Source organism: Macaca fascicularis, chromosome 10 (assembly GCF_037993035.2).
Source record: "Macaca fascicularis isolate 582-1 chromosome 10, T2T-MFA8v1.1".
NCBI lineage: Eukaryota > Metazoa > Chordata > Mammalia > Primates > Cercopithecidae > Macaca > Macaca fascicularis.
Genome location: NC_088384.1, coordinates 99,563,282 through 99,670,589, shown reverse-complemented (window position 1 = coordinate 99,670,589; position 107,308 = coordinate 99,563,282). Strand labels below are relative to the sequence as shown.

General features: G+C 48.0%; 2 protein-coding genes, 1 long non-coding RNA gene and 1 pseudogene across 40 annotated transcripts; 2 read left to right on the top strand and 2 right to left on the bottom strand.

Moving 5' to 3' along the window:
• Nucleotides 1-1,494: 1,494 nt before the first annotated feature.
• Nucleotides 1,495-32,094, bottom strand: SGK2 (serum/glucocorticoid regulated kinase 2). 5 transcript variants are annotated; one of them, XM_065523183.1, is made up of 13 exons: nt 32,007-32,094; nt 24,659-24,717; nt 24,055-24,104; nt 23,450-23,507; nt 23,173-23,256; nt 21,656-21,787; nt 20,085-20,197; nt 19,754-19,790; nt 18,632-18,718; nt 16,575-16,670; nt 15,187-15,342; nt 11,203-11,292; nt 1,495-1,677 (listed from the first exon to the last, which is right to left on the bottom strand). In XM_065523183.1, exons 2-13 carry the CDS (start codon nt 24,692-24,694, stop codon nt 1,531-1,533), a joined length of 1,086 nt encoding a protein of 361 aa, XP_065379255.1. In that variant the 5' UTR covers nt 24,695-24,717; nt 32,007-32,094; the 3' UTR covers nt 1,495-1,530. The 5 variants fall into 5 exon arrangements, with proteins under 5 accessions (XP_065379255.1, XP_015285344.1, XP_015285345.1 ...); XM_015429858.4 differs by lacking the exon at nt 1,495-1,677 and adding an exon at nt 4,589-6,442; XM_015429859.4 differs by lacking the exon at nt 1,495-1,677 and adding an exon at nt 4,589-6,442 and having other exon boundaries at nt 21,656-21,784.
• Nucleotides 32,095-32,242: 148 nt separating this feature from the next.
• Nucleotides 32,243-49,196, top strand: LOC141407924 (uncharacterized). The gene is made up of 2 exons (XR_012419406.1): nt 32,243-32,560; nt 48,276-49,196. It is a non-coding gene; the product is annotated as an uncharacterized lncRNA (long non-coding RNA).
• L3MBTL1 (L3MBTL histone methyl-lysine binding protein 1) lies at nt 38,964-84,393 on the bottom strand. 34 transcript variants are annotated; one of them, XR_012419402.1, is made up of 23 exons: nt 79,244-79,471; nt 78,139-78,284; nt 77,717-77,940; nt 77,052-77,193; nt 76,669-76,819; nt 76,413-76,536; nt 75,664-75,748; nt 62,276-62,364; nt 61,654-61,758; nt 60,603-60,738; nt 60,129-60,220; nt 58,076-58,227; nt 57,582-57,658; nt 56,913-56,998; nt 56,611-56,721; nt 56,063-56,177; nt 55,462-55,552; nt 55,068-55,167; nt 54,712-54,909; nt 54,548-54,597; nt 50,425-50,582; nt 49,948-50,010; nt 38,964-39,172 (listed from the first exon to the last, which is right to left on the bottom strand). XR_012419402.1 is itself a non-coding variant. In XM_065523175.2 (22 exons), the coding sequence occupies exons 1-21, from the start codon at nt 79,399-79,401 to the stop codon at nt 49,976-49,978; spliced, it is 2,778 nt and encodes a 925-aa protein (XP_065379247.1). In that variant the 5' UTR covers nt 79,402-79,471; the 3' UTR covers nt 38,964-39,172; nt 49,948-49,975. The 34 variants fall into 34 exon arrangements, 28 of the variants coding, with proteins under 28 accessions (XP_065379247.1, XP_065379243.1, XP_073861471.1 ...); XR_012419400.1 differs by lacking the exon at nt 38,964-39,172 and adding an exon at nt 40,014-42,827; XR_012419401.1 differs by lacking the exon at nt 38,964-39,172 and adding an exon at nt 40,014-42,791.
• On the top strand, nt 68,151-68,479 carry LOC102118695 (transmembrane protein 14C pseudogene; annotated as a pseudogene).
• Nucleotides 84,394-107,308: the final 22,915 nt, after the last annotated feature.

Sequence of the window (107,308 nt, the reverse complement as noted above, 5' to 3'; positions counted from 1 at the left end):
TATTAGGGAGTCTGACGACTAAGCTCGTCAAAAAGGTGCCCCTATTGAGCAGAGTTTTGAAGAAAGAGTGGTATTTATTAAGGCAAAGGCTGGGGAAGGGCGTTCCGGGCAGAAAGAACTGCTTGTGCAAAGAGCATCACCAATACAGGTTGCCCTGCCATCGCCATTAAGGTGGGAAACCAGAAGCCTGCAACTACCAGCAGGCCACCCGACTACCCAGGAAAGCGCTCTGTGCCTGCCTTTAGAGGTGTGTGGATTTGTGAACAACGCTGCAGCAGCCTGGAAGACCCAAACTGAAGATTGCAGAGAGTTCTGACAGTTTTTATTTACATTTATGTTTGTCTTCGAGTTTAGGATATTAAAACACACAACTCTTGTTGCTTTTCACAATTTCTGTCACTGGAAATTTTAAAAGTGGAGACGGGCCGGACGCAGCGGCTCTCTCCTGTAATCCCAGCACTTTGGGAGGCCGAGGCAGGTGGATCTCTTGATCCCAGGAGTTCGAGACCAGCCTGGGAAACATGGCGAAACCCGGTATCTACTAAAAATACGAAAAATTAGCTGGGCGTGGTGGCGCGCGCCTGTAGTCCCAGCTGATTGGGAGACTGAGGTGGGAGGATTGATTGATCCTAGGAGGCTGAGGCTGCAGTGAGCCGGCATGGTGCCACCGCACTCTAGCCTAGGCAACACAGTGAATCCCTGTCTCAAAAAAAGAAAAAAAAAGTGGAGAAGGGGTGATATGTGAATTCTCTGTGTCAGATGAAGTGGCTCATGCCTGTAATCCTAGCACTTTGGGAGGCTAAATTGGGAGGACTGCTTGAGGCCAGGAGTTTGAGACCTGGGTAACAGTAACACCTTTTCTCTCCAATAATAATAGTAATAAGGAAGGAGACCACTACTCCTGCTGCCCTCCTCCCCTCACCTTGCCTAGTTCACAAGACAGGAGGAAAGAGAGGAAGAAACAAAAGTAAGATAAATAGCCAGACAACCTTGGCACTACCATCTGGCCCTAGGAGTTAAACAAAGTAATAATAACATCAACCCCTGACCTAAACTACTTATCTGTAAATTTCAGACACTGTAGGAAAAAAGCATTGTAAAACTTTCTGTTCTGTTAGCTGATGCAGGTAGCCCCCCAGTCACATTTCCCACGCTTGCTTGATTTATCACGACCCTTTTCACGTGGACCCCTTAAAGTTGTAAGCCTTTAAAAAGGCCAGGTATTTCTTTCTCGGAGAGCTCGGCTCTTAAGACGCGAGTCTGCGGACGCTCCCGGCGGAATAAAAAACCTCTTCCTTATTTATTTATTTATTTATTTTTTAAATTTTTATTTATTTATTTTTTTAAGATGGAGTCTCGCTCTGTCGCCCAGGCTGGAGTGCAGTGGCGCGATCTCCACTCACTGCAAGCTCCGCCTCCCGGGTTCACGCCATTCTCCTACCTCAGCCTCCCGAGTAGCTGGGACTATAGGCGCCCGCCACCGCGCCCGGCTGATTTTTGTATTTTTAGTAGAGACGGGGTTTCACCGTGTTAGTCAGGATGGTCTCGATCTCCTGACCTCGTGATCCGCCCGTCTCGGCCTCCCAAAGTGCTGGGATTACAGGCGTGAGCCACCGCGCCCCGCCGTCTTCCTTCTTTAATCCGGTGACTGAGGAGTTTTGTCTGTGGCTCATCCTGCTACAGTAATAATAAATAAAAAAAGAAAATTAGCCAGGCATGGTGGCAACCACATGTAGTCTTAGCTACTTGGGAGGCTGAGGTGGGAAGATTGCTGGAGCCCAGGAGTTCATGCTGCGGTGAGCCATGATCGCTGCACTGCACCCCAGCCTGGGCAACAGAGTGAGACACTGTCTCTTTAGAAAAAAAAAAAAAAAGAGAGAGAGAGAGTTCTGTTCTTGGGGATGCTGTATTTTGGTGCAAAATTGGGTGAATACAGTTTGCAGTTAGGGTAATAATAGAAATGAAGTATTCTCACTGAAAAGAGAGTAGGCCATCCCATTTGAAGGCTGGGACAAATCTTGGGATCTTTCTGCCTGATATGCAGTCTGTGTTTGCTACAGCACCTGCCCAGAGCATTTCTCCCACTGTTAGAGATTGTAGAAAGACTAAGAGTTTTGGCCAGGCGCAGTGGCTCACACCTGTAATCCCAGCATTTTGGGAGGCCAAGGCGGGTGGATCACTTGAGGTCAAGAGTTCGAGACCAGCCTGGCCAACATGGTGAAACCCCATCTCTACAAAAAAAAAAAAAAAAATTAGCTGGGTGTGGTGGTGGGCGCCTGTAATCCCAGCTTCCCAGCTGCTTGGGAGACTGAGGCAGGAGAATCACTTGAACCCAGGAGGCAGAGGTTGCAGTGAGCTGAGATCGCGCCATTGCACTCTAGCCTGGGCAACAAGAGTGTAACTCCGTCCCTGCTCCCCCGCCAAAAAAAAGGCAAGAGTAAGACTTTTAGAATCAGTAGTGACTGTCACCAAGTTCAGTTCCTTGCTGTGACTTGTACCAGCTGGGTGACCTTGGGCAGTTTTCATAATTTCTGAGCAAATGTATCCTATCTGTGAAGTCAATTTTTTTATTTTATTTTATTTATTTTTTTTTTTGCCGAGACAGAGTCTTGCTCTGCTGCCCAGGCCGGAGTGCAATGGCATGATCTCAGCTCACTGCAACCTCCGCTTCCTGGGTTCAAGCATTTCTCCTGCCTTAGCGTCCCAGGTAGCTGGGATTACAGGTGCCCGCCACCATGCCTGGCTAATTTTTGTATTCTTAGTAGAGACAGGGTTTCACCATTTTGGCTAGGCTGGTCTTGAACTCTTGACCTCGTGAATCGCCCACCTTGGCCTCCCAGAGTGCTGGGATTACAGGCGTGAGCCACCGCGCCCGGCCTGAAGTTACTAATTTCTAAATGCTGGCTTATAGTGAGGATCGTAGATAATGCATATACAACTTGGAATGTGCTCCATAAACATAGGTTGTAGCATGTTCCATTCAACAGTATAGTTTTTCTTCGTGTTTATTTTTTATCCTGATGAAAATAATTGTGCTTTTGCAATCTCAGAACAGATAGAACCATTATGTGTTTCACCGTCCATGGCTGATTGTGTGCTTCTGACACTACTATTACGTTTCTGATCATTATACTCTTGTCTTGCTTTGGGAAGTTAGGGGGATTTTGACCTCTCCCTCATCTTGTCCCACATCTGTCAATTAGCCGGCACTATCAAGATAGAAATCAGTATGTTTCTTTCAGCGTTCTTAGCACATGTGAAAGCTTAACATGAGCTCTTCCTGACCCAGTTTTGATCTCTAATAGCTCAGTGTCATTGGTGTTTTTTCTGTGGTCTCCCAGACTTGTCCCCCATGATTCCTGGGGTAGGGGGCTGGGTGGTCAAGACTTGAGGAAGAGAAAGAGTGGGATTGAATTAAGAGGAAAAGGCAATAAAATCACCAGCACACACTGATCTAAGAAAGTTCCTTCCCTTGTCTCCTAACCAAAAAGCTAATAAGGCCACTCAGGAGTATGAACCACACATTTGTAAAAAACAAACATCTTTTCTTATTTATTTATTTATTTACTTATTAATAAGACAGAGTCACACTCTGTCGCCCAGGTTGGAGTGCAGTGGCACGATCTCGGCTCACTGCAACCTCCGCCTCCCAGGTTCAAGTGATTCTCGTGTCTCCACCTCCCGAGTAGCTGGGACTACCGGCATGTGCCACCACGCTCAGCTAATTTTTTGTATTTTTAGTAGAGACGGGGTTTCACCATATGGGCCAGGCTGGTCTACAAACTCCTGACCTCGGCCTCCCAAAGTGCTGGTATTATAGGCGTGAGCCACCGCGCCCAGCCAAAACGAACCACTTTTCCACTGAAGGAAGCACAATCCATCCCACAAGTGTTCTGAATTTATGAGGTGTTATAGCTCACGTTCTGTCTGATCAGAATTACCTTTAGAAATGACTAATCTTGGCCGGACGCGGTGGCTCATGCCTATAATCCCAGCACTTTGAGAGGCCAAGGTGGGCGGATCATCTGAGGTCGGGAGTTCGAGACCAGCCTGACCAACATGGAGAAACCCTGTCTCTACTAAAAATACAAAATTAGCCAGGTGTGGTGGCGCATGCCTGTAAACCCAGCTACTCAGGAGGCTGAGGCAGGAGAATTGCTTGAACTTAGGAGGCGGAGGCTGCAGTGAGTCGAGATTGTGCCACTGCACTCCAGCCTGGGCAACAAGAGCGAAACTCAGTCTCAAAAAAAAAAAAAAGAAAAAGAAAAGAAAAGGAAATGACTAATATTGAACATATGGAGCTCCATGGTGGCGAGGAAGTTCTAGGCATCAATTCTGCAGCAGCCTCCAGCTCTGACAAGCTCTGAGCAGCTCTGAGCTCCCCTATGTGCAGTGGAGCATGGCACGAACCTGGCAGCCAGCCTCAGACCAGGAGCGGCATCCCGTTCAATGTCTCCTCTTCGAGACCCCATTTCTCACACGTGGCTTGTTCCAGCCAACTTTTGACTTAGCTCCTCACTAGAGATTTTGGCAGTCATTCTGCCTGGACCTAGTAGCCAGAGCGAGAAGCAGACCAGCACAAAAGTTCAATGTGAGAGCCCTGGAGCCAGCTTGTAGGGCTCCAAGTCCCAGCTCCGGCCTTTATTAGTTATGTGGCCTTCAGGCAAGGAACAACTTATCTGACTCTGCATCTTCACTGGTAAAAAGGGGATAGTAATAATTCCTACCTCAGGGTTGTTTGGATGGAAAATTTGTAATAGACATGGAAGAGTCTAGCACAGCAACTAGCCCAGCATAGGCAGGCGATCTAAAGCTAACTTTGGCCAATTAAGCAAAAAAGGACTGTGTTAAAAAGGATCAGAAGTTCTCAGATCATTTGGAAAGCTAGATAAGACTTGAGGCTTGGGCAGGTGCAGTAGCTCATGCCTGTAATCCCAGCACTTTGGGAGGCTGAGGTGGGAGGATCACTTGGGGTCAGGAGTTCGAGAACAGCCTGGCCAAAATAGCGAAACCCTGTCTCTGCTAAGAATACAAACAATAATTAGCCGGGTGTGATGGCGCGTGCCTATAGTTCCACCTACTAGGGAGGCTGAGGCAGGAGAATCACTTGAACCCGGGAGGCGGAGGTTGCAGTGAGCTGAGATAGCACCACTACACTCCAGCCTGGGCAACAGAGCAAGACTGTCTGAAAAAAAGAAAGACTTGAGGCTTCCAGGAATGACATTGCAGGGCTGGTCTGATGGCGTTGTTGCCATTGAGCACCAACTGCTACAGTTTGCATCCTTGCCACTTCTACACCAGGAACTCAATTTTGTGGATACTGCTGCCACAGTTACCACACAAAAGAGCACTCCTGATTCCTTTCCTGAGTCAAAGTGTGGCATGGGTGCATACCTGGTCCCCATGCCTGGCCCTGGCTAAGGGGAGGCTGGGAAAGTCGGTGTCTAGCATTTTCAGCTAAAAATACAAAATTAGCCAGGCGTGGTGGTGCATGCCTGTAATCCCAGCTACTCAGGAGGCTGAGGCAGGAGAATTGCTGGAACCTAAGTGGAGGTAGTTATTGCCCCCCATTAAGTCTCATAAAACAGGGGATTCCCTGGAGACAAGAAGGGGTTCAGATACCAGGCACCCAGACCCAATAACAAATGTCCAATATTACCCGCAACAAAGACGGATATCATCAACATAGAACAATTAGAGATATTGATACCCGATAAGCTTGTTACATCTCTGTCATTTTACACATTGAGATCAAAATCCAAACACCAGGAGGCCCTCTGGTAAAGCGTGCTGGGTGCCTACCCAACATTCTCCCCTTCTCCCTTAGTGTCAGAACCCCTTTGTTACAAGGGATAGTCATGTACCCAGCAAATAAGCCACATCTCCCAGCCTCCATTCCAGGTAGGGGTGGGTGGTTAGTGAGATGGAAGCAGAGGGAGAGCTCTTTAAAAGCACCCTTTGCTCTTCTCCCCCTTTCCTCTGTTTTCCTTTCCCCAAACACAAAATTGGCAGCTAGAGCTCCAGTAACCATCTGGTAGCAAACCTAACATTGGAAGCCATTTGTCAAGGTTGGCAGGGCAGAAATACAGCCTCTGAGTAGCCAATGACCTGTCCTGCCAGCCCTGGACTCCGTAACATTATTTTTCTTTTATGTGGTGGAAAAAATAAACCTGCTTCTCATGTAAGCCATTGTTACTTTGAGTCGCTCTTCCTAGCAGCTGAAGGTAATTCCTTACTAATACCAGCCAGCCTCAGTAGTTTCACAGGTGCTTCTCTTCTAGCAATCCAGGATGTCATCATCCTCTGGCGCGTAAGAAAATCCCAGAAATGCACTTGAGGCCCCAGAGCTGCTGGCCACAGTGTCAGGGGTACAGCCAATGGACTTGGACACAGCTTCCTGGGTGAACTCTGGGTCAAAATGCTTCAAGTCAGCAGGTCCTGCCTGTCAATGAAAGCCAACGATGAGAAGAAAACACCGGGGTCAGAGCTGCCAAAGGAGCCCAAATCCTCAGGGATGTCAGGCCTCTGTGAGTGCCCCATGCTTCCTAGTCATCCATACTTGACTGTCACTTTCCTGTGCATTTACAGTGATCATTGTATCCTCTCACCTCCTGGTATTCTGCCTCTACACCAATCCTTAGACGAGTTAGTTAATCAATATATACTTACTGAATGCCTACCAGGTACTGTTCATGGCGCTGGGAACACAGGAGAACAAGGCAAAGTGAGCCCCTGTATTCATGGAGCTTACGCTGTAGGGGGTAGGAGGATTGATAATAAGCATGTGTACAAATAGATAACTTAGGATGGTGACAGGTCCTGTGAAGAAGATAAAATAGGATAATATGGTGGAGATTGGGGCTGCTTTAGCTATTTTGGAGGAAGACCTGTGAGGGAGATTACAAAAATGATCACAAATTCTCCATTTCCCATCTAGAGGTGGAGTCTATTTCTCCATTCCTTTAATGTAAGTTAGCCATATGACTTGGTTAGGCCAATGGGACATTACCAAATATGACACAAGCAGAGGCTTGAAAAATGTACATCAGAAGTTGCTCTCTTGCTGTACTTCTAACCCTGAGGCCACCATGTGAACAGCCCCAGACTAGCCTGCTGGAGCATGAGAGGCTTTGTGAAGAACTCAGTTGCCCTGGCTGCCTGCCAACTCCCAGGCATGGGAGTGAGGCAATTCTAGATCAACAACTGCCAACTGTCCCGCTAGCTGACCACAGACGTCAGAGAGCTCCACAGAGACCAGCTGGCCTGGCTCAGACTGAAAAAAAAAAAAACACATAGAATCCGAACAAAATAATTTTTTTTTTAAGAGACAAGGTCTTTTTTGCCGTGTCACCCAGGCTGGAGTGCACTGGCATGATCACAGCTCACTACAGCTTCGACATCCCACCTCAGCCTCCTGCTGGGACTACAGGCATGCAGCACCACACCTGGCTAATTTTCTATTTTTCTATAAAGATGGGGTCTCGCCATGTTGCCCAGGCTGGTCTTGAACTCCTGGCCTCAAGCAATGGTAATGGCTCGGCCTCACAAAGTGCTGGGGTTACAGATATGAGCTACCATGCCTGGCCAAAAGATTGTTGTTTTAAACCACCTAGCTCTGGAGTTGCTTGTTATGCACCAAGAGCTAACCAATACAGTCTCTCCGAGGAGGAGGCCTCAGTTTTATAAAGTAAGCAGCCGAGGAAGGGGAAGGGCTTGCAAATCTTCTTTAGTGTGCAAGTTGGGCTACGGAGCCAAACAGATCAGTTTCCAGCTTCTTAATAAGGCTACAAGACAAGGTAGTCCCAGCCCAGCACTCAGAGTTCCAAGATCAGAATATGTATCCTGGCCCTTATTAGTTGTGTGACCCTAGAAGAAAATGATACTAAAGAAACTTACTGAAGACCTCACAAATGGTAGGTGGCAAAACCAGGAATCCAGCTTTGGAGTGTCTCATTCTAAAGTCCATGCATCTGTGCCTGGCATTCCATGTATGATTCTCTCTCCAGGGTATCAATTTACATTGTCTTTACTGTCTTTTTAAAATTCCAAGGAAAAGAAGCTTTTCTGGTGCCTGGCCTGAGTGTATCCTATCTGATCCAGTGCCCAAAGACAAGTTCATGAATAGGTAATTCACGAAAGGAGAAATGTAAATGGTGAATTAACATTGGCAGTGTTTCGTATGCAGGCTGTTTCGATGGAAGGGGCTTGGCACCACGCTTTACAGGTAGACCACACAGCCTCAAATGCCCACCTCCAATAGGGCTCCTTTCATTCACACTGCTACTACCAATTAACATTGCAAAACCAGCACTTTGGGAGGCCAAGGCGGGAGGATCACTTGAGGTCAGGAGTTTGAGACCAGCCTGGCCAACATGGTGAAACTCTGTTTCTACTGAAAATACAACAACAAAAAAGTTAGCCAAGCGTGGTGCTAAACGCCTGTAGTCCCAGGTACTCGGAAGGCTGGGGCACGAGAATTGCTTGAACTTGCAGAGCTGGAGGTTGCAGTGAGCTGAGATCGTGCCACTGCACTTCAGCCTGGGCAACAGAGCAAGACTCCATCTCAAAAATATAAAAAATAAAAGCCAGGCACGGTGGCTCATGCCTGTAATCCCAGCACTTTGGGAGGCTATGGTGGTCAGATCACTTGAGGTCAGGAGTTCAAGACCAGCCTGGCCAACGTGGCAAAACACCATCTCTACTAAAAATACAAAAATTAGCCAGGTGTGGTGGCACATGCCTGTAGTCCCAGTCACTCAGGAAGCTGAGGCAGGAGAACTGCTTGAACCAAGGAGACAGAGGTTGCCATAAACCAAGATTGCGCCACTGCACTCCAGCCTGGGCAACAAAGTGAGACTCCATCTCAATAAAATAAAATAAAAATGAAAATGAAAATAAAAACTGGCCAGGTGTAGTGGCTCACACCTGTTATTCCATCACTTTGGGAAGTTGAGGGGGTGGATCAGTTGAGCCCAGGAGTTCAAGATCAGCCTGGGCTACATAGAAAACCCTCATATGTACAAAAAATACAAATTAGCTAGGGGTAGTGGCACCCACCTCCCAGCTACTCGGGAGGTTGAGATAGGAGGATGGCTTGAGCCCAGGAGGTGGAGGTTGCAATAGGCAGAGATCATGCCACTGCACACCAGCCTGGGTGATAGAGTGAGACCCTATCTCAAAAAATAAATAAATTTAAAAAACTAACCATCTTTACTATAAGACAGAGAAATATAAATTAAAACAATTAAGAGATGCTGTTTTTTACTTACCAAATTTGCAAAGTAAAAAACAATAACAACACATGCTTCAGAGTGCAAGTAAGATGAGAACTCTCCAGCAGGTGCTGCTGGTAGGCAGTAGATGGTTCTCCCTTCCACACAGTGAAAAGGCCTAAAAATGGCCGGGTGTGGTGGCTCACGCCTGTAATCCCGGCACTTTGGGAGGCCAATGCAGGTGAATCACTTGGGGCCAGAAGTTCGAGACCAGCCTGGCCGATATGGTGAAACCCCGTTTCTACTAAAAATACAAAAATTAGCCAGGCGTGGTGGCACATGCCTATAATCACAGCTACTCGGGAGGCTGAGACATGAGAATTGCTTGAACCTGAGATCATGCCACTGCACTCCAACCTGGGCAACAGAGCAAGACTCTGTCTCAAGGAGAAAAAAAAAAAGAGAGAGAGAATCTGAAAATGTGAGCATTGGGAACCCCCATCTGGAATCCATCTTAAGGAAATAACCAGAATTCTGGACAAAGACATATACTTAAAGCTGTTCATCAGGACATCATTATAAAGAAAAAAACATAGTAATAACAAGAAGATTGCCATTAGGAACATGGGTGAGTAAATTATGTTACCAACATAGGATTGAAATATTATGCAGCCACTAAAAATTGTACTTATAAATTTTTTATGACATGAGGAAATTATAACAACATAGTTTTTAGCCAAAAAAGGAGGAAGATATATAGATGAACAGATACACACACATACACATATAGATATTATAAAGTAGGACCTAATTAGGTTAGAAAAAAAAAAACCCAGGCTGGGCACGGTGGTTCATGCCTGTAGTCCCAGCACTTTGGGAGGCTGAGGTGGGCGGATCACGAGGTCAGGAGATTGAGACCATCCTGGCTAACACGGTGAAAACCCATCTCTACTAAAAATACAAAAACAAAATTAGCCGGACATGGTGGTGGGTACCTGTAGTCCCAGCTACTCGGGAGGCTGTGGCAGGAGAATGGCATGAACCCAGGAGGCGGAGCTTGCAGTGAGCTGAGGTGGCGCCACTGCACTCCAGCCTGGGCAACAGAGTGAGACTCCATCTCAAGAAAAAACAAAACAAAACAAAAAAACACATAGAAAAGTGACTGGAAGGAAATATGCCAGTGGTTTCCCTTAAGTAGTGAGATAATAAGCATTTCCCCACCGCTACTTTAAACTTTTCTGTTTTACATACATTCCTCTTTTTTTTTTTGAGACAAAGTCTCCCTCTGTTGCCTAGGCTGGAGTGCAATGGCATGATCTTGGCTCACTGTGACCCCTGCCTCCCGGGTTCAAGCTATTCTCCCACCTCAGCCTCCCGAGTAGCTGGGATTACAGGTGTGCACCACCACTTCTGGCTAATTTTTGTATTTCTAGTAGAGATGGGGTTTCACCATGTTGGCTACACTGGTTAGTTCTTCCTTCCACACAGTGAAAAGGTGGTACGAATCAAGAACCTAAAAATGGCCGGGCTGACCTCAGTGATCTGCCCTTAAGTGATCTGCCCACCTCAACCTCCCGAAGTGCTGAGATTACAGTCGTGAGCCACCGCGCCCGGCCAGTGTTTTACATACTTTTTGTAAGAATATATGTCATTTTTATTATCAGGAAAAAGTCTATAAATAGAAAAAGATAAAATATTTCTAAAGGGCTTGGCCCTATGTGGGTGTGCTACGTGACACACAAACTGTAAAAGGCTCTGAAGTCAGAGGTATTTATTGGTGCTAAAGGTAAAGGAGCAGCAACATGGCTCTTTATCCAAGAGCTGCACCTGTGGTCAGGACCAGTTCTACCTCTAACTGACTGTGTAGCCTAGGACAAATGCCTGAGCTTCTTGGACCCCCAGTTTTTCCATCTGGATAAGGAGAGTTGGTACACATAGCAAGCTCCCCCAGCCCCAGAAATCCAGAATCTAGAATGCTGTGACCTCTTACCACATTTGGGTTGAAGGGTGGAGTTAGCCTCTTGTGGTACAGGTCATCCCAGTTTATAGGGCTGAAGAATACATGGTTCTTAATCTCCAGCTGCAGGAAGTGCAGAAAAAAGGTGCTAGTTAGAAGTAGCCCTCCCCATGGGTGTTCTCACCTCACTCCCACATCCTCCAGAGCTCCACCAGCAACTGGCTGTCAACTGGAAATTAACTTGCAGTTCTGGCCGGTTTCCTGGGACAAGAGAGTTTTGTAGCCAACCCTCTCCCACCATCCAGAATCCAAACCCTTCTCCCCACTACAGCATCTGTTTATTCCAAAACTATTTACTGAGCATCTTCTCTGGGCACCGACCCCTTGCTAGGCTTTGGGGGTGTCAGTGAATAAGACAGCAGAATCTGCTCTAGGGGTAGGGAAGTGCCAGTGGGAGCTTGGGGACCCCTCCCCTCACTCTGCTTCAGTACATCTTGAGTTTTCCAGTATGCAAACAAGAGAAATAGACTAAATCAACTCACTATGGAAGGCTTGAAAAATAAAGCCCCCAAGAAGACCTTCGGATTCCCAGACAACCAGATTTTAGGACTCAGCCCTGGTCATGATTCACCACCTTTCCTAATCAAAATCAACATTGGCACCAACTTCTTTCCATCACATCCTCTGTCTGTGTTCTCAAATAATCATTCTCCACCTCCCTATATCAGGAACCCCAGTGGGCTGGTTAACAACTCAGATCCAAAATATCTCCATAAGAGGCTGGGTGCGGTGGCTCATGCCTGTAGTCCCAGCACTTTGGGAGGCCAAGGCGGGTGGATCACCTGAGGTCAGGAGTTCATGATCAACCTGGCCAACATGGTGAAACCCCGTCTCTACAAAAATAGAAAAATTAGCCAGGCGTAGTGGTGTGTGCCTATAATCCTAGCTACCTGGGAGGCTGAGGCAGGAGAATCGCTTGAACCCAGGAGGCAGAGGTTGCAGTGAGCCGAGATCATGCCACTGCACTCCAGTCTGGGCGACAGAGCAAGACTCTGTCTCAAAATAAAAATAAATAAAGCCTCCAAAAGAATACCCGAGAAATTGGTAACACTGGTTGCCTCTGAATTGAGGAACTAGGTGGCTGGAAGGACTTTTTCTGGATACTCTTTTGTACCCTTTGAATTTTGATCTATGTGAATGTATAACTTATTTTATTTTATTTATTTTATTTTTTTTGAGATGGACTCTCGCTCTATCGCCCAGGCTGGAGTGCCGTGGCCGGATCTCAGCTCACTGCAAGCTCCGCCTCCCGGGTTCATGCCATTCTCCTGCCTCAGCCTCCCGAGTAGCTGGGACTACAGGCGCCCGCCCCCTCGCCCGGCTAGTTTTTTTGTATTTTTTTAGGAGAGACGGGGTTTCACCGTGTTAGCCAGGATGGTCTCGATCTCCTGACCTCGTGATCCGCCCGTCTCGGCCTCCCAAAGTGCTGGAATTACAGGCTTGAGCCACCACGCCCGGCCTGTATAACTTATTTTAAGAGTCATACTTTTTTTTTTAAGATGCAAATTTTTGCTTGGAACAGGAGACTTATCTTCATGGAAACTCCTGTTCTTTAAGCTGGCCAGGAGTAGGCAGCAGATGCCCTAAATGTTGTTATAATTTACAGTAACTGAAATGTAAAGCTTTTGGTACACTTAAAAAGCACTTACTGTGCGCCAGACACTGCTGAGAGCACTTTGCATACATTAATACTAATCCATTTCATCTTCAAAACAGCTATGTTAGGTGTTACAATGGGGAAACTGCGGCTCACAGAGAGAAATTAAGCAACACGTCCGAGGTCCTGTAACCAGTAAGTGGTGAAGGAGGGATCTGAACCCAAGTAGTCTGCCTCATAGTCCATTCTTTTTTTTTTTTTTTTTTTGAGATAGAGTCTCACTCTGTTGCCGAGGCTGGAGTGCAGTGGCACCCATCTCAGCTCACTGCAACCTCCACCCACCCCCAGGTTCAAGCAATTCTCATGTCTCAGCCTCCTGAGTAGCTGGGATTACAGGCGCCCACCACCACGCCCGGCTAATTTTTGTACTTTTAGTAGAGACCGGGTTTCACCATGTTGGCCAGGCTGGTCTCGAACTCCTGACTTCAGGTGATCCGCCCGTCTTGGCCTCCCAAAGTGGTGGGATTACAGGTGTGAGCCACTGTACCTGGCCTAGTCCATTCATCTTAACCACTGTGTTAGAAAAGAAAGCAAACTCCTGGTGAGAAAAGTATTGTGGCCTTCTTTTTGTAAATCCAAATTATCTTGTGTTGAATTTAAAAAGTAGGATTATTTTTAAAGTGCCACTTTAATGAATGAATATAATGAATTTGCTAAGAATGGACTATGAATCATTTATCCCTATATCCCATTTGCCCAGCCTGGGGTCTGGCAAGGAAGAAGTGCTCAGATATTTGTAAAAAGCAAGTGCTGGCTCGGCGCAGTGGCTCATGCCTGTAATCCCAACACTTTGGGAGGCTGAGGCGGGCAGATCACTTGAGGTCAGGTGTTCGAGACCAGCCTAGCCAACATGGTGAAACCTCGTCTCTACTAAAAAAAATACAAAAATTAGCCAGGCATGGTGGCGGGTGCCTGTAGTCCCAGCTACTCAGTAGGCTGAGGCATTAGAATTGCTTGAACCTGGGAGGTGGAAGTTGCAGTGAGTCGAGATCACGCCACTGCACTCCAGCCTGGGCGACAGAGCCAGACTCAGTCTCAAAAAAAAAAAAAAAAGGCCAGGCATGGTGGCTCACGCCTGTAATCCCAGCACTTTGGGAGGCCGAGGCGGGCAGATCATGAGGTCAAAAGATCGAGACCATCTGGCCAACATGGTAAAACCCCATCTCTACTAAAAATACAAAAATGAGCTGGGCGTGGTGGTATGTGCCTGTAGTCCCAGCTACTCTGGAGGCTGAGGCAGGAGAATCTCTTGAACTCGGGAGGTGGAGGTTGCAGTGAACTGAGATTGCACCACTGCACTCCAGCGTAGCAACAGAGCGAGACTCCGTCTCAAAAAAAAAAAAGCAAATGCAGTCCACTCTCCACAAAGAAGCCAGAGGAATCTTCTATAAACTTAAATCAGGTCATGCCACACCTCTGCTCAAAACACCCTAAAACTTGCCACTCTCCTCGTTGTTCCCATAGCAGGACGTCTGCACATGCTGTGCCCTGTGTCTGGGGAGCCTTTGCCCAGCTGTCTTCATGGCTGCCTCTTTCTCATCCTTAAGCCTCAGCTTAATTGTCACCCCCTCAGAGAGAACTCCCTGACAATGCCAGTATTAATTTGCTCCCCTCCCATTATTGTTTATCTCAGCTCATTGTTCATTTTCTTCCTGACATTTGTCATATCTTGTGATAATTGTATATAATGTTTGCGTTTTTTGCCTACCCCCAACCCCAGACTTTTTGTTTTTGTTTTTGAGATGGATTTCTGCTTGTTGCCCTGGCTGGAGTGCAATGGCATGATCTCAGTTCACTGCAACCTCCGCCTCCTACGTTCAAGTGATTCTCCTGCCTTAGCCTCCCGAGTAGCCAAGATTACAGGTGCCCACCACCACGCCCAGATAATTTTTGGTATGTTTAGTAGAGGTGGGGTTTATAACATGTTGGCCAGGCTGGTCTCAAACTTCTGACTTCAGGTGATTCACCTGCTCTGGTCTCCCAAAGTGCTGGGATTACAGGCATGAACGCTGCACCCAGCCCCCACCCCAAACTTAATAAGGGCAGAGACCCAGTCTATTGAATCCCTAACACGTAGCTCAATACCTGGCACATAGTTGGTGCTTAGTAAATATTGATTGACTAAGAGAACTAGACTAGAGAAAGCAGTCAGCTAGTAGCAGTAGTGAATTTCCAAATGAACAAGTGAGCAGTGTCTGGTTTTAGAGGGCAGCAGGGTGCATGTTAATGTGCTTCTGAGCTGCCTCTGCAGGAAGCTGCGGGTCCCTTGGGGGCCAGTGCTCCACTGGCAGGTCACCTACAAAGTCTGCTTTGGAGCCCAGCCGCTGCCTCTGGTCCTTGTGGAGAAGGCTTTGCAGGAGGTCACAGGCGGCCACCGTCCGGCCCCCAGGGATCTGTAGCGGCTGGTGCAGAATGTTCTCATACATCTGGGACACGTCTTGGCTGTAGAAGGGCGGCTGGGGAGAGAGGGAGAGCAACTGGAGGATCACCCATGCAAAAGTGAACACAGGCTCCGGGAGACTTGGAGCAAGGTGGGCGCTGGGAGGACTCAGCATGACCCCCGTCTTGTGCAATGGCTCGCATGGCAGACTGGAAAGAGACAGGCCTCCAGGTTTCCGGCACGATGGAGAGAGTTGCTAGGAAGGCCAGAAGCCTCTTCCCACCAGTGTGAGGCCCATCTCTTTTCATCTAGCTTGCTCACCAACTTTGCATTTGGCAACATTTGCACTTTCACCTTCATCATTTCACCCCAGTCTCATAACTATCCTCCAAGAGAGCTGTAATTTTTCAGATAAGAAAACAAGACTCAGAGCAATTATGCTGCAGTTAGAAAGAGAGCCAGGCCCCAAACCATATCCAGGGTCCCCTTCTCTTTCTTACTATTCTTCCTCCCAAGCCTCTTCCAGCTGTTCCTTCCCCTTAATCCACAGAGTCTGTTCCTTCCTAGGAACCAAGCTATGTTGGTGAAACCACCCCCAAAGCAAAGCATGACCTAGGGCAAATCTACACATGCCTCTACCTAAGCAGGCAGCCTAGGACTGGGGCCAGGGGTGGTTCCACAACCTATCAGGACTGTGATCTCTCTTGGTCTCCATTTCCCTATCAGCAAAATATGAATAATTCCATTTCCTTCTGTCAGTCTCCAAAGGCTATTTTGAGGCACCCAAGGTGAGACAGTGTGTTGTAAACAATAAAGTGCTACACTAACTTTTTTTTTTTTTTTTTTTTGAGACAGAGTCTCCCTCTGTCACCCAGACTGGATGTGCGGTGGTGCGATCTCGGTTCACTGCAGCCTCTGCCTCCCAAGTTCAAGTGATTCTTCTGCCTCAGCCTCCCGAGTAACTGGGATTATAGGTGCTCGCCACCATGCCCAGCGAATTTTTGTATTTTTAGTAGAGATGGGGTTTCAGCATGTTAACCAGGCTGGTCTTAAACTCCTGACCTCAGGTGATCCACCTGCCTCAGCCTCCCAAAGTGCTGGGATTATGGGTGTGAGCCACCGCTCCCGGCCTAAACTAACATTATTGGGAAAAAAAAATAATTCGCATATCTGCTTTGGCGTTATCTTTTTTAGTCTGGAATGAAGAGATGGCTTGCTCATTTTCCTGGGCAGAGCTTGTGTAGACCACATGAGAGATAGACCCATCGCTAGCCAGATGGCCCTTGTAGATGGCTACCCCCGACTCACCAGGCCGTGCAGCATCTCGTAGAGGACTGCCCCCAAGCACCACCAGTCTACCGCCCGATCATAAGGCTCTTTCCGAAGCACTTCAGGTGCCAAGTACTGTCAGAAGGAAACACACTTATCTGAATGAAATAAGTTGTTAAGCCTCAGTTGCCGCATCTGTAAATAAGGCACTTGGAGGGAGATGACCAAGAGCTGACCTTGCTGTGCGTGTGCTCTGTGGCTGTGCATGTGTTCATCCATCAGTCATTCACCAAAGGCCTGCTTTCTGCAGGGCCCTTTGCCACAGGTTGGGGACGTAGAAGAGGTCAGCCAGGGCTGCTTTGTGCAATTTACATGGTGTGTACCACACAAAAGCATCAGCCAAAAGGGTAAAGGGGGCTGCAGTCATGGCTGTGATCCACTCACCAAGCCACAACACTATTTCAGAGGTATTATCTGTCAACTTTATTTTTGTTTCAAGGGGTGCTTTTTCTAATTAGTCTGCCCGGAGGGGATGCCTTTTTCTATTTATGCAAAGGCATTCAGCGGGCTATCGTGTCCTGGGAATGGAAGGCCCTGGGAGTACGCTCACAGGGCAGTGTGGAGACGAATGTGAGTGTAAGTAAAAGTAAATGTGGTATATCCTTGTGCTGGAAACCCTAGGGTCAGACGAGAGGGTCAGGAAGGAGGGGGTGACCCCTGAGCTATTGATAAATAAATGCACACCATGCCTGTATGTCTTGCCTGAGGAAGAGAACCTGGGAACAAAAAAAAGAGGCTTACTGATTTCTTAGCCTAGTGTCTCTACCACTGAGTCAGGGGCAAGTTCTCAGCAACAGGAAAAGCTGCTCTGAGAGACTGTGTGGGTCTAGGAAGGGCAGAGTCACACAGACCTGAGCCCCGGTTGGTGTATGGTCTCAGCCAGGGCATTTAACCTCTCAGAACCTGGTTTTCTCATTGAAAAAATGAAGATGCCAAATCCCTCCTAGACGCTGTTCTAAGATGCTAACATATGTGCTGGCCCTCGAACAATGGGAGCAACCATGGCTACTCTTGCCTGTGCCCCCCAACACTGTGGAAGTGGCTGAGTCATGGTTAGGTGATGTGTTGGGGCCACATGTCTCCTACATGAGCTGGGGTTCCACATCCTTTGCTCCTGTCCCTAGCAACGTTCAAGGAAGGATGGCTGGACTGCCAGGCTTTGGGGGGCTGGCTTTATCCAGCAAACACCACCCGCCATACACAAACACAGACAATGGCTCCTGCTCAGAGAGGTCATCTGACCATCAGCTACCCTAGAACCAAAGTGAGTAGGCCATTAGATCCAAGACCCAACTTTTCAAGCATAGGGAGAAAAAGAGAGCAGCTGAGGTCTTGTCTCATGCCAGGTGGGGAGGAGCCTCCCAATCTGTAACCTCGGCCCTCCAACCCTCACCTTGACATCTGTCTAGCCACTGGGGACCCCTTCAGGCCCAAGGTCCAAGGTCTAATATTGGCGGGAGTTCAAAGAAAGGCTTTTTTGTTTGTTTGTTCGTTTTTGAGACAAAGTCTTGCTCTTGTCCCCCAGGCTGGAGTGCAACGGCGCGATCTCGGCTCACTGCAACCTCTGCCTCCCAGGTTCAAGCAACTCTCCTGCCTCAGCCTCCCAAATAGCTGGAATTACAGGCACCTGTCACCACGCCTGGCTAATTTTTGTGTTTTTAGTAGAGACAGTGTTTCGCCATGTTGGCCAGGCTGGTGTCGAACTCCTGACCTCAGGTGATCCGCCCTCCTCGGCCTCCTAAAGTGCTGGGATTACGGGCGTGAGCCACCGCGCCTGGCCTGCGTTTCTGTTTCTATTTCTACTGGATAGCACTGCAGTAGAGCTTCACCAGCGGCTAGCTGGCTGGGTCTCAGCAGTCCTAGAGCTGGTGCCTCCATTACACAGATGAGGAAACCAAGGTTCAGTGTACAGCCAACTCAGGAGAAGTGCTTGGGTCAAAGGAGTGAGCCCCCTTTGCTGTAACTTGATGGCTGTAATCAGGAGCTGTGGCCTTACCCACTCATGACCTCCACTCTCCTGGGATGTTTACGCTTACCTCGGGGGTACCACAGAACGTGGATGTGGTCTCTTCAGGCTCTACACCTTCCTTGCAGAGGCCAAAATCCGTCAGCACCACGTGTCCCTGAGAATGAGGGAGGGCATGGGCCAGAGGGTGGTATGAGGGTGGCCAAGGGTATGGCCAGGCCTAACCCCAAAGTCCAGATGTCACACCCCAGGGCAGCAGCTGTGGGATCTGATGCCCAGGCACAGACTGGAGGCTCCACACCAACCCAGGGGTCCTGGACTGGATGCCGGCAACATCACAGGGGGCCAGGTGGGCACATGTGTTCCACTCTCTGCCCACAGCTCATCACAAACTCAGAGCCACCCCTACAACAGTGGCAGCTTCAGGATGCCCTTGTGGACAGAAACCCCCTAGACAGAGGCTGGGGACTCAGAAAGCAACCACACTTTGTGGCAGCTGGGCAGGAAAGTAGAGTGAGTAGATACGGTGGGGTTCTGCCCGGATCCCTGAAACCAGCGTACAGAAGAACCATGCCTATCCCCATCCCCCTGCTGCTAGAACATTGCCCGCACCCAAAGTTATGCCCCCTCCTTAGGAGCAATCCATGTCCAGGGGCACAAAGGCCCATCCTCTTTGCCTCACTTTGGGACAATCCTAGAGAGCCATCCTGGCTTAGGCCCTCCCCACCCCTGCAAGATCAGCTGAGGCTCCACTGGCAACCACAATGCAGGTGAGCTGCTTCCTTTGCCCAATCCTGTTTCTTCACCCCTTTAAAAGTGTTACCTCTTGAGAATGTTCCTCAACAAAGCTTCTGCCTCCTCTCCATCTCAGAGTCTGTTTCCATGGAGCCCAGTCTAAGACAAACTCCACCAGCCCCTACCTGGCTCCACCCCTGCCCCTTGTATACATGCATGCACATATATACATGTACAGTCTCACGTGCACATATGCATGTGTGTACATGCGCATGGGCACACACGCACACATATGCTCAAATGCCTCCCCTACCTATATGCATGCATGTACAATGCATGCACATCCATGCACACAGACTCACGGTCAGATAGTGTACCTGTGCAACCATGTCCACATGCACACGTGCACACACGCGCACACACACACACGTGCGCGCACACACACACACACACCAACCTGGCAGTCCAAGAGAATGTTCTCTGGTTTCAGGTCCCTGCAGAAAATAAGAGAAAAGAGCCTTGAGGTGTCTCAGTCGTTTAGTGAGGAGAGTTGGAGACCTGGTGGCAGGGTGGTCCTGGCAGGAGAACTATTCATAGAGGATCCCAGAGACGCAGAGGGAGAGCCCAGGAAGCCTGGGCACTTGGACCTCGGAGGAGGAGACTCCAACCCCACCCAAAACAGAGGACCAACTCCATCAGGATTTCATCAGGTTTTAGGGTCCACACAACCTGTAGCTGTTGGAGCAAGAAGGACCTGGTCCTGGCTCTGAGCCACAGGCAGGCCTCACCTGTAAATGATGTTGAGGGAGTGCAGGTAGCCAATGGCGCTGGCCACCTCGGCAGCGTAGAACCTGGCCCGGGGCTCCAGGAACCGACGCTCCCGCTGCAGGTGGAAGAAGAGCTGGAGGGGAGGAGGAGTGTGAGAGGAGTTACTGGGTGGCTACTGTAGGGCTAGGGCGCACCTGCTCCCTGCCCTGTGCGGCTGCCCAGCTCACTCCCTTTCTGACCTGCAGCATCTTCCTACCAAAAGAGTTCATGCTGACCCTTGCCCCACACAGCAGTCCTGGGTGTCCAAAGAGTCAGCAGAAGAAGAGATGAGTTAGCATTGCTTAAGCACCTCCTGTGTTCCAGGCTCCAAGTCAGGCCTTTCCACATCTCTTATTTAATCCTCATGACAACTTTCAAGGTACAAATGTCATGCTAGTTTCATGTAAGAGGAAGCTAGGAAGGGTCAGAATGGTTAGGCGACTTGCCCAAAGTCATGTAGCTTATAATGGGCAGAGCTGGCATTTGAACCTGCGTGGTTCAAAGATACGCTTTTCCATCAATCCAGGCAATGAGATGATATGGCTGTCAGACTGAGCCCAGGTTAGATCCACCCATGGGCCAATGTTTTTAGACTATTTTGCTGGCATGAAAAGCCCTTCACTTAGGGATGCAGGACAAAAACCCCCCTCTTGGTATCATTCTGAAAGGCATGAGGTCACTCAGGTTAAATCTGGGGTCACTGAGTAGAGCCCCACTACATTTTGCCATCTTTTTTTTTTTTATTTATTTATTTATTTTTTTTTTATTTTATTTTATTTTTTTTTGAGACGGAGTCTCGCTCTGCCGCCCAGGCTGGAGTGCAGTGGCCGGATCTCAGCTCACTGCAAGCTCCACCTCCTGGGTTCACGCCATTCTCCTGCCTCAGCCTCCTGAGTAGCTGAGACTACAGGCACCTGCCACCTTGCCTGGCTAGTTTTTGTATTTTTTTAGTAGAGACGGGGTTTCACCGTGTTAGCCAGGATGGTCTCGATCTCCTGACCTCGTGATCCGCCCATCTCGGCCTCCCAAAGTGCTGGGATTACAGGCGTGAGCCACTGCGCCTGGCCCATTTTGCCATCTTGACCAGAGAGACAGAGTGAAGCCCAGGAGGGAGCCCCGCTTGTCCCAGCTGTGCTTCTGGGTCACCAGGTGGCCTCAGGTCTCTGTTTACCAGAGTGACGAGTCAATCCCATCCTGTGCCCTATGGGGCAAAATGGGAGCACTGGAAACCTTGACCACGAGCTCCTCTTAGCACTGACCTTTCCTGGGTCTATCAAAGTGTGTCCGTGGGCAACTCTGAATGAGGAAGGCAAGAAAGCATCATGGTGGGCAGTCTAACAGATGTGAATTCAAGTCCTGACTCTATCAGGTATGGGCTGGGTGGCCTTGAGCAAATGATTACCTCCCTGAACCTCAGTTTCTTCAGCTACAAAATGGGTCTATTGTAAGGTGAGGTGAGATCATTCCAGAACTTGGCATGCAGTGGGCATGCGGGATAGACAGCTCCCAGCCGACAGCCCGCCCAGGGAAGCCTCCCTGTGGGCCCACCCACCTCTCCCCCGTTGACATAGTCGAGCACGAAGTAGAGCTTCTCAGGTGTCTGGAAGGAGTAGCGCAGGCCCACGAGGAAGGGGTGCCGCACATTCTTCAGAAGTACACTGCGCTCTGCCATGATGTGACTCTGCTGTGGAGTCACAAAGAGAGGGGTCCATGTCACAGCCCACAACCACCCCTTTTATCCCGGCACAGCCCATACAAGCTTGTGGGTGGGAGTCATCCTACTCAGGACTTTCTCATGCCTCTGCTCAAACACCCACAATGGCTCCCTATTGCCCTCAGAGCCAGGCCCAAGTTCCTTGCTTAGTATTCAGGGCTCAGGGTGGTCAGCCCTATCCTAAGCTAGTCCATGTGGGCACAGCTCTAGCCCCTGGATCAGAGCTTCTTGCCCCTGGAGTGAAAAGCAAAGCATGTGTGATGCCTCACATAAATGAGTTCCTAAGGGAAAGAAGCCATGCACTATCCACGGTCACACATTTGCTCGTGATATTTCCTCTTCTTGCATGTCGCACCCTCTTTTCAGACCATCAGAATCCCACCATCAAGGCCAGCTGCACCGCTGCCTTCCTCAGGAAAACCTCCCATTCCCACTCCCTACGGAGACCTTGTCAACATTAATCACTCTTTTCTCTGAGTCCCCTGATCTCCTATGCAATCCTCCCTCTGGGCCTGCTCTGGCCTACTAATGGAGTTAGGTGTTAAAGGAACTTAGGTCAGCTGAGGCATCAAGAAATCCACGATGGGGCTGAGTGTGGTAGCTCATGCCTGTAATCCCAGCACTTTGGGAGGCTGAGGCCAGTGGATCTCTTGAGGCCAGGAGCCTGACCAACTTGGCAAAACCCCATCTCTATTAAAAATACAAAAATTAGCCAGGAGTGGTGGCAGGTGCCTTTAATCTTAGCTACTCAGGAGGCTGAGGCACGAGATCACTTGAACCCAGGAGGTGGAGGTTGCAGTGAGCTGAGATCATGCCATTGAGCTCCAGCCTGGATGACAGAACAAGACTCTGTCTCAGCAACACAAAAAGAAGTCCATGATGTGCTGCGCAGGTAGCTCATGCCTCTAATCCCAGCACTTTGGGAGGCTGAGGCGGGAGGATTGCTTGAGCCCAGGAGTTTGAGGCTGCAGTGAGCTGTGATTGCACTACTGCACTCCAGTCACATGGCCTGATGGCATGAAGGCCTTCAGAGAGAAGAAAGTGAGGCTCCACATTGTACAGATGGGGAGCCTGGCGCTGGGAGCAGGCAGAAGACTTGTCCGTCGTGGAGCCTGCGTTTCCCAGGGGAAGGCAAAGCCAGGCTGGTTTTCCTGAAAGCCTGTGGTGAGGTGGCTCGGCCTGCTTTCTTTGAGAAGGACCAGCATCCTGCGTACCATCTGCCCTCTACCCTTTGTTGTGACCACCTCTGCACCCAGCCCCATGGACCTGTCAGAGGTGGGACCCATCTTTGAAAGCCACCCTAGGCTGGGGTTTGAGAAGCAGAAGAAGAAACGCCTGTGCCCGAGCCCTGGTACCTCTTTCTTCTTTAAGATGGACTTTTTCTGCAGCACCTTCACTGCATAGAACGTCCCATCAGACTTGCGCTTGGCCAGCAGGACCTGAGCAGAAACACGAATTTGAGGCCCTGTAGGTGACTTTGGACTTCCCAACTGCAGTACGAGGCCTCCCGCCTGCCCCTGCTTTTGTCTGCAGGTACGAGAGCTCTCTCTTCACACACACAAGTGGCAGCAGGGGCTGAAAGAGGCTGCAGAACGGAAGACCCAGGCTTCCCAGCCTCACCAAGTCACTCACCTTCCCATAGTTCCCTTTGCCGATGACTTTGAGGAAGTCGAAGTCCGTGGGCCGGGCACTGGGGGAAGACGGAAAACCATGCATCAGCATTTGCAGGTCTGGACAGCTGGTGCCTGAGAACAAACCTGGGCTTCTTTTTAACTTTAGAGTGGGGAAATACAGAGAGCCTTCCAGCAGCCATGCCTCCTCACCCCCGAAGAATGCCATGTTCTCCCAGCTGAGAGAGGGCTTGTAAGATTCACCCTGGCCCCAGGGGAACTCAAATTCAAGTTAAACAATAGGCAGAGTGGAGATAAAACCAGACACACTGCACAGAAGGCCTGCATAGAAGGCAGGGTTCTGGTACCCAAAGCCCCTGAGTAGGGCCTGAAGTGTGGGGAGTTGCTAACAATGCAGACATTTCGGGGGCATTGCCGGAAGAGGGTTCAGCATGGGCAGAGGCTGCTGGGAAATTCGTGGGAGACAAAGCTGGGGAAAGGTCCTGGGCCCAGATGGCAGAGAGTATTGAATATTAGACCAGATAATTTGAATTTTATTCCCAAGGCAAGGGGAGCCAGGTATGAAGGGAGTCAAGTAGGAACGGTGCTTGAGGGACCAGAACTCACTTTGGGTTGGCTGAAGGCCCCAGGTTGATGTTCCCATTGGCCTTGGAGGGCTAAAGAAAGAAGTGATTACGATCAGCAGATCCCTGCTCCCTGGCTACCTCCCTTTCTCCTAGCCCAGGCCCTGATCCCTTCTCCAACAACTCTAGAAGGCCCACCTGCCTTTTTCTTTTTTTTGCCTGCCCACCTGCCCGCCTCCTTTCCTCCCTCCCTCCTTCTACTCACCCACCAATCCACTTATCCACCGTCTTACCCACTTCTCAAAACAGCCTTGGGAGGCAGCTGGCTGTTGTGCTAACTGAATAGGTGAGGAAACTGAGGCCCAGAGAGGAGTTGCCCAGGGTCTCACAGGCAACCAGGTTGGGATAGAAGCCAGGTGTCTTCATGACAAATCCCATGATTTTTCCAGTCCATCGTGAAGCCCTATTTCAAACCTCTCCTCTATTCACCTTGCAAGTGGCTCATTTCTATGTGCTCGCAGTGATCCTCTGAGCCCCTGACATTGTCTGGGACAGCCCATGGGGCTAGTGGGTGTCTCCACAGATTTCCTTAGCCTCAGGAGGAAGTGAGCGCCCTGATGATGAGTGGGGGACCAAGAACCACTCACCTGTGGACTGGTGGTCCCAGCTGGGTTAGAGTTCATTCTGTAGCAATGATCAGGCAGCTCTGGGGGGACAGGGAGGAGCAGGCATGAGAGAGCTGGTGTTGTGGGGCCAGCTTCACCCATCCAGGGCTTCAGGCACCACTGCCCTCTCCATCCTCCCCTACCTGTGCACCTGCCTCTGCCTGAGGGTTTCCTACCCCAGAGGCAAGCAACCCCTGCATGGATGGAACAAACAATGATATTCCCCGGACCTAGACTTTCTAAAAAACATCTCAGAAGGGATAAAGGGGGATAGTCAGAGTGTGGCCCCTCCCAGGCTGATTCTTTTCAAGAATTGGGGATACCCAGGGCAGCAAGAACCCTGTGAGCCAGGGTAGCCCCAGAAGTCCCAGATGGCCAGGGCTGGAAGGACCTTTTCAGGGCATAAAGTCTGAACCCTTCCCCCATTTCACAGGTGGAAGGCCTGGGGCCTAAGAAAGGACCTTCCTAAGTCCACACAGCCTTGTGAAGGCACAGGCTGGGCTCTCCGGACTCTCAAGGAGGAACAATGGCAACCCGGAATTACTGTGCGGATTCCCAGCTGGGCTCTGTGCTACGATCTCCTCGCCACAGGGAATTCTGCCCAACACCTCAGGAAAGGCAACTGCCGTGGAAGCCCTGGGCTGGGGCTGCAGAGAGACCCAAGACTGGCCAGTATCTATTCGGGGCCAAACAACAGAAGGCGTGACCAGCTGATCTATGTGGCCAGGAATAGTGTCTTCCTTGTTCCACCCTGCAGGGGAGAGGAGGCCAGGGTGCCCAGGCCCCGCCACAGATCGCTTGGGGTCCCACAGCCTCATCCTTGCTTGGCAAAGGCTGAGAGCAGAGAGCTCACCTGAGAGGCCAGCTGCTGTGCATCTCAAGACCTTAGTCTTGGCCCACTGTGGGGCCTGGGCTGCAGCCCAGCCTCTCTGAGTAGAGATTTCCTATCTTTACAAGGCAGGTCCTGGAGGCACCAACCTCATGGCCTTCTTGGGAACAGAGAAAGTGAAGGGGAATTGAGAGGATCCCCCATCAGCCCCTCTCAGGGCTGCCCTGAGAGGCCCAGCCCTGCCAAGCCCTAAGAGCAAGCCGCAGAACTGCTAAGGAAGTGCAGCCTGCCCCTAGCCAATGCCAGACGTGTGTGCTCCTGCAAACAGCCCACAACACTGCCACACCCTCTCTTGGGCTGACCCCAATGGCCCTTCTGCCAGGACCTGGCCTCCCTGGTCCCACATACCTGCGAGTCTGAGGAGAGGCCTCTAGGAGAACCAGCAGTTGGAACCGAAGACAGGCAGTGGACAAGAGAGCCTCTCTCTGTTCTCCCAACAAGGGCCTAAGTGTCTGTGCCCGGTGCCGGCCTGGCCCCAGCACAGAGCTCACAGCTCCCGGCAGCCGCGAGGGGGCTGGTTGATGTCACGAGGGATCCAGCAGAGCTTAAGATGGGACTGGAGACTTCTGTTCCCTGGGGGACACCATCTTACCCTGGCGGGGATGGTGGGAGGGGTGGGCAGTAGCCCCAGGGGAGCCCTGGAGACCCTTGGGGCTTGTTAGACTGTGTGGGTCGGGGTGTGTGCGGCATGGTATGTACTGTGTGTTTTGTGCATACCGTGCTTCCATGTGTGTCTGTCTGTGGCTCTGTATTTCAGGTATTTGTGTCCGTTTGTATGAGTCTGCGCAGATGATTGCATGTATGTGTCAGTGTGACCACATTTGTACAATTACATCAGCGTATGTCTGTGCGTCTGTGACCGTGTGCATCACTGTACCTCTCAGTGTGTGTGGTGTGCATATGGATGTGTTTCAGCGTGTCTCTGTAGTACATGTCAGTGTGTATCTTTGTATGTGAATGTGCCGTGTCAGTGTGTGTATGTGGGTGAGTGCGAGTCTGTGTGGATGTCTGAAGGTATGTGTTCAGAGCAGTATGGGCATCTATTAATATGTGTGTATAGGTAAGTCATTGTGTGTCTGTGTTCATATTGGTGTATATCAGTAAATTTACTCTGGGGTGTGTGTGTGTGTGTGTGTGTGTGTATGCGCGTGCATGCGTACGTGTAGGGAGCCTGTGTATATGAACCCTGTGGAGACCATCTGGAGCTGAAGAAGAGGTCCCACAGAGGTCAGCCATGGCAGCTGAGACCCCTTCGCCTCCCAAAAACCTGCAGATGTTTCAGAGGAAGGAACCTGGAGCCTGGGTGTCTAGCTCAGTCCAGGCTGCCTTGGTCTTTGCTGAGCACTTGGTCCTTTGGGCCTTTCCCTGCCGTCCCCTCAAGGGCTCTGGCCCAGTCCTCAGGGCAGGCCTGGTTGGCCCACAGCTGTCCTGCTGTGTAAGAAACGGTCCCAGAGAGCCCCCTGGCTCAGGAAGGCCTTGCTTCCTGGGGCAGTCATTAGGTACTCACAGGGTCCCTTCCTCTCCCCAGGACCCGAGGGGTGGGCAGGTGTTCTGGGGAATAAAGGAGTTGATGGGCCCACGGCCCCTGCCCTTCTCGAACTTTTTGTGTGGCTACAGTATACTACAGGGGAGGGACACATGGGGCTAGGACCCAGAAAGTTGGTCACGGACAGAACTGAGCCCAGTGGCCTCAGGGGTTCTCTGTGGGCTCTGAAATGCAGAGGATCTGGAAGTGTTGACCAGAGAAAACCTGAGTGCACAGTATCAAAGCCTTCCATCTTGAACAAAATAGAAATGTGGAACCAGTTCATGATGAGCAGGACGTCGTGTTGACAAAACACATACCCAGAACAAGGACATTTCTTTTTAAAAACAAGATCCTGATGTGGCCTTCATTCAGCAGCACTATTTATAACGGCAAAATAATTGTGCTAATAGTAACTTAAGTGTCCCACCACAGGGCACTTCAGAATACTTGCTGGCTGCAAGAGCTCCCTCTCTTGACCATACACCGTGTCCAGATACTGTCCCATTTCTTTGTACTCCTTTTCAGCTAAACTCCACCGAAGGGTGGTCTGGACTCCTTGTCTCCACTCCTCTTCCTGTTCTCTTTTGAGCCCATTCCAAACAGGCTGTCATCCCAACACTTCAATGAAACCGTGGACCAGTGATCTCTATGTGCCAAAGCCAGTGATGAGTTCCTCATCCTCATCTTACTCAACTTCTCTGAAGAATTTGGTGTGCTCACGTTCCCCATTTGGCTTCAGGAACTCTTGGTTTTCCTTCTAGCTCACTGACTGCTCTTCCTCCATCTCTCGTGCTGGATTTTCCTCCTTTTTTTATCCTTAAACACAGGCCTATCCCAGGGCTTAGTCTTTGGGCCTCTGTCTACACATACTTGTTCTTTAGTTGATTGCTATCATTTTAATGGTTTAACCAACTATACTTGTCAGTTCCCAAATCTCTCTCTCTCATTCTAATTCTCTTTCTTTCTTTTCTTTTCTTTTTTTTTTTTTTTTTTGAGACAGAGTCTTGATCTGTCACCCAGGCTAGAGTGCAGTGGCAGTATCTCAACTCATTGCAAACTCTGCCTCCCAGGTTCAAGTGGTACTCCCACCTCAGCCTCCCAAGTATCTGGGACTACAGGCCCCACCACCATACCCGGCTAATTTTTGTATTTTTTTTAAGTAGAGATGGGGTTTCACCATGTTGGCCAGGCTGGTCTCGAACTCCTGACCTCAAGTGATGTGCCTGCCTCGGCCTCCCAAAGTGCTGGGATTACAGGTGTGAGCCACCACACCCAGCCTAGTTCTGATTCTTTCCTGAACTCTGTACTTAAATATTTAACTGCTTCCTTGACAATTCACTAGTTAGATGTCTAGAGGCATCTCAATCTTTTTTTTTTTTTTTGTAAGAAAGAGTCTCACTCTGTCACCCAGGCTGGAGTGCAGTGGCACAATCTCGGCTCACTGCAGCCTATGCTTTCTGGTTCAAGCGATTCTCCTGCCTCAGCCTCCCCAGTAGCTGGGATTACAGCACCTGCCACCGTGCCTGGCTAATTTTTGTATTTTTAGTAGAGACTGGGTTTCACCATGTTGGCCAGACTGGTCTTGAACTCCTGACCTCATGTGATCCACCCGCCCCTGCCTCCCAAAGTGCTGGGATTACAGGTGTGAGCCACCACGTCCAGCCAAAGCATCTCAATCTTCTTTTATTTTTTATTTTTATTTTTTTTTTGAGACATGGTTTAGCTCTGCAGCCCAGGTTAGAGTGCAGTGGAGTGATCTAGGCTCTCTGCAATCTTTACCTCCCCAGCTCAAGCCATCCTCCCACCTCAGCCTCCCAAGTAGCTGGGACTATAGACACACACTACCAGGCTTGGCTAATTTTTTTTGTACTTTTTGTAGAGACAGGGTTTCACCATGTTGCCCAGGCTGGTCTTGAACTCATGAGCTTAAGCGATCCTCCTGCCTTGGCCTCCCAAAGTGCTGGGATTACAGGTATGAGCCACCGTGCCTGGCTGGTATCTCGAACTTAACATGTCTGAAACAAAGGTCTTGACTCATATTCCTTCCACTCTGCCCCAGTCTGTTCCTCCCTCAGTCTTCAGCCTCAATAATGGCACTACCGCCTACTCAAAAGTTCAAGCCAGCAACTTTGAGTTCATTCTGGAAAGGCTGCACCCTCACTCCACTTCCACTCCACCATGAAATTCCATTCACAATATATCCAGAAACCACTGCTGCTCACCATCATTGCTGAAACCGCCCTGCCTGAGCCCCCATCGTCACTTGCATGGATTATTGCAATAGATTCTCCACTGACTCCCTGCTTCTCCGCTTACCCACTACAATCTTTCTCCATGAAAAGCCACAATGAGTCTTAAAATGTAAATCAGATCATGTGCCTTAGTTGCTCAAAAACTCCAGCGCTTTCTCATCACACCTAGAATAAAAATCCAAAGCCTCAGCTGGGCGTGGTGGCTCATGTCAAGAGATCAAGACCATCCCGGCCAACATGGTGAAACCCCGTTTCTACTAAAAATACAAAAATTAGCTGGGCGTCGTGACACGTGCCTGTAGTCCCAGCTACTCGGGAGGCTGAGGCAGGAGAATCGCTTGAACCCAGAGGCAGAGGTTGCAGTGAGCGGAGATTGTGCCACTGCACTCCAGCCTGGTGACAGAGCAAGACTCTGTCTAAATAAATAAATAAATAAATAAATAAAATCCAAAGCCTCTACCATGGTTTATGAGATCCATATGACCTGGCTGCTGTCTCCATCTCCTCCTCGGCTTCCACTCCTCTGCTTCCTGACTGCCCTCAGCCTCTCTGCTTTCTCTTGCTGTCCCTGAAACACACTACTCTCTGGCCTCCAGCCCCTTGCACGTAGCTTTCCCTCTGCCTACGACACTCTTCCCCCAGGCATCCGCATGGCTGTTTTCCACTAATGTCATAACGGTTTCTGCTTAAAAGTCACCTCTTGGAGAGGACTGTACTGATCACGAGTGACAGGTCATCCTGGTTTGTCTGGGACTGATGGGTTTCAGTGCTAAAACCGCTATAGTCCTGGGCCAACCAGGATGGTTAGTCACTCTGATACCAGTTCTGCTCATTCCCTATACACTTTGTCTACTTTATATTTTACTTTGTAGCACTGATACCTTATCCTGTAACTATTAGTTTTTATTTTCTATCTCCAACTAAAACATCAGCTCCAGGAGGGCAAATACTTCCTGTTCAACTATTGTATCCTCAGCACTGAGCACAGGGCCTGGAATATAGTAGGTGCCCAGTACATATTTGGCTAATGAATCGATAAATGAATTGATAAATGTTGGTACATATATAAAGTGGAAAATTACACAACCAAAAACTATATAAAACCTATGTAAACCAAAACAGGAACATACACATGATACAGTATCAAGCAAAAAACCAAGTTTCAAAATAGCAGGTGTTGTAGGGGTGCCAATTTTATAAAAGAAAAACAAAAGACACGTATGCACGCACACATTTGTGAGTACAGCTGCCAAAAAAAGACTGGAAGGTCACGACCCAAGGTAACGGCGGGTTCTTAGGTTAGGTTATTTTAACTTTTTTTTTTTAAGATGGAGTCTCACTCTGTTGCCCAGGCTGGAGTGCAGTGGCGCAATCTCTGCTCACTGCAACTTCTGCCTCCTGGGTTGAAGCGATTCTCTGTCTCAGCCTCCCGAGTAACTGGGATTACAGGCATGTGCACGACACCCAACTAATTTTTCTATTTTTAGTTGAGAGGAGGTTTCACCATGTTGGTCAGGCTAGTCTCGAACTCCTGACCTCAGGTGATCCGCCCACCTTGGCCTCCCAAAGTGTTAGGATTACAGGTGTGAGCCACCGCGCCTGGCTGGTTATTTTAACTTTTATCTTTGTACTATTGTGTAAAGCTTCTCAAGATATTGCTGTTGAGTTAATATTCAAGTACTAAGTTCTGGGTGGGAACCTGGCATGCCCATGGCCCATCACACCCTCCCCCATCACCTTGACTGTGACCCCTATGCTTAAGCAGCCCTCAGTTCCTAAGGCTTTCTTCTCTCTTGCACCACGGTGTTCTAATTTTCTGGCCAGAAGCTGGACATCAATATGTTCTCCTAACTCTTCAGACTCTGCGAACTCCCACTCAGGCCCCTCCATGAGTCCTCAAGCCTGTCCCTTTCCTAACTTGCCACAGCCCAGATTTGCCTCCTCTGTCCCATTGTTACATGGACATGCTTACAGCTCCCTGGTCCTGTCAAATGGGGTGTGGGGGTGTGACAGTGTCACACAGTTCTCTCTCCTTGGAATATTCCCCAACGAACCTGGTCTTTCCAGCTCACCTTTTCATCTGTTCTCATTGCCTTTCCTGGAAGCCAGACGACCCGCCGACCCCATGCGCCCTCTCCTGCTGCTGTCCCTGTCTTCACTGTAACTTGTTCATTTACACACCTGCCCAGTTCAAGTGCCAACTTTATCTTATTTTGTTCCAACAACCCCATGGGTTAGGAACTATCATCGTCCCTGTTTTAAGGAGGAGAAAACTGAGGCAAGGAGAGGGAAGTGACATGATCAAGACAGTTAATAAATGACATAACCAGGATTTGAACCCAGGCCATCTGACTGCAGAGCCCATGACCTGGAATTTCAGGAAGACAATAGAAAGCTAGAAAAGGAAAAAATGAAGTTAGTGGGAAGGAAGTGAGGATGTAAGTTGGTTAGTTAAGGAGAAAGAAAATTAGACAGCTGAGAAAGCAGATAGTTGAGGGGGAAGGAAGGAAAGGAAGGAGGGAGAAGGGAAAGAAGTTGGGAAGGAAGAAAGGAAGGAAAGAGAGTCAACAAGTACTAGGAAAAATGTTAGCTAGGTAACTAGTCAATTTGGAGACCAATAGGCCAGCAGGCAGGTATCCTGCTCACGGGTGAGCCTCTCACCTGAAAACTCCAGGTTCCAGCTCAGGTCCTGGGGAGCAGCCCCTTGCACGGCTCTGCCCTCTTCTCTCTCTTCATGGTCCTTCTGACTGGAGGCACAATCCTGACTTGTCGAGCAACCTTCCCAATCAGGAACGACCTGTCACCCACTCGCTCCTGGCTCCCAAACCGGCTCAAGTTCAACCTCCCAGCCCTGCCTGCTGGAAGCTGGCTTCAGGGCCTTCCAGTTACTAATTAACAACTGGACCTGAATTACCAAGCTGGCTGCACCCGCTGGCTCCTGGATGGGCACTGCCTGGGGGACTCTCTGAATTTTTAAAAGCACAACTTGTTATGTGACCATGGGCAACTGACTTCAGCTCCCGGAGCCTCATGTGAATTGCTGATGGATGGTGTGTCCTGCTGGAGGGAGGGTCTCTGAAGTCCCTTTCAACACTGGAACTGCCGCACTCTCTCAAGGTCCAGCTTAAATGCTGACTCCTACACAGCCTTCCCTGATTCCCTCCGCTGAGTCATCTTCCCTTTCGCTTGGAACCTAGTGAACCAGCAACTGAAAGGTTGGTCTCACACAACTCTCTCCTCCACCCCTTCCCTAATGGGGGCCACCAGCCTCTATGTTCAGTCCTTTCATAGAAACTTCCAGGGCTGGGCAGCTCATTTCCCCCTGAGCCAGCCTCTGGCAATTTCTTGTGTTAAGCCAAAGACTGCCACCCAGAGCTTACCCAACCTAGCACTGCCCTGGCACCGTTCGGGGAGAATCACAGCTGAGTTGAAACCTATGCCCCACTCTGCCCTTCAGAGATTTGAGGCTCAGGAACCAGAGATTAGCTCACCCTGGAGAACAGGGAAGGTTTTCTTGGGGGTTGACCCAAAGCGTCCCAGGCCCTGGGTTCTTTTTTTTGTTTTGTTTTGAGACGGAGTCTCGCTCTGTTACCCAGGCTGGAGTGCAGTGGCATGATCTCGGCTCACTGCAAGCTCCGCCTCCCGGGTTCACGCCATTCTCCTGCCTCAACTTCCCGAGTAGCTGGGACTACAGGCGCCTACCACCATGCCTGGCTAATTTTTGTAGTTTTAGTAGAGACGAGGTTTCGCCGTGTTAGCCAGGATGGTCTCAATCTCCTGACCTCGTGATCCGCCCACCTTGGCCTCCCAAAGTGCTGGGATTACAGGCATGAGCCACCGTGCCTGGCTGGCCCTGGGTTCTAATTGGACCCCTGGACAGGTAAGGAAAGCTCTGCCCAGTGACCCCTCCTCAGCAGGCTGACTTTCACACTGCTTCTTCCATTGCCTTTCCATTAAAATGTCAACAACTTTCTGGTAATTCTGGTGCCTTAAACACTGGCTGCTCTGCTGTGCTCTGGAGGAGCCCTGCATGGCTACACACCCCACCTCCACCAACACACATAGCAGCAGGTGTCTGGCCCTGGTCCAGATAGGGGAGGTGGCTGGCCTAAGTGCACAGAGCAAATCAGGGCAGCACACAAGGTCCTGCCCTTTTCCAGAGCTCCTGCTGCTGCTGCTGCTGTGCCACCAAGCTCCTTCTCCCCTGCTCTTCCAGAGCTGGTTAAAAAACACCCCACATACTGGCATTGGTTGCATAAAGTGTATCAACTAATTCCAACTTACAGAAGAATGTCAAATAAAAAGTGAAAGCTTTCCCTCCAGCCCATCTTCAATCTCCTTTCCAGAGGTAGCTGCTGTTAACTAAAGGTTGACAATCAGGCCGGACGCAGTGGCTCATGCCTGTAATCGCAGCACTTTGGGAGACCGAGGAGGGCGGATCACGAGGTCAGCAGATCGAGACCATCCTGGCTAACACGGTGAAACCCCGTCTCTACTAAAAATACAAAAAGTTAGCCGGGTGTGGTGGCAGGCGCTTGTAGTCCCAGCTGCTCGGGAGACTTAGGCAGGAGAATGGCATGAACCCGGGAGGCGGAGCTTGCAGTGAGCTGAGATCACGCCACTGCACTCCAGCCTGGGCAGCAGAGCGAGACTCTGTCTCAAAAAAAAAAAAAAAGAAAGGGTGACAATCCTTCCAGACTTTTGTCTATGTCTTAATCTATATATATTAATCTGTATGTATTAATCTATATAACTGCGTCCATTCTTTTCCAGAAAATGGGCCATCAGTAATTCACTTTTTTTCATATATACATCTTTTAAGCAGCTGCACCACACTTCAGTGTGGGGTTTTCACTACCCCTATTCCCTATTCACTCTTCCTTCTGATGGACATTTAGACTTTCGGCAGTTTCACAATATTTCCAACAAGGCTGCAGAGAACCTCTCTGCTTTAACATCCTGTGGCCTTCTGCTAGTATTTCTAACAGATAAACTCTTGTACATGTGAGTGCTGGGTTAATTATGAACTATCTACCAAATTATTATAACAAGTTGTGCCAACCAACGTGGCTAGCAGCAGTGCTGAACTTGCCCTTCCCCCTCAGTGATACTGCAGGAAATGGCCAAGGTCACTCGTGCAGATATGTGCAGATAGTCCACTGCAGATATGCGTCTCCTTCCCATCTTCCTCTCTTCCTTCTTTCCCCTCCCACCCTCCCTGGCTGGACTTTGTTGTTTGGGTATGAAGGTCAAAGCCCTGTTCTCAGGCATAAGGGGAAAGCAAGAGACTTAACCAATGGAAATTCACCTCCAGAAATGTTCCCTGGACTTTGACATTCCTCAGCCCACTTTTCTGTCCTTAGTCTGGCTCCAGCCCTATTCCCACCCCCAGCCCCACCTGCAGATTCACCCATAGGCAAAAGGAATAACAGACACAGGGCCACCAGAGAAAAATCTGTTATCCACATGGGCTAAGAGAAAGACTCTTGGGCAAACATAGCCCAGATATGGGCCGCAGTTTCCTTTTTGGAAACATTTTTAGAAAGTGGTAAGTGTACAAAGTGTAAAATCAAATAATGAAAAAGATCAGTTCCTTGCCCCATTCCTCATCTTTTTAAGCTGCTTTCCTTGGTATTTACCTCCATATATCTTAATAGTCTTATACTTCTATTCTTCCATCTTTCAGTTTAAAACATTTCAAGTGGTTTCTTTACTACTGTAGAACATGAATACTTAGATTATGCCCATGCAAACACACACTGCAGCTTTTCCTGAATTTATAGTTGCTTCATTTGGTTTTAGAAATTGAACATATTCAATATATATAATTATTAGAGAATTATATATAATTATGTGTACATAACTCTTTGATAAAGCTAAAATATCCTCTTGATACATTAATATATCAGTTTCAGTCTTTTTCCCCCCATTTTTCTTAGAGCCTTTCATCCTCCTACTCTCACCTAGACAGCTGTCCAGAGGTGAACCTGGCCCTTCCTTTCCCATCACTCTGGAAACCCGTCCCCACCTCCGCCTTTTTTTCATTTGAAATAAGAGTCTCTCTGTCACCCAGGCTGGAGTGCAGCGGCACGATCTCGGCTCACTGCAGCCTTCCACTCCCAGGTTCAAGCAATTCTTCTGCCTCAGCCTTCCAAGTAGCTAGGATTACAGGCACGCACCACCATACTCAGCTACTTGTTTTGTATTTTTAGTAGAGACAGGTTTTGCAGTGTTGGCCGGGCTGGTCTCAAACTCCTGGCCTCAAGAGATCCACCTGTCTTGGCCTCCCAAAGTGCTGGGATGACAGGCGTGAACCACTGTGACTGGCCTGGAAAATCCCCTTTGTCTCTTTCCTTGGTGTGTCCTGCTTCTTGGATCCTATGTCTTCCTCTTTTAAAAGGAAATTTATTGTGGTAAATATAAAATTTGCCATTGTAACCATTTTTTAAGGGTGCAATTCAGTGTCATTAAGTATATTCATGTTATATAAACATCATTATCTAATTAATAAAAAATCTGTTTTTATCACCCCGAAGAGAAACTCTGTAATTATCAGGCAATGACTCCACATTTCCCCTTCCCCACAGTCCCTGGTAACCTCTAATCTACTTTCCATCTCTATGAATTTGCCTATTTTGGATATTTCATATATGTGGAGTATTTGTTCTTTCATGTCTCTTTTTTATTTTTTTGAGACGGAGTCTCACACTGTTGCTCACGCTGGAGTGCAGTGGTGCGATCTCGGCTCACTGCAGCCTCCACCTCCTGGGTTCAAGTGACTCTCCTGCCTCAGTCTCCTAAGTAGCTGGGATTACAGGTGCCTGCCACCACACCCAACCAATTTTTTGTATTTTTAGTAGAGACGGGGTTTCACTATGTTGGCCAGGCTGGTCTCAAACTCCTGACCTCGTGATGTACCTGCCTCAGCCTCCCAAAGTGCTGGGATTACAGGCATGAGCCACCGCGCCTGGCCTCATTTATTTCACTTAGCGTGTTTTCAAGGTTCATCCAGTGGTAGCAAGTATCAGAACTTTATTCTTTTTTGACTGAATTAAGATTCCATTGAATGGATAGACCATATTTTGTTTTCTGCTGATGATGACATGGGCTGTTTCTACCTTTCAGCTGCTGTGAATAATATTGCAATGAGCATAGGCATACAAGTATCTGTTTTCAAATCTTTTGGGTATATACCTAGGAGTGGAATTGCTAAATCGTATAATTCTATGCTTAGCTTTTGAAGGAACTGCCAAACTCTTTTTTTCAGCCTACATCATGCTTTGAATGCCAAACTCTCTTCCATAGCAGCTGCACCATTTTACATCTCCACTACTACAGGGGCTCCAATTTCTCCACAGCCTCACCATTTTACTTTCCTTTTTTAAAAAATTCCAACCATCTTAATGGGTAAAAAGTGATATCTCATTGTGGCTTTAATTTACATTTCCCTAATGCCTAATGATGTTGAACAACTTTTCACAGGCTCACTGGCCATTTACATGTATTTTTTTGGAGAAATATCTATTCAAGTTGTTTGCCCATCTTTTAATGGGGCTTTTCGTTGCTTGCTTTTAGGAGTTCTTTATATATTCTATATATTAAACCCTTGTAAAATTTGCAAATGTTTTCTCCCACCCTGTAGGTGCTTTTTACTCTTTTGATAATGTCCTTTGATGCACAAAAGTCTTTAATTTTTATGAAGTTCAATTTTTTTTTTTTTTTTTTGAGACAGAGTCTCGCACTGTCGCCCAGGCTGGAATGTAGTGCCGTGACCTCGGCTCACTGCAACCTCCACCTCCCGGTTCAAGCGATTCTCCTGCCTCAGCCTCCCAAGTAGCTGGGACTACAGGCACGTGCCACCACACCCAGCTAACTTTTGTATTTTTAGTACAGATGGGGTTTCACAATGTTGGCCAGGATGGTCTCGATCTCTTGACTTCATGATCCGCCCACCTCGGCCTCCCAAAATGCTGGGATTAAAAGTGTGAGCCACTGTGCCTGGCCATGAAGTTCCGTTTATCTATTTTTTCTTTTGTTGCTTATGCTTTTGGTGTCATAGCTAAGAATTCATTGCCAATTCCAAGGTCATGAAGATATACCTTTATGTTTTCTTCTCAGGGTTTTATAGTTTTAGTTCTTGTATTTAGGTCATCAATCCATTTTGAGTTAATTCTTGAACATGGGGTGAGGTAGGTATCCAATTTCATTCTTTTGCATGTAGAAATCCAGTTACCCCAGACCCATTTGTTGAAGAAACTGTACTTTCCTCCATTTAATGGACTTGGCATTCTTATTGAAAATCAACTGGTTATAGACGTATGGACTAATTTTTAGACTCTCACTTCTATCCTATTGGTCTATTTGTCCTTATGCCAGTACCACACTGTTTTGATTACTGTGGCTTTGAAGTAAGTTTTGAAATTGGTTTGCTCTGACTGGGCGCGGTGGCTCATGCCTGTTATTTCAGCACTTTGTGAGGCCAAGGTGGGAGGATCACCTGAGGTCAGGAGTTTGAGACCAGCCTGGCCAACATGATAAAACCTTGTCTCTACTAAAAATACAAAAATTAGCTGGGCATGGTGGTGGGTGCCTGTAATCCCAGCTACTCAGGAGGCTGAGGCAGGAGAATTGCTTGAACCCAGGAGACGGCGGAGGTTGCAGTGAGCTGAGATTGCACCGAGTTGAGATTGCACCATTGCATTCCAGCCTGGGTGACGAGAGCAAAACTCTGTCAAAAAAAAAAAAAAAAAAAAAAAAGAAAGCAGGCAGGCAGGCAGGAAGGAAATAAATAAATCAGTTCATTCTTCAACTTTGTTATACTTTATCAAGATTGTTTGGGCTATCTGAGGCCTCATGCAATTCCATCGGAATTTAAGGATCCGTCTTTCCATTTCTGCATGAAAAAAAAAAATCAGCTGAGATTTTGATAAGGATTGCATTGAATATGTAAACCTCTTTGGGTAATATTGACATCTTAACAATATTAAGTCTTCCTAGCCATGAACACAGATCTCTTTCCATTTAGTTAGGTGTTCTTGAATTTCTTTCAGCAATGTTTTCTTGTTTTCAGTATACAAGTTTGTTCAGTTTGTTTTTGATATAATTTGTTTTCTCGGTTAGAATTAGAATTTCTCTTATTAGAATTTCTATTAATCATCTATTTGGGCCTCCAACTAGTCCTCTGATACATGTTCTTCTTTCCCATTTCTTATCTTTTCTTTTTTTTTTTTGATGTGGAGTCTTGCTCTGTCACCCAGGCTGGAGTACAGTGGTGTGATCTCGGTTCACTGCAACCTCTGCCTCTCGGGTTCAAGAGATTCTTCTGCCTCAGCCTCCTGAGTAGCCGGGATTACAAACGCATACTACCACATCTGGCTAATTTTTGTATCTTTGGTAGAGACAGGGTTTCACTATGTTGGTCGGTCTGGTCTCAGACTCCTGACCTCGTGATCTGCCTACCTTGGCCTCCCAAAGTGCTGGGATTACAGGCATGAGCCACCAGGCCCGGCCTTTTTCTTTTTATTCTACCTGCTGGGAAATGTCCTCAACTTTATCTTTTGACCCTTGTGTTGAATCTTTATCTCCGTAATCCCATTTTAAATGTCCAAAAGCCCCTTCTTGTCTCTTAATGTTTCTTTTCCTTTTATTGCAGCCATGGCTAGTAGAAGATTAGCTTCTGACAAGTGGAAGCATCAAGTCTTCCACTGTAATAGGAAAGAAACAGAATGAATGTGGGTGGGAGGAGACATGCAGATGAGATGGCAGGAAGGTGAAGGTGTTTCTTCTGATGACTTCCACTTTCTCTGTGACATGGATGGTGAGGACATCTGTCAAGACAATGGGGTAGGAGGTTTGAGAAGCATGAAAAGGGAAGTTAGAGCTAAAGCCCCCAAACCCCAGGTGCTTCCTGGGTGCCCTGAGGGTTCAGTTCACATTGAAGCCAGGGACCACCACTCTATCATGGCACCCGTCTCGGTCAGGTAGGTTCCCAGTTACGGTGTGGAAAGGTGCCATTTTCCCACCTGCTCGTAGTCTCTGGGAAGTGTAACAAAATCTAACTGTTCAGGTTGACATTTCCCCATCTGAAAGTTTGATGTTTTCATTTTTTATTTGAGCACCAGGATAGAGCACATCGGTGCAATCACAGCTCACTGCAGCCTTGAACTCCTGGGCTCAGGTGATCCTCCCGCTTCAGCCTCCTAAGTAGCCGGGACTACAGGCATACGCCATCATTAAAAATAATTATTTTTTTTTATAGAGACAGGATCTAGTTATGTTACCCAGATGGTCTTGAACCCCTGGTCTCAAGTGATCCTCCCTCCTTGGCCTCCCAAAGTGGCTAGGATTATAAGCGTGAACCACTGTGCCCAGCCTGATATTATTATTTTAAAATTTAGAGGTTTCATTGAATTTTCTGCCCTTGACCATTTACCAAATATCAAGGATCAGGCCCTTTTAGACACTGATCTCTGGGAGTTCCCACTGTTTACACTTTCAATGTAGACAGATATACCCATTTATCCTTATCTTTTGTTTGTTACCTTAAAAACTATAAGTACCCCTAACTAACAACAAAGAGAACACTTCAGTCTCTTCAGTAATGCCACTACTGATAATCATTTTGTGTTCTCTGGATGTTTTATCATGAAAATAGAAACACACTCTGGCTGAATCTCAGTTGTTCAAGTTTATTTATGTTGTTTTGATACACCGACAAATCACACCACATTTTGTTTGTAACTTTTTCTCCCTCAAGAGTCATCTTAGCTTAAGCCAGAAGATTCTCTTAAAAGACACACACACACGTGCACACACAAGAGGCAAGTACAAAAATGTAACCCCGCCAAAGTGCATGTGAATGAAAGTGCAAAAAAGGCTTCATTTGCAAACTCTGAGATCATTCTCTCTGCTTGAGAACATAAACAGAAAGGTCCTAACTGCCCTAGGCCTGGGCTGATCAGGGGCTGGGCGAGGCTGCCAGGGGCCAAAATATAAGTGGCACCTGTTGCTAAGAGGGCAGAGGGCACCAGGAATCTCTGCCAACTCCCTCCCCTCTCTGCACTCCCAGGTCAAGGTGCAATAATATCATTTGGGGACAGAGTGGGGGTAAAGGGGCAGTGGGGCAGACAAGAGGCAGATTTCGTTCTACTTTTTAATGATTTGGTTTCTTTCCAAAGAGTTTGACAACAGTGCAGAAAGTGCTGAGGCCTCAAAGTTCAGAGGCCTGGGAGCCCTTTTTTCCAAGGCCCTTGGTCCATCTTGCCTTTACCACAGGCAAGCATTACGCAGATCCGAGGGCAAAGGCCCTCCTAGCCCCTCTCCTTAGAAGCTGTGAGGTCCCACAGCACCAGCCATGAGTACTTGCTGCCTTCTCACTGCACAAAGTCAGTGAACACCTCTCGTCTTTTAGAGAAGCCGACTGAGGATAAGGAGCTGATGAGCTCTGCCACCACCCAGAAAACCAAGATAAAAGCAGGGCTTAGACTCGTTCTACTTTACTCTTGGCCAAGGGGGTACCAATGTCACCCTTGTAAACCCAACCTTTGCTGTGTGGCAGGGCTTGCCTAGCTTCCTCCCAGGAAGGCTGTGCTCAAAGCTGCCTCTAAGCAGTTGAAAGGGAAGGGACACCTGAAGCCCTGTGGGAGCTCAACTGTGGGAGCTGAATGGCTTCCTCAAAAAGCTGTCCAGCCCATGGGAGAGAGGGGCCCCTACTGGGTTGTGGTAGGAAATCAACAGAGCTCTGGGTTTTCCACTTCTAAGGTAAAAATAAAGCTTCAAATTTTAATAATAGCCCTTGGCATTTTCCCAACACTGAGCCTCACATCTGCACCCTGTCAAACACTTCTGAGAGTGCCACACACGCACACATACACGTGCACACACACACGCATCACACGATTGAGAGAAGGGGTCTGGGAGAAGGCACCGGCCCCACACTCTGCAGGCCCACAACAGCACCTGGGCACGGGAGGTTGGCAGCGACTCCTTGCCTCCATGTGGGGCTGGCTCCTGCCAGTGGCTCTCCCCCTTCCCACCCAGGCTGGGAGGCAGGTTTGGCAGTGACTCAGTGGAAGCTGGGTTCCTATGTGGACAGAGAAGTGGAAGTCCCAGAGCCCCAGCAGGGACCTGGCTGGCAGTGCAAGACAAATGGAGAGCGGCAAGGAGGGCTTCAGGGACTCGGAGAATTCAGATAGAAAAGTTCACCTTCCTAACTCCCAACTTCAAGACTCTGCAAGAGCTAGTGGTAAACATTTAAGGGACATGCTGAATGATATCATGGGGGTGTGTGCTACACAGAGTGCTACATTTTCATGGCAGAAGGCCTGGCAGACCTGGGGCCATCACCCCATGGGCAATACCTTGGCTGAGGTCCAAGGCTGCAGAGGACACTATTCCTAATTTCAGGCACCACTATGCCTGCTGGAGCTGCCCCTCTGGCCAAAGACCCGAGATTGTCTAACAAATTCTTATGCTGGTCTCCTAACCTAGGCTACTGACCAGGCTGGGCTTACTACTTTCCAGACTCAACACATGAAGGGTGTGTGGAAAACAGCAGTGGAACCTCAACCTCTGCCATCTATAAAAGAGGCTCTAGCCACCTGCTCATTCTGCTGGAACTTGGACTTGGCATGGGATACTAAAATGTCAACTGGTCCAGAACTGGGCAAGTTCAGGAAGGCATCTTAGCTCAGAATCTCTCAATTCCGGGCAAAAGAGAGAAAGGCAGCTAGAGACTTCCAAGGGATCTTATGAAAACATGTTTCTGAGGTTCACATATCTCAGGGGGAAGAGCCAGTGGGGTCTGGCTGGGGGCACTGCCCAGGAAACGAAGCAGCAGAATGAGGGCAGCAAAACCAGCAGACAGAAAGGGAGGAGGTGCCTCCAGGAGTAAATACGTTTGTGGCAGGGTCATTCTTGGCAGGAGGAAAGGAGCCAAGAAGAGAAAAGCACACAGAGATACCAAAAAAGGGAAAGGGGCCTCAGATTGAAGGACTGCTGCTCTACTAGACTCTCCTCAACCGCTAAGAAAAAGACTCTTTGGTAATAAAATAAAAGTCCACTGGAGCTGTGGGGTTGCCACAGTCCCACTGACTCCATGAGTAATGCCCCTGCCAATCACACCCTCACTGACATGCCTGGTGGCGAATGAGCTCTAGGACTTGGGGCTGGGTGCCTACCCTCCCCAGGGCTCCTCGGCTCCCATGTACCCTCTAAGAAGGACTAGCCCTGGTCAGATACAGGTGGAACATGGGGACGTGGGGGTATGAGGAACTCAGGTCAGGAAGAAAGCATCAGCTGGAGAGGGAGACCAAGCAGGGGCCGCAGGAGGGCCCAGCCCTGGGCCAGTCACTTTAAGGTGTCATCGGCGTTTTTGAACATGAGAATGGCGTTATAGATCTTCAAGGCTGGGCCCAGCTTGACGCTCATGATCTTCACAATGTCCGCCTGTGTCAGCAAAAGGAAGGCCTCGCCGTCAATCATCTGAGGGGTCGGGGGAGGGAGGTGGAAAGTGGAGAAGAAGGTGGAAAGGGTCACGGGGCAGGGGTGAAGGAAAGGGAGGGGTGCACATGGGGAATAGGGGAGGGGAGGAGGAGTAAAGGATATGTGGAAGACAGGGAAGGAGGAGAGAGGGGGAGAGAAAGGATCGGGAGAAAGGAGAAGGGAGGGAGAAAGGAAAAAAGGAAGACAGCAATGGGGACGGAGAAGGAAAGAAAGACAGCCACAGGTTTCCCCGTCTTCACACACTTGTTCTCTTTCTCTCTTTCTGCTGACTGGTCTAAGGTTTAGCATATGTATTTGCAAAATGTCTTTTGAGTCCTCACAGACAGTGGCTTTGAGAAACCTGCTGTTGTTGTCGCCACATGACCTCATCGGTCAACCTTAGTGTTGCTAACAGCAAGACAAGCAGACACTGTGAGCATTCTGACATGAGGAAGTATGAAGTACACAGTATCACCTAGGAGCTTGTCTTGCCAAAAGCAGAGGTGGGCAGGGGGAGAGAGAGAGAGAGAAACAGGGACAGTGACAGTGAGAAATTTAACCTAAGTCTAACCCAGCCTTTGGATCTAACTTTCATTTCTTGGGAAATATAGGGGATAGAGGAACAAGTTAAGTGACACCACAAGAAAGCAACAAGACAAATCCAAAAAACCACATTCTGAAAGACTTTTAAAACGTCATTAAAAAAGGAAAAACAAAGGATGGAGGGGCTCTTCTAGAACAGAAAAAACTTAAGAGACATAAAAACCAAAACCAATTATGTGGGCCTTGTTTGGATTCTGGCTCAAAAACTGCAAAGAGTATCCTAAGAACTGGGGAAATATGAATGCAGACTGGGTATTGGATGATATAAAGGAGTTACTTGCAATTTGGTAGTGGAATAACAAGATTGTGGTTATGTAAAGAAAGTCCTTAGTTTTTAGAGATGCAAAGTTATGTCCTCAGGGGTGAAATGTCATGATGTCTAAAATTTACTTAAAATTACTTCATCCAAATATAGGTGAAGCAAATATGGAAAATATTGGTAATTGTTGATTCTAGCAGCTAGGTATGTGGGTAGAGTCAAGGAGTGAAGTCAGTTGTGGAGGAGGGGATGGAATGAAGAGAGGTGGGAGGCAGACTCTGGGGGTCAAGAGACTGAGCTGGGGGACGCTGTTTTTGAGGATATGCCATCCCTCCTATGCTCACCCCTCAAGCATCATAGCAATGAAAACACTTCTGTGTTGTTTCTTATGTGCCAGGCACTGCTCCTAAGCACCTGTCATGTATTAACTCAGTTAATCCTCACAATAACCCTATGAAGCAATACCATTATCCTGATTATACAGATGAGGAAACCAAGGCAGACAGGCTACAGAATTTGCCCAAGATATACCTTGCTTATAAGTGCTGACCTGTGTTCTTAACCACTGTGAGAGCTGGGTAGGGGTATCCTATGGACATGACTCATGCAGCTCAGGGGGCGATGCCGCCCAAGCCTGGCCCTGCCCCACAGTTCCGCGTGAGCCCTCCTCACACCTAGCTCCACAGACTGCACTACAGACCCTTCCCCAATAACTGGGTGTCTTCTGCCTTGCACCTCTGTTCCCTCTACCACCCCTGCCAGGAAGGCCTGCTCACTGTCAGCATGCTTCTCCCAGCAGTCAGAACTGTCCACTCCTTCCGCTCTGCCTAGAGTTCACACAGTTCCACAAACTCCCCTGAATTCTCCTTCCGCTCTGCCTAGAGTTCACACAGTTCCACAAACTCCCCTGAATTCTCCTTCCGCTCTGCCTAGAGTTCACAGTTCCACAAACTCCCCTGAATTCTCCTTCCACTCTGCCTAGAGTTCACACAGTTCCACAAACTCCCCTGAATTTTCCTTCCACTCTGCCTAGACTTCACACAGTTCTACAAATTCCCCTGAATTGTATGTATTTCTTCATTTGCCTTCCAGGAGCACCACGGGGCTGCTTACCTGACATAAGTCAGGTGCTCAGTAAATCCAGAAAGAATGAATGAAAGGATCTCCGAGGTGTGGTGACAACAGAACTGTATCTCACAGAGGCTGGCAATCTTAGAGGTTAAACGGAGGCAGGACAGAGTGGGGGAATGAACCCCATATATCTGTCCCCCCAGCAGCTCTGAGGAAACAGTTACCTGGTCCTTCCCAATTCACTAACCAAGGAGGCTCCGAAAACTGGCACTTCTGATGGCTAAAAACCCTCAAAAGAAAATGGAAAGTCTAGTAGCCAAATGCACCGATGAGATTATATGCATTAAGCTTCCTTTCTAATGCTCTAAAATGACCCCTCAAGTGAAAAGGGGCTTCCCAGGTCTAAGATCAGGGTCTGGTGAATAAGCACATTTCCCCCTTCCTCAAGGAGTCTGCCATTCTATTCTCTCTCTAGCACTTCCTCGATGGGGAAGCACTGGAGAAACTGCTTGCCTGAGACACTGGGAGCTATGAGGCGGATGCCAAGTGGTCATCCCAGGAGGCAGCTCCCTTGGACTTGAGGAGCTCTCTTTGCTGACCCCCAGCAGATGTGTCTGTGTAGAAACATCCAGATTCAGACACCTCATGCCAGTCTGGCTCTGGGGCTTGCTCTGTCACCCAGGCTGGAGTACGGTGGCATGATCTCGGCTCACTGTAACCTCCACCTCCCAGGTTCAAGCAACTCTTCTGCCTCAGCCTCCTGAGTAGCTGGGACCAGAGGCATGTGCCACCACACCCAGCTAATTTCTGTATTTTTCGTATAGACAGGGTTTCACCATGTTGGCCAGGCTGGTCTCGAACTCCTGACATCTGGGATTACAGATGTGAGCCACCATGCCTGGCCTCTGGGGCTCCCTCTTGATGGTCCCACTGAATCACAGAGCCTGGCCAGGGAGACCTCGAAGTTCAGGATATGAAGGAAAGGAAACCCTGGCAGAGTTAAGTATGTACTCTTACAGGAGTTCATTTCATTTCTTTTCTTTTTTTTTTTTTTTTGATAGAGAGTCTTGCTCTGTGCCTAGGCTGGAGTGCAGTGGCACAATCTCAGTTCACTGCAACCTCTGCCTTCCAGGTTCAAGTGATTCTCATGCCTCAGCCTCCCGAGTAGCTGGACTACAGGCATGCACCACCATGCTCGGCTAATTTTTCTGTATTTGTCATACAGACTGGGTTTCACCATGTTGGCCAGGCTGGTCTCAAACTCCTGACCTCAAATAATCTGCCCGCCTTGGTCTCCCAAATTGCTGGGATTACAGGAGAGAACCACCGCCCCGGCCAGGATTTCAGTTCTTATCATTCAGAGAACCCACTGGTATATGGCTCCTTGTGTATTGCCTGAGATTTCTCACCCACGGTAATTGCCAAGGCCCAGGTTTCAGGTTCTTCAAAGCAAAGGCCAGAGTCTGTGGTCTGGCAGTCTGAGACTAGGTAAGGGAACAATGGAATGACCTCAGAAAATCTAAGATGTTGTCTGTGTGCTGGTGGGTATGGGGAGTTTTGAGCCATATGATCAGGAAAAGGGTCATGTTCTGACCTTGAAGGTAGAAGAAAATGGATAAAATAAGTCATACAATAATCTACCCTAAGCAACAGCCTGCAGTGCTGTGGAGAGGTCCAGGGAATTTCCTAAAATTGAGATGATCAGGATAGATCTTGAGAGAGCCATACATGGAATGTTTAACACAGGTCAAGCTAAGATTTAATCAGCACTTTCAAAACCCCACTGGGACTTCTATGCTTTCACAGCAGAAAGGTGTGGTCTACCAGGAGCCCAAGAATATGGGACATTTGGGAAGCAGGAAGCTGCCAGTATCCATCTGGCTGCACAGTTAGCAGAGCCCATCGGCCCCTCTCTGTCCTCCCCTTCCTCTGGGCTCCAGGACACCTGCACACGTGTCTTTCACGGCCCTTACCACACTCTACCAGGAGCAACAACTTACAATTCTGTATCCCCTACCACGCAGAGAACCTTAAGAGCAGGGACCTGTTCTTATCTGCTTCAGTATCACATCACCTTATACAAGGCCAGGCACAAAGTAGACATCAATAATTACTTGCTGATGAAATGGCTACAATAAAGATGACAAAGAGAGGACTGGACAGACTACTCTTAGAGCCACCAGTAAAGAACAACCATAAGACCATCTATGCACTTTGCTCTAATTCCTCACTCATGAAGCAACCCTCTACTGGCTGGTCTGTGTCCCAGACGGAGAGCATCTTGATTGGTGTCCCTGAATACCCAATCATCAGTTAAGCCAGAGAGAGCCCACTCCTGGAGCATCGTCCTACCTGGGGAAACTGATGACATGGGCCAGACACTGGAGATGGCGATCCTCACATCCCATAAAGGTCCTGCTCCACTCCAAGACTCTATTTGATGCTGGCAGTCTACCAGTACACCTTCTCCCTTTGGCCACTAGTTTTCTGTATCACAGACCATGCTGAACCAAGAGACACAGCAGATGTTCCTGGGAGACACAGCCCTTGTCCCAAGATGAAGAGAATGCAAAGCCAAGCATAGGCTGGAGGATGAAACTCGGCTGGCTCTGTAGCTGGCTGAACAACCACACTTGAAGAGTGCTGACTTATGACCTGTGGTCAACCTACAGAAAGGTCTGAAACAGGGTGCCACATGGTTCTGCCTTCTCATAAAACACGTTAAGACTTGGACAAAGACACAGAAGGCTTAGTTATCAAATGTGCAAGCTGTACGAGGTTGGAAAGCCTTATTAACATCACAGATGACCGAAGCAAAATTTAAAACAGGGCTTTAAAACCAACCAGATAACATTTAATAGGGTGGATGTAAAGTTTTACATTAGGTTAATTAAAAAAAAAATCTCAGTGGTGCAGGTACTCACTGGAAAATTTGGTTCAACTGTAGTTGACATGAAAAGCACCTGGGGGCTTTTATGAACCCCAAAGTAGTGTGATGTGGCTATAATAAAGCTAGGGCAAACTTAAGTTTTGCTAACAAAAAAAAAAAAATAGAGTTCAAATCTAGGGGAAGAGAAAATAACCCTAATGTACAAGAAATTATGGTATACTCATAAAATGGAACACCAGTCAGCAATAAACAAACTACAGGTACAGACAACAACATGGAGAAGCCTCAAAAACATGACACTGTGCAGAGACAGACCTAGAAGATAACACGCCCTATGATTCCATTTATATGAGCTGAAGAACAGGCAAAGCTCATCTATGATGCTAGAAATTAGAAAAGTGGTTGTCTTTTGGGGTGCGGACTGACTAATAGGGGCTGAGAAAGAACTTTCTGGTATGATGGAAAGGTCTATATCTTTTTCTTTTCTTTTTTTTTTTAACTAAGTTTTTTTTGTATGACTTAATATGAGAGGAAATGTCTATATGTTGATTGAAGAGTTCAAGGGCAGACATGTCGTAAAACCTGTGAAATTGTACTTTTAACATGTGTGCCTCTCTCTCTATAGGCATTTTATCTCAATTAAAACACCTCTAGGGGAGCAGCACCCCAGCATGTTCTATGTCGGCCAGAGGCCATCGAAAACAGGGAGTTCAGCTCTGCACACATACATGAAGAGAAGAAGATCACCAACACAGAGGGTAAGGAAAGCACCTGGAAGCAGGAGGAGTTTGGGAGCTCCACCACACACAGCTCAAAGGAGGAAACTGGCTGTGCTGGGCCTGGATACAGACACTCTTCCAGGGCAAGAAGAGCCAACTACTTTCTTTTTTTGTTTTTTGAGACAGAATTTTGTTCTGTTGCCCAGGCTGGAGTGCAGTGGTGCAATGTCGGCTCACCGCAACCTCCGCCTCCCAGGTTCAAGTGATTCTCCTGCCTCAGCCTCCCGAGTAGCTGGGACTACCGGTGCGTGCCACCATACCCAGTTAATTTTGTATTTTTAGTAGAGACAGGGTTTCACCATGTTAGCCAGGCTGGTCTTGAACTCCTGACCTCAGGTGATCTGCCCGACTTGGCCTCCCAAAGTGTTGGGATTACAGGCATCAGCCACTGCACCCGGCTGACAAAATTCTTTACTTAAGGGCAACTATGTACTAAAAGTCAAAACTGGTGTTTATTGTGTTCCCACCATATCAGTCATTTTGTATAGGTAAAGTGATTGGATCTACATGTTCCTCCATAATATTGCTATATTATATACTAGTGATACACAGCCATATACTACATAAAGACATTTCCATCAATGATTCCACATTTAAAACCATGGTCCCATAAGATTATAGTGGAACATATACAGAAACCTGATACATGGCCCTTGATATTGGCATGGCAGATCAAGTAGGGGAAATGACTGATATTCAGTAATAATGCTGGGACATTTGTTTTTTCATGTGAAAATATACATATAAATAAAAATACATATAACATCTAGGTTTGTGTAAGTACATTCTATAATGTTTACACAATGACAAAATTGTCTAGTGACACATTTTTAAGAATGTATCCCCATCGTTAAACAATGCATGACTGTAATTATACTAGACATTCTGGTATGATTCATTCATCATTTCCAATGCTCACAATGGCTCTGCAAGGTAGACCTCATTATACCTACTTTATCTCCATTTTACAGACAAGAAGATGCAGGCTCAAAGACAGTAAACAGCTCAAATTGACAGAACTGGGATTTAAACCCAGACTGTCTCCAAAGCTGACATTCTTTTTTTATCTACAACTCACTACTCCTTGGCTCTTGATTTTAAGTGTGTGTTAGGATCCTTGCAGTAAATCACAGTATCTGTGTCATTCAAAATAGACTTTAATTATCAGCTATATTGGATTAAAGGTTAAAAAAAGTACACTTTAATTTACTGACTACCACTTGCGAAGCTAAGTTTGGCAAGCAAATGAGTGGGTAGAGAGCAGAGGAGTGAATGGACTCCTGTCTCCAGGACGCCTTTTCCTTCCTGAAGATGATCTGAGCACACAGGGTCCCCAAGCTGGGCCACAGTCCAGACTAGATTCTTCCCAGAGACATGGGTCACTCTGACTATTCTTGCCCGGTAGGGCAACACGGGTCCCTCCCTAGCTGAGGCAGCGCCAGTGAGGGCACCTGCTTCCTGCTGTCTTAAGGACACAGTGACCCCGGCTCTGTCTCCCACTCTGCACTTGCACCTTACCTCGTCTTTGAAGAGGCGTGCTTGGTCCTCACAACCTGTCAGGGTCTGAACAAAGCCGAAGACCTTGGAAACCAAAGATGACATGTTGACCAGGTGACAGAGCTTGGGCATGTAGGAGGGCTGGCCTCCACGGCCTAGGTGCTTCTGAGCTGTGCCAATGCTGCTTTTTCTCCCCAGCCTAAAAGGATCCTAGGGTTTCTATGCTGGCAGATGTGCCGAGTTGGGCCCCTTGCTTCTGAGACCTGGGACTGAAGTCTGCCTCTCCTGTTGGATTTCTGGCTGAAATAGCAGCACAGCCCCCGCCCCCTCTGCCACGATGGGCCTATTAGGAAGTGTCTCACTGGGCAGCCGACAGATGAGCACGAGGTAGTGCCAGGAGTGGTACCAGGTTCTACCTGACCTGGGCCTTTCCACCAGGGTATGGTGAGAGGGAGGAGGAGGGGAAGACAAGGATAAAGAAGGGCCCTCGCTCCTCACCTCATCGATGGTCCACTTGGCGACCGTTGAGGCTGAGATGCCCGCTACTCCTGGCAGGAGCTTGCAGTGCTGCTCCCAGCACACTGAGAGTGAGCGGTCAGGGTGGGCCGACAGGGCTGACATGAAGAGGGACTGGTGCACGACATCGGGCGTGAGTGCTGGAAAGCAGAGGCAGAGGCTGGCAGGCCGACGCTGAGGGCTAAACTGTTCCCGAAGCCCATGCATACCCACACCACTCAGGAGACTGGCTGGCAGAGTAGACAGGACCCCGGGACCCTTCTGACAGCCTGTAGAGTCAAGAGGGTGAGCCATATCTCCTGACTCCTCATGCAGTGTTCATTCCTGCTGGTAAAGTGGCTCTCTCAAAGACTCTCAGGTCAGCTATTTGGAATGACCCTCACCCCATCTCTCTGAGGCTGCACCACCCTGGGCCCTGCAAGGATACTCTCTTAGAGCTGCTGCAGCATCTCTAAAGACACAATTTTCTAGATGCCATGCATCAAAAGGGTCCTTAACATCCAAACAAGCTCAGCCTTGACGTCAGAAGTCCACTCTGTTTACTCTTCTTCTCATGGGTCCTTTTGGGCTACGACCAACTTTCTCAGAGCTAGGGTGATTCTGCTTCAGAATCACAGTCCCCCTGAGGAGGCTGAAGACCACCCCTCTGGCCACTGCCATTGCCTCAAGCTCCAGTTCCCCCGCCTCCTCCACCAGCCCGGTCTGCACTACTGCCTACGCCAGCACTAGAGGGTGATCTCTGACCCACTCCTCAGCTCCATGTTGCCTGTGGCTTTGCTTCCTGGTCTGCCTCTGGGATCAGTGGCCCCAACCTCCTACCTCAAGCAGCTGTACTGAGCTGATGACTCATGCTGCTCAGCTTGGCCTCCTCCTTGGTGGGGCCTGGCATTTGCCAACTTGGACTTCATCCCCCTCTGGCTGCTTTGACAAACCTGGCCCCACTCACTGCTACCAGCCTTGGCTGGCCTTGTGCAATGTGGCCACTTTCCCAAGGGGTTTTCCCAGCCTCTGTCCATGGTCCAGGGGCATTGACTCTTTATTCTCCTGGTGCTAATTCCAGATGCTCATTAGTGCAGCACCTCCAAGTGCCCTCTTGTCAAAGACCCTCCCTGTTGGTCATAGATTGTCCTGCCCTCTCTCCTTGAGTGTCTGCCTTTAAGCCTGGCTCTTCCACCCACAAAGCCTCGGGGATTCCATCCCCGGCCCTACCAACCACACTTCTGTGCCACTGCCTTCCTGCTGCTCTCTCTGTTCATCAGCAAAACCCTAATACCTGCCCATACACCAGACAGCCCCATCTCCCTGCTCAGTCAGCTCCTCTTATGGCCCATCTGGGGCACGCCCAGCATCTCTCATGACAGCTACCACCACTAGCACCTTATCCACCTGGCCACAGGTTTGGCCTCTGGTCCACCAGGTACTCCCTCTTTGAAACCCTGTATCTGGTCCCCTTCATACCCTGGGGTGGGGTTTGGGAGACAACACCAAGTTTGTAGGGAGCTTTTCTCCTTATCTTGCTTCCCCAGAGCACAGGGAAGAGCACAGGCCAGGAGCGCTCACCTGCAGTTAGTGTTTTATCTAACTGCAGACCACCCAGCTGCAGGTCAGACATGTCTCCTCAGACATGGCTCCTCGGTTCCTTCAGCAGTTGACACTTCCAGGCCTAAAGACTAAGCCCAGCCAAGCCCTGTCCTCTCCAGGCAGCCCTTCCTATGGAAGTGTTCACCAGCAAACCCCAGAGCCTATGAATGACCAGTGGCTCCTCTGGGTGAGAGGAGAGCTAGAAAAGCAGGGGTGCCCTGCAGAAGTGAGATCTGGGAAATGGCCTCTGCTCTATCCTTGAAGTGCCTCAAGGCTCTGGGTGAGCCCTTCTTTGCCAGCTCCGGGACATAGTCTCAGTCTTGGAAAGATGTAGCTTCCCAAAAATTCTACAGCCTAATTCCGGGGTGAACACAGTAGGCAAGTGCCCTCTGGTGGTCAGAACTTGGTCCTGCAGTGGACCAGACCGTGGGTGCCACAGGTGGGTACAAGAAGTGCCCACTGCAGTTTGATCCTTAGGAGTCCTTACTCTGAGGGTCTAGGCGCTGGCCAAGACCCTCAGGTGTGAGACTGAAGAAACTGCCTCTGTTCCCGAAAAAAGGAAACAGTATGAGATGACAGCAAGAGGGAGTGAGCAAGAGACTCAGAATAATAATACTGGCAGGGAGCTGTGCTAAGCACCTCACATGGAGCATCTCAGTTAAGCCTCTCACCACATCATACGATGGGTTCAATTATTATCAGCATTTTACAGATGAGGAAGGTGAGGCTCAGAGAGGCTGTGTCACCCACCCAAGATCTCTCAGCCTGTAAAAGGTAGTCTGACTTCAGGGCTATGCTTTTTATCACTATGTTTTTTTTTTTTTTTTTAATAACATTTTCTTTTTTTTTTTTTTCTTTTTTTTTTTTTTTTTTTTTTGAGACGGAGTCTCGCTCTGTCGCCCAGGCTGGAGTGCAGTGGCCGGGTCTCAGCTCACTGCAAGCTCCGCCTCCCGGGTTCACGCCATTCTCCTGCCTCAGCCTCCGGAGTAGCTGGGACTACAGGCGCCCGCCACCTCGCCCGGCTAGTTTTTTGTATTTTTAGTAGAGACGGGGTTTCACCATGTTAGCCAGGATGGTCTCGATCTCCTGACCTTGTGATCCGCCCGTCTCGGCCTCCCAAAGTGCTGGGATTACAGGCTTGAGCCACCGCGCCCGGCCATCACTATGTTATTTACTGCCCAGATTACAGAGACTGTTCTTGAAGAACTGGGACAGCTTGGGTCTTGCCAAAGGTGCATTAAACCAAGTGATTCTCAAGGTCTCTTTTAGCCTTAAAACGACATTCATTCCATTCAACTGCCCTGCTGTGCATCAGGCCCTGTACTAGTGGCTGCAGATGTAAGATGAATTCACCACCCAGGGGAGGGCTCAGTCACTGTGCTCCTCCCCTTAAAGTATGTTATGGGCTGAAATGTGTCCCCACAAAATTCATGTGCCGAAGCCCTAACCCCCAGTGCCTCAGAATGGGACTGCATTTGGAGAAAGGGCCTTTAAAGAGTGATTAAGTTAAAATGAGGTCATTAGGATGGGCCCTAATCCAACTCAATTGGTATCCTTACAAGAAGAGACACTTGGACACATCACGAGACACCAGGAATGCTTGTGCACAGAAGAAAGACCACGTGAGAGCACAGCAAGAAGGCAGCCATCTGCAAGCCAAGAAATCAAGCCTGCCAACACCTTGATCTTGGACTTCTGGCCTCCAGAACTGTGAAAAATAAATTTCTGTTGTTTAAGCTACCCAGTCAATGGTATTTTGTTACGGCAGCAAGCACGCTAATGCAAGGGGAGTGAGAAGTGAACTGACATTTGGGTTAGGTGCTTTATGTCTCTTATACCAGCAGCACGCAGCAGGAGGAGTCAGGTCAGATCCAAGTTGGAATGCCAACTCTGCCCCTTACAAGGTGAATGACCCTGGGCAAGTGACTTCATCCTCTGAGACTCATATTCCTCCTCTTGCAGAAGAACAATATACATGTTAGAGAACTCGTGTGAGAGTTAGACACAGTATGTGTAAAGCACCTGGCAGACTGCCTGGCCCATAGTAGATGCTCAGTGAGCAGTGGTAGTAACCACTGTTATTTCAGGTATTGACAACGGAAAGGCAGGTTTTATCCAGTTATTCAAGTGAGGAAACTGAAGCTCAAAGATGTTAAGGGACTTGCTTAAGGTCACGCAGGTAGAAAGGGATAGCTATAGTCTCCTTCCCAGGAAGCCTAGAATCAGAGAAGAGCAGGGGCATCATCCTGCTTCACGGTGAGAACCAAAGGCCCCAAGAGGCTCTGTACCTTCCCCACAGACTCACAGCAAGGCCATGGGGGACATGAGACTGGAACCCAAAGTCACTCAAAGCCCCTCCATTGCTTTTGCCACTGCTCTGTGCTCTTAGTATCTCAAACGAAGAGGCACAGCCCTCCTTCTAACTTCTCCCACTCTGGGAAATCTGTCTCATCCCACCAATGACAGAGCACTCACTGTGAACACTCTGAAGTGGAGGACATAGGAGCAGATAAGCCAGACTTACTCTGGAAATCTTCCTGCGGAATCTTTCGATACTTCGGAGGGCGTCCAATTCTGGAGAAGGAAGGACCAGGCCCATGGCAGGGAATCAGTGTCTGGCCCAGTTCGAGAGGCTACGAGGCCCCACACCCCCAGGAAGGCCGGGCCCTGACTCCCTGGCCTCCATACCGGCCATGATGGCGAGGCTTCTTCCTTGGGGAGAAGCCTGAGAGGTTCTTCTTGCGAGCTGAGGCCTCTGAGTCAGACAGCTCTGCTTTCAGCCGGCTCTGGTTCCTCTCAGCCAGCGGGCAGCCTGAGAGGCAATGGTGAGCTGTGAACTTGCCTGTGACATGGCCAGAGCCGTCGCAACCAGGAGTGGGGCACTTCCTGGGGAAGAAGAGGCTTAAGTTGGGTTGAATCCACTGGTCCCTGCTGAGCCCTCTCCAGCCCTGGTCCCATCTGGAGAGTGTCTTGATGGACCCCAGTCGGCTGCATGCAGTAGGTGCAAAACAACCCTGGGGGTCTCAGCAGGAACCTTCACTCACCGGTGGTGAAAGCTGTATTTGGATGTCCTAGTGTGGGGCAGGCTCCTATAGCTGAGAGGGGGACAGCCCCCAAGGGAGGCAGAGCTGGGCTCTCTGGGTCCTAGAAGAGCAGAAAGGAGGGGGGTCCTCATGGAGTCCTAGGGGTGGGGAGTGCTGGGAAGGAAGGAGCAGTTTCCACTGGGGAGATCAGCACTAGAAACCCACTCCCCAGGGATGAGGGCCCTGTGTTGGTTGTGACACCATTCTCTGTTACTGGATATCTGCCCCTCTCTGAGTAAGGAGGGCTTAGCTCTCATATGTTAATACTTTGCTGAAACCTGTAGACCATGCCCTCAGTCTCTGAGAGAACTCTAGGGGAGAAGAGCCACTCAGAGTTGGTTGGGTGAAGCCATACCTTAGAAGCCACATCGGGCAGATTCATGTTACTCTCAGTTCTTTTTCTTGTTTTCATTCCCAAGACTTTGGTAACTTTTTTAAGGCTCTGCCTATGCTTGGAGAACATTCAAAAAGGATCAACACCCCATGTGAGACACACACAGTTGCAGCAGGGAAATAAGGAAGGAGAATCCTAAGGGTGAAAATGGGGCTGAGCAGCCCAGTGACCTGAACTCTAATCCCTGCCACACAGACAATGAGAATTTACTTTAGGAAGCCAGCATGTCCTTAGCAAACACAGTGCATGCTCAGTGTGGCTCTGCTAGATGCTGAGAGAAATCCCTGAGTGCATGACCACCTCTGAAGCACATGCTACCAAGTGAGCTCGCCCCTTTGCACCTCAACACCCCAAACCCCGACAACTGGGGTAGCCAGAAGCGCTGCTTAGTGTAGCATATAGTCCGGGGGTGGGGTGGATGGGGGATTCCGAAACTCATGGTAGGCGTCAGAGCCCTCTGTGTCATATTTGGGCATGGGTTGTCAGAGCTCTGTAGGCAAACTACAGGACTGTCAGAACCTGGGGGGAAAGGAAAAGATCAGAGTGCCCTAGGGGTACACACGGAGAGGAGGCTGCAGGGGATGTCCTGTCTTGGAGCACCAGCCGGCAGGGTGGATGTCTGGGTGGTCAGCGTCGATCCAGAAATCATAGCCATGACTCCAGCCATCAAAGTGGATCTGGGGAGGAAAGGCTCTTGGAAGTCAGGTGTTTCTCACGGAGCCCAGCTCAGCCAGGAGGTCCTCTCCCCATCCCTGGGACCCGTCAGAAGCTAGATCCTGGATTGGAAGAATCAAGGGGCCAACCCTGCAATAATCAGTCTTGGCCACCACATTTTCCAAGGGCATCACTCATCAAGTTACTGGCATCTCCCACTGGCAGTCCTCGGGTGGGACGAGGATTATTAGGCCCATTTTACAGATGATGTAAGGCTTAGAGAGGGAAAATGACTTGTCCAAGCCCACAAAAATAAGTCACAGATGAGGCAAGAATGAGATTCAAGATCTCTGGCTTCATCTCTCTCATGCCATGATGCCCTTGACCTCTAAGCAGTCTACAGAATTCCTGCCCAACTGGCCTGTCCACTTCCCAGCCCTAGGGTCCCAGAGCCACCTTTATCCGATGGTCCTCCACATCCTCCACGCTGGCCACGCGAATCAGGGCTGGGTTCCTGCGGTCCACAGCCTCCAGCTTCATGTTGACCAGGAAGCTGTGAGGGGGTCGCTGCAGATGGGACAGCTTCCTTCAGGCCAAGGCCCAGCTCAGCAGAGCTGAGGCCCCACAGAGGGAGCCCAAATGCTGTGCCTGGGGAAACTGGGGCTTGCCCAAAGGAGAAAACTAGTGCCCCAGCCTGGCTAGCTGAGTGCTCCATGTCTTTCTGAGCTCAGCTCTGGGGGCAGGGAGCACTGACTCACCACCTTGAAGGCCCAAGCGGGGACAGCAGAGGCCCCAGTTTCTTCCAGATATTTCTCCCAACAGAAGTTATCAGGGTCTGGGTAGTCTGGAGGAGAGGATGAGAGCAATGTCTAGCCACCCAGGTGTACTGGGGAAGCCCTCTGCCCCCAAGCACAACCAGGAACATGGAAGGGACAGAGGCCCTTGGAGTAGAATCTCCCCCACCATCACCACAGCCAGCTCCTTGCACTGGGCTCCTCAGGCAGATGGGTGCTAGTAGAACCAAGCACAGCACCACCCTAATAGTTTACAGGGCTGTCTGGGAACCCTGACTCCTGTCACTCTTGGCCTGTTGCTCCCACCCCAGACCCGTTTGAATCTCTATTGTATTTGGGCCAATGCAATACTTCCAGGAGGAAGGACTCATTTTACTTCTGATTCCCCGCTTCCTTGCTGAGATGGTCATGTAACTTTCTTCCCCTAAACCCCGGTGGAGTCAGGGTTTGACAGGAGTCTCCTAAAATCAAAGGGTTCTCAACTCCCAGGCCAAGAAGCTGAGGCTTCAGGACACGTCTGTTCTCTCACCCTGACCCTAGAGAGCCAGCTACAGAGGCACTACTGGTAGGCGGTCAGTGGAGGGAAGCAGAGCCAGGCTTAGGAAAGGGGACGTGCTCAGGCTGCAGGGTCACCTTGTGGAGGGGTGAGGGGCTTTCCTTGCTTCTGGCACCAGCCCACTGGGTGGATGTAGGGGCTGCTGGGATCACACCTGAAATCCAAGAACACGTCACTGTCCCAAGAGCAACTTGAGGCCCTGAGCCTGCCACCCTCTGACAGCATGGCTCAGGGCCCACCCTCATCTACTTCTTAGTGAGAGGGAGACAGATGGCAATGACAAAGTTAGAAAATTGCAACATGAATGACAAACTCTACCATCACCACGATATCTAAGGGAAAATCATGAATCATAGGGGTTTGCTCATCTTAACCATGGTATTTTTAGATGAAACATTTAATATGGAGCTATATTTCTTATGATAAAACTCAATTCAATTATCTTCCAACCTGAGGAAGATCTGAATGTCAGAACTGGACTGAGTGGGGCTACATGGTACCTGAGATATGAAAGCAGTTGCCCCCTGCCATCCCCTTGCCCCCTGAGACCACGTCTGGGCCCTCCCACTACCAGTAGTCATAAGTATCATCCCAGTTGTCGAAGTGCACCAGGAAGCGGCTGTCCACCACATCGGTCACACTGGCCACGCAGACAAGGGAGGGGTTCATGCGGTCAACAGCCTCCAGCTTCATGCCCACCTGGAAGCCCAGGGGTGGGGGACTCTAGGGGAAAAAGAGGGGCTGCCATGGCCAGGGCCAAGCTGGCTAGCACCAGCCCCGAGCCCACTGGCAAACAAAGGAATAGGTTCTCTAGGAAAGCCTGCGGTGTGGGCAGTGAGAAAGGAAGGAGAAATAAGCTGGGAAAGAGGGCCCTCCAGGGCAGAATTATAACCTGAGCCCTGAGGCACTCAGGAACCTCTGGTCTCCAAGGTGCACTCAGAGGCCTGGCTTGTGCCAGAAGGTAAGTGCCTGGAAGGAGGCTATGCATTCGCCCAAAGAACCTGGCGAATCAAGTATAAATCTTCCCTACCCAGACAATCCCTTCCAGCCTGTCCTGAGGCAGTTGTGGCAATAGTGGGGTGACCGGGAAGAAACAGTGGACATCTATGGCACAGAGGCAGGCGGGGAACCAGTATAAACTGAGTACCTGCCATGTAAGCTTCAAAAGACATCACCTCCCTGGACCTTTACAACAACCCTATTCCCATTTAAGAAGTTAAATCACTTGGCCCAGAACACAATGCTAGTCAATGGTGGGGCCACTATTTAAACAGTTTGGATTAGAAGTCGGCATTTGTTGTCACAACAGCAGATGGGACCCCACCTGTCACCTGGGAACTTGCAAGTATGAACTCTGGGGCTGGACTGGGGTGGGGGAGTAACTGTCTCTGCCTGAAGAGCATGGTGGAGGCCCGGGCCCATGGGGACTCTAGACATGCAATATGGTTGTTTTTTTTTAGACACAGGGTCTCACTCTGTTGCCCAGGCTGGGGTGCAGTGGTACAATCACAGCTTGCTGTAGCCTTGAATTCCTGGGCTCAAACAATCCTCCCACCTCAGCTAGCTACTGTAGTAGCTAGGACTACAGGCACGTGCCACCATGCCCAGCTAATTTAATGACATTTTTTATATAGATAGGGTCTCACTATGTTGCCTGCGCTGGTCTCAAACTCCTAGGCTCAAGTGATCCTCCCGCCTCAGCCTCCCAAAGTACTGGAATTACAGGTGTGAGCCACCGCACCCAGCCAGTATGCTATATATATATATATATACACAAACATACACTTTTCTTTTTTGAGATGGAGTTTCGTACTTGTTGCTGAGACCGGAGAGCAATGGCGCGATCTTGGCTCACTGCAACTTCCGCCTCCCAGGTTCAAGCGATTCTCCTGCCTCAGCCTCCTGAGTAGCTGGGATTACAGATGCCCAACACCATGCCCAGCTCATTTTTTCTATTTTTAGTAGAGACGGGGTTTCACCATGTTGGCCAGGCTGGTGTTGAACTCCTGACCTCAGGTGATCCACCTGCCTCAGTCTCCCAAAGTGCTGGGATTACGGGCATGAGCCACCGTGCCCGACCCAGTATAATATTTTTAATAGGGGCTCCCTATATATCCTAGGCCTTTTGGTTGGGATTATGTGAGATACTTTAACTGCTGGATAAGCTGCCAGCTGCCTTGAACAGAGGAAAGGACAAGGGAAGAATTGTTGGAAATAAATGGAGGAATCTCAATGTTGGGCAAAAGGAAGAAAAAAGAAGCTCCCAGAATAGAGGCATTGACCTTACACCAAAGAACTGCAGAGCAAACCAAAGCAAGAATACATAAGCAATGATATCTCAGTGCTCAGACTAGGGTAGTGGGTCAGGGGCTCCAAGGGGATGTGAGGACAGGATATCTGCAGTAGCAAAGGAGGGAAGGAAGTCGGGAAAAACCTATAACCAGCTTCCCATCCCTGGCCCTGGACCCTGCCCAGCTGTGCCCCTCCCCATCTAATATGAGAGATCAGAACAAAGCTGAAAGAACCAGTAGATTAACTTCCTTCTGATGAGTCAGATACCCTGGGCCAGCTGCAGTGACTCTGGGACTTGGGGGTGACATCCACTCTCACTCAGGGGCACTCACGTGGCTCTGGCTCACAAACAGGTGCTTGGGGGCAGCCTGAGCTCTTGTGCTGCGCAGGTACTGGCTCCAGCTGAATTCCTCCTCCTTGTAACCTAGGCCCCTCAAGGGGGATGAACAGAGCGCCGTGCAGAGTCTGGGCCACGGCGAGGGCACCCCACAGTGAAGCAGCAGAATCAGGCATGCCTGAGGACCACCCTCCCCCAGCCCTCAAGAACTTGCCCAGGGATCCCCCTCTACTGAAGCAGGACACGACTTGAGCGGACACTCAAACGGCAAGTGCAAAGCGGAAGTCCTAGGGCTCCTGGTCAACTTGGTCCCAGGGTAGAGTCATCAGGATGCGATGAAGAGAGGCTGACTTTGGAACAGCGTACAGGGTCAGAAAACAAACGAGTTGGAAGCCAGGGGACCCAAGGGGAAGAAGCAAAGGGTCTGAGGACTCACTGCCTCACTGTGACCAACCCAGCTAGGCCTTACCTTTGGGAGGCTGCAGCTTGTGCCCCGTCTTCTCAAACCAGCCAGCAGGGTGAATGTCAGGGCAGTTGGCATTGACCCAGAAGTCATGGCACTCAGAATACCCATCAAAGTGCAGGCGTAGGCGATAGCCACATACCTGGCCCCATGAGGGGAATCAGGGACTCCAATGTCAGGAGATGCCCCACTCCCCATCTCCCTCACCTCTCCTGGCCCAGTCTGGTGGTCTCAGAAGCTCTAATGCTAGCAGGTTCCCCAACCCCACCTTTCTTTCCTCCCAGGTGTACCCCATCCTGTCCTATTCTGCAGTGAGGACAATTTGTGTACTCATGAGCCCTGAGTTCTGGATACAAGGGAGGTGGACCCTATGAGAGTCTCCTACCCTTTTGAGCCCTGGACAGAATTCTGAGGGCAGCCACCAAGGCTCAGGACTGCTGAAGGCTCCTGATGACTGTTCCCTCTGCTACCTTCTCTCACTGCTCCCCACTCACACTCTGCTTCCACTCTTGCTGAGCTAATAGCAATTCCTTGAGGGTAGCAGTCTGTTCCATGCCCCAGGGCTTTTGCCCACTTTGCTCCTTCTGCCTGGAGCTCCCTCCTTATTCACAACTTCTCTCTCAAGACTCTGCAAAGGAGGCCCTTCCTCTATGCTTTTCCTGCTCCTCAGACAGATCTGATCCAGCTGTGCCTCCCAGCCCAAGTCTGCTGCCACCCCCATGGCATGTCACTGATATGTTTATTTGGCTGATTCCCCAGACAACTGTGAGCTCCTAGAGGACAAGGACCTTGTTTGACTCACGCCAACATCCCTGGCCCTCGGGATCTCCTCAAGCTTTCGCAGAGTGGACAGTATACGTTCATCCAGTAATAGGACTGACCCATGGCACTCCATGTGGTTTTTTTCTTTTAAGCTTTCTGTGTATTCCAACTTAATCCCCTGCTAGATTGTGTGTGCTCTGAGGGGAGGGAGGTGTTTCCTTCTATGTCCCCAGCAAGATCCATCAATCTACACTGAGAGACATCATCAGAAAGGTGGTACCAAACCCCAGCTCACCTCAGCCACAGTGAGGATGAAGTACATGGACGGGTGTTGAGGGTCAATGCCTTCCAACTTCATGCCCAGTTTGAAGCCATTCTTGTTGTGAGTGACTGCCTGGGACTGTCAACGCACAGAGTGGAGAGGACCCAGCTTCCATCCAGCCTTATCCTTGCCTAGTGGGCTTGGGGTGAAGGAGCTGCCTTTAGGCCCCACCCGCCTGGTATTTCCAAAGGGGCAACTTATTTGGGGATCGTTACTTCAGGGATCTAGAGAGAGAGAGAATATCTCCCAGGTCCCTTGAAAAATGTGGGTGAGTCAGGGCTGGACTCACCAAGGGCTCCCTCTCACCAAAGTCATGGAAAGATCAATGCTGAATCGAGTAGAAGTCACCAGAACTCAAAAGTCTGCAGGCCCAGTGATGGGTGAGCCTAGCTTCCACCTCTCTATTTCTTCCCACCCTGCCAGCCCCTTATGGCGGGCCCTTTTCCACTCTGGGCCCCTAAACAGTCTCTCCCTTTCCATTCTGCCAGTCCACTGAGGCATGCCTGACACAGAAAACGCCAGAAGGCCTAAGTTTGGTGGTGTGTCCCTGGACTGGGAAGACAAGCTCTTCCTAGGGGGAAATTGTCCAACTCACGTCCTGGAAGAGGCTGACTGGGGCAGTAATGGCCTTCTGCTCCTCTAGGTAGGATTCCCACGACCAGCCTTCCTTCTTCTCACCTGTTGCTGTGGAAAGGGGACAGACAGGCTAACTCCTGGGCTGCTCCTGATGTATGACCTTCTTCAGCTTCCCCTGACGAAGCTCTACCTTCATCCCCAAAACAAACCTTTGTCTGCATTTACATGTACCCTCTGGTCCCACCCACCATGATGGTGCCAGACACAGGGGGCTGGGGGAAGGCTTGGTCTCAAGTGAGGCTAAACCAAATTCTGCCCATCACTTCCCCCCTACCCCCTCAGGCCACTGTCAGCAGAACTACTCTGGATCATTCAGCAACTGACTGAAGTTTCAAAGTCTCGGCCACAGAGGGACCCTGTCCTCTGACATGACAAGGCTGAGTGACAAGTTGCGTGCCAGAGAACTTAGTCATAATGCCATCTAAACTCACAAGGAAAGGAGAGGAAAAAAAGAAATGAGAGGGAAAATAAGAAAATAGGAAGAAGTGGAACAGTTGGGAGAAATAAGAAACATGGTTGGGCATGGTGGCTCATGGCTGTAATCCCAGCACTTTGGGAGGCTGAGGCAGGTGAATCACTTTGAGGTCAAGAGTTTGAGACCAGCCTGGACAACATGGTGAAACCCCGTCTCCACTAAAAATACAAAAATTAGTTGGGCGTGGTGGTACATGCCTGTAATCCCACCTACTCGGGAGGCTGAGGCAGGAGAATTGCTTGAACCTGGGAGGCAGAAATTGCAGTGAGCCGAGATCGCACCACTGCACTCCTGCCTGGGCGACAGGGTGAGACTCCGTCTCAAAAAACAAACAAAAAACCAAAAATTATCCAGGCGTGGTGGCATACACCTGTAGTCCCAACCACTTTGGAGGTTGAGGAAGAATTGCTTGAACCCGGGAGGTGGAGGCTGCAGTGAGCTGAGAACATGCGGCTGCACTCCAGTCTGGGTGACAGAGGGAGCCCCCGTCTCAAAAAAAAAAAACAAAAAAAAAAAACCGACTTTTTAAATTCTTCTTCCCCTGAACACTTACAGAGACTTACACAAATGTGCATATGTGTGCTTGGTGGGCGCCCCCCAGAGTGGATACACTGAATTCCACAGCCCTCCCAGACACACAGCCTATGTGCACACACATATACTCACACACATACACTATGGTCAGGGCCTAAGCCCAGGTCCTGTCCATGCCTCCAAGTCTCAGGGTCCTGGGGAGGGAGATGAACCCCCCTGCAGCACCTTCAATCTAACCTGAGGTGGAGTCCTAGCCTCTAACAGAGGACAAACACCCTTTAAAGGCTAGAATAGCCAGTCACATGTAGGTTGACCAGATCAGCATGAACTGTCTCCAGCTGAAGGCTACAGACAACTAAAGAGGTAACAACTCACAAGAATCAATTCATATCCCTTAGGTAAATGGCTCCAGCTTCTTCTAGAAACTTCTACACTTCTATTTTGTCATCTGTGAAATGCAGATATCCACCATACAGGATCACTATGATGATTAAGTCAGATCTATGTATAAAAGATCCTTATGAAATACAGAACGCTGTATTTCTGTTAACAGTGCTTCCTGGGTCTTTACTAAGTCTGTAGGACTGGATTGTAGTTTTGCTTTTCTCTGCTTCTCTTGGCTACTGCCCTGGATAATTCAGGCTTGGAGTGGTCTGTCTCTCAGGAAGATGTTTTTTTTTCCCTTTTTGCTTTAGTTGGGACCTAAGTGGCTAGAGGCACCTGTTTTTGTTTTTTTGTTTGTTTGTTTTGTTTTGAGACACAGTCTCACTCTGTCGCCCAGGCTGGAGTGCAGTGGTGCAATCTCAGCTCACTGCAGCTTCTGCCTCCCAGGTTCAAGCAATTCTCCTACCTCAGCCTCCAAGTAGGGATTACAGGTGCCCACCACTACGTGCGGCTATTTTAAAAATCTTTAGTAGAGACTGGGTTTCACCACGTTGGACAGGCTGGTCTCAAACTCCTGACCTCAGGTGATCCACCTGCCTTGGCCTCCCAAAGTGTTGGGATTACAGGTGTGAACCACCGCACTTGGCCTAGAAGCACCTGTCTTGCAGCTGCCTAAATTCCTCAGTCACTGTACCAAACCTTGAGATCTCAACTGCCTGATCCAGTTGGGCCACAGAAGGTATTTTGTTCATCAACGGATCAAGCAAGCTACCAAACTCTCAGGGACCTATGTGGACACCAATCTGCAGCTCATCTCTTCTGGCTATCCTTTGTCCTGAGTAAAACCTGGATTGTCCCTTAGAACATATCACCTACTATATTCCCTCAAGAAACCCTCCAGCTCTCCACTCAGTCTTCATCCATTCTTACTGAGTAGGGAAAAGAGAAGAGAGAGTAGACTTCAGGATGCCATCATCCTGCTGTTTCTTGCCACTGGGATTCCACATCACCATGCATACGACAAGACGTCTTCACTTTTCCCAAATTTCTTCTACTATGACAGAACCCTTCCCAACAGTCATTTCTTCCTCCCTGGATGACTTTCTTCTTTTTGCCTCACTCTTCCCAAACCATAACATCAGTTAAGGGGCTGACTACCTGCCAGATTTCATGTCTCGGGCACCTCTGCTGCTCTTCGGTGCTTCAATTCTCAGTTTGCTTCCCTTTACCCATACTCCAGAGGCCAAGCTCTGAGACCCCCATGCCACAGCAGACACCTCTGACAGCACCCTCTATCTGCCATTATCTCTTACCACTGGTCCCCTGAAGATGTCCCTCCCTGGGTCTGTACTACCTTCATATTCACTCACTAGTCACAACACTTACCAAGCATACATTCTTCAGTTTACCATTATGCACCTCTTCATTTGACCTTAGCCATTCCTTTTACCATTTAGTGGTTAAACCTGTGTGCCATGTCTGGTACTAGACATTGGGGGTACAGAGATGCCTGAAACACTTCATATACACGGTCTCCTTGAATCCTCATAATGCCCTGAGATGATAGAGAGGGCTCATAGTAACCCCTTTCACAGGTGAGGACAGACATTCAATGTAATCCACTGGAAAGAGGCCTGACCACCAAATCCTTCAGCAATTACTAGATTCCTTCCCTGACCAAGCCCCCAGCCAAATTCAGTTTCCTGCCTCCTTTTTCTGTTGGTAAACAATGGGCTGAGCCCTTAGGCACATCCCCAAACCCAAGTAAGTCCCAAGGCTCCTGTGTATAGTTGTACAATCTGTGCACTGTATATAGGTGCCCAGCCAAGGGAGTGAACGGGGCTGAAATCCAGCCGGGACTTTCTACCAAGCCAAGTGGCTGACTCTATTGTGAAGAAAGGTTGCCCTTTTCTAACTGGTCTGCCCAGGAGAAGTACTTTTTTTTTTTTTCTTTTTTCTTTTTTCTTTTTTTGAGACGGAATCTCACTCTATCGCCCAGGCTGGAGTGCAGTGGCCAGATCTCGGCTCACTGCAAGCTCCACCTCCCAGGTTCACGCCATTCTCCTTCCTCAGCCTCCTGTGTAGCTGGGACTACAGGCGCCGCCACCATGCCCGGGCAATTTTTGTATTTTTAGTAGAGACGGGGTTTCACCGTGTTAGCCAGGATGGTCTCGATCTCCTGACCCCGTGATCTGCCCGCCTCGGCCTCCCAAAGTGCTGGGATTACAGGCGTGAGCCATTGTGCCCGGCCGAGAAGTACTTTTTTTTATAACTTGTACAAAGGTACCATATTGGCTAGCGGTGGCAATGATCCTCTCTCCAGTTCCAGAAATGCTCCTTTGTTTATTCCTGCTTCCTTAGACCAGATGCTCTTGGATAGCACTTTCTTTGGCAAGCTCAGCCTGATCTAAAATGAAACTTGTAACTTCTCTGCCAAAGCCTGTAGCCCTTTCGGTATTCGTTACCCTAGTCAATGGCACCACCGTCCATTCATCCAGTCACGCAAGCCAGAAACTTGGAAGTGATCATTTATGCCTGGTTTTTTTTTTTTTTTTTAACTCCCCAGGATCCTTACGTTCTACTGATTCCAACTCCTAGGTATCTCTTGGATCTATATCAATCTCTCCACATTTACTGTCCTTGCTTTGAACCTAGTCCAAAAGCCTCTTAACTGGTCTCTGCCTCACCCTTATTCTACTGCCAGAATACATATCAAATAAAAAACCTGTTTATTTTCTTTGCTTTAGGTTCCATGGCTTCTCATTTCCAACCCAAAACCCAAAAATCTAAACACCTTTCCACACCACACACAGTGCCAGCGAACTAGCTACTCCCCATCAGGCCAGCTTCATCATGCATTTCCATGCCCCTGTATGTCTGTGCCTTTGCATAGGCTGATACTTCTGCTTTAAAATCCCACCCCCGCCTTGTTCCATTATCCTATCTTTTTCACATCCTTCAAGACGTAGCCATAGTTCCAGCACCTAGCACAAGACTTTACATAAAATAGATGCAAAACAAATGCTTGTTAAATGACCATACGGATGGATGGATGGATGGATGGATGGATGGATGGATGAAATATCATCCCATCTACCCCATGGAGCCTTTCTATACTCCAGCAGGCAGAGTTTATTCTGTGACAGCCCCTTGTATTTACATACCTCACACATAACACTTTTTATATGGTTACATAATAATCTGTTGACATATCTATTTCTGCAACTAGATTATGAGCTCATTAAGTGCTAGTACTGTTTTGCTTACTCTGAACTCTTAGCATCTAGCCCACTATCTGGTACATAGGAGGCACTTAGTATTTGTTAAATAAGAGAACAATGATGGAAATAACTACATATCAAAAACCGAGATGCAGCCAAAGCAATATTTAGAGGAAAATGACAGCCTTAAATAAACATATTAGAAAAGGAGGATGGCGGCCAGGCGCGGTGGCTCAAGCCTGTAATCCCTGCACTTTGGGAGGCCGAGACGGGCGGATCACGAGGTCGTGAGATTGAGACCATCCTGGCTAACACGGTGAAACCCCGTCTACTAAAAAGTACAAAAAATCAGCCGGGTATGGTGGCGGGCGCCTGTAGTCCCAGCCACTCGGAAGGCTGAGGCAGGAGAATGGCGTAAACCCGGGAGGCGGAGCTTGCAGTGAGCTGAGATCTGGCCACTGCACTCCAGCCTGGGTGACAGAGCGAGACTCCGTCTCAAAAAAATAAATAAATAAATAAAAGAAAAGGAGGATGGCTAAAATTAATGAAATTTAAATATCAAAATAAATCTGTCTCATGAAGTTAGAAAAGTAAAATTAACCCAAAGAAAATGGAAATAAAAATTTTTAAAGACAAATAAAATTAGTACATTTCTGGAAAGACTGATTAATAAACAAAGACAGACTCTGGGAGGCTGAGGTGGGAGGATTGCTTAAGGCCAGGAGTTCCAGACCAGCCTGGGGGCAACATAGTGATATCCTGTTTCTATTTTTTTTTTTTTTTTGAGATGGAGTCTCACTCTGTCACCCAGGTTGGAGTGTGGTGGCGCAATCTCAGCTCACTGCAACCTCCGCCTCCTGGGTTCAAGCGATTCTCCTGCCTCAGCCTCCCGAGTAGCTGGGATTATAGGCATGCGCCACCATGCCCAGCTAATTTTTTGTATTTTTCTTCTCTCCACTTCCAGAAATGTAGAGATGGGGTTTTACCATATTGGCCAGGCTGGTCTTGAACTCCTAACCTCAGGCGATTTGTCCACTTTGGCCTTCCCTGTTTCTATCTTTGAAAAAAGTTAAAAATAAAAAGAAAATAAGAGAAATTTAAAAATGTCCTACAGATACTAAAAGGATAAGGGGATCTTGCTGACCAGTGCAGACCTTCAGGCGAGCAGTCCAAGTGCAAGCCTGCTATAGTCTCCTGTCTGCACAGGTGAGAAGAGAACAATGTCGCAGGATACCGGTCCACAAGTGCCTTTGCACTGGTTTGGCTGTTGGCTAGGCAGCACTGGTTGCCTCTGGAGGGATCACTGACTATGCAAAAGCAGGTAGAATGCCATTCCTCTCTGGGGGTTTAACAGGCCTGGGTGCTTATCAGCTTTCAGGATCCAAGGGATGCTTGGGTTTTCTTAGCTACATCTGAGACCTTGGCTGGCATTATGGGAATGAGATTCTACCACTCTGGAAAATTTATGTCTTCAGGTTTAATTGCAGGTACCAGTTTGCTGATGGTTGCCAAGCTGGGAATCGGTACGTTGAACAAACCCCATCAGTAGTAGTCATTTCCCAGCTTGGACTCTTGAAGAATTAAAAATCTCCAAACTTCCACTATTTTCAAGGTATTAACAGAAATAAGTGCAGCATTTTTGCATATTCTGACATTTTACTTCATTTATTATTATTATTATTTTGAGACAGGGTCTCATTCTGTCACCCAGGCTGGAGTGCAGTGGCAGATCTCGGCTCACTGAAACCTCCGTTTCCCAGGTTCTAGTGATTCTCCTGCCTCAATCTCCTGAGTAGCTGGGATCACAGGTGTGCTCCACCATGCCCAGCTAATTTTTTTTTTTTTTTTTGTATTCTTATTAGCGATGGGGTTCACCATGTTGACCAGGCTGGTCTCAAACTCCTGAGCTCAAGTGATCCACCTGCCTCGGCCTACTAAAGTGCTGGGGTTACAGAGGTGAGCTACCAGGCCCGGCTATCTGACACTTTACTTTAGAAAAGAAAGGACACTATTGGCCAGGCGCAGTGGCTCATGCCTATAATCCTAGCACTTTGAGAGGCCAAGGCAGACGGATAGCTTGAGATCACGAGTTTGGGCTAGCCTGGGCAACATGGCGGAACCCTGTCTCTACAAAAATACAAAAATTAGCGAGGCATGGTGGTGTGCGCCTGTAGTCCCAACTAATCAGAAGGCTAAGGAGGGAGGATGGCTTGAGCCTTACAGGCGGAGGTCACAGTGAGCGGACATCGCACCACTGCAGTCCAGCCTGGGTGATCAAGCCAGATCTTGTCTCAAAAAAAAAAAAAGACACCAAACTTAGCAGGGAAAAACTCAGTCACCATTACAACCCCACAGATACCCTAATACAGTTTAATTCTTGTGTATTGATGTTATATCTTCTTTCTGTATCATTTTTTTGAGACAGAGTTTTGCTCTGTCACCCAGACAGGAGTGCAGTGGCACGATCTCAGTTCACTGCAACTTCCGCCTCACAGGTTCAAGCGATTCTCCTGCCTCAGCCTCCTGAGTAGCTGGCACAACAGGGGCATGCCACCATGCCTGGCTGATTGTTGTATTTTTAGTAGAGATGGGGTTTCACCATGTTGGCCAGGATGGTCTCGATCTCCTGACCTCGTGATCCACCCACCTCGGCCTCCCAAAGTGCTGGGATTATAGGTGTGAGTCACTGCAGCTGGCCTCTTTATCTTATAGGTGAAATCTCAAGGAATAAAATGTTAGGTGGCAACAGTGGGGGCTCTGAAACCTCATGCTGTGCTCAGAGGAACAGTGTGAAAAAAATATCTTATGATATTTAGGATATCTGTTCTTTCGCTCATCTTAGGGCACAGAGCTACTTTGAAATTATGTTAAATGGAGTATCAATGAAAATAAAGTTTACTATAAATAAAAAAGGGGAGCCAGGTGCAGTGGTGTATGCCTGCAGTTCCAGAACTCAGAAGGCTGAGGCAGGAGGATCACTTGCACTCAGGAGTTGAAGGCCAGTCTGGGCAACATAGTAAGATCCTGTCTCTAAAAATAATGATAAAAAATAAAATAATTAAAAGGGGGTATTACGAATTTTCCACCCTTTTGATGACTTCCTTTACTTAATCACCTAGTCTCATGCCTACCTCTACACACTAGTGAAACTGCTCTCTTCAGTTACTAAGGTCAAAATCAATGACCTATTCTTATTCTTCAACCCTTGATCTTCATGCGCTGCCCACCACCCATTCCATCTTGTCATTTCTTTCTTACCCACTCTCTTCGTTCTATTCTTCTTCCTCCTCCTGCCTCAACCCTGCTCCTCAATGGTGCAAACCTAGAAACGAACACAGTACTTCCCTCCTACCTTCTTTCCTTTCTTCTCATTCCCTCAGGAAGCTTCTTCAGCATACTATCAGTTACTTCAGTACAGATAATTCAAAAATTAATGGTTCTAGTCAGACCTTTTGCTACAATGTCTACAGAAAAGACAGAAAATGTAAAGGGAAGAACAGAATGCCAAGATTCAAGAAGAACCAATTAATTACAAGCAGTCCTCAGGGTACTACTATGTGCTGGGTCTTTTTGCTCTCAATTTGCTACAGAGATATTTGTGTGTTTGCCTCTCTCCTATAGAACATGGTTAGCCAATTCATAATCAGTTCATTTTAAGACACTGAAAGTTTAACCAAGAGTCCGATATTTATGTTTAACATGTGCCTTATAGGGATCTACGCCTGGGAACACCAAACGGAAGAGGCTGGACTCCAAAATGTTATAGTCTATTGTTTACCTGGTGTCAGCCATTAAAATTACCTTTGGTTTCTAGGAAGTATAAATGGACCCTTTTTGAAAATGTAATGAAAGTCATGGACAACTCACATAAACAAGTCACAGAATTTTGCATGTAAACTTAGATTAAGGACCACAGTTAAATCAGTGTTGCTTTAAGTGATTAAAGCAGACTGATCCATGTCTGGTACTGAATTACACACTCATATTCTCAACTTGCTCACCAACTCCATATGGCAGTCCTTGTATTTCAATATAAAATCTGTTTTTCACACCCAATTTAAAACTGGGCAAGGATCTGAATAGACATTTCTCCAAAGAAAATATATAAATGGCAAATAAGCACATGTAAACATGCTAACATCATTAGCCATCAGGGAAATGCAAATCAAAACCACAATGAGATACCACTTGATAACCTCTAGAATGACCATAATAAAAAAGATAATAACAAGCATTGGTAAAGATGGGGATAAACTGGAATCCTCATATACTGCTGGTGAGAATGTATAATGGTGCAGACACTTTGAAAAACAGTGTGACAGTTCCTCAAAAGGCTAAACATGGAGTTACCATATGGCTGAACAATTCCGCCCCTAAGTATATACCCAAGAAAAATGAGTCCATATGTCCACACAAAAACTTGTATACAAATGTTCATATTGGCATTATTCATAATAGCGCAAAAGTAGAAGCAACCCATATGTCCATCAACTGATGAATAAACAAAGTGTGGTATGCCCATACAATGGAATATTATTCAGCAATAAAAGAAGCACATACAGCCTAAAATATGTAAACCTTGAAAACACTGTGCTAAGTGAAGAGCCAGGCATAAAAAACCAAAATATGTAATTCCATTTACATGAAATGTCCAAAATAGGCAAATCTGGTATACAGAAAGCAGATTGCTGGTGGCCTAGGACTGGAGGGAGTTTAGGGGGAATGATGGCTAATAGATATGGGACTTCTTTTGGGAGTGATGGAAATGTTTTAAAATTTATTGTGGTGATGATGGTTACAGAACTCTGTGAGTAAACAAACAAACAAAAAACCCACTGAATTGTATACTTCAAATGGATGAATTGTATGGTGTGTGAATTATATCTCAATAAAGCTATTAAGAACCGGTACCTTATAAAAATGTACAGAAAAAGCACTAATCATTAAAAAATTGACAAATTGGGCATCACCAAAATGAATTTTCTGTTCCTTAAAAGACACCATTTAAAAAAAACAAAAACAAAAAAAAACCAAGAGCAGGTTGCCTGTAGTCCCAGTTACTCAGAAGGCTCAGGTAGAAGGATCCCTTGAGCCCAGGAGTTTGAGGCTACAACGTGCTATGACTGTATTGTGAATCGCCACTGTACTTCAGCCTTGGCAATACAGCAAGACCTCGTCTCTTTTTCTTTTCTTTTTTTTTTTGAGACAGAGTTTCACTCTTGTTGCCTAGGCTGGAGTGCAATAGCATGATCTCGACTCACCGCAATCTCTGCCTCCCGGGTTCAAGCGATTCTCCTGCCTCAGACTCCTGAGTAGCTGGGATTATAGGCATGCGCCACCATGCCCGGCTAATTTTGTATTTTTAGTAGAGATGGGGTTTCTCCATGTTGGTCAGGCTGGTCTCGAACTCCCGACCTCAGGTGATCCGCCCGCCTCGGCCTCCCAAAGTGCTGGGATTACAGGAGTGAGCCACCGAGCCCGGCTTTTTTTTTTTTTTTTTGAGTCAGGGTTTTGTTCTGTCACACAGGGTGGAGTGCAGTGGTGCACTCTCGGCTCACTGCAACCTCTGCCTCCTGGGTTCAAGCGATTTTCCAGCCCCAGCCTCCTGAGTAGCTGGGACCACAGATGCTCACCACCATGCCGAGCTAATATTTGTATTTTTTGCAGAGACAGGGTTTTACCATGTTGCCCAAGCTGGTCTCGAATTCCTGAGCTCAAGTGATCCACCCACCTCAGCCTCCCAAAGTACTGGGATTACAGGCACCATGCCTAGCCTTAAAGCGTATTGTTTTTTTTCTTTTATTCCCCCAAGACAGAGTCTTGCTCTGTTGCCTAGGCTGGAGTGCAGTGGCGCAATCTCAGCTCACTGCAACCTCCTCCTCTTGGGTTCAGGCAATTCTCCTGCCTCAGCCTCCCGAGTAGCTGACATTAGAGGAGTAAGCCACCACACCTGGCTTTTTTTTTTTTTTTCCTGTATTTTTAGTAGAGATGGGGTTTCACCATGTTGGCCAGGCTGGTCTCAAACTCCTGACCTCATGATCTGCCCGCCTCGGCCTCTCAAAGTGCTGGGATTACAGGCATGAGCCACCGTGCCCGGCCTTAAAGTGTATTATTTATCATACCTTTATTGTAGGTATGGATAGGAAAAAACACAGTATCTATAGGGTTTAGTACTATCCATGGTTTCAAGCATCCACTGGGGCTCCTGGAATATATTCCCTGCAGATAAAAGGGGACTACTATAACTGTCACCACAATCAGAATATCTATGAACGACTAAGTAAGCTTTAGAAACTTGCAATGGTGTGTGTTAGAAAATGATCATTTACGAAACATGGTTATCAAAAAGGAGAAGACCTATGAGAGAGAAGGCCCAAATGGGCACACAAGTCACACGTTTTTAACTCTTAAACTATTGGAGCACTCAGTCAGCTCTAGGTATGTCAGGTCTGCGTCACATGAATTGAAAAGCTGGCCATCAAACTGCCAAATAGAGTATAGATCCAACATAGATACAAGAAACTCAAGCAATCCCAACCCCCATTCCTACCCCCTGGATTCTTTTGTCAGAAGACTCTGAAAATGAGTAGAAAACATTTCAGTCATAGATGCAAACTTCTGTCTACTGATAGTTTCTTTCCTTGGAAAACAAAACAAAAAAAAAGCACTGGGGGAAATGTCACACTACTATTGACAGTTGAGGCGGTGAGTAGTGCGCATCCAAAGATAACTTCGCACTGGTCAACAGGACCTCGCTGAAAGAATGCTGATTTACGAATCTATTTATCCAAGCAAGATAGAGCAGTTGAGCCAACAGTAGTTAACACACTGCTTCTTTCCTCTGCATAAGTCTTAAGAGGCCATAAACCAAAGCGAGCTAAACCTTTGCCTTCTGATATGAATACCATAGGTGAGACACAACAGTGAAATTCTGGTTTGGTTACAATGGGCAGAAGTTGGAAGAGGCACTATAAAGTTCAGAGCCCTGGGTGCAGATTGGGCTCCTCCAGCTGGTACTGGATCCATCAAGGCAGGATAATGTCCTAAGAAATGACCTCATCTGTCTTGTTCTCTGTAGGACGGGAAAGACAGTGACTAAGGCAACTAAGCCATAGTCCAAGAGAAACCACCAACATACAAATCATCCATTCCTCCACTGAACAAACACTGATTGAGAACCTATTCCATACCAGACTCTAGCTAAGCACCAGGGATACAATGATTAATAAAACAGATACAAGAACCAAGTGCAATGGCCCATGCCTATAATCCCTGCTACTCAGGAGGTTGGGGCAGGAGGATCCCTTGAGCCCAGGAATCCAAGGCTCTAGTGTGTCTGTGAATAGCCCTACACACCAGCTTGGGCAATAGAGTGAAACTCCACCTCTTAAATCCAAAATAAAAATTAAGAAAAAGGCTGGGTGCCTTGGCTCACGCCTGTAATCCCACCACTTGGGAGGCTGAGGTGGGCAGATAACCTGAGGTCAAGAGTTCGAGACCAGGCCAGGCACGTTGGCTCACACCTGTAATCCCAGCACTTTGGGAGGCTGAGGCTGGCGGATCATGAGGTCAGGAGATTGAGACCTTCCTGGCTAACACAGTGAAACCCCATCTCTACTAAAAATACAAAAAATTAGCCAGGCGTGGTGGCAGGCACCTGTAGTTCCAGCTACTTGGGAGGCTGAGGCAGGAGAATGGCGTGAACCTGGGAGGCGGAGGTTGCAGCGAGCTGAGATTGTGCCACTGTACTCCAGCCTGGGCAACAGAGCAAAACTCCATCTCAAAAAAAAAAAAAAAAAAAAAAAAGAGGGTCAGGTGTGGTACCTCACACCTGTAATCCCAGAACTTTGGGAAACCTAGGCAGGAGGGTCACTTGAGCCCAGGAGATCAAGACCACCTTGAGCAACAAAGTAAGATCCCCATCTCTATTTAAAAAATTTAAAAAATTAGCCATGCATGGCGGTATGCACCTGTGATCCCAGCTACTCAGGAGGTTGAAGTGGGAAGATTGCTCAAGCCCAGGAGGTCAAGGCTTCAGTGAGCTGTGTTTGCACCACTGTACTCCAGCCTGGCCAATAGAGCAAGACCCTGTCACCCTCCAAAAATTTTAATTTAAAAAATTTAAAAAAAGAAAAAAAAACTAGATACCGTCCTTGTGTTGATGGTTTTGAGGGCGGAGGAGAGACATTAAACAAATTGCTACATAGTATCTATGTGATTACAAGTATGACAATGCTACTTAGCTACAGTTGACAGTTGTCATATGGGAATGTGGAGATGGTAATAGAGAAGGCCTCAAGGTTGGAGATATGAATGACCTCTGTTCCATTTTTCTTAGAATCAAAGAGTGAGAATAGGGTTCCAAACAGGAATGTCAGACCAATGACCAGTGCAGGCTTGCCCTACCACTAAAGAGAAGCAATGACATGTGGTGCCAGTAAAAGCTGCTCAAGTCTTCAAAAATTGAGCCAAGATCTCCCTGGCACTGGGGCCTAGTCATGACTGGGTAATAAGAGGATAAATAAACACATGATATAACCCCCAAGAACACACATACACTAATACACAAACCCAAAACAGCCTCTCACTGTCTCTTTCTCTTTCACACACACTAACTCATGCTCATTTATGTATGTACAACCTACCATCACAATCATAACCCACACTCCCAGCCTCACACCTTCAAAGGCGCATACACACCTCACACGAATATATACACACAGGCCATCGTACCAGGCTGGCTGCTGCTCCACTCCTCACTCTCCGGGGTGCTCGCGGTGGGTTGTCCCTCTGGGTCCTTTCCTTCTTCTTGCTTCTCCTATAGAAGGCAAGCCTGATCCCAGCTTCTTCTCCTCATGGTTTGGGATGAAGTGCTAGCGTCTGATCCTGGCCCCTACCTGGCTCTCTGGCCATGTGGTATTCCGCCCCAAACAGGCAGAATTTCTTCTAGGCTGCCAGCAGGAGTGTGGCTCCAGCACACATCCCCCTATCACTTGAGCACAGACTCACATGAGCATGCATATCCTAATTAAACAGCCTGACTACAACTTTCCTTGTTATCTGGTACACAAAAACTTCCTTTGTGATGCTCTTACATGCCCAGTAGAATTCATGCTCTGTCCCTTCCAGCTTCTGCAGCTAGAGCCCTGGGTGTTCCTTGGCCTTTGGCCTAGGTACTGGACCCCAGTGATGGAGTTTTCCAGCTGCCTGCACATGTACTTTGGGTACTAGTTCGCATGACTATGTCTTAACCTTGACACTAAACTGAGATGGGAGCTCTGGAAAATCAGGAGAGTGATTAATTCATTTCCCTCCAAGCAGGTATAAGACCTGACTCAGGATGGGACCCCCAAATATGATGAGTGAGTCATTATGCGTGTCTTCTCTGGCCCAGCTCCATAATCTGGATCGACGGAGGCGACAGTGGGAATTGAGGCATAAGCTATAGCTTCCCCCTCCCTTCCCCACTGCTCTCTTCCTACCATGGCCTCTGGCTCCGACTCCTCCTCTGATAGGCTCTGGTATTCCCTGCGCTTCCTCTTCTTCACGGGTTTGAGGAGCTCAGAAGCGCTGGTGGAGCCTGAGGAGTTCTCCACTATGACTGACCTGAGGAAGGGCCAGCCTTAGAGAAAGAACCACCCGCCCTGCACCACCCAGCCCCTCTCCTAACCCCTGAACAGGAATGAGGCTTTGGGGGCTGAAGGCAGAGCGAGTAGGGCTGCGACCTCCTCCCCTTACCGCTCCTGGAACAGCTGAGGGCAGCCATCATTAGAGGAACCAAGATCTGGACCCGCGGCTTTGTGAGGCCCGCACGCCTGGCACTGACAGGTGCTATCATCCTCTGGGGGGTCCTGATTGGGATCTTCTGGAGGATTCTGGGGGTGGTCCTCTGCGGGGGCCAAATGGGCCTCAGGCCTCCCGCCCCATTGCAGCCACACTCAGGCTCCGCCCACGCCCCCACAGACCCTGCCTCCGCCTCAGTCCATCTCCGCATCGGATGGCCTCCTCCAGCCTTCTCCACCCCAGGACCACCCTGGGCCCCGCCCCCGGTCCTCCTGGGGCTCAGGCCTCACCCCACCCGCACAGGGCCCAGCTCAGGGCCTGGGGAGCGGGGCTCCTACCCGCTTGTAGGGGGCCCGCCTCGCCATCTCCAGCAGGGGCCCCGCCATCTTCGTATTCGGTCACGCCTTCCTGCCGCAGCTCGGGGCTCGGGGGCTGCTCCACTCCCGCCATGTTCAGCGGCTTGTACTCGCTTATCCGGAACTGGAGCGCGGGAGGGTCTGAGGATTGCGACTCCCGTACGGGCCCTTGACCCACCTCGGCGTCGGGGCCATGGCCCTCTCGTCGCCTCATGCCAGCTCACGCCCTCAGCAGGCCTCAAGACTCCATGCCAGGGCACCTCACTCCAAGCTATACCAGCCAAACCCTCACTCCAGGCTACGCCCCCAAGCACCTGCAGGGTCCAGTCCCCCGGTGCCCCACTCTAAGCCACGCCCCCAAACTACCACAGGCCCAGTCAGAGTGCCCCACTCTAAGCCACACCCCCAGACACCCACAGGCCCAGTCCCAGAGTGCCTCACTCCAAGCGACGCCCCCATAGTCCCCAGGGCCTAGGAGTGCTTCAACTCAAGCCACGCCCCTAGAGTCCCTCACTCAAAGCCCACCCCTAGTGCCCATCATTTTAGCCAGCTTCCCCCGCTTCCGCCTCAGGTCCGGCCTCCGGGCCCGCAAGCCCCGCCCCATGGCTGTGGTTTACGAGGTTTAGCCAATCCCCACAGACACTGACCCGCAGGCCGCCCCCAGGGGGCGGGGCCGCGGCCTCTGTCCATTCCAGAATCCGCACTGTGCTGGTGCTGGAGCTGGCCGGCCCGGCACTAAGCTGCGGCAGGACAGTGGCAGGAACCGGTTCGCTGCCGGCCACTTGCTCCGGGGTACCCACATGGATTGGCTCCCGGGGAAAGCAAGACACATCCAGGGCACTGCTGGGCAGGCCGAGGTTGGCCGAGCTGGCTGTAAACAGATACACAAATAGACACGACACGGGTGAGTCTAGTGGCCCTGCCTCAATCCTGCCACGCATGTGTAGGCATGTGAAGGAAGACAGGTGGAGGAGAGTGAAAACAGTCATCCCCTCTCCAGGATCCACACTTGCTTGTGCAAGTACAGAGATGCTCTTCCTCCCCAGACTCCTACCCTAGCTTGACTCACCTGGAATGATAAAGGCAGTTGCGGGCAGGTGAGGACCAGAACCGGGGCTGTCTCTGGCCACCAAGTGCACGCTGACCTCCCCTGTGGAAGGCCCCTTCAGTGTCCTCAGCATCTCCATTTCAGCATGCCCCTCCATCCTGGCAGGCCTACAAGCCAAACACAGCCCCCAGGGTGATCAGGTGGGGACCTCTGTTACAGAAGCAATGGAGATGTGAAGGGATGGGGCTTCTTTGAGAAGCTGGCCACCTTCAAACCCGTAACCTGCAGAGAAAGGCCTCAGTCCTGTGGGGAGTAGGGTGTCTTCAAGACCAGCATCAGGTCTGGCTCCTGTTCTGGCCAGGCCCTGCACCTCCCCAGTCTCTGTAAGGATGGTAAGGATGGGTAGGGTGGCATGTGTGAGGGTACTTTGTAAACTGTGATGTACAGCACTGACTCTGGGGAGCATGACTCGGGTCAAGGTTCTGTCTGGCCAGTTGTCTCCAGGACACAGCCCAGGCCACATCCAAACTCACCTTTTCCTTGACCCCACCTCTATCCCCACTAGAATCACTCCCTCCTCCCTCTGGGGATTCAGAGACCTCAAATACCAGGTATTCCTTCACCCACACAGGGATCATCTTCCTGGGAGGTGGGATCTTTCCTGATCATGTTCTTTTATGGCCCTGTCCACCACTCCCTCCAACCCCAAGCACAGGGTGGGCACTCAGATATCTGCTGAACACATGTACGCATCTGAAGAGCAAAGACGTAGTGTACGAAAATGCAGTCAAGTCAGTACGTGATTTTGTTTTAATAATGCAAAGGCAGTAGAGGCATTTCATAGAGTTCATTCAACAGGTAAAAACATAAAGAAAAAGACCTAGAGATACAAAGAATATACTTAATATCTATTTACTCAGCACCTAAAATATACTCACCACTGCCCTACTTGCCTTACCAGCACTGTCCAGTAGAATTTTCTGTGATCATGAGACTGTCCAATACCTAAACTGTCCAACACAGTAGCCACTAGCCACATGTGGCTACTGAGCACTTGAAATGGGCTACTATGACTGAGGAACTGAATTTTTTATTTTATTTTATTTTAGTGAAATTTAAAAGTTACCAGAAGGTAGTTACAGTGGTGCATGCCTGTAGTCCCAAGTTCTCTGGAGGCTGACCCAGGAGGATGGCTGAAGCCCAGGAGTCTGAGGCTAGCTTGGGCAACATAGCGAGACCCTGTCTCTGAGAATAAATAAGAAAATAAATAGCGACAGTAGCCATGACTACTGTATTGGACAGCACAGCTTGGCCTGTCAGTGCTACCTCCAAAACACACTGAAGGTCTAACCACTTCTCTCCATCTCGACTGCTGCCATGCTGGTCCCAGCCAATAGCAGCTCTCTTTGGACTTCTGAAATTGCCTTCTAGCCCATTTCCCTGCTTCCTTTCCTGCACCCCTACAGTCTACTCCCCAGTAAGAAAAACTTTAAAAACATAAACCAAATCACATAATTTCCCTATCTAAATTCTTCAATGGCTCTCTGTTGCCCTTAGAGTAAAATCAAAGTGCTTTGCCCTAGAAAATCTGACCTCTGCTTTTCCCTCTGGCCTCATCCTATGCCATTCTTCCCCTGTTCTCTCCAGTCAACAGACTCTGGTTTCCTTCTATTGCTTGACCAACATTCCCACTCACAGCCTTTGCCCTTGCTGTTCCCTACCCCTGGAACGCCCTTCCCCAAGCTCTCTGCTTAACTGGCTCCTTCCCATCCTCCAGTCCTCAATTCAATAGTCACCTCCTCAGAAGAGGTCTTTCCTTACCAAGTAATTTTTTTTTTTTTTTGAGATGGAGTCTCGCTCTGTTGCCCAGGCTGGAGTGCAGTGGTACCATCTCGGCTCACTGCAACCTCTGCCTCCAGGGTTCAAGCAATTCTCCTACCTCAGCCTCCTGACTAGGTGGGATTACAGGTACACACCACATAGCCTGGCTAATTTTTGTATTTTTAGTAGAGACGGGGTTTCACCATGTTGGCCAGGTTGGTCTGAAACTCCTGACCTCAGGTGATCTGCCCACCTCGGTCTCCCAAAGTGCTGGGTTTATAGGCGTGAGCCATCGAGCCCGGCCTGACCAAGGAATTTAAAGCAGCAGCATACCCCTCACCCCTTCCCACCACTAGCTGTCTCATTACTATTATATATTTCTTTCTTTCTCATCCTTCATTATAATCAAAAGTGATCTTCATTTATTTCTGTGTTTGATCAGTCATCTCCACATAAATGCTGACTGTCTGTCTTGTTCATTGCTATATCCCCAACACTTCGTACGTGGCACATAGTAGGTGCTTAATAAGTACTTGTGTTGGATTTCAGTAACTTGAACTTGTTAATAAAAAACAGTGTATGGGGCCAGCTTGGTGGCATGTGCCTGTAATCCCAGCTACTGGGGAGGCTGGGGCAGGAGAATCGCTTGAACCTGGGAGGTGGAGGGTGGAGGTTGCAGTGAGCCGAGATCATGCCACTGTACTCCAGCCTGGGAGACAGAGCAAGACTCCATCTCAAAAAACAAAAGCAAACAAAACACTGTATGGGTCCAATGCAGTGGCTCACACCTGTAATCCCAGCACTTTGGAGGCTGAGGTGGGAGGACTGCTTGAGCCCAAGAGCTCAAGACCAGCCTAGGCAACACAGGGAGACCCTGTCTCTATAAAAAATTAAAAAAATAAAAATTAGCCAGGTGTTGTAGTATATGCCTGTAGTCCCAGCTACTCCAGAGGCTGAGCAGGAGGATTACTTGAGCCTGGGAGGTCAAGGCTGCAGTGAGCCATGATCTCACCACTGTACTCTGGTCTAGGTGACAGAGCGAGACCCTGTCTCTAAAGAAAAAAAAAAAATTAGCTGGGTGCAGGGGCTCACACCTGTAATCCCAGCACTTTGGGAAGCCGAGGCAGGTACATCACCTGAGGTCAGGAGTTCGAGACCAGCTGGACCAACATGGTGAAACCCCATTGCTACTAAAAATACAAAAAATTAGCTGGGCGTGGGGGCAGGCGCCTGTAATCCCAGCTACTTGGGAGGCTGAGGCAGGAGAATTGCTTGAACCCAGGAGGTGGAAGTTGCAGTAAGCCAAGATCATGCCACTGTACTCCAGCCTGGGCAACAGAACAAGACTCCATCTCAAAAAAAAAAAAAAAAAAGAGAAAAAAGAAAAAAAAGTTATAAAACATAATTCCCTGAATTTCAATTCCAATTTGCTTTGCACAGCTGAAGTACTTGTACTATGTTAAATACCTTTAAATAGAGTTAGGCCGGACGTGGTGGCTCACGCCTATAATCCCAGCACTTTGGGAGGCCAAAGTAGGTGGATCGCTTTGAGCTCACGAATTGGAGACCAGCCTGGGCAACATGGTGAAACCCCATGTCTACAAAAGTACAAAAGTAGGCGGGGCACGGTGGCTCAAGCCTGTAATCCCAGCACTTTGGGAGGCCAAGATGGGCGGATCACGAGGTCAGGAGATCGAGACCATCCTGGCTAACAAGGTGAAACCCCGTCTCTACTAAAAAAATACAAAAAACTAGCCGGGCGAGGTGGCGGGCGCCTGTAGTCCCAGCTACTCAGGAGGCTGAGGCAGGAGAATGGCGTAAACCCAGGAGGCGGAGCTTGCAGTGAGCTGAGATCTGGCCACTGCGGTCCAGTCTGGGCGACAGAGCGAGGGGAAAAAAAAAAAAAAAAGTACAAAAGTTAGCCAGGCAGGCCAGGTGTGGTGGCTCACGCCTGTAATCTCAACACTTTGGGAGGCCAAGGGAGGCAGATCAGTTGAGGCCAGGAGTTCAGAACCAGCCTGGGCAACATCTTGAAACCCCATCTCTACCAAAAATACAAAAATTTAGCTGGGCAGGGTGGCAAACACCTGTTATCCCAGCTACTCAGGAGTCTGAGACAGGAGCATCCCTTGAACCCAGGAGGTGGAGGTTGCAGTGAGCCAAGATCGTACCACTGCACTCTAGCCTGTGTCACAAAGTGAGACCCTGTCTCAATAAATAAACAAATAAATAGAGTTAATCTTTTTATTTGAAACACTGACAGTTAAGAGTGAATGTGGTTATTTCTAAAAGAACTTCACTCTGTGTCAAAACCTGTCACATCTCAGGTCTATTGCAGAAGCTGGATTTAAAGATTGCCTTTCTGTTTGGGCTTGCTGCCTTCAGCAAGCATTGGAGGACCAAGTGGGTGTCAGCACCATTCTGTGCTCTGGGGTTACAGTCACAAACATGATCAAATGCTCTCATGAAGCTTATATTCTGGAGATAATGGATGAAGTTGGGGCTGGAAGTATAAATTTGAAGACCGGCATATGTAGATGGCATTTAAAAACACGGAAGTGGGGTGAGGCCCGGTGGCTCATGCCTGTAATCCTAGCACTTTGGGAGGCCAAGGTGGGAGGATCACTTGAGCCCAGGAGTTTGAGACCAGCATGGCCAACACAGTGAGGCCTCAGCCTCAACAAAAAATTTTAAAAATTAGCTGAGCATGGTGGTGGACCCCTGTGGTCCCAGCTACTGGGGAGGCTGAGGCGGAGGGGTTACTTGAGCCTGGGAGGTAAAGGCTGCAGTGAGCTATGATCACACCACTGCACTCGAGCCTGGGCGACAGAGCAAGACCCTGTCAGAGAGAAAGAAAGAAAGGAAAGGAAAAAAGGAAGGGGGGGAGAAAAAAAAGAAAGAAAAAGAAAGAAAAGAAGGGAGGGAGGGAGGGAAGAGAAAAAAGGAAAACGAAAAGGAAAAGAAAGAGAAAGAAAGAAAACTACATAACTGAATATAAAGAAAAAAGTGGGAACCTTGGAGCACACCCACATTTATAGGTTGGGAAGAGGAAAAGAGACTGAGAAGGAGTCGGCCATGAAGTGAGAGGGAACTCAGAAGAGTCTGGGTTTCTGGTGGACACTGAAAAAAGTTTTCAGCCTTCTGCCATCAGCCTCTCCTGGAATTGCTCAGAGCCTAGAGAGCTACCAGGCTTGAACGCACTCCTGGAAGCCGCCAGCCAATGACGAGTTGCTATGAGGTGTGGAGACCCCACCCCCTTGCCTTACTTCGGAACACCTCTGCAGGGCCATGTCAGTTCCAGAGCTTCCATTAGGTCAGGCTGAGGCCTCTGTTGAGACTACATCAGCAGTTCAGCTTCTTCCTCCGCCCAACCCGCCTTCATTCCCCTACTGGTGATATTCCCAAGAGCACTCCGATAAACCTACACTCAAATATTGCTATCGGAGTCTGTTTCCAGGGGACCCGACCTAAAACAACCATTGTAGCCCCAGCACAGAGCCGTGCACATAGCAGATGCTCAATAAATATATATTGGCTGAATGTGTCCATGGGTATTTTCTCTTCATGTCTGACAGGGTTTCCTCAATCCCTTGCCTTCCAAGGCCTTGTGTGCAAAAACGCCCAATAAATGCCCTTACTATAGGTGTTGGGTGGGGAGTAGAGCCCTCGACAGCTACCCCGAAAACAACACACAGCGAAGCTGAGCGCCACAAACTTGGGGCCTCGGCCCCGCCCCTCGCCGCAGCTGCTTCCCGGACGCGGGAGGGGACGGTAGCGGCCCTGAGCGCAGGGTTCTAGGATCGGGAACCGCCACCAGCCTCCCGGGACTGGTATAGGCAAAGGCGGGCGGGGCGGTCACTGATCCAACAGTTCCGCAGAACGGTTACTTTTTAAAACGCCAAAATGGCGGAATTCTTTTTATTCTTTATGGCCAAAAAAAAAAAAAAGAGAGAAAATTCCATATTCCATTATAAAAATCGAAAATTAATAATAGGAAAGTTTGCCACATGACTCATTTCCCAAGAAAACCAAAACCCCGCCCTCCACACCTCCTTTCCATTAATAAAAAACTCTTAATTGATTGCATATCTCCAAACACGCAGCCTCCACCCTCCGCCCCTCCTGATCGCAGCCCGAAGCCACGCCGTAGGGTCGACTGGGCCTGGAGCCCCGCACCCGCCCGGCCCCCTGCGCGCTCCGCCCAGACCGCTTTCCCCGGCGTTTTCCCGAACCTCCTTCCCAGCCCGCGCCCCCCGCCGGAGGCGTACGGAAGGAGCGAGACGCCGGAGCCGCAGACCCGAGCCCTCGCCGCCTTAGGCGGAGTGGGGTGGCGCGGCGCGGTGCCCAGGGGCCGCACGGTCTGAACCCACGAGCCGCTGGGTGCTTACCTGCCCGGCCAGCCAGTGGCCGCCCAGCGCGGAGCTACTGTCCGAGCCCGGCGCCGCGCGCCTGCGCGCTCGGCGGGGCGGGTCCGCCTCCCCGCAGGACGCAGAGCGCGGGGCCCGAGCGCCGGGCACATCTGCCGGGCCCAGGCGCAGGCCCAGGCTTCGGTGGCGCCCGCGCCCTCTTGCCTGCCTTCGAGGCCCTGGTTGTGCGCGCCTCATGCCCCCTCAACCTAGGACAGGTTTGCCGCACGGGCGTGGCGGGTCGAGATTTTTCCTGCCCCCGAACCCCTGCATCACAGTTAGCAGAGCAGAGCGGGGGCGCGGAGATCGCGGAGCTCGAAGAGACAGCCTGGAGGGCTACCGAGCTGAGTGGTTAGTGACAAAAGACGAGGCTGCACCCGGGCACGCACCCCAGCCGAGTGTCTGCTCTGTCCAACGCCTTCGACCGGAAAGAGGAACCCTCGTGCGGGGGCTCTGGTCCTGGCCCTGCGGGGCATAAAGAGCGACATTAGAGGCGTCTACTTTTGGATGACCCCACTGCCATGGGCTGGGTAACATCACTATCCTCCAGGTCCTCCATTTCGACATTTGTAAAGACCATCACCCACTTCATGGCGTATGGTCGTTTTGAGTTTGGGTTCCTGTGGTGGTGTAGCAGTCACTGCGCCTCTCTGCTTCAATTTGATCTCTTCGCCTCCACCTGATCTCTCTAATTAATCAAATCTCCTTGTTATTGGTTCTGGTAACACAAGATACCTGTCTTGCTTACACATACCACAGTTGGCACTTCACATAGATTTGAGTAATTCAAGAGGCTAAGAGGTTTCAAGCTCCAAGAGGGTAGGAAACATTAGTTTCTGTATTCCTAGTACCTAGCCCAGAGCGGGGCACAGAGTGGGTGCTTAACAAATATCTGTTCAGTGACTAAATGATGTACGGTATACAGATGAAAACAGGGTAACTTTTGGTACAGTCCACCATCCAGCCCCCTCTCTCACACCAATGATTTAATTTAATCCCTTGTTTTTACAGAAACAATGATTTAATTTAATCCCTTGGTTTTACTTGGACTTAAGTCATGGCCACGTGTCAGACCTCCAGGCTCCTGACTCCTTGCCAGGCCAGGTGAGAAAAGGGTTCCTAATGAAATGTAGGCAAATTCTCCAAATTGCTGTGATCAACAGGTTTACATTTATGCAGAATTTAACTATTCTGGTTGCCACGCCAACGCATCGCATGTGTTCTTCCTTGCTGCAATGTCAATTTTTAATCACATCTCATATTATTGGGAACAGGATTGCATCAGTTAAGGATGCTGGTTGCCATAACAATGGATGCCTCTTTCTACACATTGATACACACACAACCATCCACTCAGTTTTCTCTCATCTCAACCCAGACTGTGCTTGATCTAGATTTCAAAGGTTTATTTTAGGTATTCAGAAGATTAAAAGAAAGTGGTGAACCTACACAAACACATGGATTCTCAAAAACAAAGGCATCTTTTAGACGGACAAGTGGAATTTGAGCTAGCAAGACCTAGAAACAAACAACTAACATAGATGTGAGTTGCTAAGACATTATTTTTCTGCCTATCGACAGTATTTTTGTGGCTCACGCCTGTAATCCCAGCACTTTGGGAGGCTGAGGTGGGAGGATTGCTTGAGCCCAGGAGTTTGAGACCAGCCTGGGCAACATGGCAAAATCCTGTCTGTACAAAAAAAAAATTAGCTGGGTATGGTAGCGCACCACTGTAGTCCTCCCTAGCTACTCGGGAGGCTGAGGTGAGAGGATTGCTTGAGTCCAGGAGCTCAAGGCTTCAGTGAGCCATGAGTGTGCCACTGCACTCCAGCCTAGGCAACAGAGAGAAATCCTGTCTAAACAAACAAACAACCTCCCTACCACCCAAGAAAAAAACAGTATTTTTGTGGTCTTGATACCTGGCTTGTTGGCTTGAACAGGGGTCAAACAAACAAACCAGGTATCAAGCCCACCAAATACTGGGGTGAAGAGCTGCTCCCACGTAATATAATTTGGAGAAGTTTCTGCCTCATGAAGCCAGTTTCCCCTTCCAGTACCAGTCTACCTTCAGGAGCAAGTAAGCAAATCCGATCTTCCTCTTAAGTGATAGCCCCGTCTTCTGCAAGTTCACAGTCCCCATTGTCTTCTCCATGTTAACCCCCTGCTCAAGCATGGACCCAAAATATTTTGAAATGTTGATGAGTCAAAGCACTAAGAAGACTGTTGTTTAGGCCAGGCATAGTGGCTCACACCTGTAATCCCAGCACTTATGCCAAGGTGGGAGGATTGCTTCACGCCAGGAATTCCAGACCAGCCTGGTCAACGTAGTAATGAAACAGGAAACGTTCCCTTATCCCTCTCACAGGGTGTGCGACAGCTGGGGAGTGGCTCGCTTCTTCGGTGCCCTGCAGCTCAAAACCCAGGGGGAGCGTACAGACGGGCAGGTTGTGGGGAGCATGGGCTCCAACCCCACAGCAGCATCTAGGGTTGAGTATTTACAGCTCCAGAAGCCCCAGTAGGCGTGTGTTACTGTGTGCTCTTCAGTTTAGCCATCCAAAGACAGCTTGTTTTAATCAGCTCAATTAGACCCTCTGCCTTATCGAAAGGACAGAGAGTTTTCTGTATCCTGGGTTCTTGCCCTAGTGTACCAGAAAAATCGGATGGCATGTGGGCTTGGAGAATGAGTGCAAGGTTTTATTGAATGGTGGAGGTCGCTCTCAGCAGGTGTATGGGGAGCCAGAAGGGGGATGGAGTGGGAACCTGGTCTTCCCCTGGAGTTGCCGGGCTCTCCTTCAACCACCCTCAGGTGAATTTATCTAGGCATCCGTGTCCTTCTGCAGTTGATGGCCTGTCAGCATCTGTGTGTTCTTCTGATGTGTTCCTCTCAATATGCAGCCACTCGTATGTGTGCCCACTAGGGTCTTGGGATTTATACAGGCACAAGATGGGGGTGTGTGGGCCAGAGTGGTCTTGGAAAATGCAACATTTGGGCACAAAAACAGGAGTGCTCGTCTTCACCTAGGTCCATGGGTGGGGCCCTCACCGGGGACCCTGCCTTTCTCTACCCAGCATTTCCCTGCCCCCCTCCTGTATCAATGAGAGACCCCCTCCAGTCTCTACAAAAAATTTAAAAATTAGTTGGGTGTGATGGCACATGCCTATAGTCCTGGCTACTTGGGAGGATGAGCTGGGAGGATTGCTTGAGCCCAGGAAGTCAAGGCTGCAGTGAGCTGTGATCATACCACTGCACTCCAACCTGGGCAATAGAACAAGACCCTGTATGTAAAACAAACAAAAGAAAACCGTTGTTTCTAAGCAGCCCACACCATTCTGTTCCTACAGTAGAGTTTCATTCACCATTGATACTGTCTGCAGATTTTTAGGGAAATTATCAGGATGTGCCCTTTATGTATAAAACCTCTTCTGGGGGAAGGGGGAGGGGAGGGGGAAAAAAAAAAAAAAACCTCTTCTGGTTCCAATGTCAGACTGAGCTAGTATGGACACTTTTAAAAAATTTTTTTATTTTTATCTTTTAAATATAGTTACATAAAATAGAGACAGGGTCTCCCTGTATTGTCCAGGCTGGTCTCAAACGCCTAAGCTCAAGAGATCCTCCTGCGTTGGCCTCCCAAAGTGCTAGGATTACAGGCGTGAGCCACCGTGCCTGGCTGGGAACCTTTTCTAACACAAACACCAAAAAACCCTGCCTATTATATTACAAGAAAGGAAGCAAGCAAGCACACAGGGAAAGAAAGTGAATTCATTGCTGGCTGGGCGCGGTGGCTCACACCTGTAATCCCAGCACTTTGGGAGGCCGAGGTGGGTGGATCATGAGGTCAGGAGATAGAGACCATCCTGGCTAACATGATGAAACCCCGTCTCTACTAAAAATACAAAAAAATTAGCTGTGCATGGTGGTGGGTGCCTGTAGTCCCAGCTACTCGGGAGGCTGAGGCAGGAGAATGGCATGAACCTGGGAGGCGGAGCTTGCAGTGAGCCAAGATCGCACCACTGCACTCCAGCCTGGGCGACAGTAAGACTCCGTCTCAAAAAAAAAAAAAGTAAATTCATTGCTGAACATGTAAGAGGAAATCCTCAGGAGTCAAAACCAAAAAGGGAACCAGAGCAACAAGATGTGGCCTGATGTCTCTCTTGTCCTGGAGGTGGTTGTTGGATACAGACAGGACCCAGCTGCTAGAGAGTTGAGTTTTACCACACATGTAATGATGCAAGTTGGAACCTTGGGTCCATGTGGCCCTGACAGTTGGAACTGAAGCCCATGTATAAAGACTGGAGGACCAGATGTGGTGGCTCACACCTGTAATCCCAGCACTTTGAGAGGCTGAGGTGGGAGGATTGCTTGTGCCCAGGAATTCAAGACCAGCCTGGGCATCAAAGTGAGACCATGTCTCTACAAAACATCAAAATATTAGCCGGGTGTGTTTACATTCCTGTGGTCCCAGCTACTTGGGAGGCTGAGGCAGGAGGATCACTTAAGCCTGTAATGAGCCATGTTTGCCCTACTGCACTCCAGCCTGGGCAACCAAGTGAGGCGCTGTCTTAAGGGAAAAAAAAAAAAAAGAAAAAAAGACTGGATACTCCTCCCAGAGTATATATTCACTAAAGAGAGTTCTGGAAAAACTCAATACGACAGTCCAGAGAAATAGAAAGGAAGCTTGTCTCTGCCTGGGATGCATAGAAGTGATGATCAGGGCAAGTCAACCATGGAAAATCAAAACTGTAAGCCTACACAAAACTGTAAAACTACAAATTTGGGAACCCTATTTGTAGATTAGATTTGCAGGGATTTGTGCTGCCCTCCTGGTATTGATAGCTTCAGCTAGGAAAACAATGCAAAAATTGGTCCTGGGCAAGTAATATCCATGCACAACTTCTCTGTAGAGACGTCGTTACAACCCAAGCCAAATGGAATGCTCACAGTAGAAAAACATAAAGTAGTCAGGGAAATGATCTACCATATTTAACCACCAGCAGACCTAATAAACAGAAAAATTAGCACCCACAATAACTTGAGACAATAGCATAATTCATAAAGAGATTGTAAAATAAATGTGGGCTGGGTGCAGTGGCTCCTGCCTGTAATCCTAGCACTTTCGGAGGCCAAGGCAGGAGAATCACTTGAGGCCAGCAGTTCAAGACCAGACTGGACAACATAGCAAGACCTTGTCTCTCAAAAACCAGAACAAAAAACAAAAGCAAATGTGTTAAAACCATTTTAAAAGGAATGGGAGTTACATGAGGATTTGGATTTAGATTTACTCTTTCTACTGAAACAACTGAGAAGAGGGAAATCACATAGCAAATGTTTCTCAAGACACTGGCCATCAAGTAACAAAAGACATACTCTTCTTTCTTTTCTATTTAGAAACTGTATTAGTCCATTTTCACACTGCTATGAAGACATACCCAAGACTGGGTTATTTATTTATTTATTTATTTATTTATTTATTTATTTATTTTCCGAGACAGAGTCTTGTTCTGTCACCTAGGCTGCAATGCAGTGATGCGATCTCAGCTCACTGCAACCTCTGCCTCCAGGTTTCAAGCAATTCTCCTGCCTCACCCTCCTGAGTAGCTGGCATTACAGGCACGCGCCACCATGCCTGGCTAATTTTTGTATTCCTAGTAGAGACGGAGTTTCACCATGTTGGTCAGGCTGGTCTCAAACTCTTGACCTAGTGATCTGCCCACTTTGGCCTCCCAAAATGCTGAGATTACAGGCGTGAGCCACCGAGCCTGGTAAGACTGGGTAATTTATAAAGGGAAGAGGCTTAATTGACTCACAGTTTATCATGGCTGGGGAAGCCTCAGGAAACTTACAATCATAGTGGAAGGCAAAGGGGAAGCAAGCAAGGCACCTTCTTCACAAAGCATCAGGAAGGAGAAGTGCCCTGTAAAGGGGGAAGAGCCTCTTATAAAACCATCAGATCTCATGAAAATTTACTTACTATCACAAGGACAGCATAGAGGAAACCACCTCCAAGATGCAATCACCTCCACCTCTCCCTTGACACATGAGGATTGTGGGGATTATGGGGATAATGGAGATTACAATTTAAGATGAGATTTTGGGTGGGGGCACAGCCAAACCATATCAGAGACAGTCTCACTCTGTTGCCCAGGCTAAAGTCCAGTAGCATGATCATAGCTCACTGCAGCCTTGACTTCCTGGGCTCAAGTGACCCTCCCATCTCAGCCTCCCAAGTAGCTGGGACTATAGGCATTTGCCACCACACCCTGTTTTATTTATTTAGAGATGGAGTCTCACTCTGTTGCCCAGGCTGGAGTGCAGTGGTGCGATCTTGGCTCACTGCAACCTCTGCCTCCCGGGTTCAAGCAATTCTGTGCCTCAGCCTCCCAAGTAGCTGGGATTACAGGTGCCTGCCAGCGCGCCCAGCTAATTTTTGTATTTTGAGTAGAAATGGGGTTTCACCATGTTGGCCAGGCTGGTATTGAACTCCTGACCTCGTTATCCACCCGCCTGGGCTTCTCAAAGTGCTGGGATTACAGATGTGAGCCACTGTGCCAGGCCTGCACCCTGCTATTTAAAAAAAATATTTTATGTTGCCTAGGCTGGTAGAATAGAAATTCTTGAAAGATGAGAAATAATCTTTCAAGATTCCCATGATTACTGGAGAAATTTTTAAAAACAGTTATTATAACTCTATTCCATATGCTCAAGAAGCTAGAGGAAGAATTGAACATGTTAAGCAGAGAAACATAAGATAATCTTTTTTTTTTTTTTGAGACCAAGTCTCTCTCTGTCGCCCAGGCTGGAGTGCAGTGGCGTGATCTTGGCTCACTGCAAGCTCCGCCTCCCGAGTTCACACCATTCTCCTGCCTCAGCCTCCCAAGTAGCTGAAACTACAGGCACCCGCCACCACGCCCAGCTATTTTTTTGTATTTTTTGAGAGACGGTGTTTTGCCGTGTGTTGGCGAGTATGGTCTCGATCTCCTGACCTCGTGATCCACCCACCTCGGCCTCCCAAAGTGCTGGGACTACAGGCGTGAGCCACCGTGCCCGGCCAGAAGAGGAGGCTGGGTGCAGTGGCTCATGCCTGTAATTCCAGCACTTTCGGAGGCTGAGGATGGTGGATCACCTGAGGTCAGGAGTTCGAGACCAGCCTGGCCAACATGGTGAAACCCTGTCTTTACTAAAAATACAAAAAAATTAGCCAGGCATGATGGCGGGTGCCTGTAATCCCAGCTGCTCAGGAGGTTGAGGCAAGAAAATCGCTTGAACCTGGGAGGCGGAGGTTGTGCCGAGATTGTGCCACTGCACTCCAGCCTGGGTGACAGAGTGGGACTTCATCCTGGAAAAAAAAAAGAAAAAAGAAGATAATTTTTAAAAGACCCAAATTAAACTTCTAGATATAAAAAATACAATGTTTGAGATGAAAAATATACAGGATTCATCTTATAGTGCCAGAAAGGAAAAGAAAAACAAAACAAAACACAATGAGGGGCATTAATCAAAGGGTCAGAGGAAACAACAAGTGCTCCAAATGGCTAACACTGGAATAATGTGCACAATCAAATAAAGTAATATTGAATCATAAGCTAAAGATTAAAATAAATATCCAGGAGTCCATATTGATATAAAAAAGATTGAATAAACTAATAAATAGGGGAGATAAGACAAATCTCCCATGCAGAGGGATTCCAATGGAAAGGGATTAGATACTCCACCCTAAAGAAAAGGAAGCACAATTCACCACCTGTCTTAGTCTGTTTTCTGGTGCATAACAGAATACCACAGACTGGACAATTTATAAACAATAGAAGTTTATTTGGCTTATGGTTCTGGAGGCTGGGAAATCCAAGAGCATGGCACGAGCATCTGGTGAAGGCCTTTGTGCTGCATCATAACATGGCAGAAGGGCAGGCGAACATGGACAAAGAGGAAATTTGGCTGAACTCAACTTTTTCCCTTTTTTTTTAAAGATAGTGTTTTGCGGCTAGGCACTGTAGCTCACACCTGTAATCCCAGCACTTTGGGAGGCCGAGGTGGGTGGATCATCTGAGGTCAGGAGTTCAAGACCAGCCTGGTCAAAATGGTGAAACCCGTATCTCTACTAAAAATACAAAAAAAAATTAGCCAGGTGTGGTGGCAGGTACCTGTAATCCCTGGGAGGCTGAGGCAGGAGAGTCACTTGAACCTGGAAGGCAAAAGTTGCAGTGAGCCGAGATCACGCCACTGCACTCTAGCCTGGGGAGAGAGTGACAGAGCAAGACTCTTTCTCAAAAAACAAACAAACAAAAAAAACAAACAAAAAACAAACAAAAAAATTAGGGTCTCACTATGTTACCCGGCTGGAGTGCAATCACTGTTCACAAGAATCTTGGCATGCTACAGTTTTGAACTCCTAGGCTCGAGCAACCCTCCTGCCCCAGCCTCCCAAGTAGCTGGAGCTGTAGGTTCTTACTCAGCTGATGGTCAGCTTCATTCTTTTTATCAGGAACCCACTCTTGTGATAACTAACCCACTCCTGAGATAACAGCATTAATCCACTATGAGGGCAGAGTCCTCCTGACCTAATCACCTCTTGAAGATCCTGCCTCTTAATTACATTGGTGATGAAATTTCAACATGAGTTTGGGAGGGGACATTCAAACCATAGCACTGCTCTTCAAGTATGGGTTGCACAGCACGACTTCCTTCGAAAGATTACAGTATGAGCCGGGCGCGGTGGCTCAAGCCTGTAATCCCAGCACTTTGGGAGGCCGAGACGGGTGGATCACGAGGTCAGGAGATCGAGACCATCCTGGCTGACACGGTGAAACCCCGTCTCTACTAAAAAAAAATACAAAAAACTAGCCGGACGAGGTGGCAGGCGCCTGTAGTCCCAGCTACTCGGGAGGCTGAGGCAGGAGAATGGCGTGAACCTGGGAGGCGGAGCTTGCAGTGAGCTGAGATCCGGCCACTGCATTCCAGCCTGGGCAGCAGAGTGAGACTCCGTCTCAAAAAAAAAAAAAAAAAAAAAAAAAAGAAAGATTACAGTATGGCAAGGGATGGGGAGGGAGATTAGTAACTTTACAGTGTGGGTATGGCTGCACGTTATCCAGAACATCAGAGACTGACACATTTTCCACTGGGCTTTGGAAATTTACTCTTGCACTTACATTTGTGAAAAAATAGGTCTATATCCACTAGGAAAATCTGTGTCAGTCAGGGCCAGAGCCTCAATTATTTCCTTTTCTCCTACCCTGCTAAGTATCTGAATCTTGCTTTCAACACACCCTTAGAATTCATGTCTTCCTTGCTGAGGAACCCAATGAAAAATATCGAACTGTATTAGTTTTCTATTGCTGCTGTAACAAGTTACCACAAAGTTGGTGGCTTAAAACACCTAAGACACATTTTTTTTTTTTTTTTTGAGACAGAGTCTTGCTCTGTCACCCAGGCTGGAGTGCAGTGGTATGATCTTGGTTCACTGCAAGCTCTGCCTCCCGGGTTCATGCCATTCCCCTGCCTCAGCCTCCTGAGTAGCTGGGACTACAGGCACCCACCACCATACCCTGACTAATTTTTTGTATTTTTAGTAGAGATGGGGTTTTACTGTGTTATCCAGGACGGTCTCGATCTCCTGACCTCGTGATCTGCCCACCTTGGCCTCCCAAAGTGCTGGGATTACAGGCGTGGGCCACCACGCCCGGCCAAAACACCTAACATATTTTTGTTATGTCATAGTTCTGGAGGTCAGAAGTTCAAAATGGGTCTCATTCAGCCTTAAGTTGTCAGCAGGGCTGCATTTCTTTCTGGAGGCTCTAGGAGAGAATCTAGTTTCTTGTGTGTTCTAGCTTTGAGAGGCTGTCTACATTTATCGGTTTGTGGCCCCTTTCTCCATCGTCTAAGCTATCAATGGCCGGTCAAGTTTTTCTCACATCATATCACTGTGACACTCACTCTATGGCCTCTCTTTTCATCTTTTAAGGATGCTTGTGCTTACATTGGGCCCACTCAAATAATCTAGGATAATCTCCCTATTTTAAACTCAGTTTATCAGCAAACTTAGCTCCATCTGCAACTTTAATTCCATCTTGCCATAAAACATAACATATTTACAGGTTCCAGGGATTAGAATGTGAATGCATTTGGGGGATCATTACTCTGCCTAGCATACAAGGTAACAACAAAGTTGGTGTGATGGTTAATATTGTGTCAACTGGACTGGATTGAGGGATGCCAGCTGGCTGGTGAAACACTTCCTGGGAGCGTCTGTGAGGGTGTTTTCAGAGGAAATTGACATTTGAGTAAGTGGACTGCGAGAAGAAGACCTACCTTCAAGGTGGGTGGGCACCATCCAATGGGCTGCCAGCATGGCTGGAACAAAGCAGGCAGAAGAAGGGATATTCAGGTGGCTGTGTCCTCTAGCGTGCTCTCTCTGTCTTCCTGTGCCAATGCTTGCTTCATCTCCTTCTGCCCTTGGACATCAGATTCCAGTTTGTTGGATCTTGGACTCTGCAACTTACACCAGTAGCATCCTGGGGGCTCTCAGGTTTTCAGCCTCAGACTGAAGGCTACACTTGGGCTTCCCTGGTTTTGAGGCTTTCAGGCTTGGACTGAGCCATGTTGCTGGCTTCTCTTTTTCCCCAGCATGCAGATAGTCTATGGTAGGACTTGCCTTGTAATCATGTGAGCCAATTCTCCCTAATAAACCCTTTTTTATATATACATATATCCTATTGGTCCTGTTCCTCTGGAGAACCCTGACTAATACAGTTGGTCAAGTAACTGATTCTCTTATGAAGTGCCTGGCATTCACATTCACTTTCATGGTGTTACTGTATACTGAGATAAGCTGATAAAAGTTATTGATACATATACATTAGAAGTAACCACTCACTTAAAAAAAAAAAAAAAGAACAAAGAAAAAAAAAACCCACAGGAAACAAAGAATTAAAATAACTTTTTTCCAGAATAGGCAAATTGTGCAGGCATTGGGAGGGTTGGTCATGTAAATGTCATAGTACTGATCCTAGGGTTACAGGCGGCAACTTGGAGAGGTAAATCCATGTGTCAGAGACATCTGAACCAGAGCAACTCCATCTTTAGTAGGGGCTGGGTAAAATGCCACTGAGACCTACTGGGCTGTATTCCCAGACTGTTAAGGCATTCTAAGTCACAAGGTGAGATAGGATGTCAGCCCATGATACAGATCATAAAGACCTTGCTGATAAAACAGGTTGCGGTAAAGAAGCCGGCCAAATCCCACCAAAACCAAGATGGCGACGAGAGTGATCTCTGGTATGCCTCGCTGCCACACTCCCACCGGTGCCATGACAGTTTACAAATGTCACGGACACATCAGGAAGTGACCCTATATGGTTTAAAAAGGGGAGGCATGAATAATCCAACCCTTGTTTAGCATATCATCAATAAATAACCATAAAAATGGGCAACAAGCAGCCCTTAGTAGGGTCTTTTTTTTGGTTTGTCTGTTTGTTTTTTTGAGACAGATTCTCACTCTGTCACCCAGGCTGGGATACAGTGGCGCGATCTTAGCTCACTGTAACCTCTGCCTGCTGGGTTCAGCTGATTCTCCTGCCTCAGCCTCGCAAATAGCTGGGATTACAGACGCCCGCCACCACGCCTGGCTTAATTTTTATACTTTTAGTAGAGACAGGGTTTTGTCATGTTGGCCAGGCTGGTTTCGAACTCCTGACCTCAGGTGATCTGCCTGCCCTGGCCTCCCAGAGTGCTGGGATTACAGGCGTGAGCCACCGTGCCCAGCCTAAAGTAGTCATTCTCTTATTGCTTTACTTTCTTAATAAACTTACTTTTACTTTACTCTGTGGACTCACCCTGAATTCTTTCTTATGTGAGATCCAAGAACTCTCTCTTGGGGGTCTGGATCAGGACCCCTTTCCTGTAACACATGTAAGTGATTCTTTTTGGAATGTATGTGCAGCAATCACCAAAACAACAGAAACAGGGAGTGAGTGCAAAGCACCACATCAGGATGCTTCTGAAGTGTGTGCCCCAGAAGCTCGTGGCAACTCAGGAGGCTCAGCTCACATAAGTGGTTTTCTGGAGCACTTTGTACTGCAGGGTGAATCTCGTGGCAGCCAAGGCCACTGCAAAGACTGAAGCAGCATTTGATTTGACAAATTCTTGTTTCATAAAAGGACTGTGTAACTCCCTCAACTTTTACGTAACAGGATTGGATCTATGAGACTTAATGACATGTATGGGATTAGATTTCATTTGTGGGAGACTGCAGTATTTTGAATAGCACAATGTATAAACCAGGAACTTTTGGGCTATGTCCCCAGGGACATAAAAGAAAAACAGGATGCATGTAAGGGGTTGGTGGTCCCTGGAGGGAGAATTCCAAGTAATTCCCCTACTTCAGCCAGGGTAGCAGCTGTATTATTATTATTTTTAATCTGTTTGCTTTCTTGAGAAACGATCTCACTCTGTCACCTAGGCTGGAGCCCAGAGGCACAATCACGGCTCACTGCAGCCTCAAACATCTGGACTCAAGAGATCCTCCCACCTCAGCCTCTTGAGTAGCTGGGACTACAGGCACGTATCACCACACTTGGCTAATTTTTTCATTTTTTATAGAGACAGGATCTCACCATATTGCCCAGGCTAATCTCGAACTCCTGGCCTCAAGTGAGCCTCCCGCCTTGGCCTCCCAAAATGCTTGGATTATCGGCATGAGACAGCACACCCTGCCTAAAAATCGGTTTAAATTTTTTTAAAAAAGGACATTTTGCTAAGGGTCCTGGGAAAGTCATGATCTTGCCTTGGTACCAGGATCCAGGGAAAATAATCCAGTTCTACAAAGCTTTTTATGTACTTTGTGCTTCTAATTCTTACCAGTCCCCTGAAGAAGGAAGCTCCATTTTAGAGGTAAGAACTATAAGGTTCAGAGAGGTCACCAGCCTTGTCAGGGCCTTACAAACTAGTACACAGCAAAGCCAGTACCCAACTTTCTCCCTGCCCCCTTCTGCTGCCTCTGATCTACATGGGGTATGTTTCCATCACTGTCACACCCTCCCCTCTCCACCCTCACTATCTCAGCTGAAACCTCAGACCACTAGGGAGCAATGCAGGCAAGTAACCCGTAGGATTATAGCACATCGAAGGTTCTTCTCAAGGACTTCCAGAAACATGCAAATCCTAGGTTATCTGGTGTGAGGCATATCCCAGGAAAATACAGGTATTAAAAATGGCAAATACTGGCCAGGCATGGTAGTTCACACCTGTAATCCCAGAACTTTGGGAGGCTGAGGTAGAGGGATCACCTGAGGTCGGGAGTTTGAGACCAGCCTGGCCAACATGGTGAATCCCTGTCGCTACAAAAGCTGCAAAAATTAGCAGGGCGTGGTGGCGGGCGCCTGTAATCCCAGCTACTCAGGAGGCTGAGGCAGAAGAATCGCTTGAACCCAGCAGGTGGAGGTTGCAGTGAGCTGAGATCACGCCACTGTACTCCAGCCTGAGCCACAGAGTGAGACGCTGTCTCATAAATAAATAAATTAGTTAAAAATGGCAAATATGGCTTCTGTAAGATGATTTTGGAGAGGGTTCAGGGAAGCAGAGCTTTGCTCTGGATTGAGTGTTGTCAGGAAGCAAAAGTATGAGTACTATGACTTGGAATCTTAATAACATTTTCGCTAGAAGGCAGGAAATCTAGAGTAGAGATACACCTATAATTGGTAAAGACAGCTTGTGACTCATATCAGTCAGTCTAAGGGTATATTTGGTTCTTTTGAGGTTTAGACATGTTATTGGTTTTGTTTGTGCTCAGACATGATTGGAGAATAGACTTGCTTTTGTCTTGTTCCATTGTGGTCTTACAACAGTCTTGTCTGATGTTGGTATTCTGTGAAAACATGTATGTTCCGCAGAACATCAAGGCCTAGCAGTGATTGCCAGGCCAGCTCCTGGTTTTCTGTTTCTTATAGTTTAGTGACATTAAAAAACAAAATCTCAACAACTTTAGTTTAAAGATGTGGCCAGGCACAGTGCCTCACGCCTGTACGCCTATAATCCTAGCACTTTGGGAGGCCAAGGCAGGCAGATCACTTGAGGACAGGAGTTTGAGACCAGCCTGTCCAACATGGTGAAACCTTGTCTCTACTAAAAGTACAAAAATTAGCCGGGTGTGGTGGTGTATGCCTGTAGTCCCAGCTACTCAGGAGGATGAGGCAGGAGAATCACTTGAACCTGGGAGGTGAAGCTTGCAGTGAGCCAAGTTTGGGCGACTGCACTCCAGCCTGGGCGACAGAGCAAGACTGTCTTTAAAAAAAAAAAAATCTAATTGGCTTTTCTTAGGGAACCATAAATTGGGCAGTGTCTCCTCTAAAGATTTCATGTTCCATTGGGCATGAAAGATCGGTTTTTATAAGATAGTTTGAGCAAAAACAAGGAAATAGCATAACACAAAAAGCAGATCAGTTACCATCAGGTTACTTCAGGTTACTTTCTCTATAAGGATTAAAGCAAATGGAATTTCCTTATCATGTAGACTAAAACTGGCCAGTTTAGGGATTTGGTTGTCATCTTTCTCTCCTGACTTCTCTGAAGATCAGAAAACCAGTTTAGTTGTTTGGTTTGGTGACAAAGAACTTTAGCAAGAATACTTCATTTTGGTTTGATCTTTTCTGTTGGGGCCCAGTGCAGAAGCTCAGTCCAAAATAATGGCTTCCCACAAACTTCATTTTTTTTTTTTTTTTTTGAGATGGCATCTCGCTCCGTCACCCAAGCTGGAGTGCAGTGGCGTGATCTCGGCTCACTGCAAGCTCTGCCTCCCAGGTTCACGCCATTCTGCCTCAGCCTCCCGAGTAGCTGGGACTACAGGCGCCCACCACCACGCCGGGCTAATTTTTTTGTGTTTTAAGTAGAGACAGGGTTTCACTGTGTTAAACAGGATGGTCTCAATCTCCTGACCTCGTGATCCGCCCGCCTTGGCCTCCCCAAAGTGCTGGGATTACAGGTGTGAGCCACCGCGCCTGGCCCCACAAACTTCATTTAATAGTGAGATTAGGTCACTGTGGGTAGTAAAACCAGACTTTGGCTCCAGAGCCTGCACTCATACTGAAGATGCTGTATTGCCTTGTTTGAAAGCACAGGCTGCTGAAGCCTGGGGATCTATGCTCGTTATCTGTCTTGCCTAGTGTAGTACAGGATATATGAATCAGGAACAGAGGAATCAAAGAAACAGACGATGGTGTGACAGCCATGCTCAATACAACAAAGCCCTTTATAATAACTCAGGTCCATTAAAAATGCACTGGGGGGCTGGGTGCAGTGGCTCATGCCTGTTATTCCAGCACTCTGGAAGGACGAGTCATCACTTGAGGTCAGGAGTTTGAGACCAGCCTGGCCAACATGATGAAATCCTGTCTCTACTAAACATAAAAAAATTAGCCGGGTGTGGTGGTACACGCCTGTAATCCCAGCTATTTGGGAGGCTGAAGCTGGAGAATCACCTGAGCCCAGGAGGCAGATGTTGCAGTGAGCTGAGATCACACCACTGCACCCCAGCCAGGGCAACAGGGCGAGAAACTCTGTCAAAAAAAAAAAAAAAAAAAAAAACCAACAACAAAACCACAGTGGAATTCTAGATACTTAGATAAGCAAGCTGTTAAAATTAAGTTTAGCCTAAATCTGCTTCTTTACATATTTTAAGTTCAGTCTAAATGTTTCTCTGAACAGAGTGAACTATAACCTAACTGTTATGTAAACAGACTACATCCTACCCTCATACCAATGACTGAGTTTTGGTCAATCAGATATGGCCAACTGTTCAAACTGTGTTCAAATAAGGCAAATGCAAAGCTGTAAGCAATCCAGCTGTTACTTTACCTCACTTTGCTTTTTCTGTCCATAAATTCTCTCTGACCATGTGGCAGCACTGGAAACTCTCAGAACCTATTCTGTTTTTCTTTTCTTGCTTTTTTTTTTTTTTTGAGAGATGGGATGTTGCTATGTTGCCCAGGCTAGTCTTGAACTCCTGGGCTTGAGTGATCCTCCCATCTCAGCCTCCCAAAGTACTGAGATTACAGGTGTGAGCCACTGTGCCCAGCCACAGAACCTTTTCTGCTTTGGGGGACTGAATGATTCCGAAATTGTTCTTTGCTTAATTAATCTGTTTAATTTGTCTTAAGTTTTTCATTTAACTTTAGACAAATTAAACAGATTAATTAAGCAAAGAACAATTTGGTGTCAGAAGTATGAACCAAAGTGGAGCTCCTAGGGTCTCCCAGGAGCGTCGAGTGATGAAATGAGTGATGTGCTGGACTCATTTTGTCCATTCCTCTCTCATAGCAAGAGGATTGTGGGTAAGTTCTCAGATTCCAAAGCCCCATGAATATGGGGTTCTAACTATCTAAGTTTCTTTGAGCAAATTCTTGATCTAAGCTGTCTTCGGAAGTCATGATAGAAAACTGGCAGTAAATGGCAGTACTTCAGAGAATAAGAAGTTCAGTTTTCAGAGATTTACAGGAATTTTTGGAGACAGAGTCTCGCTCTGTCACCCAGGCTGGAGTACAGTGACACAATCTTAGCTCACTGCAACATCTACCTCCCAGGTTCAAGCGATTCTCATGTCTCAGCCTCCCGAGTAGCTGGGACTACAGGTGCGTGCCAGCATGCCCAGCTAATTTTTTTGTGTTTTAATAGAGAAAGGGTTTCACTGTGTTGGCCAGGTTGGTCTTGAACTCCTGAGCTCAGACAATCCACCCACCTCAGCCTCCCAAAGTGCTAGGATGACATGTGTGAGCCACCGTACCTGGCATGAAATGTACAGGATTTTTTTTTGTGTGTATGTTCCATCTCATTTGTTTCTTCTTCTTGCATGTTCAGGTAAGGAAAAATTACTGCGTAAGTTGATCAAGGGAATCTGAGAGCCAAAGTCAAGATTCAGTATAAAAATACACCCTTAATTTCTGAAGAAAGAAGTACTCTACCTTTTGGCTATGCCTACCTATATACATGTATTAGACCCCAGAAGAAGCAAGCACTTACAGAAATGGCAAAATCTTACTAATGGTAATTTAAAATTACAATGAAAGGTGGGTGTGGTGGCTCACACCTGTAATCCCAGAACTTTGGTCCAGGCGGGTGGATCACCTGAGGCCAGGAGTTTGAGACCAGCCTGGCCAATATGGCAAAACCCTGTATCTACTAAAAAAAATACAAAAGTTAGCCAGGTGTGGTGGCACATGCCTGTAATCCTAGCTACTTGGGAGGCTGAGGCAGGAGAATTGCTTGAACCCCGGAGGCGGAGGTTGCAGTGAGTTGGGATCATGCCACTGCACTCCTGCCTGGGCAACAGAATGAGGCACTGTCTAAAAATAAATAAATAAAATCACAATGAAATGTTCCAAATAAACAACACTGATACGGACAGGAGACAGGGAAATACTGGGTAGAAGAGGGTGGTTCCCCAGCAAAGGCCCCACCATCAAACCTGGATACTCACGGCTCTAAGTGAGGACAAGCATTTCTGTTTTCACACCCAAAAAGTTGCCTTTTGGCCTGCCACTCCCCCATCCTGTACCCATATAAACCCTGAACTCCAGGCTCCAGAAGCAGATGAGGTGACGAGGAGACAAGGAGACAAGGAGACAAGCAGATGAACAGCAGAACAGTGCAGCAGAGAAGGAACGTCTGGAGGAGTTTGGCTGTGGATGTTCAGAGAATTGACCACTGGATGGCCAAACTCCAGGGGAAGATTATCTTCCCACTCCATACCCTGTCCAGGTCCCCATCCATCTTACTGAGAGGCACCACCGCTGCTCAATAAAACCCCTGCATTTATCCTTCAAGTCCACATGTTACCTGATTCTTCCAGGACGCTGGACAAGAACTCAGGATACAGAAAGCTGTCACACTAGCCCTCCACCCCTGCAAAAAGGCAGAGGATTCACTCAGCTGGTTAACACTTAAGCCATCTGTGGATGGCAAGGCTAGAAGAGCACACTGTAACATATTCCCTCTTGGGCTTTGGGAACTGCAGACAGCCACCCCTAGACACTGCTGGGGGGCTGGAGCCCAAAAGTGTCCACTCCAGTGTACGCTCCAGCAGTGAGCGTACACCACCACGCCCGGCTAATTTTTGTATTTTTGGTAGAGACTCGGTTGCACCATGTTGCCCAGGCTGGTCTCCAACTTCTGAGCTCAAGCAATCCTCCTGCCTCAGCCTCCCAAAGTGCTGGGACTCCAGATGTGAGCCACTGTACCCAGCCTTTCAAGGCTTTAATACATTCTGCCAAAGTATATTTTCACCAGGTAAAAGAAACTTTTCATGATCCACTGACTAAGGACAGTTGAAGACTTCACTATCTAGAACTCATAGAGACTGGGACTTTTGGAAATACCATCAGAGGAGAATTGCCCTTGCCACCCACACTGCAGCAAAACTTTGTGACTTTGAGCTTTGGGTTTGTGATCTTGCAACTCAGAAGAGCCCCTCCAGAACTGTATGCCTATTGGAAAACATAAGATAAAGCTAACCACAGAAGGTTCTCCCCAGAAGCAGGTGACATCCTAGATGTGGACAGCTTTCCCAAAATCAGGGATCAACACTCCTCTGCCATCATGAGATTCTTACTTCTCCTAATTTTTCCTTACTTATGCCTCTATGAACAATAGAACTGGAAAAAAGGTCTTATATGCACCCGTGGGGTATACTGTTATTTGCGGAGGATTTTGCAGCCAACCTTATACATGGACAATCTTATGCCTTGATAGATGGAAGATAAAGGGCCAATGTCGATGAGAAATTTTAATAGTACATTTGTTGCATCATAATCAGTCAGAAACAGAACACTGGTCCACTCTTAACCTACATCATAGGTTAAAGAAAACATTGCGGCAGGTACAAGAGGCAATCAGCTTGACCCTTCGCTGAGCTGTTAACACTTAGCTGTCCACAGACTGCAAGCTGAGTGAAATGAGCCACTCCAGTTCCTGTCCACAAGGGGGTCAAGGTCAAGGGAACAAGTACCATCTCAAGGCAACCATCAGGTAATGGTCAGGCAGTTGTTAACCTGTCTAAAATAATAATTGGTCACATCTGGCATCTAGGAAAAAAATCAGTCTCCCAATAGATAGAAAACACCTGAAGCTGGTGACTTGCAGCTTCCCAATAAGATCTCAGGATTTGGGCGAGTGGGTCCAAGCATGTGCACTAAGAGGCAAAATGGCAGAGTTAAACTGGTACATGACCTTTCTCTAAGAACACTCGACTGGTAAGGGGAAAATGCCTCAAGTGAGCATGCACACTACTTCAGTAAGTAGTATGCATGCACCCCCTCCCAAACGTTGGCAGGCTACTGCACATGCGGACAGCCTGCCCCAAGGAAAAAATCAAGGGAGGAGAGATGCAAAACTCCAGAAGCATGCCAATGTATAAAACCCCAAGTCTAAGGTCAAACAGGGCACTTGGATTGCTCAAGTTGCCTGCTTGGCCCTGTTCCAAGTGTACTTTACTTCCTTTCATTTCTGCTCTAAAACTTTTTGATAAACTTTCACTGCTTCTCTAAAAAAAAAAAAAAAAAAAAGAGAAAGAAAAAGAAAATATCACCAGGGGGGCTTTCACTCTTTTAGATGGGCATTATTTGTTAGATCTCTATTTCCATGGTTTCGAGTAAATGAGGCAATAATTAGAAATTTATCCCTTATAATAGTCTCTATAACAGATTCTACTACAAAGGTTTTCGTCAGGCAACAGACTTTAAATTCTCTTGCTAAGTTGTGCTAGGCTGGGCTCATGCCTGTAATCTCAGCACTTTGTGAGGCAGAGACCAGACGATTGCTTGTGAGTTGTGACTAGGAGTTTGTGACTAGCCTGGGCAACATAGCAAGATCCCATCTCTACAAAAAAATAAACACAAAAATTAGCCAAATATGGTGTCATGTGCCTGTAGTCCCAGCAGCTTGAGAGGCTGAGGCAGGAGGATCACTTGAGCCTGGGAGATCGAGGCTGCAGTGAGTTATGATCTTCAGCCTGAGTGACAGAGTGAGATTCTGTTTCAAAAAAAATTGAATAAATAAGGTTGTGCTATATAATAGAATGGTTTTAGATTACTTAATGGCTGAACAGGTAAATATCTGTGCAGTTGCTGACACTTCTTGTACACAGAAGAATACATTTGGTATTACAGAGGTTCAGTTACAGAAAATTAACAAATCCCCTATAACTCATTTTGTGCTTGGTTGAAACGAATTGACTATCTAGTTGATTCTTTGATCTATTTGATTTTTGTTGGTTTGGTTCATGGGGACCCTGTCTAAGGCACATAATCCAAACTCTTGATATTATCTTCCTGATAGTCATATTAATGATAGTAGTCTCCCTGGTACACCGTATTCTCTCAAACATTTTAAATGTTTGCATGCAGCCATCAGATAATGTCAAATGGTCTCTCTTCAACTGGAACAACAACATTTTAAAAAACATAACCATGAGGACACTGCAACCTATAAGTTTTGTGCTGAAACTAGAAACCCAGATGATGGTAACTGAGATGGCTGCTAAAGCCCTGAGTTCCGGTCACATTCCTGCCTAAGTGAGAACTTAACCAAAAGGGGAGGGTTTTTAAACAAAATTATGGCAAGTCATAATTTTGGAGTGAGCTCACGTAGTAGACCCCAACAGACCAGAACAGATTAAACCAAAGTGGAGTAATTCATGCTAGATGCGAAATAATCAAACTAAAACTTTAAAGAAGCAGATAGATCCTAAAACAGATTAAGAGATTGTAGAATAGAAAATAGAAGATTCTAGCATAAGGAGGTCTCCTCTACTCTAACCCTTACAAAAAAGGAATCTAAAGCCCTCACAAAACCCACTCTTCTGCTGTTTCCAAGTGGGATTTGAGCCCAAATAAGTACATTTACAATGACGACAGAATGATATCAATGCCTAAAGTTTTGAGAGGTTGACAAAAAGCGGAGAATTGTTAAATTAAGTTTAGCCTAAATCTGCCTCCTTATGTTCAGCCTAAAGATTTCTCTGTACATAGTGAAGTATAGTCTAGCTGACTGTGTAAACAGACTGTAACCTACTCTCATACCAATCACTGAGTTTTGGTCAATCAAAGGTGGCCAACTGTTCAAACTGTATTCAAATAAGGCAAATGCCAAGCTGTAACCCATCCAGCTGTTTCTGTATCTCATTTCTATTTTTTGTATGTCACTTTCCTATTTCTGTCCACAGGTCTTCTCTGACCATGCAGTAAGCCTGGAGTTTTTCTGAACCTATTCTGGTTTAGGAGGCTGTCCAAATGACCAGTCGTTCTTTGCTCAATTAAACTCTTACATTTAATTTGTCTAAAGTTTTTATTTTAAAACAACTAAGCAGGCTGGGTGTGGTGGCTCATACCTGTAATCCCAGCACTTTGGGAAGCCAAGATGAGTATATCAGTTGAGCCCAGGAGTTTGAGACCATCCTGGGCAACATGACAAAACCCTGTCTCTACAAAAAATACAGAAGATAATTAGCTGGGCATACTGGTGCGTGCCTGAGGATTGCTTGAGCCCAGGAGGCTGAGGTTGCAGTGAGCCAAGATTGCACGGTTGAACTCCAGTATGGACAGCAGACTGAGAACTTGTCTAAAAAAATTAAAAAGCTAAGCAGACTGGGTATGAAGAAGCAAGATCTGACTCAAGCATCAGATGGGGATAGAACAAGATGATGATGGAGGTTTATTCTAGCCTGGAGAATCTCAGGCGCTATTACTGATAGCCTTGTCCTGATTTGGTATGTGGCATGCGGTCACAAACTCTCATCATACTCATCTTTGCGTTTTTAAAAAATGTTTTACTCTCTACTTCAATAGATGCAAAGATCTTGGCATTTCTCATAGCAAGGCGCAAGCATCTAGCACAAAAGAGGCTCTCAAAAGAAAAGTTCATTTCTTCTCCTCTTTGAACTTTAAAGTGACTTCCATCTAACTTTTGACTTGAACTTCCACTTTGCTCAGAAAAGACTGTAATGCAATGGATAAAATACTGTAATGCAATGGATAAAAGAATATACGTTTGATAAGAAAAAAATGGATTTCTAACCCTTCTCTCCTTTGGATCTCGTTTGCACATGGAATAATAGTAACTATGAAGATGCAGTCTGCTGGTCAGTTGGTTAATTACAGCCAGTCCTCAGATAACATCATTACATTCAACATCCTTTTGTTATAACATTGTTGAGAAAACAAATCGATTCCCAGCCAGGGTCACTGTCTGTGTGGAGTTTGCATGGTCTCCTCATGCCTGCGTGGGTTTTCTCCAGGTACCCTGTTTTCCTCCCACATCCCATGGATGTGCACTTTAGGTAAACTGGCATGTCTAAATGGTTCCTGTCGGAGTGTGTGTGTGTGCGCGCATGCGCGCGCGCACTCTGTGATGGGACAGCATCCTGTCTGGGGGGACGCCCACCTGGCGTCCTGAGCTGCTAGGACAGGCTGCCACCTGACACCCTGAATTGGAATAAGCAGCTTGGAAACGGAATGAATGAAAATGAGTGAATACAAATTATTGTAAAATAAAAAAATCCATACAGTATATGATAATCATACAAATGCAGGACAATGAATGATGTGATCCAAAAGCACTCAGTGAGTCTGCCAGATTGGTTCTTGTTTGTTTTTGAACTGTATAGTGGGAGGACATGCTCCTGAAAATTTTTGCTTTACAAACACTTATTCCTTGATTTAACCCACCATCACCACGACCGCCCTCACTCACTGATTAACCAAAACTTGGGTCAATTATTCTCTTGTTTCTATTAATCTTTGTAAAAGGTATGTGTAGCTCACATTTATTTCGATGTTTAATGTTAGAAGTGTTTTGATCTTGTTTAGAAGTTTGGTGATATTTTTGTAAGCAGGAATATGCCAAATATGCCGTAGGAACTTAATACTTGTTTCTATCAATTAGAGTATGGAGCTGCAGACACTTTTTTTTTTTTTTTTTAAGAAACAAG

Excerpts from the sequence above, each read along its gene's own strand:
- SGK2 (XM_015429858.4), bottom strand. The coding sequence starts at position 24,694 with ATGAACTCTAACCCAGCTGGGACCACCAGTCCACAG. Across the intron at positions 21,788-23,172 it reads CCATCTTAAAGAAGAAAGAG|CAGAGTCACATCATGGCAGA; the intron begins GTACCAGGGCTC and ends GTGACTCCACAG. Across the intron at positions 15,343-16,574 it reads ACGAGATGCTGCACGGCCTG|CCGCCCTTCTACAGCCAAGA; the intron begins GTGAGTCGGGGG and ends CTCTCTCCCCAG.
- L3MBTL1 (XM_065523170.2), bottom strand. The coding sequence starts at position 79,401 with ATGGCTACTGTCGCTATTTATTTTCTTATTTATTCTCAGAGACAGGGT. Across the intron at positions 56,999-57,581 it reads GCCCCTCACCCCTCCACAAG|ACTACCCAGACCCTGATAAC; the intron begins GTGACCCTGCAG and ends CCTCTCCTCCAG. Across the intron at positions 54,910-55,067 it reads AAATACAGCTTTCACCACCG|GAAGTGCCCCACTCCTGGTT; the intron begins GTGAGTGAAGGT and ends CTTCTTCCCCAG.